General features: G+C 45.1%; 1 protein-coding gene across 1 annotated transcript; it reads left to right on the top strand.

Annotated features, from left to right (window-relative positions):
- The first annotated feature begins 29,186 nt into the window (after nt 1-29,186).
- LOC144827090 (uncharacterized) lies at nt 29,187-128,777 on the top strand. Its single transcript, XM_078685533.1, has 3 exons — nt 29,187-29,318; nt 62,628-63,088; nt 128,575-128,777. Exons 2-3 carry the CDS (start codon nt 62,647-62,649, stop codon nt 128,679-128,681), a joined length of 549 nt encoding a protein of 182 aa, XP_078541659.1. The 5' UTR covers nt 29,187-29,318; nt 62,628-62,646; the 3' UTR covers nt 128,682-128,777.
- Nucleotides 128,778-144,179: the final 15,402 nt, after the last annotated feature.

Raw genomic sequence — 144,179 nt, 5'->3', positions numbered from 1 at the left:
CTTTGTTTCTGCACCAACTGAGTGAAGTCTGGGTAGAAACTCACCGTCGTATTCTCGAATTTCGAGGGGCCACCCAAGCGCGATGCCTGCAGGATAGCGTCCCGATCACGGAAATTAAATATCCTGGCGATTATGGGCCGCGGGGTAGCACCCAGCTTAGGTTTACCACCCGGCACTCTGTGTGCCCGCTCCACCGCAAAGAATTTACTCAGGCCTTTGGGTGCGAGATGGTTGACGATGAGGTCCTCCACGATGAGGTCAACATTTAAGTTTTCTGAATTTTCAGGGACACCCACAATACGGACGTTGTTTCGCCTAGCACGACTTTCAAAGTCCTCCAGACGGCGGGAGAAGGAATCATTAGAGGACCGAAGATTACGGACCTTTGTTTGTAGGTTGGAGACATCCGTCGTGAGGCTAGAAGTCTTCAAGTCCGGGGATTTAACTTTTTCATTCGTTTTAGCTAAATCCGCCCTGATCAAGTTGACATCAATCGCCACTGTATCCAGTTTTTGTGCCAGGGTTTCATACTGTACACCGATTGAGGTCTTCATACTCGCAATGGCGCCCATAACATCGTGCAGGGTCAGGTCGTCATCCTCCGTAGGATCCTCTCCCTTGTCGGCCGGAGGCTTGCCCGTTGCACCGGGGGATCCCTTAGGATGGGTGTATCGGTCCATGACATTAGATTGAATGGAGCCCCCACGGTGAGCAGTCTTGGTCTTTCGCTTTTCAACCTCGGGCTTGCCGGCCATCTTGGAAGCTGTGCCCCAGAGGCGACCCTGAGATCTGGTGAAAATGGCTACGTCAAAATCACCCACAGATGCTCATCCAAAGGACAGTGTGTCTCACGTCACACACCGAGTGTTGATATACGGTCCCGGCCCTGAAGTAGGACCACGAAGTAAGGCAGTCCTTGGGCAGCGGGGTCAAATCCGCTGCGTGGAAGGGTCCGGGCCAAAAGCGAAACCGAAAGCCAAGTCCAGGGCCAAGAGTCGGATCAAGGCAACCGCTGTTGTTCAATTACCGCCCAGGCAGATCATCAACTCGAGCCCGGGGCAGATCCGTGGAGAAGGCCAGGAAAGTTCAAATTGTCATAAAACCGGTTCTCTTAGACCAAATCAATTTTTGAAAGCAGCTATCATATCAGCAGGGTTGCATCTTCAATGATCCGTCGTCATAACCAGGATTATAGTCAGGATAAATGCGGGAGGTGGCGAAGGTCCGGGAGCCCTGTGCTCACGCGACCATCCCGGTTTCGCGCGAAGCTCCTCCTCTCTTACTACTTTTAATACACCTTTTGGTGAGTTCATATTTTATGCATGATATGTGGATTAGCCTTGGCAGCATCAGTTTTCAGATATTGTTGTACAACTTCTTTTGTGACATGGGCTGCTGGATCTGGGCCGAGCTGTGCTCCGGACTGTGCTGTAGCGCTCCGTGGGTCTATCGCCTGTGGGCCTGCCTTTGCCCCGGGAGGCTTGTGCTAGAATGGGGCTTTACCCGGGAGAACTTCTACCCCAGTGCGAGGCCCGGCGCGCCCTGTGTTGCCTAGTGGAGTGCTGTGCCGGCCTCGCTGCTTGCCGAAGTGCGTGCGGAGACCCCCCAACGCAGCAGAGGCTCGGAGGAGAGGTGTGGCGGCGGCTCTGGGTGACGCGCGGCAGGGCTAGCTCTGCTGCTGCTGCCCTTGGAAGCCCCGCTGCCATTCCTCGTTGCCTCTGGAGGGCTCTGCAGCGTGGTGATCGACCGAGGTAGGGCCTGCTGTGCTGCATACACCGGCGATTGGAGGGGGTGTCCTGTGGGCTTTCTCTGTAGTACAGAGCCCCGAACTTGCGGACATTCAGTGGTGGGTGGACTCCTGAAGTGCATGCGGGTGGCGCAGCCACATTACTGTACACCTGCTTGCCGTACCTAGAGGGATTGGAGCAGAGGGACCACCGGTGGTGTGCGGGAGTCTACATCACCAAGAAGAAGAGCCGGAATCCCCCTCCTAATACCTGAAATCTTTCTTCGCATAAGCTGGTGGAGAAGGGGTCTGAAGTCTTACAGCGCTCACTCCCAAGCGAGGAAGTTAGGATCATATTACCCCTACGTCTACCAGTTACCAAAGGCAGCTGAAATCAACTGGGGCAGTTGAGACACCATCCAGGTCTGCCTGAGGGTCCACACACAGGATTTACTATAGAACTTTGGCCCAAATTATTTCCCTACCACGATCGCCACGAGTGCAGGAGCCATACTCAGCGATTCTGATCCAGTATGTGGTTTACGCTGACCGTGGCCGCATTCGAGGAAGAGAGAAACTGCCTCGCGGTCCGTGGCTCCTGCACCCACCATCAGCCACTGGCGTCAGCATTGTCCCGCATTTGTCCCGGCTCAGCTTGACTTTGCACCGCCCCCGCTTTCATGAGTGGTCAGATAGGCTATAGCTGTGCGGTGGATATCGTGGGTATCGTTGCTGCCATGACTTGAGGCAGGAGCAGTGCGGAGCAGAGCACGGCAGCGAGAGCAGGCAAGTAAGGTCTAAAATCGGGCCTGAGTATTGAGCAGAACCGCACGGAGCAGAGCAACGGAGCAGAGCAGAACGGTAGCAGGAGCCCTGACTGTTACTTGGATCCCCCCGCTCGCACCTGAGGAGGTACAGAGAGCTTCAGGAGAGCTGTTTGTAGGTAGCGAGTTATCTCCGTTTGCCTCCCTCCCCCTTCATATTAGCCCGGTGTTAGCCCGGTAATTTTGAGTCCAGTCAGGCAGGGGCTCTGGCGGGGGCATAGTGCCTGCATGGTACCTGCTGTGTGCCTATGCAAGAGGAGCAGAGATAAATCCACACCCATTTAGTGCATTACCATCACTCTACGTTGCAATATAGTTGGGACAGAGTCAGAGACAGAAACTGTCCGGCAGGGACAGAAACTGTGCCGCAGGGATTATACACGGATTATACAATTGGCCGAGTCATCATTGGCCAAAACAGTTTTTGGAAAGTCTTGGAGTAGTCAGGTGGGCTCGGCTACATCTTGCGTCAGCGGTGAAATAGCTCCTATTTGAACGGAGACTGTCTTGAGATCTGGAGGTCTGGGATCTGAGGTCGAAGTAACCAGACGTATTTTCCATTTTATGACCTCTATGGTCACTGTATGAACTTTATAATACCCTATAATATGATATCCCGGGAATTTGTGGAGTTGTTAGCAGTAGTGGTCAGTGACTAGTAACTAGTAATTAACAGCAGCTAGAACCTCTCTGGAGGACTACTGTTTGAACAGTGATTGAACTGATTGAACACTTTTTCTCCTCTCTTGATTATCCCTTGATTTCTTGTTTCCTTTATTCTATTTGTCCTTGTCCTTGTCTTTAGTACACCCCTTTGTATAACACTTAAATATAATGACAGCAAAAAAACTAAGGTCTGGGCGATTACTGGTGGGTAGGACTTGTGCAAAAACTAAATCAAATCCCTTACGAAACACGGATGTTTCTGGCATGCTGTCGAAAGGTAAAAGTCAACTATTTAGTCTATGGGAAAGGGGAAAGGATAAAAATCCCCAAGTTGGATCAAATACTGTAACTACTGGGGGCGGAGGATAAAATGCGACCGGGAACAGAAATTATGTTGAAATGGTAAATGCTGTTGAGGCTGTAGAATCACATACTACTGGTAATAAACGTGGAGGAGGAGAATCCTGAGAACTCCAAGAACCCCAGAGGCACACGGCACGGAGTCCTGAGGATCGAATCAGCTCTCCAGTCCCCCAGGTATCATTTGCACCTACTCGTAAAACAGTAGATGTGATTCTACACAGAACGTCACTCGCTCCCCATGGAATCATAGAAGAGCCCCTTGGTCCCTATCCAGTTGAGGATGTTCAAAGCAAAGATTTTACTCTCCCGTATCTAGATTTAGAACTCTGCAGGAGGTATATTTCTTGTGATACCAGCAACATTATAGAACTAGCAAATACTCCAGCAATAACAGTTCATATAGGACTAAAATTATTCAGAAGTACTCCATCTAATACATCAAATTACTCTCTTTTGCACTCACACACCTCTATTAGCCCTGATTTAAATATTAACGATACCCAACCCAGTCGAATTATCAGGAAGGATATATTAGTCTCGGACTGACTATTATCCCTAGAACATCTATTATCCTCTATTCTAACACTACTTGAAAAATTCGTAGGAGGTTCAGACTGTGTGTTGGAAACTGTAACTCAAATATTAAAGGTATTGTTAAAAAGTAATCATGAGAAGGAGGTTAGTTTAAAAACTGATTCTAAACAAGTAGAAGTGACAGTAAAGGTAGAAGAGGTTGTGGAGAATATACTTGAGAATGCTAATAGTCACCTAACCTATATTGATCATGATGGCAATCCCCAAACTGATAAGCAAATGAATAAAGTGGTGATGTTAGAGAACACCTTTGAACCCTCATCAAAATCTATACAGGTTAATTATAATCTAGCTCAAGAAGTAAAAGACTCGGTGAACTTAGAAAAAAGGATAGATAAGGAAGTATTCCCTATTTTTAAAACCCAGTTAAGTGATGAGAAAGTAGATGTCTTAGGAGCTTTACATTTGGAAAAAAATGGAGAAATGGGAAAAATGAAAATAATAGAGGGAAAAAGATGAAATCAATGCGAAGATTCACCAAAAAGAAGCAAAGGAGAATTCGCTTTAAAGAAAACATTGAGGCCTCAGTTAGTAAGGAGTTTTCGCCCGAGATGCCGCAAAATGTATCACAAGTTATGAACCAGAAAGATGAAGCTGATCTTGTGAATCCGGAGATCAAAGTTTTAGCAACAGAGCCAATGATGGCCTATGAAGCTCCCCCCTCGAATATTGTATATCCCATAACAGTTCTTGATAACATCGCAATAGAGGGGTTTCCATCACTTATAACAGCGGAGCAGCCAAGGCCTGTTAGCCTATTTCCTTCAGTACTTAATCCCTTGGCTGTTCCTTTTTCTGACGTCGTAAAAACTAGAGGTAAGCCTGAGATAACAGATGTTGAATGCATCAGGGAAAGTAAAGACACACTTCAGTTAGATTTTATGCCTCTGTTTGATACGGATTTAATATTAAATAGGACTTCGCTTCTCAAATGTCTTTTGGAGATTGACAGTTTGAAACTTATTCAAAGTAATGATATAAGCTTAGTCTCCATTCTAAAAACAGAAGTTGGTTATAAATCGAGGGTAAGGTTTCATTCTAAAATTATTGCAAACCTTATATTACAATGGTCAGAAGGCCTACAAAGTAGGGGGTTGATGTTATTCCATTTTCTGAGAAACCCTGAAATAGAGCCTTCGACAATAAGTCTTTGTTAACACATATAGATTCATGCAGTAGAGATCGCCCGTGTGAATCAGAGGAATTAAAAATCTGTATTACAAAAAATGGCAGACAAGTGAAATTTAAAGATTCCATCCCACTTTCCTTTCAATAGAACTCCAAAGAAGAGAGTCCACAATGGAATTGGTTACCTGGTGTTCTATCGAGCAGATCCAATAATAACATTTAACAACAGTCATCCTTCTAGCAATGAATTAAAAATAATATCATGGAATGCTGCAGGAATAAAGAATATTAGGGAGAAGTTACAATACTTATGTGCACTAGATGCAAACATGATTTGTCTTCAAGAGACCTGGTGTACAGAGGAACTATTATGTAAGGATGATTTCACTTTAGATTGTAAAGCAATTCCATCCAGGAGAGGACATGCAAAGGGAGGGGTGGCATGTCTGCTGTCAAATAAGATAAAATGGAATTATGCTTATTACAAAGGTCCTAGTAACCTTTTTTTGGCAATAACTTTGATAACCCTGGCAATAATGTAAAATGTAAACCATTGACGTTGATAAATGCTTGTCACAATGTACTCTTGAAGACGGTTCATTCATACATTAAGAAAGTCTTTGAAGTAGAACTCTCCCCTCATATAGTATTGGTAGGGGATTTGAATTGTAAAATCTCTAATTCTACTTTGGACATATTCCGAAATAAGGAAAAAGAAAAATCCCTACAGATCCCACAAGCGCTCTTTCCGCAAAATATTAGGACAAATAAGAGAGGGAAAATGCTCCTTGATGAACTAAGGAAAGTGGATGGCATTATAGCAAATGGAAGATTGCCCTTAGATACACCGGCAAAGTTTACTTGTAAATCTAATAGCAGAGAATCTATTCTAGACTATGTGGTAGTGGGAGGTACCTCCTTTTTCTTATTAAAAGGTCTTAAGGTCTCCAATTCTCTCTACAGTGACTACAAATTACTAACTCTCACTGTAAATCTAAATTTACTCTTGAGCAATCCATGGGCACTAAACAGTGAATATGTAGGTTTTGCTAAGAAATCAGGGAGATGTCATTGGGATTCCAAGGCCATCTTGGGCCTGGATAGTATCTTAGAGGTCACTGTAGAGAATTTGTCTAACTGGAATGGATCAGAAATTGCCAGTTTTAATGATTTTATGATTAAGGTGATAGATATTGCAAAAAAGTAAAATCAAATAAGAAGTACTAAAGTAGTCCCCAGATGCCTACACCCGTTTAATCTTGAAATAAACAAATTAATTAGAGAACAGTACTTAGACTTCTCCTCTGATAGATATCATAGAATATCACTATTAAAGAGGAGGAGGACCAGGGCAAAGGTTAAGATAATAAAAGAGAGGGAAGATAACATTTGGATTAAATTGAGAGAAGCTGTGTCGAAAGGCCAAGTAAGAACGTATTGGTCTCTCATCGGGGAGGGACCACTCCCAGTAACCATTGAGGAGCATAAATGGGTTAGCTTTATTCAGGACTTATATGCAAGCAATGCAACCGCAATTGACTGTATTGGACTAAAGGAAGACCCCTCATCGTATGGCTCACCATCTGAAAAAGATATTGAAATGGCGCTCAAGGGGATGCGATCCTCCAGGGCGATGGACCCGGATGAGCTACCAATTACAGTTTTGAAACAAAACAGTACAATGTGGAGTAAAATCCTTTATCCGGTGTTCAACTATTGCTATGCAAATAAATTGGTCCACCCGTCTTGGAAGGGGAGTATATTAGTCCCCCTGTTCAAGAAGGGAGACCGAGATGTCCCAAATAACTACCGTCAAATTGCACTTTTAGACGCAGTGGGTAAAGTTTTTGCTAAATGCCTCTTGACGCAAATTAATAACTGGGTGGAAGCGGGTAAAATTTTACCTTTTGAACAAACCGGGTTTAGGACAAAGCACGGAACTATCGATAACCTAATGGCACTACAGGTAATACACGAAAAATATGTTAAAGTTAGAGGAGGAAGAATGTACACAGCGTTTATAGACTTCTCCACAGCATTTGATAAAGTAGATCCTCTTTTGCTGTGGAGAAAACTGTCGGACCTGGGTATGCCGGCCATCCTCTTGGAGTTAGTCCGTGCTCTCCATACAGACACTTGGTGTAGAGTCTTAATGGGAGGGGAAAGAGGTCTCTCCCAAACTATCCCCACTTTATATTCACAAAACAATTATACATGAATCCGTACTTTTCACCCTATTGCCATATCAATTAAGGGCCACTTTGAAACAGGCCACCTGGAAATTAAGTTTCACCAGGGATAGGGAAGCCCGTTTTCTAAAGAGAGGCACCCACCCGGCTATTGACTCCTGTGTGATAAACAAAGTACAGGCTTATATCACTTGGAACCTTCCCCATGGAGTGCGCCACTTTTGGTTATTATTGAGGCAGGGTATACTCCCTCTAAACAACGTATTATCTAAATGGTATCGTTCTTCTCCAGTTTGTAATCTGTGCAATAATTCTATTCAGGATGTTACTCATGTGTTATTTATCTGCCCCGCCCTATTACTGTATAGACGTAAATGGATGAGGCCAATTTGTTTACAATTATCTATTCTTTCTGTCTCTGCACTAACAGTCTCCATTTATGAACCACCAAATGAAATGTTTTGTCATTGGATTTTTTACTTTTTTAAGTGCTTTTTAGATATGTATTAAAACATTTATATGGAGGTTATGATTATTAAAATTGGTTTTATCTGATGTTTCATAACACTTAGGGTACTTGTAAATCATATTGTATTGTTTTGTAAATTTAAATTTAAATTTTATGTGGATCTCCTCGGAGTTCCAAGATCATAAATAAATAAAAAATAAAAATAAATCATGCTGGTGACATGGGAGGTGTAATGACCTATCAGGATTCTGATATTCACTCAGTCTGAATAGGACCATCTAGTTGTATTAAACATGTATTGGCTATTTTATAGGGAAACAGGTTTTACAGCCAGGAAAGAGAATTGGCAATTTCTGATGAAAGAAGTAGAGCGACTGTGATATCACATTTCTGCAGATGGAATCAAACCCAATTCGAGTTTAACAGAAGTCATAAAAGGAAGTAGTCCCTCCCACAGAGATCAGGGTCATACGTTCATACTGTCGTAAATACAGTCCAGTAGGTTGAACAAACTGCACGTGCAAATTGTAAACTGTGTAGAAGGTAATATCTCTATACTCAAAACAAATAATTTCGGCCATTAGTCCTCAGTTATTTTTAAAAACTTCTAAAAGGTACATTTCATTTTTAATCTCATAAATTCATATATACCTCTCCATGTTACTTTTACCCTTTCCTGGCTTGTTCGCCACGTAAGCTTATAAAAATAGGCAGCTCACGACTCATTACATTTAAGGAACTCTTTACCTTTTTTTCATATATTTTCCCATAGCACAAGCTATGTCTAAATTAATCATTTCCACTAAAAGGTTTACTGCTTGTGACCTATTTTTAATATTTTTTTTTAAATCGGACATAAAAACTCTAAAACAAATGAAATGGTCATCAAGCGCCGCCCCTACAGTCTTGGAGAAATGCTGTCATCTCCTATGTTCAAAGGTGAAACTGACGTGCCTATAATCATCGGATGGGAAGCGCTCGTGAACAGTTTATTAAACGAATTTTCGACCAAACCCCATTCCCGGCCAGATCCTCCCCAATTCCGGATTTCCCACGCAACAAAAACTTTAAAGCAACAAAGAAACGTCGCTTTGCGTTGGACTAGAAAATGTCCGGGAAACGTAACTTTATTTAGTCATTACAAGCGAGCACAAAAAGCACTTAAGGCATCTGTACATAGAGACAAACAATTAGCGTCAGACAAGTTCTGGATGAAGTTAATCCACGCCAGCAAAAAGACCAACACCAAGTTATTTTGGACTCTTGTGAATAGAGGCCCGTTAGGAGGCGGAGGATACACCACCGCAAACATAAGTGCTGACGACTGGACCACGTTTCTATCTAATCATTTTTGAGAAAACTCAAGTGGGCAAGTGCCCCCTAGCCCTCACTTGACATTCAAATCCCGGCTACCACTCACTGAAGATCAATACATAGGAAACGCTGGGTCATCTACCAAGACAGAAGGTGCTATGGTCATACCGTCATCTGAGGAGCTACTAAACGACCTCCCCCAGGAACGCCGACAACACACGGAATCCTAATAAATAACATCGCCTGGATTATCAGGAAAGGCAGGTCGGATGGAGCACCTGGCCCTAACGGACTACCTCAGGCCTTGTTTGAATCAGACGAAACGTTGTGGTCAGGCCTCCTCGCACCACTCTTCTTACACTGCAGGCTTAACTATCACATCCCGGATTCTTGGAAAGGGGCCATCATTCATCCCATTTACAAAAGTGGTAAAAGAGATGACCCAAAAAATTATAGAATGATAGCTCTCCTTGACATCGAATCCAAATACTATGCCAGCATTCTACTAGAAGAGTTGTCTTCATGGGTTGAATCAACACAGCGCCTTCCCTTTAACCAGACCGACTTTCTAGCCAAGTCAGGCACAACCAGCAACCTACTCGCAATAGCCGTATTGACGGAGAAGGCCGACGTCCGTCGCATGCAACTATACTGCTGCTTCGTTGACTTCAAGGCGGCCTTCGATCGAGTGCCACGTGGTCATCTGTGGCAAAAATTGGCCCGCTGGGGTATACCCCCAGCCCTCTTACAAGCCATCATCCAATTCCACACACAGACCTGGATAAGGATAAAGCTAGGCGACTGGTCCCACGTTTCAAAGAAGATTCAAACAGGAAGCGGCGTCAAACAAGGGTGCGTCTTAACGCCCCTTCTCTTTAACCTGTTTATTTCCGACTTATCCTCCATACTTGACAAGGTCAACTCGCATCTGCCTCAACTGGATGGGACCAGCATCAGTAACTTGTTTTACGCTGACGACCTCGTATTATTGAGCCACAAAAAGATTGGTTTACAGAGGCTCCTTGACAAACTTCTATCTTGTACATCTGAAAATGCCCTGGAATTGAACCTGTCAAAAACAAAAATAATTCACTTTACCAAACAGAAACAGCAGAAAAGAAGGTGGTTTTTTAACAAAAAAATCATCGATACAGTGCCACACTACAAATATTTAGGAATTTTTCTCGATTCAAGAGCTTCCTTTATTAAACAAAAAGATGCCATCAAGGCTAAGGCTAAGGCACTGTCCCTGGAGGTCGCGTCGGCAAAACTTTCAAAAAATCTATTAGGACCATGCCTAACCCCCTTGCTCAAGGTGATGAAGGCCAAGATCACAAATTCTCCATTATATGGTCATGAGATTATGATGGGCTCGACAAACATCGTACTTAATAAATCAATCATGAGAATCTTCAAGCGCGCATGGCGTCTGCCGAGGTCTTCATCTCCGGCACAAGTCAGATTAGAGCTTGGTCTGCTAGACCACAGCGGTGTTGAGGCTGGTGCATTCATTAAGTTTTGTAATAGACTGCGTAATTCCCCGGAAAACAGTCTTGAGATCAAAAATTCTGGAACGAAATATCGACCAGTACATCAAGCCAAAAACAGCGGCTCCACTTGGATCAATCCCTACAGCTCCTTGGAATTTCAGAATATTGGGGGACAAACCCCTCACAACAGGCACTGAAGAGCGTAATTAAGCAAAGCGTTCGGCTCTGGTCCTTCCATTCCGACAGAGCAAAATTATCCAGAAGGAAGTATGCTTGGGCCGTTGTCTCAGACTACAAACTGGGAGTTGAGTCAGCCTACCTATCAAGTACCTATTCAATCTTTTGGAAAGTCAAATTTATGGCCCTAAGGCTAGGTGAATGGCCTTTTTTAAAGCATTTACCGCAACGGCGGCGCCCCAATCAGAAAATTGAATGCAGAGAATGAGGCTACCACTCTGAAAACCTGGAGCGCATATCCTGCGCATGCCCAGCTCTGCTACAAGACAGAAGGACCTTACTGAGAGCGGAGTGGACTAAATTAGGTGTTCGTACATGTCGTCAGGCAATAATTGCAGCTATGAATCAAGAAAATATAATCCTGAACATCCGATTTACCAAATTTGTTGCTAGACTGTAAAAACGTTGGGAAAAGAAAAGGCAGCATTTCTTTTGCCAGTCGGCCCAGACATCACCCTGTAATAAAAACTCAAGCAGCCCTCCTCCACAAGGCCTACATGGACACCGAGCTCAGCTCCCCAAAACCAGCTGTCATATTGACTTATTTCCCCTATATAAACTTTTTTAAATCCACTCTGTGATTGGTATGCTATTTAATGAGCTGATTTGTAAAAGATAAACGCACATTCGGACAATTTTTAAATTTCATTAAATTTTATTGCTAGACAATTGCACTGCTGTTGTATTAATTAAAGTTCCTCTTCCCTTCCTTTTTAAATTCATATATGTATACGTGAGTCATAAAGTTTTAACATTTTGTAATGGTTTTAAGTAATCAAACAATAAACTTGGAATTGTATCCAAGCACTTCGACATAAAAACTCTCTTTGGATTTCTAAAACCTTCTGGCAATCCAGTAATATATGTAAAATATCACATGTTGTTTCTAAAGTGCAGGTGCATTTTTCCTTCCTGTTTATCATAGATCTTTTTACCCCTTTATTCGCATAGCATGGATTTACCCCGATTCTTTACCTTAAAACTTCTTGCCTTAAAGGGCAGCCAGGTAGCCTGTCAATATAAGCAAAGGATATATGGAGAATTGAGCTTTTCCTCTTTCCACTTTCTTACCTAGTGTAAGTTGTACTACCGAAGGAGAACAGTACAAAGTCGCATACAATCTTTTTAACAGATCCATTCCCAACAAATTTTCACCACAACCTGTCGTCAGAATAAGGGGTGCTTCTAATTCACAAGGACCAACAGAAAGGGACATAGGACTAGAAATCGGGTTCCTAACCGGGGCGCCAGAAAAATCTACAGAAACATTAATTTCGCCAGACAAAGGTGCGCCAGGGAGTTTTGAGTGCATAATAGAACTCTTTGTAGCACCAGTATCCAACAGAAAAGGTTCTGACACACCTGATGTAATCACCTCAACGTAAGGTTCACTCTGATCTACTGGAACTGAAACAACTCCCTCTCTTTGTCTATGGCTGTCCTAGCAACCATTACCTTCCATATTCTCATCTTCTGCATAGTAATCATCAGCATAATACTGAGCTGTCCTACCAGACGCGTTATTCTGCTGATAAAAACTATTCATAGAATTTTGAGGCGGAAGGGGACGTGCATTCTGAGGGACGTTTCCACGTCCTCTACCTCTAGGCGCTTGCTGAACACCTCTACCTCTTGTGTTTGACACAGCATTCGCGCGCTGTAACAAGACAGGGCAACTATACTTAAAATGACCCTCTTCCTTGCAATACGAACACTGGTTGGGACCTACAGGAACACGTGGTTGAGTATACTCTACTCTTTGCCTTTGAAACTGTTGAGGTTGCTGATAATTATTCTGATAGTTACTCTGACCACCATTATTCTGGCCACCACCACCACGTGGCAGATATGCTTGCTGTAACAGAACCTTCGTTTTCAACTCTTTAGTTTTCTTCTCTGCTCTATCTTTCTCATCTTTGTCTCGATTTTCGTAATATTGTGCAGTAGCCAATATCTGTGCTGAAGAGGAAACTGCCCAAGAACTCTCTGAAACTTTTAACTTCTTACACAACTCGGGAAGCAGATTGTGCACAAATTTATCGACGAACAGTCGCTGACCACCTTCTGTGCTCATATCTTGACCACTGTGGTCGACAAACGTTTCTTCAAACCTGGTGAAGAAATCAGACACCATTTCATCTTTCTTCTGCTTACACGCAGACAACTTATCCCAATTTACACGCATCGCAGGCATTATAGTTTTCATGTAATCAATGATCTTACCAGGAAGTTCTGCTACTAAAGGCTCAGGCTTAGCACCACCAATTTGTAGGGCATCTGCAGCAGCAATATTAGCCCATGAGTCACCCAACTCCTGATCATGATCTGTATGACGAATCTTTCCCCATAAAGGCTGTGGAACAACGTTCCCAAACAACATGTCTATATCCGCTAAATTCATGATACATGACCCAGCAGTCTGTGACAACTCTTTGTAATACCCTGCGGGATTTTTACGGGGATCAGGCAATATCTGCTTAAGGGCCAAAACTTCAGCTCGCTTCCATGGGACATGTACCCACACACGCTGGAAATGAGGCTGAATAGGTGGGTTAGCTGCTAGGTCCCCTTCCCTCCATTGTGGGGGAACTTCTCTCATGGGATATTGTCTTCCTTTCTTCTTGACAGAAGAATCAGACTCAAACAACGACTTAGAAGCACCCTCAGTCCTAAGCGACAACAACGTCGCAACTGCTTTCTCAACATCTGAACCCACAATTGTGCCTTTTGAAAATTCGAACCGTATATGGCTCAACTCGGGCGGATTAGAGTCCAAATCATTTTCCTCTAAGTCTTCACATAGAAAAACGCACATTTTCTCAAAAACGTATCTCTGCTTTGATGCTTCCCACTGATGGAAGACATCTATAACAGACTCTAGACCATATCTTGTCGGGTCAGTCATCCATCTATGTGCCAAATGGTTCAATGTTTCCTTCTCCCTAGAATCAGGCTGTTTACTACGCAACTGTTTATGCTCAGAGACAGGAGCCGGACTTGCTGCTCCAAAGAAAGGATGTAGAATACTAGTAACAGTACTAGCCACTCTCTGTCGAACAGAAGGAGAAGTCGATGAAAAGACAAGCGGGAAAGCAGGGTGAGACGAGGCAGATGCAGAGGCAGTGTCAGGAGGAGTACCAGGAGTGGTAGTCGTTATAGTAGTCAAAGTTGTAGGAAGTATAGGAAGAGCAGATGTAAAAGTCGGTGGCCCTTGAGGAGGCTGCACCGGAGGAGCAGGAGCCAGCTGAAGAGTAGCTGGTGGGTGCTGTGGAGGCAGTGCAATCACGGGTTGCGCAACTAAAGGTTGCGGAGGTGCTGTAGCATTCTGCGCATAAGGGGGTGGCGAACTCAACAAATGCGCCATTAAGGGATCTCTTTCAAGCTCTTTTGCTGCATCTTGCTGAAGAGGCGGCAAAACTGGATAGCATTTATCTATCACCATTTTACGTTGCCTGTGCAACTGCTCACTCATCTGTTCTTCTTCATTGTCTTTAAACTGCATAGCAGCTTGCATTATCGAAATACCCCTTTCTCTCTTATTTTTCTTCGCTAATTTAATTTCCTTCTGTTTGGCTTCCTTACTCCATAGGCGGAAAGAGTCAAACATTGCCGGCCGGGCTTTCTTCTTGAAGAGTTTAACTTCGAGATTGTCTAAGATTTCCGTGTCAAAGCTACCATATTGGGGCCATTTTAAAACACCATCTTTTCTGGTGTATTTGATCCACACTTCATTATATGTGATGGGGCCTACTCCATGTTTCACATATAATTCATACGTTGGAGTTCCAATCGGAGGAACCGGACACGAGTCCTCCAATCGGGAATCCCTTTTACTACAACCAAGACAAATTTCCAAGTCTGCTAAGACCAGGCATCTTCGCTCTCTAGTCTAGCTTCAAACTTCAAAGGATTATCGATTACAATATTTTCGTGAATACACGAGTCCTTCAGCTTTGGTACTTGCAAGTTCCAAATCAAAGATCCCGAAGGGATACCCAAAACTAAGAACCAACTAAGGACTGGGAGACGCTCCACTTATACTTAACTGAGATATCGATGACGTCACCAGAAGACTCGTCTATCGTTTCGCTTGGTATTTCAATTTTGCAATTGATCCGCCTTACCCAAATAAATGACCGCAGTTTTCTGATCTCTAATGAACTTACCTAGCTGCCACCAGCCAGAGCGCTGCACATTTATCACCACTCGCTGGCTGTGTAATGGCACAAACCTGGGCTTGAGTTGCAGGTCAAGGTCGCGCTTAAACACTTGTGTGGTCTGCCTACCGAAAAAGGCCCGGAATAAGGAGAAGGGACAAACACTTTGCCCCCGTTCCTGAAACCACGTGCGATCGGAGGGCAAGAGCTGCGCATCTAACTTTATTTACAACAATCTGTGGGAATATGTGGCCGGACTGCTTGGGGATTTAGGGGATTTAGTTGCTGCAAACCAACACCCTGCACTATTACCCTTCCCACACCACTGTAAGGGGTCGGACGTCACTGTAAAGAACTACTTACTTGTTTTGCTGGCGGCGGGCACTGCAAATACTAACAAAGCTGCCGCCCACCATTGTGTCGAACTGAGGCCAATCTACAATGTGCGTGGTGCTGTTGTTGGCCATCAAAGGGGTGGAGCGGTGCCTTTGCAGGAAAATTTCAGACAAGGGGATCACCCACACCCAAAGTAGACTCGGAGGCAGGTCAGGCTGCTGAGTGATTTGTGTAGGTCTGGCCTCCCTGTGTTTCAATTCTGCTAAACGCTCAATACAGTTAATGATTATTTCAGGTCCGACTGTCCTTGTCGAGTTATCTGGAAAATAAAATACTTTTACTTCGCTCAGTCACTCAGCATTACAGTCGAGCAGGAGGCTCGACGGCGAGTGAGTCATCTGCCCATTAACACTTGGTTAGCACAGTCTCAAATGTGACACTTCAAATCAAATCAAACATAGCTGTATTCGATTTTACAGTAAAATCATAAAAGCAGACAAAGTAAATACGTCCAGAAAAACAGTTACAATAAATGTTTAAAAAAGTATGTACAAATAGACATAAGTTACAAATTCAGTTTCACCTTTCCCAAGGGATGGTACAATAAAATAACACAATCATTAATATTCATATAGGTTTACGATTATACCATAGTGGATCTACATCTGATCGCAAATTTCAGGTACCTAGACACAGCAATGATAGTCATTTCATCAGACAGAGTGAGTAATTTAAATAGTGCTGGTCTACATTGTCTCAGGTTCCAGAACTTAAGTAGGGGTAATAGATATCTCTTCCGCCCCCACTCATAGAATCTGCAGAACAAGACACAATGTATGGTTGATTGGATAGAGAAGTCATCACACGGACAGGTGGTTAATTGTGTGGACCAATCATTTGGATTAGGAAAGGTTAACATCCTAAAAAAGCATCCAGTTCTCGCACTGGCCAAAAGCATTCTACTATAGCTTGTCTGGTCGGGTGATAAATAAAGCTGTAGTCCAGAACTCTGCAGCAAAAATTGAAGATGAATAACAGAGGGCTTTTTCCCCTATAGGCACCAACGTCGATCTTCCAGAAGGGCAAGGCAAGAGTCCTTTAACGCCCTTCTCGAGATTGAAGACAATGTCAAAGGTGAATTAAAAAATTCAGGGCGCCCTAAGATTTTGCAAAATTCCTGAACATAGGAGAGCCACTTAATCTGTTTAGACCCTTCAAGTTTAATACAGTCGGCAATAATCACCCTATTGAAAACAGTTTCAGTTGAAGTCCAGATCTTATGCCACAGCAACATAGGGCTAATTTTAATTAGATCTGAAATAAAAGGTAAGGCTAGTTCCATATGGCAGACATAAGTGGAGGTGGAACGGGGGACAGCAAGCAAATAACAAAGGAAGCCATTTTCCCTTGTTTGGATGTCATGACAATCTGCCACCCCCATATGCCAGCTCCATACACTGCCTTCGATACACATTTGGCCCGGTAGATATCAATCAGGATGCATACTGGCCTATCCCCTAGCTTATTTGCAAACTGTTTCAGGACACCAATAGCCCGTGAAAAAGCTAAGTTCCTAGTCATGATGGCTGATTTCCAGGTACCCCTTTTGTTAAAAACAATCCCCAAGTATGAGAAAGTATTGGTTAAGCCAATCTTTGATTTTTCCAAATGAGTATTACAGGTAATTTTTACCTTGTTCGAGGAGCACATGGTAAAAGTTTTCCCTATATTGATCTTTAGGCCCCTATCACCCATGTATGTCGAGAAGCGGGTTAGAGCCTTCTGGAGACCTGTTTGAGTTCTAACCATAATAACCGCATCGTCGGCATACAGTGGGATAGGGACACGTTCTCCATCAATTTGGGGGTAATCCACCTCCAGTTTTATTAAATGGTCTGCCACCCCATTGATGTACAAATTAAAGAGAAACGGAGCCAGGATACATCCCTGGCGAACGCCTTTCCCAATTGGGAATTTAGACGTACATTCGCCTGTTTCCATAGCGGACTTTAGCCCCTGCTCCTCTGTATAACTCTTTCAGCAAAATAAGAATGTTAAAATCAATGCCTGGATCAGCTAAGGTAGTCCACAAGATGTCATGGTTCAGGCAATCAAAGGCCGAGCTAAGATCTACAAAGGTAAAAAATAGATTGCCCTTCTTTGCTGCCGTATATTTGCCTATTAGCAATGCCAAATGTAGGCCTTGTTCGACAGTACCAAGGCCTGACCTAAAACCATACTGAAATTTGGAGAGGACAGCTTTCTCCTCAGCCCATATCTGGAGACGATTTAAAAGAATTCTACCCGCCACCTTCATCAACGAATCGAGGAGGGAGATCGGCCTGTAGCATTTAGGGTCGTTTCGATCCCCCTTTTTAAATATTGGCACTACAATAGCTTCCTGCCAGGTAGTTGGAAAGCCTTTGATGTTATAGCTATTAAAAACATTGGTCAGGAGCGGTGCCCACAGGGCGATGTTATCCTTGTAGATGTCAATTGGAATACCATCTGGTCCCGGCGCTTTGCTGTTTATACTATCTGCTAAAAGCTGATTCAACTTCTGCTAGGGAGAAGACTACATTGAGGGGAAATAGATCTAATTCCCCAGATTCTGTAGTTCTAGACTGTCCCAATCCTAAACTCGTTGATCCAGGTTGAGTCTCTTGGTGGTATAGCTCGGTAAAATGTTTTACCCAAACATTTTCCTCTATCGCATTTTCTAACTGGTCAGAGTTCCTATCCACGAAAAATGGGGCATTGACTGCGTTCCAAAACGCAGTGGTATCTTTGAGTGCACTCGCCTTAGTTAATGCATCCCATGCTGCCTGCTTCAAATCTTTCTTCCGTTTTTGTATGGAAGCCTTGTAGGATGCCCTAGCTACTCTGATATCTAATGGGTTTCTTGGAACTTTTTTTAGTGTTTGAATCAGATGGGAGTGTGCTTTAGAGCACTCGTGGTTAAACCAGCCCTCAGCTTTACTCTGCCCTGTTTTCCCAGCTGGGCCAGTTAAATTATTACTAATTTGGGCTGAAATTTTTTGGAAGGCTACAATAACCTTTGTAGAATTGGGATTCTCCTCTAGGCAAATCAAAAAATCTTCTTTCTGGACCTATACTAAGTTCTTTAAAAAATTAACCGGATTTACCTTGTTCCATTTGATTAAATAACCATTTGTTCTGACCAAAGAAATCCTGTGTAAGTATATGTTTTCCGCAACGTTAGGAGCTTTCCTACCGTCCCACCCCAGTTTATAGCTAGAGCTTATTGGATAGTGGTCGCTGAGTGCGATGTGCTCTGTGTTAAATGAGAGTACACTACGATGGTAGCTTGTAGAAACCAATGTATAATCAATAATAGAGCTGATCCCCCGCCCAAAAAAAGTGAGTTAAAAATCAATTGGTGGGTCACAGAATTCGTTTGCAAAACCCAGGTCCCACTCAAAAATTAAGTGATTTAATAAATCCCCGAGCGGAGAGTGCTCAAAGTGTGTACAGGGATCGCCCCTAAGATTCACCATACCACAAGTCCCCATATCACTATGTATACATAAGTGGCAGTTGAAGTCCCCCGTTAGTATAATTAAAATATTCATTCTGATCAGATCCCAATCCCCTATACAAGACTTCATTTAATTCCTCTAAGGCCCTTTGTTGGTCTGCCTTTGCGATGTTGTTAGAAACTCTTCGTGAGGATTGTTTAGTTGCCATTGGACCGTCGCTGCTGGGAGTCGGATTTTAAAGAGGACTTTCACCCACGACTTGCAGGACCCGCTCCGCGGGTCCCACTGCGCCATCAGGAACTTTGGGGCTGCGGGGACAGCGAGACCAACATCAACTTGAGGTACCGGCAGGGCTGCGAGTAGTACAGCAGGGACTCAACTTCCCAGGAGTCCCAGCTCGCCACACCTGAGGCTGCTCTCCCTGCCGGTAACGCCCCCCGCCCTTTCAAAACCCCGCCGGTGGAATCTGACTGCGGGAAACTCTTCGTGTGGATTGTTTAGTTGCCATTGGACCGTCGCTGCTGGGAGTCGGATTTTAACCAGGACTTTCACCCACGACTTGCAGGACCCGCTCCGCGGGTCCCGCTGCGCCATCAGGAACTTTGGGGCTGCGGGGACAGCGAGACCAACATCAACTTGAGGTACCGGCAGGGCTGCGAGTAGTACAGCAGGGACTCAACTTCCCAGGAGTCCCTGCTCGCCACACCTGAGGCTGCTCTCCCTGCCGGTAACGCCCCCCGCCCTAGGTCTACATAATTGATAGAGGTCTCCGCTGCGTGGAAGCGCGCGGGAGCGCCCGGGGCTAAGCCCGGGCAAAGGGCGGGCCCTCTGTGGCCCTCAGAGGCCCGAGGAGACTGGACTGGGCATATCACCTTGATTAATTGTATTCTAGTCGTGTAAGTTGTAATTAAGTTTACACTGCCTGTTCCGTTATTTTCGGCTGTTTGTTATAAATGTCATCTCCACCCTTAAGTGCGGACACAGGCATGCTTGATAAGGCAGGGGGTACGTCTAATGGTACTCTGGATAAATATTTCAAAAAGTCAGTGGGGGACGGCCCGAGGGAGATTACTTTAGCAGAGCGACGAGCAGAACGCCGTCGTTCTGTAGAAAGTATGAAGATTAGGTTGGTATCACAGTCACCTGCTTCTGTTGCCCCTATAGATCGAGGGAGCCCAAATGGCAACGAAAGCCTACCACTAACGGATAACTTGTCTTTGGTATTCAGAGATAGTACATCTACTCCTATTACTTCCCCTAAACCAGATTTAATTGGCCCTTCACCCACATTTTGTAACAGTACGCCTATATCAACTAAGGCACAGATTACCCCCGCACCCCCGCCCCGCATCAATATACGGAATAAGACAAAAGGTATTATTCCGCCATCCAGAAATTATGGTCCACCCCCTACAAAAAAAAGGCGGAAAAGGGGGGAAACTATACAACAAAAATTAGGCCACTCAGATTTTGGCAAAAAGACAAAGACTATTACTGGGTGTGATAAGGCCATAATAGTTGCATCACAGTCCTCAAACTCAATGTCCCTACCGTTAAATATTCTGCATTCTAAGGGGGAACCCCGTATCGCTACCAGCCAAGATAGCATCACGTCCCAAGCAGTCCAAAATCCAGTCACACTGGAAAGTATTGAAAACTTAATTAAAAGTTATTCTTTAGTAATTCTTGAGAGATTGGATAAGGTCGAAGAACGACTTGGGAATTTGGAAAAGGAACTGGGGAAGAAGGATGTTTCTACCTTATTAGCTCCAAATATGGTTATACAAACTAATACATTGCCTGTACAACCCACCACATCTGCCCCTAGTCCTGCTACTAATAAGACCCCAACTATAATGAATCTAACTGATAACAAAGGTGGAAGACAACCATCGACCCTGCTAAAACCACAATCTGCCCAGTCTTTGGCTACTATAGCCTGCAAACCATCAAACGGGATAGGAGAAATACTACCGAAAAGACCATCAAGGGAAGCAGAAGGCACTAGGTACAAGCAGGGAAGACCAAACAGGGTCCCACTTCCAGAATTACCACCGGAAGCAGTACCCTTTGTTGTAGTTCTTACAGGGGTCCCCGTGTTAGAAGAAAACAAGCGGGAAGGCTACGTCCAATTGAAGAATAAGATCATTCATTGGCTTAGGCTAAACAGGCCAATCTCAGATAGTATTAACGGCGACATTATACATGTTCGCCGAACACAGTGGCTAGGTGGTAGACACAAGGACATTGAGGGTGATGTGGTGGTAGTGAACTTTAGGGACCCCAATGCTGTCCACTTTATATTAAACTGGCCTGCAGGCAACACTAATAATCGTATTATTCCCCGACCATTAACATACTTCTATCCCAGATCAGTGGTTTTTTCATCTCAGTACCACCCCCCTCAACCCATGCAAATACAAGCCTGTCCTTCAACCGTATATGATGCTAGGATGAATCCATATCCTTCGTTGGCTTCAGACCCCTATGGTTGGAACCGTGTACCAATAAGGTCTACTGTTTCTTCCAATAGGAGAATGGACCATTTAAATCCATTTACGCCCCTAGAGACCACCAATAGATACGACATTTTTAGTGGTCTAGACAACTGTGATTGACGCCCCATGAGCAGAGGGAATTATGGAAGTGGAATTAGCCCCACCAGAACAGATGGTAAAGCTGGTGGTACAGAAGGGATGGGGAGTGTAGGGGCAAATTGTTTAACAACTGCAATACTCCTAACCAACCCGGCTGTAATTGTGGTTACACCAGCTTCGAGATCGACCGATAGTATTCAGCGACCTGTGGGACGCGACGACGATCTCCAAGCTTCCACAAGTATACCTGGGGATGGCGGTCTTTATCAGAACTTAGCCGCTGTACAATCTTCAAGGGAGTTGGAAGAATTGAGATGTATGGGAAATCACCAAGGTATAGCAACTGGGGCTGTCCCGGGTTGCCCAAATGTTTCGCATAGATCCATACCAAATGTATTATCGAGGGTTGGAAATGTTAGGGTGGAGGACGGAATGGGACTTGATGTACTGGGAGCTGTGGAAGAAGAATTGTTGAGACGTTCACCAATGGTCGAGGAGACAACTTTGGCAGTGCAATCCGCAACCTTGGCCGATATGTTAGAGCCTCTAAGGTTGGTCTCCTGGAACATAGCTGGTGTCTCAAAACATCTAAGGGACCCAGAATGGGCAGGATTTGTCGATACTAATGACTTCTGTTTGCTACAAGAAACATGGGCAGTGGTAACACCCCATAGAATAGGGTACAAATCGTTTGGAATAGGCGCCACCCCATCTAGGAGTGGAAGGCCATCGGGGGGTCTATTAATTTGGGCGAAAGTCGATTTGAGGGTACAAATTGAGGTGGTAGACGTAAATTCACCCGATATACTAGTGCTTAAGATCACTACACGTGAAGGGAAAAAATTACATTTAATAAATGTTTACAATAGACCAATACCTCCATCAAAAGTTTCGCCAACACTAGCCAAATTAGATTCCTTCCTAAGTGGGTTGGATAGTAAAGACGATCACGTTATTTTGGCAGGAGATCTAAATTGTAATTATGAACCAGTCCTGGGGCTCAGTGATATTTTTGAAGATGAGGATCATGCGAATAAAATCCCTGCACTAGAAAACGCCAAACCAACTAAATGTTCAACCTTGGCAGTTCAGATAACAAATATATGTGCGGGTTATTCTCTCAGGGCCTGTAATGGACGCTTATCGTCCGATATCCTGAAAAAAACAACATTCAGTAGAAATAATTACAGGAGCAATTTAGATTTTGTAATTGTCTCTATCCCTATTTGGCACTATATTCAGGACTTTGAGGTAAAGGATAGAACAGAAAGTGATCATTTTCCCCTGAGTCTATTAATTGAAGCTTCGTTGTTGCAGGGTGTTGTGGGTACATCGCCAGCAGACAATGGCGCTAACACAGAGATACATGTTAGCAATAACAGACGAGTCCTCAAATGGCCATTTATATTGGACCATGGTGAGATCCTGGCATAGATATACACACTCTTTGCAGGGTCTTTTGATTTATTTATAGGTTCTAAAGCTACAGAAGGAAATCCTATTTATTTTATGTCATTGCACAATTTTTTTTTTAATGATTTAAAAATGCTTGTAACCAAAATGCCAAAAAAAAACAAACAAAAAAAACGCAGAATCTGTCCCATAGTAAACCATGGTATGACGGAATCTGCAGGGAATCTAAAAGGGCTCTCATATTAGCTATAAAATCTAATATTTTACCTGAGATAAAAACTGCTAGGAATAATTATAAGCAAGTACAAAAGGCTTCCAAAAAAGCTTGGGAGGAAGAATTATGGGCCGATATGTTGTTGGCTGTTAAAAACAATGATAATGTTGGTTTCTGGAGGTTAGTTGCCAATAGGAACCACGTAGGTAGAGTGGTTAAAGACGTCCATTTGGACGAATTGACATGGGTCAACCATTTTACCAACCTCTACAAAAAGTATGAAGATAGTGGAGCCGATGTGGATGCTCCATGTCTTGAATACCCCACAGAGTGTATGGGTTTTACAATAGCCGAAACAGAGTCGGCAATCAATTTAGTAAAGACTGGTAAAGCCCCAGGCTTGGATAAGATCCCGGGCGATCTTTACAAACATGACCTAACAACCTGGGCACCATATATAAACTACTTGTGCAATATATTATCCCTTTGCCTAGATTTCCCTGAAAGTTGGCGTGGGGCAGAAATTGTTTTAATTTATAAAAAAGGGGATCGGATGGACCCTTCTAATTACCGGCCAATCAGCTTGATGGACATCTTCCAGAAAATTTATTCACGACACATATTAACTCGTGTCAGTGACTGGATGGATGAGAATGCAATTCTAACGAAATTCCAAGCTGGGTTTCGTAGTAAAGTAAGCACAATTGACCAGATATTCAGATTCTGCTGTCTCTATTGGAAATACGTACACATCAAAAAGGGTCATCTATACGTTGCTTTCGTTGATTTGAGAGCAGCGTTTGATTTAGTGCCACACAATCTTCTATGGAAAACACTGAATGCTGTAGGATTGCCAAATAGCCTTTTGGTCCAGATAAAAGAACTCCACGAAAGGAATTTTGCGAAAATTCGATGGGGCCCAAATGGGGAATTAACCCAAAAAATCCCTATCGAGCGCGGAGTTCGCCAAGGCTGTGTTTTGGCCCCAACACTTTTTTCACTCTTTGTGAATGACATCCCTAAATATCTAGAGGGATGTATAAATGACTCACCAAAATTGAACGGCGAAAGGGTGACATCATTGTTGTTTGCTGACGACACTATTTTGATTTCCCAAACAAAAAGAGGTCTCCAAGCACTACTTAATTCTTTTAGCAATTATTGCAGGAAGAAAGGCCTGGAGATAAATGGGAACAAGACCAAATGTATGTCCCTTAATCCACAAAAAAAAGCCAAAGGATGTTTAACTTTGGATGGAACTAAACTAGAATCGGTTTCGCACTTTTCGTACTTGGGTGTTACCTTAGATTCTAATCTCACTTGGAGAGCCCAAAGGGAAAAGAGTAAGCTAGCATTTATTCAGAATGTAAAGCCAATCCTTAGAAAACAAAGTTTGAGCACTAGTAAAGCGGTGTCCCCAGTAGTCGAGTTATTTAAATTCAAGGTTCAACCGACAGCGCTGTATGGCGCAGAAATCTGGGGGCCAGGGTCAAAAGATTCTTTTCGCGTTTTGGATAACAATTTTATGAGGAGTCTGGTAAGGGTCCCAAGAGGTACTCCGCTAGTTCCTCTCGAATTGGATCTTAACGTCAAAAGAACTGACCATTATACCATAATCCGCCCATTGATGCTATGGGTTAGACTATGGAGAGTGCCCGAACTGCAGGACTATAGGGATGGCCTAAAGGAAATTATGGAATATGGCAATTCATTAACTATCCCATGGCTAAAGCATGTTAAAACTTGGCTTACTGAAATAGGTTTAATTCATTTCTGGGAAAATCCGGAACTTCTACCGCCCAACGCAAAATTAATTCTAAAAAGGGCATTTTGGAGTTGCATGGTAAACAGGGTAACAAATGTTTCGGTTGCCGGAACTCTGGTAACAAATTTTCTGAGCTTTAAGGATGAGCCGTTATTCGAGACTTTTCTCGATGAGATAGAACCTCCTCTAGCCAAAACCCTTTTTCTAAAACTTAGGTATGGCAATTTGTTGACCAAAACAACTCTAGCACGATGGTCAAGGAGGCCAAATGATCCATCCCTGGAAGCTGATGAATTATGTGCCATGTGTGACTGTGAACAGATTGAAACCGAGGCCCATATGTTTTTCTTCTGTCCTGCTTATACAATACCCAGAAAAAGATGGATCAAACCACTATGCTTACTGTTAGGCTTGAGCTCATGTAACCAGGCTCTAAGAATACTTAAAACTAACACCAACCAAGTAATAATATTTAGTGTTAGCCGATTCTTACATTCAATCTTTTTTTTAAGGAAAAAAAAGGGACAACAGTTATAAATGAATGATGTATACTTCCACAATTGAACCAGCAGATGATCCTCTTAAAGGGAGGTTATTTGGTATATTCTAAAAGATGTGCTTAATTTAGCTAAGACATGTATATCGATAATTGTTTAAAACTGTTTTTATTAATGTAATGTTTTGTGCTTGACTCTTTTATGGCATTTTTGCCGAAATAAAGAAATTTGATATATAGATTTAGCAAAAAAATAGGCTGATTTTCACCTGACCTTAGGGAAAGGACCTGAAAATACTGTGAGCCCCCTTTAGATAGGCAGTTAGTAGTTAGATTAATTTTATTAGAGATAAAAGTACATAACCCCCCGGAGCATCTTCCTCTGTTGTTAGGTTGTGCTGCTAAAAAGTGTGTGCGGTAACCCACTAGATGTATCTCAACTTTCTCCCAACATTCCTGCAAGCAGATTACTTCAAAATTGTCTACAAATTCCAGGAAAGTTGGGTCCTTTGCTTTGTTCGAAAGGCCCGCTATGTTCCATGATAATAGCCCCAACCTAGTCCTTTGGGCATGTCGTGATATTCCTACATCTTGCATGCTAGGCTGAAAGGTTCGGGCTGGGCTGGGTGTGTGAACTAGTCCAACATCATGGTCCCCCATAATCTCAACGGGTAACAGGCTACACATTGGGCTGCTTATACTGGGCATCTCGTTAAAGGTTTTTTCTGGTGGGCTTACCCATAGCTGCTTGTTTGATATGCGACATGAAAGGCTAGGGGTTGCTACTAGATCCATATCCTTGCCCTCGGGGGTCGGACCCAGCCAGTCTACCATCTCTAAACAATCATATCTGTTGGTAGTCTGGATACCTCTCCAGATATCTCTTAAGGGACGCTCTCTGTTAAAATTAAAGTTAAAATTGCCACCCCAGTCCCCCCAATCACCCCCCCATTCACGTCTGCCTACTCTACGCCAGTTTCCCTCGTAAGCATCATAGTCAAAACAAGAACGCCAGCTGGGGGGATAGAAAAAGGAGAGGCATTTAGTCTCGATGCCTTCCGTTCCGCCTTGCGTATTCCAAGAACAGATGTGGTCAACTGTATGTGGGTCCTCAAAGTTTACCACGATACAATCGCCCCGGATTGTTTTTCTTTCATTCCCTATCCAGGGTACCCTGCGGACCGTTAAGATCCTGCTTGCACGGTTTGGCGGTGGCGGTCTGTTACTGTTTAACCAATGTTGGACCTTGTTTTTCAATGACCAACTTGCTTCCTCCTTGAGGTCAGCCAACTCTGGGACCCCCGTCATGATCACCACATAGGAGGCTGACTCAGGCGGTAGGTTCAGAATGGGTCTGACGTCTCCTTCACCCCTATTTCGTATTCTAGTAAGAGGAGCAGACCGAGCCCCAATTGGTCGCTCTTCCTGATTGGGATGCGTAGAGGGATTCTTGATGTTAACTCCCTTATTATTCTCTGTGTCTACAGGGGTCTTTGGTTTTGTCTGCACCACTGGGGTAGCTAAAATTTGATCCAGTAGTGCTATTTGGTCAGGTTCCTCACTGATAATATCAGGTACATTTGTTGTTACTCCGGTATTTTCAGTATTCTTGCTATTGCCCTTTTTTTTATCCTTTTTTTCTTTTTTGGAATGGCGCCCTCCCTCCTACCCGTAGATTGCCCACTAACATTGTTGCCTACCGATAAATTTAGATTTAAATCCGGGGATTTTTCGAGGGCAAGACTTAGCTGAGAGTCGGTTAAGAGTTGGGAAACTGATAGGTCCACCTCTTTCGGTACGCTATGGATTTCAGCTTGGGCATGCACAAGGGCTCTATCGTTAACGTTAACGGGGGTTCGAGCAGCTGAAATAGGGCCCAAGGACAATCTTTTCCTTGCCAGGGCAAGCTCTTGGGAGACTCTACGTTCCATATGGATAATCTCTTGATCAATAAACGAATTTTCCCTGATAACAAAACTATCTATTGGGCCTGATAGTTTTTCTTTGTCTTTGTCCCCCCCCACTGCCGTTTTACTCCGTAGGCCTCGGGTAGACATGATGTGGTGTTAGCTGGGCCCAGTGCGTGGAGACGAAGGCACGTATAGCATACAGATAAGTGTAATGTAAAAGGAGAGATTCAATACAGAAGCAGGATATAATTAATGATTTATACAAAGTCAGGGCTTAGAGTGGGGGGCCAGTCCAGTCACTCTCAGTCACGAACGGGCACAAACGGGCCCGCCCTTTGCCCGGGCTTTGCCCGGGCGCCTCCGCACGCGTCCCGCGGCCGGAAGTGAAGGTTGCCCTATATGGTGGGAGTAACCACGCCCCTTCAGCAAACACAGGTATGAAAGGCCAGCCCAGATTTTAAAGAGCAAGGTGGAGGCGGGAAGAGGACCAGCTGCGGCAGATCAAGCCGCACTGCACGCTGTTCCTCGCAGTCCCGCTGTGGCCTCCGTGTAGATATTTCGCTGAAAGGCCAGGTCCTGCAGCGATGGGCAGATGGTAGCAGTACTCCCTCGATGAGAAGCAACACGAGCGGCTCCCGCGGAGCGGGGGCCGTGAGGAGTGGGGTCACAAGTAGGGTCACAAGTTCCAAAGCGATTCCCGGGGGAGACTAAGTCCACAGGGCTTCAGCAGCACGCCCCTTCAGACACTTACTTAGTTTCAAGGCAAGCCAGACTGTCTACGGGGCCGTTGACCCCTCAGACTCCTTGCCTCTCCAAAGTCTCACTGCATTCCCTCGGCAAACATGCACGGACTGTGCGCTGTGCCCATATGCTCAGAACCGCAGCAGCTGCTGTACAGTAGGCTCCAGAGGCTGCCTCGGGGTCCGGTGAGGTTGAGTCCGGCGGTAGCTGGGTGTCATCATTGCTTTGAATTTACCACCACGCGCACCATCACTGCCATGATTTGCCACAGCCTCAGACTCACTGAGAGAGGGCAGGGACCGACGCCGCGCCGGGTGGGTCCGATGAAACAGCACAAGAACTCCTCGAGTCCCCGGCCCCGCTGTTTCTGACCGGGACCTCACTCCACTTCCTTCCTGTTAGGGCGTGAGGTCACATCCCCCCACGGCGCCAAGCCAAGTCAGCTAGTAAGATTATAACATTGTCACAGAGCACAATGATTTTTAATGGTTTCTGAGCCTCCTGGCAGCCGCAAGTGAAATCTGCTGCGGCCCGGGAGGGGCGCAAGGCACACAGAGTCAGAGGTGCCGGCTCGCATGCTAGCACCAGGCTGGCATAGCCAGCCAGTTTCAGCGCTGTCTGGCAAGTGCCAGTTAGTGCCCACTCTGGTAGGTCAATGCCTCACCTCTGCAAAGCGCCTTGAGACCTCTTTTGGTGATAAGTGCGGTATACAAAAGCATTTGACATTTGACAATTGCGCGACAATGCATTTCAGTGCGGTGTTGCGGGAACACCACACTGAAATGCGGTAATGTCACGCCTGATGTGTGACACTTGGCAGGCGATGCGTAGATGTAAAAAACAGTAGTGGGGAGACAACGTCCACTCACTCCCGTTACCGCCCCCTTTTGTTCTTTTGCATGGTGGGTCGCTCGGCTGACTCATCGGTGGCCGAATTGTACGAGAAAATGTCATTTTCAATTAGAATATGCGGGCATGCGGCGCCACGAGCCAAGAACGTGCCTGTGACGTCACAGTACAGAGCGTCTGAGTGGCCTGAGAACACCCAATGCCTGCTGCCGTTGGAGTTCATTTCGTCCCTGGACAGAGCGGCCGCGGTGTGTCCTTCTCTGCGGCTTGCCCTCACGCCAACCCCCGAAGGGGGAAAGGCAGCCTCCGCCTGTCCGCTGCTCCGGGGATAGCCCTCCAGGTAAGAGCAATAGGGAAGCTGCGATTTATGGCCCATTCGTAAGCTATTTTACCAATTGTGTTTGGTTCTATTGTTTTGTTATGAATTTCTTAATAACGAAGTACTTGCTAAGGAATCTTTGTCACTTTAGTGACATTTCAGACGGATTTTTGTTGCCTTTATGCTCATCATGGGCTTTTACGATTTCATGTTGATATTACGTATATTAGCTATTGCTCGCGTTTTTTTTTGTAGCCTTATACTGTCGCTCGAAATTTTCTTCAACTGATGTTTTTAAAATATATCGTTTCATAATTCGGACTACTCTGTCTCATCATTGTTCTAGTATAATTATACCAATCGACTTTGCAGGACCAAAAAGATTGATGATTGAGTGGTGAAATGGAGACCATCAATGGGAGTCATATATGCCAACATTCTGGAACAAGCTAATGGGGAGATTTAGATAAACAAATCGAGGAAATACATTGAAAGAGTTCCTAAGAGGGTGAAAAATAACATAACAGTATGATCAGCTTAAAAAACTGGCTCTTCAAACTCAATTGGTATCCTTCATCACTGCTCTCCATTCCATCCCGTCTACTCTTTCCCTTCTTCATACCGGCTCCCCATTTCCAATTTCATCCCGTGTACTTGTTCCCTTCTTCATCTCGGCTCTCCTTTCCTTTTCATACCCCCCCCCTCTTCGCTCAATTCTTCTTTCTCTATGGAACCTTCATCTCTGTCTTTTTAGGGTCTTCTATAATCCCAGAGGCTCTTCTTTGATCCCAGCTATTCTTTCTCTCCCGAATTTTGCTGCCCCCCCCCTGTCCAGCTCTTTAGTTTCAAAATTGTCCGCATCACTTCGATTAACAGTGACCCCTCGAGCAGGGCACTCAGGTTTTCCATGTCCATGCATGAGTAGGTAGCTAATCCAGTCAAGCGTTTTTTTTGTTGCTTTCTGAGACTTGTAGTCCTGGTTTTATAATGAGATAAATATCACTACAGATCCCCGAAATCAAAGGTAAAAACCTGGATGATCTACTCACACATGGAACTGGAAAACATGAGAGCGCCTGCTTAGGTCTTCTTTCCCTCCTTCTGCCAGCCCTCTCCTCTGCCAATTGACGTAATCCAATGAGACAGAAAGCATAGTAGTTGTGATGGAAATTAGTTTAATAGGACAATCCAGATAAAATGCATTTAAGCCCTTGAAGTGAGAGCTATGAGGAGCTGAAAAGGTCAGCTGTCAACCCGGTCAGAAACTCTAAGTCGACTGCCCTACTGGACAACAGTGGAACCTTCAGACTCACAAGAACTCTATGATAAGCAAATAAGAACGCCGTGACTCTGTAACCACATTGAAAGTAAACACACACTACAACCCCATTGCTCTTTCAGTCTTCAAAGCCAATTTGCAATCCCCTCTTTAATGCCCTTCTCATCATGCTTCTTCCGTTCCTCCAGTTTCTAACAGATCTTTTGGTCTACAGTCCTTATTAAAGACCAAGGTGTAGTGAGTACAGGTTTTTGCATAGCCTTATTTTTTTAGCTGTTGGTTCACTGGTTCGCATCACTAGTCATAGATGCCAGTGTCAGTGAGCCACAGGCGCTAATGAATAACAGTTGAGCACCGGCATCGTAAGCCCAATCCGCAACAGCACTTGTCCTGAATTGGCGCACTGCATTGGTTCATTCTGTTTACTTACAACAAACCTAGTGATCCCTCATCAGTCACTATCAAGCAAATGAACAGCATGCCACATGTAGCGCAATCATCTCCAGCTCAATCATCTCCATTTTACTATTTGGCTGTAACACGTTTTCACTAAATATGTGGGTGAAAAAGTTACATTTTCACGTGTGCATGTCCAAATAAGGGCGACATGCTTAATTTAATAGTGATCTGTTTGTTTTGACAGGGTTTCATGTAGGGGCGGCGCCCCCACTAGGGCACAGGAGCGTTGCCCCCACTGCTTTCTCGCAGTGCAAGACGCAGGAACATAAAATGGTAATAACTTCCAGTCATTACCATTTTATCTTTGGTTGCGGGCGGACCTGCTCTGCAACCAGGGCCGGGGAGGAGTGGTGTACCCACTCCTGAGTGCGCAAAGACTGTTTGGTCGGCCTTCTGGTGCAGCCCAAACCAGTCATGCGCACTCTGCCCTTCTCAAGAACATGGCCTCCCCCTAAGCAGCTTGCTGGGTAGCGTCGCTGCTTGCTTCCTGTTCCCGCTGGAGGCAGGAGAGCAGGAGCAGTGAAGAAGCGGGACCTTGCCGGCGGAAAGGTAAGTTTAATTTTTTTAAATAAACCCCTCCTCTAGTTACCGCCCCCCACCTTTGAGCCATGCTTGCAGCGACTGCTTTCATGCTTATGTCTGAAGGGATGTTAAAGAAACATAAGAATTATAGATGTGTATAAACAGGATGTTTTTCACTGAGGGGTTCTAAGTGATAACAAATAGACAACAAGAGAGAAGCATTTGTATTCAAGGCACATCCACCGTGGTCAAGTCTGAATGGAATTTGTGAAAATAAAACGGAACCATTTAAAGATGGCTGCAGCGTGTGCATGCGCGATCAATCATCTTAAAATGGGGAACACAGTATTTTAATACAGCTGCTACTGTTAGCTTGGCAGTCGGTGAAAAAATAGTGAGGCGATGAGGGATACAAAAATAATTATGTTGTGGGTGATAAAGGGATTGGAGTTAAAAAGAGGGGGGTTGAAAGACAGGGAGAAAAGGAAGTAGGGATACAGAGGGGAACCAACTAGTCCCTGAATGCACTGCAATTCTAGGTCTAACATCTGTATTGGAAGAATGCATGAATTAATCAAAACACTGAGACCAAAATGCAGTTTGCGGATTGCATTAGAAGGCCGGGGGTCATTGGGGAGATGAGTTGGCCTAACGACTCGGGCAGTCGACCTTGAATCTACTTTGAATCTGGGGAAGTCTCGGCAATGACTCTGAACATCCTGTGATTCCGGGCAAATCACGTAATCTCCCCGTGCCTAACAAAAAATGAATGTGTCCTCATAATGCAACTGGTGCTATGTTAAGTGCTCTGATAACCGATTCGGGTTAAGTTTGCGCTATATAAAACTCTGACATTTTTTTTTTTTAAATAGTAGCTTACATCTATAATAAGAGATACTGGTTGAAAAAGCATAACTCCCTTTGCTTACTTTTGGTAAGCATAAAATGGTTAACAACAAAAGGGAAGAAAACATTACTGTGTGTGAGGGTTATGAAGTTTGGCAGCAAACTGGTGCGGGATTTTGTAGATCATGACTAAGCACCTTGGATTGCTTTCCTCTACTAGAAACTAGGCATCTGGGGAGCTTGGAAAATGTGCTTGTGTGTTTTCTGCCTCGACAAATACAGGCAGCAGTGGTCATGAAATGTGCTATACATTAATCAGGGCTTAAAAAAATAATTTTTTTATTGTGAGCAATAAGATTCCGCTGTGTTGTACGTGAATTACAAAACCAGAGTTGCTTTAATCGTAGTAGACATTGACTTTATCTATTAGAAATTGAAGAGAGGATTTTCTGATTATATAGACTTTGTGATTACGTAGTTTCTGGAAAATTATAGTTCACATTGATTAAGGGTAGTGTGATTATTCTGATTTGGAGAATTTTATGTAGGTTTTTTTGGATGCTGCAATTGGGCATTTCATGGTCACCATAGACTCCTGAGGCGTGACCTGGGAGAGAAACCCTAGCGTTTTTGCACAATCTATTGCCTGTTAATAGTCACAGCGTTTTTGCACATTTAATCGTCGTTTTAAAAAAAGTATCTCCGTCCTCATTGACTTTTTTTAATCTGCCTAAATTGTTTAAATATTTTAAATCTGCCCCAGTGATTGAATTTACCTCTCCTGCTTGTATTTCTTGAAGGCTGTTGTGTGGGGGGCAAAGCTTGTGGTACGCTCCGTGATCACGGGAGCCGGTCCATTTGGGGGGTAGTGTTGGTCAGTGGGCTAGTTCTCATACCCCTGACACTACATATGGAGGCGCTGCTACAACCATGCAGTGGATGCGCTCAGCGGATGCGCCTAAGGCAAGCCCGTCCGCGCCGGGCCACCTCCAGATCCCAGACCCCCTGCCCTACTTACAGCTGCCCCAATCAGGTATTCTCGAAGCAAACTTTTGTCGATGGACATAAAATGCCCTATTTTGACTCAGGTCAAAGGCTGTTTCTTTGAAGTGCCAGCATTGGCCTTTCCAACTTCAAATAGAAGAGTCAGATCCATTCCCTTCTGATCTGACTGAGTTTAAGTTTCTTAGTCTCAATTGTCGGTCGCTTGTGAAGCACCACTGTGAGATCTTTGACCTATTAATGGATGAGACTCCAGATGTACTATTCTTAACGGAGACGTGGCTTACGCAGGACTCTGTTGCGGAGTCCTGGCTAGCTCTCCCCAAGGTTTCATCATGACTCAAGTTAATAGATCAAGAAGAGGGGCCGGCATTGCAGTAATTTTTAAGGAGTCATATCATTGCAGTTTTATTAAGGAGGATGTCACAGATTGCGAAAGCGCCCTTTTAAAATAACGCTAAATCACAACCTTACTGTAACTGGCCTTCTTATCTATCGTCCTCCAGGGCCGTCTAAACTATTCAGAGAAGAATTGCTGAATAAAGTTACTCTTTTTGCGAGTAAAGCGGCAAATTTTACAATCTTAGGCGGCCTTAATCTACATTTTGATAAGGTTGATAAACCGGAGATTGCCAATTTTCTGGCAGATTTAGAGGCCCGTCAGCTGGTACAATGTGTTCCCAAGAGCACACATGCTGCAGGTCACTTGTTGGACCCTATATTTTCCAACTTGGGTTCCTTAAAGGTTGTGTCATCGATCTCTATGGCCTGGACAGACCATTTTCTCATCTCTTTCTCCCTGCAGTGGCAAGGAAAACCAGTTTTGAATTGTCCCGTACCAGTCTTAAAACGTCCCTGGCACAAGCTAGATACTAATTATTTCTTGGATGTACTGTTAAACCATAAGCCCCAGTTACCATCAGACATTGAGGATGCAAATTTGCAATTCCAAAAGGGTCTGATGCTAGCCTTAGACAGCTGCATCCCTGCCAAATTGAGTGTAAAAAAAAAGAGTGCAATCTAATCTTTGGTTCAGTGACTTGCTGATTAAAGCTAAAAAAAACACTGCAAACAACTGGAGCGTGCCTGGAGGCGCGCCTATGATGCGGAGGCAAAAAATAGCCAGAGCAGAGTTTATAGCGCCAACATTTCGGCGAGCAATAACCCCTCTAGGACTTATCTTCACCCTGCTTAAGGTCATGAAGAGCTCTTGGTTGAAGGTGGACTCTCCTATCACCTCAAATCTTCAGTGTAATGACCTGGCCCGATAATTTTTGAACAAGTTAGAGAAGATATATATAAGAGTCTCCCTCCGGCCACTGGCACCACGTATCTCATGGAAGGGCACGGGAACACTGAATCCACTGGGGTCAGTGTTCTCTCTTCTTTTCCCTTACTGCCTCTCTCTGATTTTCAGTCCCTCTGCCTGAAAATTAAATCAGGCTCTCCTGCCGACCCTTTGACACCTGCCCACTTTCGTCAGTTTCATACTCTTATTGCGCCAGTGAGCAGGGATTTGGTTAATCTATCCCTAACCACTGCGTCCGTACCATCTGCTTGTCCTCTCCTCCCGCATCCTCCCTCTATTTTATGTCTCTCCTCCTCTCCTCTCTCAATGTATTGAGACTGAACTATTTTGTCTGACGCCCGATGGAGCTACCTGGTTTAGCTATAGGGGAGATGGGCCGTGGATTCCCTCCTTGGTCGTCACCTACCCAGTTGGTCTCTAGACAGACTTCTTTTCGTCTCTCCTTATTGTCTCTTCCCTTATCATCACTTTCTCACCTCCCCTACCCCCCACTACTTTACTCTCTCCTCTCCCAATACATTGCTGATTGTTTGATGTAATCTGTAATTGTTTATCTTTTTCTGTTATATTGTTGAACCACATTGTTCCGCTTCTTTTCGTCTCTCCTGTCCCCTCCTCCCGCATCCTCCCTCTATTTTATGTCTCTCCTTCTCTCCCCTCTCAATGTATTGAGACTGAACTATTGTGTCTGGCGCCCGATGAAGCTACCTGGTTTAGCTATATAGGAGATGGCCGTGGATTCCCTCCTTGGTCGTCACCTACCCAGTCGGTCTCTAGACAGACTTCTTTTCGTCTCTCCTTATTGTCTCTTCCCTTATCATCACTTTCTCACCTCCCCTACCCCCCACTACTTTTCTCTCTCCTTTCTCTCCTCTCCCAATGTATTGCTGATTGCTTGATGTAATGTGTAATTGTTGATATTTTTCTATTATATTGTTGAACCACATTTTTCCACTTCCTTTCGTCTCTCCTGTCCTCTCCTCCCGCATCCTCCCTCTATTTTATGTCTCTCCTTCTCTCCTGTCTCAATGTATTGCGTTTCCCACGTGATACTTTTAAATCACCTTCAGGAAATTGGAATTAGGCTTGATCTTGGCTTGGCTGCGTTCTTTTCTGGAGGGCAGATCCTTCCACGTCCTGGTCCCTTCTTTCCGCTTTTGGGAGTATGCCCTGCAACAGGGGGTGCCACAAGGCTCGATTTTGAGCCCCTTACTTTTTAAAATATATGTTCAACCCCTAGCAGTGTTGGCTAAAAGCAGAGGGTTGTCGTTGGTGTCGTACGCCGACGACACCCAGTTGGTTCTTGCTTTCTCAAAGAAGTTTAACCACAACCTTTTGAAATTTAAGGAAGACTTGCTGGCAATTGAGGACTGGATGGCGTCAAACTATCTACAGCTGAATGCCAGTAGGTCGGAAATTTTGCTGTTTGGGATGGACCATGATATGTGGTCTGAGCAATATTGGCCAGATAGATTAAAACCTGCACCCTCGCCTAAAGAGGGCGTTAAGAATCTCGGTGTTTGGATCGACAGCGGTCTCTCCTTTGATACTCAATCAAAATCAGTAGCAGGCGCCTGTTTTGGGCTCCTGAGAGGTTTAAAACCTCTACTTGGCTTCTTTGATCTGAAAATTCAACAGACCATTATTCAGGCTACAATTTTATCTAGACTGGACTACGGCAACTCTCTCTATTTAGGTGCCTAAGTCCAGTACCCGACGCTTGCAGAGAACGCAGCAGCTCATATTCTCCCGGCACTTCCAAAATCCTGTGATTTGGAAGAAGGGGACCCCTATATATCTAATAGACATAGGGAAAAGAACATTATAGGTAAAGGTATATAGCTGAGTCAGTCACACTGTTGACAGAAGCAGATACAGGTCTAGAGAAGTTTAAATATGCCACGCCACATGATTAACCCAGATTATAACATACAACTAAGAATATAAGGCCAATATATTCAAAAAAACTTATATTCTTTTATTTGGAATTTATATTTTCAATATTTTCTGTGTTTTAACTTTCTGTGTAAATGACATAATATATATCATGATTCAAAGATTTTTATCAAACATTAATATTCCTTTAGACATTCATTGTACAAAAAATAAAGGACAATACAAACAAAACTTAGACAAGTTGGTGGAGGCAAGCAGTAGGTAGGACTAAGCGCGTTTCGGCGTTATCGCCTTCATAAGGTCACCATCTTATTGTACTGAAAACTAAATAAAACAGGACATAACTATTACTGTAATATACGCAGGGGGCATATATTATTACATTTATAAAGACCTGGAACAGCTTGCTAGTTGACCACAAATATAAAAAAATCATTCTGTGTATAATACATTATTACTCCAGTGAAACACCCTTTCATATATATATATATATATATATATATATACAGTGCATAATTAAAAATCTTGCCACAATATCGGGGCCCTCCACAAGCAAACCAGAATCAATACCTGGAAACCAGGAATGCACGATATTGGAGACAATAAAAGAGATCCCTATTTTTAATTTAAGTGTCTCATCTTTAAATATTGCTACTCTCTCTTTATTGTCAAAAGGATTATCCTTTGTACCACATTCAGGACTGAAGAAATTCGAGCTATTTAACGTTCTGATGGCTTTCTTTCGCAAAATTCGTCTTACATTTTTCTTTGAGGAAAAGGAGTATGTTGCCCAAGACACAAATAAATCGGGTTTGGCATTAAAATCCACATTTACGCCAACCATTGAACAAGTTGCTCCTGAAGTAAAAATATTTGAGCAAGTTGTGTATAATAAACTCTCAATTGCAACCAAATATGTACCCAAGACACCTTATAACATTTCCAGTGAGGAATATGAGGCACTTATTAAACGCAGAGATGCCTCAGATAAAAAGTTATGATAAAGGTGGCAGAATTGCCATCCTCGATACCATCATATATATTGACAAAATTGAGGAAATGTTGATGGATACAATATTTTACTCCAAAATAGGAATTAACCTCACACAAAAAATCAAATCAGAGATATTGCGACTTACCTCTAAAGCCTTTCAGAATGGAATAATATGTGAAAAGGAGTTCAACTACCTTAATATAGACAATCCCAAATTAGCCTATCTATATGGAACACCCAAGGTTCACAAGGATGTAAATAATCCTCCTTTCAGGCTGATTGTTTCAACCATTGGCTCGGTCACTGAACCCATCTCTAAATATCTAGATGCTATCCTACGCCCCTACATTCATAATGTCCCTGGATACATAAAAGATACTTGCCAGGTGATTAACATGATGAAAGGGATACCATATAATCAGAACAGACAGTGGCTTGTCACACTAGATGTTGAGAGTTTATAGTCTAACATACCATACGATAGAGCACTTAGTGCCATCAAATGGTTTATTGATACATACAACGTTGACTGTAACTGCAAATTTTTCATCGACTGTTTAAGTATTGTGCATTTTGAGGAGAAATTTGTTTTCAATGAAATAGCACAATTTTTTTTAATCTTCCCTAAATTGGTCGCGATATATAGACGATGTCGTCTTTATATGGGACGACAATGAGGACACCTTGAAAGAGTTCATGATGTTGCCTAACCTTTGTGATCCCAATCTGCAATTTACCTCGCATTGTAATTTGCAGATCGAGTTTTGGGATTTAACCATCAAACACGAATGCGGCCAGATATATGTAGACCTCTATACAAAACCCACAGCACGCAATACTATATTACATCATGATAGTTTTCATCCTATGAAACAAAAGAATAGCATTCCTTTTGGGCAATTCTTGCGCCTTTGGCGCGATTGCACAAAATTAAAAGACTTCATAGAGGCTATCCCCATCGTGTTGTTAGAGAGGCATACAAACGTGCCAAGTTTTATGACCGCCAGCACTTACTACAAGGGACAAATAAAAAACAAAACAGAAATCTTGTCTTTGTGACTAGACATTCAATTCTAAATGAACAGATTCGCCAGATTATTTGTTCTAATTGTCACCTATTGAATGTTAACAGATCCCATCGTGAGGTAATTCCAAGACCTATGTTTGCGTATCACAATAACAGAACATCAAAGATATTATCGTAATATCTCGTATGCCTATTCAAATAAAAGAACCAATACAGCAAAGTATTGCAGGCAACAACCTGAGTTGATGGTAACTTTAGATGTGGAACTTGCAAAATATGCCCACTGTCCATTGAGACTAAACAAGTTTGTTATAATGGACAGACTATTGTAAGTAGAGGGTTCACCAATTGTAAATCCAAAAATATCATAAATTTACTCATGTGTCCATGCAATAAAGGTTACGTAGGTGAAACATCTAGGACCCTAAATGTACGACTAACTGAGCATAGATCTGCTATTAGAACTAAGAAGCTCACCTCTCCTATGGTATCGCACTGTGTTGAACATAACCATTCTGCAGATGACATAAAATGGTTTGTTTTAGAAAAAATTACTCCCCAGCCAGGCATTTGTACAGAGAAAATCAGAAAGAAACGAGAAGTGTACTATATCTTTTGTCTAGACACTGTAAAGACTGGCCTTAATGCAGAAATACCCTGGGATCAGGTTATTATCTGATTGAATAGTGTACAGTCACCATTGCGGCCGCAAATGGTTAAGATTGTTTAATTCTGGTTAATGACTAGCTATACTGTATAGCAATATATGTTCTATTGTACAAATATATATACTGCACATTAATCTTTGTTTATGTTTATGTATTCATTTTTACAGAATGGACATGCGTGCCTTACATTGAAAGTGACAATTCTTTTTCTCCTTATACATTTTGAGATAGTGCCCTCTATTTATATACCTGTATAGGATGGCTATGTATGTCATACATTTATGGTAATAATTACCTTTTTCCTTACATATTTTAGATGGTTCCTCCTATCTACTATACCTACTCACTGGAATTGAGCATATGTAAACTATCCCTATTTTTTGGCTGGGTATCTGCTGACAGTATTATTACTGACAGCCTCACATACGTGCAATATGGATTAATCAAATTTATAAAGTATTGTATTTACTTGAATCCATCATATAATCCAACTACAGGAATCATCATACCACGTATAACCATCTGAAATATGGCGCTTATGGTTTTTCCATTAAAGATCTCTACTAGTTCTATCCCAATATTAGTGCTACCATCTACAAGATGGCGCTTACGTGTGTTTTATCTAAGATTTCCATCACTCCTATCTCTATTTCAATACCACGAATCGTTCTAGTTCGGAATCTAATCCATGATGACTTACGATTCATTCATAATGTGTCATCTTTCTTGTTTTCTGTGCCTCGTAGTTATTGGGAACATATCCCCTATTTACCGTTTATTACTTTCAGATACACCACTTTTCCTCCTTGTTCAACTTTTCTATTTTTACAATCAGCCTTGTCCTCTTTTTGCTTTTTATTCACTTTTTAGTTTTTTCCCCCTATGCCTGCACACTAAGTATTGCCACACAAATGTCAGTGTTCCTAAACAGGATCTTTAGTGATATCCCTGCTTTCATTCATTCCCTACCCAGTCCTCTTTTCATTATCATACATCAGTAAATTTACGGCACAGCCGGCAAGTCCATTTTCTCTGTTGCCACCTCTCTTCATTTTTGGCACGCGACGGATTGCAGTTCAATACCATCGGCTGCAATGCAATTCCGTCTATGATGGTATCCATTATCTTTCCAACCCGTAGTCGACTGGCGCGATACGGAACTCTTTATCAATACGCAGACTGTTGCTTTCGGGGTAAGCTTTGTCTTGAAGTTTTGCCCAGCCTTTTGTCTGACTTTAATACCCTAGAATCTCTATGTCTCCTCTAATATACTATTATTTGGTTTCACGCTCAAGGATAGGTTATCTCCTTTTTCCAGAAACTCTTATATCTGGGCTTCATCACATTATATCGTTTTAACCAAACACATCGAAGCTACTTTCGCTGCCAAGGTATATACATATATTTAATTTATGTACCTTAGGTTAGATTAAGTACATTACTGTAACCGTAGATGTACCAATTATGCCAATATTTATCAACTATATCTCTATCTTTATATCCAAACTAGCAGCCCGTTCCGATGTTGTCCGGGTATTTGGCAATGGCAATTTATTTTAAAATCTCGCGGTAGACAACATTTTTTGTTTCATTAGAATAGGGCTGGAGAAGGGCCAGCTGCAGCCCTGGTTGATGTTAGCAGGCGCGTGTAATTGGTGTAGTGATCCGCCGCCTGAGCCTGGCTACAGCCCTGGTTGATGTTAGCAGGCGCGTGTAATGTCGTTGAATGAGAGAGTTATCAGCCGCGGGTAAATCCGTTTAATGAGAGAGTTCAGTGACGGTGAGTAGGAGAGGCTGCAGTAATTGTCCCCGCAGACACGCTCATTTGCGTGTTCCCCGGCTTGAGGCCCAGATGTAGGCCTGTTTGATGTTAGCAGGCGCGTGTTCCCCCGCTTGAGGCCCAGCTGCAGCCCTGGTTGATGTTATCAGGCGCGTGTAAGTAGTGTACTGATCTGCCGCCTGAGCCCGGCTAGAGCCCTGGTTGATGGTAGCAGGCGCGTCTAATTTCGTTGAATGAGAGAGTTCAGTAACAGCGCGCAGGAGAGGCTGCAGTAATGTTACTTACCAGGCCTCCAGCTGAACGCGTTTGTCATGCCCCCAGCACACAGCCACAGCAGACGATCTTCTGATTAATGTACGACCCACTTGCCATGAATTGCGGAACGTAGCACACCCCCCCAGCATTTCTCACGCCCCCAGCGTGCCCCTTGATGCGGCACAATTGCGTTCACATGGCATGAAGGCCGGAAACACGCCCCCAGCGTTTGTCACACCCTCAGCGTGCCCCTTGATGCTGTGCAGCAAAGTAATTGGCGCTTGTATGTACTACTCGCATGGCATAAAGGGCGGACACGCCCCCAGCGTTTGTCACGTCCCCAGCACACGCCCACAGCCCACGATGTGATGGCCGTACCATACGCCCCCAGCGTTAGTCACGCCCCCAGCCCACGCCCACAGCACAATGCACAGACGCCCACAAGGGACTACTTTGCTGGCACGGTTCTTTTACCTTTTAAATGTATATGGTGTCCTACGGTACAATTGTATGTCTTGCACTGTATGATTGTGATGAATACCACTGTTTATCCAGTATTGGGGTATCTTTCATAGATTCACATGCCTGAATCATTCCCCTTCGTCGAGGCGGGAGTCCCACGGTAAAAATATATACAATAGCAGTGCCTAAAAAACCTTGTAGCAGGCTGGAGAAAGGTATAGGCCCAAACTAGGCCCCAAACTTTGCAGCCTATCTACCTCTTTTTGTAAAAAGAACTGAAATAGTAGCACCAGCCAAACGGCTGTCACCACCCTCTAGAACCTTCCCAGCTCAGGCAGTTCTCCTCAGATTTTCACCGCACTTCGTGTGGAAGGGAGTCTCCCTGAGTGCCTATTCAGTTTTTTCTGTTTTCTCTTCAGGATGTCTGAAAAGAAGGCTGTTTTCAAAGCTTCTGGGACCTGTTTTAAGAAGAGGGTCCATGTGGATGACAAGCACTCCGACTGCATCTACTGCCTGCATCCCTCACACATTGTGAAGGATTGCAGAATCTGCCGCACCTTCCCTGCCAAAACTATCAGGGACAGGGAGGCAAGGGTTCTTTTATGGCTTAAGTCATCTTCCACAGATGATGAAGACAAAGCCTCTACTTCTAGTAAGAGAGCCAGATCCCGGGAAGGCTCTTCGCCTGAGAGAAAGAAGAAACATAAACTCTCTCAGAGCTCTTCAGAACTCTCAAGGAGGTCATCGTCTCCATCAGGACACTAATCTACAATTGTGAGTACAGCCCAGACTTATACTGTCACTCTGGTGTCTGCTCACACTACAACTGTCACCTCTACTTCCTCAATTCCTTCTGCTACGGTGTCCACAGCTGCTATCATCTCCCCTAGGGTGCCAGCTAAGGTTTATTCTACAAAACCTGCCACGTCGACGCCATCGTCAAAGTCATCGTCGACTAGAGCCCCGTCGACGTCTAAACCGTCATTGTCTAAGAGCCCATCGACGACATCGTCGACGGCCCCGTTGACAGCAACTCCGTCGACGCAGAAAGTGACAACCTCGTCGACGAAGGATTTGTCGACGAAGACATCGACGAAGGACTCGTCGACGAAGGACTCGTCGACGAAGACACCATCGACGGCCTCGTCGACGAAGACACCATCGACGGCCTCGTCGACGAAGACACCATCGACGACGGCCTCGTAGACGAAGACACCATCGACGGCCTCGTCGACGAAGACACCATCGACGGCCTCATCGAAGAAGACACCATCGACGGGCTCGTCGACGAAGGATTCGTTGCCGTCGTCTACTACCCCGTCGACGGCGAAACCGTCGACGGTGAAACCATCGATAACAGTCCTGTCAACGACAGGCCTGTCGACGATGCCACAATCCATAACGGCGATTATACCTGCACATCTGATGAATAAGACACCGCCATCAAGAGTGCAATATACACATTTTCAAATGAAATCCTATCATAGACAAGACTATTCTCGCATCTCTCCACTTCTACCATCACATATTCTAGAAACATATGTGGAGGAGGATTCTGATCACGAAGAAGATGATGAGGGTCCCTTTGGGATTGCAAGTCACCCTTCACAATTACACATCAAATATCAGGAGGAGGATGAAGAGGTTGTGCAACAACATTATTATAAAGGAGACGAATCAACGCCTTATTATGATCAATCAATAAGGCCTCCACGTTCCGAAGATGCAAGGCATCTTCCTCCTTCTTTAGTTCAAGACTTGCAAGCCATGTTGGCAGACTATCGCCAAAGATTTCCACCTGCGCCAGTGGCACCTATTGTGCCTCCTGTACCAGTGGATGTACCACGGCCTCCTTCACCAGAGATTCCAGTGTTGACAAGACACACTACGGTCCCTGCGCCACAGGCGGTTATGGATACCTCATCTTCAGATGATGATGGGCTAGAAGAAGGCGAGTTGCCTGCGGACAACACGCCTACAGATCCATGGGATGACTATGTAATCCCTATGCCTTCACCGCCAGTACCACAGCCCTCAGATTCTTCACCGGAAGATATTGGTGGATTTCATAACATCATGCAGCGGGCTACTGCATGTTTTTAACTGCCGGTAACAGTAGAGCAGTCAGACTGTTTCTTGCATGACTTCAAGGAGGGATACAGAAAGATTACCAGAGCAATACCAATTATTGACTATATATGGAAGGAAGAAGGCCTTAACATCATGAAAATGCTGGCTTCTATACCGGAAGTCCTTCCTCGGATTGAAAAGAAGTATCGAGCACCATCGGATACTCCATCTTGTCTTTTGGGACACCCTCGTCCAGACTCAGTAATCTCTCAGGCTGCACAGCAGAGATCCAAGAATCCTTCGGCTCCAATTTCGACACCCCCTGACAAGGAGGGCAGGAAGCTGGATTTGATAGGGAAAAAGTTCTCCACGAATGCTGCAGCATCCGTTAAAGCGGCTAATTCCTTGGCGATTCTTGCCCGCTATGACCGACAAATGTGGTCGGACCTGTCGGAATTCATAAATTTAATACTTGAAGATCGACAACAGGAAGCGTGCAAGATAGCGCTGGAAGGAGAAAGGGAAGCATCGGAGATCATTGACTGCGACTTAGACATCTCTAACACCAATTTCAGACAATTAGCAGTAGCAGCAGTCCTCAGGCGACAAGGCTGGCTCAAGGCTACCTCCTTTAGGCCAGAGGTTCAAACAAAAATTATAGATATGGCTTATGATGGTGACTCACTTTTCGGTAAGCACATAGACGATGTTTTACAAGCGATTAAAACGGATACGGACACTGCCAAATCTCTTGGTACTCTTCAATATAAAAGAGGATCTTTTAGAGGGGCAAGAGTCCGTGGATTTTCCTCCAGAGGAAATTATCACAACCAGCAAAATAGGCAGTATCAGTCTCAGTACAAACAACCGTACTATCAATCGTCTTACAGGCATCCTACCTCTGGCAATTTCTCTCGTTCGGGAGGAAAACGACGAACAAACAATCAAAGACGTGATTCCAACAAGCTTCAATGAGTATTGCCGGACGCCAGTCCATCATCCTTCCCTCCCTGTGGGTGCGAAAATTTCCGCATTTTACCAACAGTGGCGGAGTATAACTTCAGATCAGTGGGTTCTAGATCTGGTCAAGAATGGACACACTTTGGAGTTTCTGAAGAAATCACCAACAACACCGTCCAAGGGTCCCCCTCCCCCTCGTCTTCACTTACTCTTCAAAGAGGCCATAAAGATGTTGCACAAGAATGCGATAGAAAAAGTTCCCACCTCTCAGAAAGGGAAAGGATTTTACTCTCGCTTCTTCCTCATAGAGAAAAGATCAGGAGATTGGCGCCCAATCTTAGATCTGCGCAAGCTCAACAAATATCTAAAGAAACAGAGTTTTTGCATGGTGACGCTGACAGATGTCCTGAACTGTCTCAACGAAGGGGACTTTATGGCTTCTCTGGACCTAGAAGACGCCTACTTTCACATCCCTATTCACCCAAAACACAGCAAATACCTGAGATTTACAGTGGCTGGCGTCCATTTTCAATTCAAGGTGCTCCCATTCGGTCTAAAGTCGGCACCAAGAATATTTACGAAGTGTTTAGCCCCAGTTGCTGCCGCTCTGAGGTCACAGGGAATACAAGTCTTCCCGTACCTGGACGACTGGCTGCTAAAAGGTCCATCAGTGAACTCCACAAAGGAAGCGGTCAAAAGCTCCCTCTTTCTATTCTCAAATTTGGGACTCACCCTCAATTCAAACAAATCTCAATTGCAACCCCATCAGGTATTAACCTTTCTGGGAGCATTACTGGACACGTGCCGATGCAAAGCGTTCTTGACTCAGGAACGACAAACCAAACTACTAAAGCTGGCGAAATTAATATCGGCAAGAAGGTCACTTTCGGTCCGAACATATGTTACCCTTCTAGGGATGTGTTCGACTGCAATCAGTCTAGTCCCAATGGCAAGACTCAGAATGAGGCCTCTGCAGGAGGAATTACACCGACAGTGGCGGCAGGTAGGCGGCTCGTTCGAGGACCGCTTAAAGGTAACATCCAGAATGAGGCGAGCCCTTCTTTGGTGGTCGAAGGAAGACAATCTGTCACTGGGCCTCACATTTCTACAGACCATGGCAGAATTTACCTTAACAACAGATGCTTCCATGGAAGGTTGGGGAGGTCACCTACAGGACCTCCAAATTCAAGGTCGATGGTCTCACCAGTATCGGCAGAAACACATCAACAGCCTGGAGTTGAGAGCCATTTTCCTATCTCTGCAGGCTTTCTTTCCAAGAATTGCGAACTCCTCAGTGCTGGTGCGTACGGACAATACCACCAGCATGTATTATATCAACAAACAAGGGGGAACAAGATCTCTCTCTCCTTCGCAAGAGGCTCAAGAAATGTGGGAGTGGGTCATACCACACGGCATATTCCTCAGAGCGGAGCATGTGAAGGGAATTCAGAACTCTCTAGCCGACAACCTCAGCAGGTCTCTCACAGGTTGCCACGAGTGGGAGCTCGAGCAAGATCAAGTGGACAGGATCTTTCAGACATGGGGCACACCAACTCTGGATCTGTTCGCGACACGACAGAACAACAAATGCCTGTACTTCGCCAGCAGATTTCCTCAACAGGGGTCAAGGGGAAATGCCCTGTTGATGAGATGGTCCGGAATCTTTGCATACGCCTTTCCTCCGATTCCGCTTATTCCAAAAATACTACAGAAAATGAAAAGGGAACATTGTACTCTTCTCCTAATTGCTCCTCGCCGGCCGAGGCAGTACTGGTTCCAAGAACTGCTTCTTCTGTCTCGACAAACTCCATTTCGTCTCAGACCGACCATGTCGATGCTGACAAGAGAAGGAGGCCAGATTCTGCACCCGGAACCTCAATCGCTTCACTTGCACGCCTGGCTCCTGACTTCCTAGAATTTAAAGATGTTAACATTTCTACAGATTGCAGAGCAATTTTAACTGAAGCCCGTGCTCAAAGTACCTTCAGAACATACCGTTTTAAGTGGAAACGATTCTGTAGCTGGTGTGAGACAAATAATGTTCATCCACTCCAAGCTCCTCCAGAGGACATACTACCTTACCTGCTGTCCTTGGCCAAGGCAGGTCTAGTTTTCTCTTCTATTAAGGTACATCTGGCCGCTATCTCCAGGTTCAGGAAGAGTTCCAACAAACCATCACTGTGTTCTTCCTCATTAATAAAACAATTTCTTAAAGGGTTATTTTGAGCGTTCCCTCCAGTTCGACCTCCACCTCCTGAGTGGGACCTCAATATTGTTTTATCCCAACTGTTAAGGAGGCCATTTGAACCTATTCACAAAGCGGAGCTGAAGTTTCAAACTTGGAAAGTAGCTATCCTGCTAGCCCTCACTTCGGCCCGTAGAGTCAGCGAGATGCAAGCCTTCACGATCACAGAACCTTTCTTACATTTCACTAAAGACTATGCAACGCTAAGAACGAATCCTAAGTTCATTCCAAAAGTACCATCGCAATTTCACATTAATCAGCCTGTAAAACTAAAGACCTTTTCCCGGACCCTGTAACTCCAGCAGAAAAGACATTGCATTTGCTGGATGTGAAACGGTGCCTTAAGTTCTACCTGCAAGGAACTAAGAGCATACGTAAATCTAACCAGCTATTTGTTGCTTATGGACTATAACCAGGTGGCTATCTTCTGTAATTATCTTTTGTCACGAAAAGGCTAACAAACCTTTGACAAGAAGGGTTAAAGCGCATTCTACCAGCATGATGTCAGCGTCTACTGCCCTATTCGCTGGAGTGACGCTGGAGAACATTTGCCGAGCTGCTACGTGGAAGAGTGTCCACACCTTTACGAAGCACTACTGCTTGCAGTCGACATCTCACGATGATACAGAAGTGGGGGAAGCGGTGCTGCAGCATCTTCTTCACTAAGGTTAGACATTTGTGGTATCTCTCATTATTTGGAATGTTTAAACCATGTTTCTATTCACTGTACTTTTTTCTGTCCTTTTCAAATACTGTCTGATTTTATACTGTATTGTATGGAGGTTTTTTGCTGCATATTTTATGTAGACATGTATAAGCTCTATAACCTTCCAGGTTGCGTGGGGATAGGTATAATCTCTCTTGTGTCTCCCACCTTCCTCTAACGACAGATATAGTCTTACTGCTTGTTACTCTGATTCAGGCATGTGAATCTATGAAAGATACCCCAATACTGGATAAGAAAACAAGTTACTTACCTGTAACTACAGTTATCCAGTATTGGTATCTTTCATAGATTCCATGCACCCACCCTCCTCCCCGACAGGGCAGTTCTTTTTTACGGATACTTACTTCTCACTTGTGCTGGGAAAATCTGAGGAGAACTGCCTGAGCTGGGAAGGTTCTAGAGGGTGGTGACAGCCGATTGGCTGGTGCTACTATTTCAGTTCTTTTTACAAAAAGAGGTAGATAGGCTGCAAAGTTTTGGGCCTAGTTTGGGCCTATACCTTTCTCCAGCCTACTACAAGGTTTTTTAGGCACTGCTATTGTATATAATTTTACCGTGGGACTCCCGCCTCGACGACGGGGAATGATTCAGGTATGTGAATCTATGAAAGATACCAATACTGGATAACTGTAGTTACAGGTGAGTAACTTGTTTTCTTCTTGAAAAGTTAATAAAAACAATAAATTAAAAAAAATGTATATGTTGGCCGTCTGCATAGCCTATGTCCTTCTGCTGCAACTGCCCTTTCCAACGCTGTATTGGGTGTTGTGATTGGTGCTGTGGTTACTGAGATTACCCGCCTCAAAGGTTTGGGCTCTCTCTTTATAATATTTGTATGGATAAGGTAGAACTAGCGTCATGCATACATACGTTGGGTTCACTCCATATGTCTTCATTCGCTTTATCTGAATTTGGTTATTCCATGTATGTAATACAGGTACCTGACCTTGGAGTGTCGATTCTCTTTGCTCAATTCCGATGAATTTCCACCTATTGAATATTTAGTATTATCTTTGGTATAAAATCATATGTGAGGTTCCGTGAATTCTGAACCAGTCTCATAAAGGTCATGGTTTTGTTACGAATTTGATATTAGCGAACCATAACTAGTTAGTGTGGCAAGTATGAGTGCTTTCATCACGTTAGACCGATGGATTCACTACATATTTAGGGATTTCGTGTTGAACCCTTGGGTTCCATTTTGTGTATGGCAGCCATTTTGTGGTTGCCCTCACATAGGCCGATGACTGTGGCTGAACTAGTCATTTTAAGGACATGTACACCTTAGCTCCAGTTCGTGCTGACCTGAGTGAACTGACCCTGTTGCCTGAAGCTGACCTTGTTAAACCAGTTCCTGCCCTTTAGCTGATCAAGATTAAGGATCAGAGCACAGGACGTCATAAAGTTTTACTGCACACAAATATGCCTTATCCTACTCTCACCTGTTTCTGTTCCTTTCTTTATGGTCTATTTATGATTGGGTTGTGGCCTTTTTTATTATGGGTTCGTTCGACCTGTCTAAAGAAGAATGTTGGGTTTGACCGATGATTGATCATGGGCTGGGCAACTGAAAAATGGGTTTGTCGTTATGCAATACGTTTGTTGTAGAAACATGTGATTGGTTAAACTGTAAACAAGGAATGTTTACCTGAAGCATAATGTTTGGCATAAAAAGGGATGACTTGCTTTGTAAAATGGAGCAGTGTCCTGAGAACTCATACCGTGATGATTTCTAGGACTTCTGTTTCAGGCTGCAGCCAATAAATTTGATTGTTGACGCCACTCAGAAGTATCCCGTGTCTCTGTATTCTAAGACAGGTGAACCCGAAGACTTTGGGCGTGCCCCTGGCGCCGCTGGGTTCTAAAACCCGGTTCTTCAGTTGGCGCTTCCAACGTGGGGCGACTTCAGCGGTACCGGTCCGAGCCTGAAGATCGTGAAGAGCTTCGTGAGGAAATTCTGGAGGACGGCCACCACTTCATCGACCCCGGTATGTCGAATGTGGACTGAAGGTCTTTTCTGCGAGGCTTCCTGCTTTCCTGACGGCTACGAAGGACTGCTGCCCTGACTGTCGCCCTGTCTTGGACCCATTTGTGATGCTTTGTACGGCGAGACGATAGACAGGTCTTCTGGTGGCGTGACTGATACCTCAGTTAAGTATAAGTGGGTCGCTCCCAGTCCTTAGTTTTTGGTTCTTTGGTTCTTAGTTTGTTTGGTCCTTAGTTTTGATTTGAAAATTGCAATTTCCAAAGCCGAGGGTCTCGTATATTTACGAGTGTATCGGTAGAGATAATCCCTTGAAGTTTGAAGCTCGATTAGTGAGCGAAGATGCCCAATCGTAGCTAATTTGGTACTTGGTTTGGTTGTGGTTGCAACAGGGATTCCCGATTGGAGGATTTGTGTCCGATACCTCCGGTTGGAACTCCGACTTATGAGCTCTATTCTAAACACGGCGTGGGTCCCATTACGTATAATGAGGTATGGATCCGCTACACAAGGAAAGATGGTGTCTTACAATGGCCCCAACATGGTAGCTTTAATACAGAGATTTTAGACAATTTGGAAACTAAATTATTTAGGAAGAAAGCCCGGCCGTCAATGTTTGACTCCTTTCGCCTTTGGCGTAAAGAAGCCAGACAAAGAGAATGTATCAATAATGCAAGCTGCTAGGCAGTTTAAAGAAAACGAAGAAGATAAAGCAATTGAGGTGTCAGATAGGCAACGTTGCATGGCCATAGATAAATGTTATCCAGCCTTGCCGTCTTCTCCTCCGAAAGCGATTGAAGATCTTGAAAAAGATTCTTTGATCTCTCATTTGCTGAGATTGCCACCTCCTTATGTGCGGGTGCTACTGCGCCTCCATTACCACCGGTTGTTCCACCCTTTGTTGTTCAACCTCCTGCTGTTGTTCAGCCCCCCGGTGCTCCACAGATGGTTTTACCTTCTCCTGTGCAACCCGCTCTAGGGTGACCATCTTTGCTACCAGCTTTGCCTCAAGCTCCGTTGCCTTCTACTTCTGTTTCTTCGCCTCCGACTGTTCTTATGCCTACACCTTCTTTGCCTCAGAATACTTGTTCTCCTGTTCTTATGTCTGCTTCTTCTCCTTCTGCTCGAAAACGAATGACCGAGACTGTTGCTAGTCTGCTGTCTCCATTGTTTGGGTTATTGAATATGACCCCTGTTTCGGAACGTAAGCAGAGTCGTAGTCAGCTTCCTAGTTCCGAGGAACGGACAGTGTTGGATTTGTTGGCTCGCAGATGGATTTTGAATGCTTCAAGGTATAATGTGCCAGCGGTTATGGATGTTTTCTTTCAGTGGGAACCGCCTAAGCAAAGGTATGTTTTCAATGTGATGTGTACTTTCCTGCGTCAGGAATGGGAAGATAATGAGTTGGGTCCGATTCCGCAGGATGTGCTTGATGTTCAGTCAGTTTTGCTAAAGGGATGATAGTGGACACTGATGTTACAGATGCTGTAGAGACGATATTGGCTTTTAGATCTAGACTTCCGTCTCAGACGTTGTATGAACCTGATCCCTCTGTTAGGAGGAAAATGAGACAGTTTCCAATGAGAGAGGTTCCTCCACTTTGGAAAGAAGGAGACGCAACTGCTAATCCGCCTGTTTTGCCTCATTTTCAGCGAATATGGGTACATGTCCCTTGGAAGAGGGCAGAGGTCTTGGCTCTTAAGCAGACCTTACCTGATCCTCGTAAGAATCCTGCTGGTTACTACAAAGAGTTGTCTCAGACAGTAGATGCGTGTATAATGAATTTAGCCGACGTTGACATGTTGATGGGTAATGTAGTTCCGCAACCTTTGTGGGCGAAGATTCATCATGAGAATCATGCAGCAGAGTTAGATGATACCTGGGCGAATATTGTTGCTGCAGATGGTAGACAAGTCGGAGGTGCTAAACCTGAACCCTTAGTTGCAGAATTACCTGGTAGAATTATTACTTTGATGTAGACGATGATGCCTGCTTTACGAGTGAATTGGGATAAGTTAGCAGCATGCAAGCAGAAGAAAGATGAGAGTGTGTCTGACTTCTTCACTAAGTTTTGAAGAGACGTTTATTGATCACAGTGGTCAGGATATGAGTACGGAAGGTGGTCAAAGGTTGTTCGTGGATAAATTTGTCTTTAATTTGCTTCCCGAACTTTCTAATAAGTTGAAGGACTCTGAGAGTTCATGGGCCGTTTCTTCGTCGGCCCAGATATTGGCTACTGCTCAATATTACGAGAATAGGGATAAAGATGAGAAGGATAAAGTAGAGAAGAAAACGAAGGATTTAAAGACGAAAGTTCTTTTGCAGCAAGCTTATCCGCCCCGTCAGAATCAGCCTCAGTTTCAGCAACCTCCACAATTTCAGAGATTGTTACAGAAGTCTGAGCCTTATGTTCAGCGATTCTTTCCTGGCCCGAATCAGTGTGCTTACTGTAGAGAGGAAGGTAATTTCAAGAATAATTGTCCGACTTTGTTACAGCGTGCGAATGGTGCACCTGGTCAGAGAGGTCGTGGTGGTTTTCAGCAAGCGCCTAGAGGAAGAGGTTGTGGTGTGATCCCCCAGAATGAGCGTTCCTCTTCCCTACAGAATTCTGCGAATTATTTTGATAGACAGAGTGTTCCGAGTGGTCAGTCTCCTCAGTACTATGTTGAGGATTACTATGTTGAAGGTGAGAGTGTTGGTTATAATGATAACTAGGACAGCCATGGACAAAGTAAGGGAGTAGTGTCAGTTCCAGTAGATCAGAGTGGACCGTATGTTGAAGTGATTACATCAGGTGTAGTAGAACCTTTTCTTTTGGATACTGGTGCGACAAAGAGTTCTATTATGCATTCTAAACTCCCTGGCGCACCTTTGTCTGGCTTGACCAATGTTTCCGTAGGATTTTCAGGCGCCCCAGTTCGTAATCCGGTTTCTAGTCCTTTGTCCCTTTCTATTGGCCCTTGTGAATTGGAAGCTCCACTTATTCTAACGACTGGTTGTGGTGAGAATTTGTTGGGATTGGACTTGCTGAAAAGATTGTATGCGACATTGCATTGTTCTCCTTCGGGAGTACAACTTACTCTTGGTAAGAAAGTGATTTCTCCAATGTATTTGTCTAAAGATTGTTTGCCACTGGAATTGCGTTCGCTTCCTGAAACGCTTTGGGCTACAGGTCCAAATGATGTTGGTCTTTTGCAGATTCCACCGTATGTTGTTATGCTAAAGTCGAATGTTAAGTTGCCTCGTATACCACAATACAAGATCTCGAGTGATGGTGAGAGATCTCTTTTAGCGATTGTCTATGATCTGGTTGAGAAGGGTGTTGTTGAGGAAACGAGAGGTAACGTGTGCAATAGCCCGGTTTTGCCTGTTCTTAAGCGTACAGATGCTTCTCAGCCACCTGTGTACCGGTTTGTGATCGACCTTCGAGAGGTCAACAAGATTGTCGTGCCACAGTTTCCCATGGTACCTGATATTACTGCATTATTGACTCTGATTCCTGCTTCGGCAGTTTGTTTTTCTGTCATCGACGTAAAGAATGCTTTCTTCAGTATTCCTATTACTGAAGAGAGTAGGGATATTTTTGGCTTCTCATTAGGAGGACGAAGCTTCCGATTTAAGAGAGCTCCCCAAGGTTATTGTGAAAGTCCCTCAATTTATAGTCAAGCGTTCAAAACTCAGCTTGACGGGTTTGTGTTACCAGTTGGTTCTACTCTTATTCAGTATGTCGATGATTTGTTGATTACTGCTGATGACGAAGAGATTTGTAAAGAGGCTACTCTTTCGTTGTTGCGATATTTGTCTGACCGTCATCATAAAGTGTCGCCTTCGAAGTTGCAATATTGCCGCCAAGAGGTAACCTACTTAGGTCATCTCTTGTCGAAGGAGGGAAGGAAATTGACCCCAGAAAGAATTCAAGCGATTGCGCAAATGAGTGTGCCATCGACACAGAGAGAAGTTTGTGCCTTTTTGGGTAATACGTCATATTGTAGACAGTGGATCCCCAATTTTTCACTGTTGGCGAAACCTCTGTTAGCATTGACTCTGAAAGATACTCCGTATCCTCTTCCTTGGTCTGATGAATGCCAGAAAAGTTTTTCTGAATTACGTGATGCATTGTGTTCGGCTCCTGTGTTGGGTACTCCAGACTATAGCAAGCCTTTTACGTTGTATGTGCACGAGAGAAAAGGATGTGTGTTGTCAGTGTTGACACAATCTTTTGGGGACAAGCAGCGTCCATGTGCGTATTTCTCAGCAACATTAGACCCAGTTGCTAAAACATTGGCGAGTTGTTTGAGAGCTACAGCCGCAGCTGCCATTTCTATTCGACAGTCTGCTGGTTTGGTATTGGATAATACGCTGATTGTGATGGTTCCGCATGCAGTGGATACCTTGTTAAACAGGACTAAGTCACAGCACCTTACTAGTGCACGTCTTTCAGGCTACGAGTTGACACTGTTGGCTAGCCATGTTCACATTAAAAGATGTAATGTGTTGAATCCAGCTACGTTGTTGCCGATCTCTACAGAGACGGATGCTCAAGAACAGCATGATTGTTTTCTTCGTACAGAGGAAGAAACAAAGGCTAGAGTGGATCTTAAGGACACTCCTTTTGAAAATGTTGATGGTACGCTGTGGGTTGATGGTTCGTGTTTTAAGCTACCGAATGGTGAAACGACTGCAGCATATGCTATCACAACTTTAAATACAGTTGTTGAGACAGCACGCATACCACAGAATTCTGCGCAAGCAGCAGAGTTGATTGCACTAACTAGAGCGTGTGTGTTGTCGGAAGGAAAGCAAGTGAATGTTTATACCAATAGTCACTATGTGTTTGGTGTTGCGCACAGTTTTGGACGTTTGTGGAGAGAGCGTGGGTTCCTTACTTCTCATGGAACAAAAATTCAGCATGGGCAGTTAGTGAATGAACTTTTGGAATCTCTCACTCTCCCAAAGCAGATTGCAATTGTGAAATGTAGTGCGCATAAGAAACTTGTGGATGATGTTGGTCGAGGGAATGCGTTTGCGGATGAAGTTGCGAAGGAAACAGCGAAAGACATGATGAGCCGCATGTATGTTGCAGGACCAGCAAGATGGGTTATGGCTGGTGGAATGTGTGAAGACACGATAGAAAGTGTGAAGATGATTCAGGCTGAAGCTACAGAAAAGGAAATGAATGTTTGGAGAGAGAGTACGGGTATGTTGGATTCTACAGGTTGTTGGATTGAGTTGTCGGAACACCAGCGATGGTTGTTGCCAGATGCGTATGTGCTCCCAGTGGTTACAATGGCTCATGGATTGGCTCATATAAGTTCGAAAGGGATATGCAAGTTGCTGGCTCCAGTTTAGCAGAATGCTGGAATACCAAAATGTGCAGAGAACGTGGTGAAACATTGTATGATTTGTCTGCAATATAATCCTGGTAAGGGAACTCCAACTCCAGCTGGTCATTTTGCTCCTCCGACGTATCCGTTTGAGGTGATACAGTTAGACTATATTCACATGGAGAGATGCAACAATCTGAAATATGTTCTTGTGGTTGTTTGCGCCTTTTCTAGATGGATAGAGGCTTACCCCCTAAAAGATAATACTGCCTTGTCTACAGCCAAGGTTTTGTTGAGAGAGTATTTCCCTAGGTATGGATTGCCGAGAATTGTATGATCAGACAATGGGAGTGAATTTGTGGGTCAAATCATGAAGAAGGTATGGTCTGGATTGGGAATCAGTCAGAAGTTCCACGCAGCGAATCACCCCCAGTCTGCTGGACTTGTTGAATGTTACAATGGTATGCTTAAACTGAAACTAGCTAAGGTACAAGCGAGCACTGGTCTTACATGGCCAGATGCCTTGCCGTTGGCTTTTTTGTCAACAAGGACGACTGTGCCTTCTCGAGTGGGACTTAGTCCGTATGAGATTGTGTTTGGTCGTCCAGCGAATGTTTGGGAAGTGCCTCGTCAGAAAGAATACAGCAGTATTGAATACCCTATGTTGGTGGATTACTTACATGACTTGACTGCTAAATTACGTGTTCTCCACCAACAGGTCTATGACAGTTTGCCGACAGCTACTACAGATCCAGGCCACGTACTTGAACCTGGACAGTACGTTCTTGTGAAGAATTTGCAGCGTACCAAGAAATTGCAACCTAGATGGACCGGCCCCTATCTGATTTTGTTGGTTACTAGAACCGCTGTTAGAGAGCAGGCAAAAAGAACTGGGTGCATGCCACCCACTGTAAAAAAGTTCCTTTGCCTTTACCATATGATCAGTGGGTAAGGGATGGTATCGCCGATTCTGATTGTGAGAAGGTCCCTAGATTCGTTCCATTTAGTGATGCTCATTTGACATGGACACGGTCTGAACGTGAGGATGATGATGTTCTACAAGCTGCTGTGCCTCCTCATCTGAAGATTGACACCACCAATCCGGATCTTCTATTCAAAGATCAGACTGTGCCAGACAAAGAACGCTACGATTTGAGACCAAGAAAGATTGTACATATGGACAAATAAATATTTTCTTTTTTTATGTAGTGAATTTACACTTTGGCAGATCAAGAAACTTTTTTGTCTTTTTCTTTTTCGAACCACCATCCGGGTTCAGCTGTAGGGTCGCGGTAAAAAGACTTGGATTGCAAGCCGTGTAGACACAAGGTTGACGGTTCTGGTTGGTCCAAGGGCGTTCCCTAGACTGACAGGCGCATTCCTTAGCGGAAGAGAACCAACTGCCGCGAACAGCACGGTTAGAGGATGGAGTTTTTTTACGCTGCCCAGAATGTTAGGAAAATGGACTCTAAAGTCCGAATATGTATATTGGTTCGTAGCAAATGTTTTTTAATAATGTGTTTTTTAATGCTTTTAAATATTGCATTAGCTTGTGTGGGTTTGGTTTTCTATGCCACACAACAGCCCTTTGCACCTACTTCCCAACCTATGTCTTTTCCTACTACTGTTTCTTTACATTCTTTTCATATTTTACCTGAACACGAGCAAATTAGAAGGTCGGAATTTGTGAATAATTCCTTTGTGCAACTTCTCCATCAACACCAGTTAGTAGTGAACACCACTAATCGTTGGGTGTGTGGTCTTATGCCACATACTATGGATAGAGGTATTCTTTATCTGGTTCTGCCATTCAGTTACAATGGGTCCGTATGGGCATGTCAGACGATGTTTATTTATGCCATCGAATTCTATCCCCTGGGTTCCATGAGTAATAACTCAAGTAATAAAGACTTGGTGAAGGGAATTACAGATATGAGTAGAGATATCGAAACGTATAAGACTATTCCCAAGGATGAGTTACTAGCATATGTTGGTTGGAATGCAACCGGATATAGTAATAGTCTGGGTGAGAAGCAGAGACGAAAAAGGTCACCTCTGATTTGGATTGTACCCCATCGTGGTCATTTTTGTCTGCAAGGGAAAGGCAAGAATCCGAGAGCTCAGTTAGGGAAGAGTGTTTGTACTGAGACGTATGTTTTTGCGTCCCAAACTTCCCCACCGTTTTTAGCAGCTAAGGGCACGTATTTTGTCTGCTATGATAGAGCATATACATGGTTGCCCCCTGATTTTTCGGGAACATGTTATGTTGCATATTTGTTGCCTCCTACGTATACTGCTGCTGTAGATTACCATAGAACTAGAGTAGTTAGAGGTGTCTTCAGTAAGGAAGATACTACGGGACAAGAAGTGGGAGACTTTTTCAAGGGTTTCCCACCGTTTTGGGGACCTATGGCAAACAGTAGAAACCTACGGCAAGTGGTTGAATCCACCATAAAGTAATCTGACCGCTGAGCTTCAAGCGGATCGCCTTATGACATTACAGAATCGAATGGTTTTGGATGTCATACTTGCAGATCGAGGTGGAGTATGTAAAGTGATTAAATCAAGTTGCTACGTTTTCATTCCAGATAATGCTCCTACAGTATACGAGGCTATTTCCAGACTGCATAAGATCTCCGAGTCTATACATGTGGACAAAGGAGATTGGTCGTTGACTGGATGGTTTTGGGGACTGTTATCCACTTGGGGATGGAAGATTCTGATGATCATTGGGATGGCTTTAGCGATTCTTTTCCTGTTCTGTCTTTGTATGCAGTGCGCTCCTGCTATATGTGGCCTCTGTGCTACTACGTGTGCAAGGAGGCCTGTCCCAAGAGACGTACTAAGTAATAGGATTATGCTCCAGCAACATCTTGATGATCTGATGAATATAGACCTAAACTCAGATTGACGTGAGTTTAGGTTATTGCCTATGTAAGGGCAAAAGGAGGGTCTGAGGTTCCGTGAATTCTGAACCCATCTCATAAAGGTCATGGTTTCGTTACGAATTTGATATTAGCGAACCGTAACTAGTTAGTGCGGCAAGTATGAGTGCTTTCATCACGTTAGACCGATGGATTCACTACGTATTTAGGGATTTCGTTTTGAACCCTTGGGTTCCATTTTGTGTATGGCAGCCATTTTGTGGTTGCCCTCACATAGGCCGATGACTGTGGCTGAACTAGTCTTTTTAGAGACATGTACACCTTAGCTCCAGTTCGTGCTGACTTCTGTTTGACCTGAGTGAACTGACCCTGTTGCCTGAAGCTGACCTTGTTAAACCAGTTCCTGCCTTTTAGCTGATCAAGATTAAGGATCAGAGCACAGGACGTCATAAAGTTTTACTGCACACAAATATGCCTTATCCTACTCTCACCTGTTTCTGCTCCTTTCTTTATCGTCTATTTATGATTGGGTTGTGGCCTTTTTTATTATGGGTTCGTTCGACCTGTCTAAAGAAGAATGTTGGGTTTGACCGATGATTGATCATGGGCTGGGCAACTGAAAAATGGGTTTGTCGTTATGCAATACGTTTGTTGTAGAAACATGTGATTGGTTAAACTGTAAACAAGGAATGTTTGCCTGAAGCATAATGTTTGGCATAAAAAGGGAGGACTTGCTTTGTAAAATGGAGCAGTCTCCTGAGAACTCATACTGTGATGATTTCTAGGACTTCTGTTACTGGCTGCAGCCAATAAATTTGATCTTTGACGCCACTCAGAAGTATCCTGTGTCTCTGTATTCTAAGACAGGTGAACCCGAAGACTTTGGGCGTGCCCCTGGCGCCGCTGGGTTCTAAAACCCGGTTCTTCATATGGAGATCAATTACTCGATCTCATGCTAGGTATAATTACTTAATTTAAAAGTAGAATGAGTCATATATACACATCAGAATATGTTGAATTTAATGTCCCTTTTGTTGTTATTCATGCTTTTGTGCTAAGACGTGTCTGTTTTATAATTAATGTATATATAACCAACATATTCTGTTTTGCTACCTGTGTTCTTGTGCCAAGATTTTGTATTATGCACTGTATATATATATATATATATATATATATATATATGAAAGGGTGTTTCACTGGAGTCATAATGTATTATACACAGAATGAATTTTTAATATTCGTGGTCAACTAGCAAGCTGTTCCAGGTCTTTATAAATGTAATAATATATGCCCCCTGCGTTTATTTCAGTAATAGTTATGTCCTGTTTCATTTAGTTTTCAGTGCAATAGGACGGTGACCTGATGAAGGCGATAACGCCGAAACACGCGTAGTCCTACCTACCGCCTTGCCTCCATCAACTTGTCTAAGTTTTGTTTGTACTGTCCTTTATTTTTTGTACAATGAATGTCTAAATGAATATTAATGTTTGATAAACATCTTGGATCATGATATATATTATGTAATTTACACAGAAAGTTAAAACACAGAAAATATTGAAAATATAAATTCCAAATAAAAGAATATAAGTTTTTTTAATATATTGGCCTTATATTCTTGGTTGTATGTTATAATCTGGGTTAATCATGTGGGGTGGCACATTTAAACTTTTCTAGACCTGTATCTGCTTCTCTCAACAGTGTGACTGACTCAGTTATATACCTTTAGCTATAAACTTCCAAAATCCTGTTATGTGTCTAAATTTTTACCTCAACTCCATTGGTTGCCAGTGGAAAAAAGAGTGCAGTTTAAGACACTTAGGGCCAGATGTAGGTAATTCTGATTTACCGACTCTTAAATACTGACTCATACCGAATCGGTATTTAAGAGTCGGTAAATTGGAAGAAGGCAGATGTGGGTAAAAAATTACCGATTCTGTAAGAGTCGGTATTTACTGATTCCGTAAATACCGAATCGGTATTTCACATTGATTCCTACGGGCCTTGAAGCCCATAGGAATCAATGTGAAATACCAAATCGGTATTTACAGAATCGGTAAATACCGAATCTTGCAAGGGTGCAGGGGGTGTCACTTTGACACCCTCTAGCACCCCAAGTACAGGCATGTGTGACATGTGGCACACATGCATGCCCTAAGGGCATGTCTGTGTGTCACATTGCACAGGTGTATTTTCAATGAGAGTAAACAATTCAGACTCCCTGTAAAGAGTGCATGAGTGAAGTTCCACAGATGGTATACTGGCCCAGTCCTGAGTCGAGTTGTATCTGTAGTGTGGCCTCGCTGAGTTAAGAGGCAGTAATGTGTGCATGCACACCTGAATTCGGTATTTTACCACCCAATAGGATTGGGTGGTAAAATACCGACTCTGAAGGGCCTGTGGCACTCTTTGGAGTGTCACCTACATATGGATTTACAGAATCGGTATATTTACCGATTCGGTAAAATACGGAAGTGGTAAATTTACCGAATCGGTAAATTCAGACCCACCTACATCTCAAAAGCCAAATACCGGTCAGTAACGGCCGAAATCGGCCGTTACCGACCGTTATTTCTCTACCTACATTTGGCCCTATGTGTGGCCCACAGGATTCTTACTCAGCAAGCACAGCCGGGGCTGGTGGATTTACTAGCCTTTTATGTTTCTCTGCATTCTTTACGCTCAGCTGACAAAGGGCTAGCGTGCATTCCCCGATTCTTAACCCCTTTAGTGCTGCCGTCGGCCAACGGTCGTCGCGAGCACTACATTGCCAGTGTTGCGCACATCCGTTGGGTGACGCGACCGCACCCGTTTCTTCAAATGTTCAGCACTGGCGCAGAACGTTCGAAGCAACAAACGGGTTAAGAGCCAGAGCTGGGGGCCGCGCTTTTAGAGTGCTTGCGGACAGATTATGGAACTCACTTCCTGCCTCCATCAGAGGGATCCAGAATCATCCAGAAAGAAGAGGTCAAAAAGAGCACAATCCTGAAACACATGTACATATAAGACTAGTAGGTCATATAGTCATAACAGTAGTGGAACTGAATATAATGTGTAGTTTGCAATTTTAGGACAGAACAGAGGAGCAAATAAAGTTCACATTCATATTGTCATTTTCTTTATTTGAAGAGCCATAAAATTTGAAGTTGATAAAAAACAGCCGACACGTGTTTCGTCAGTACTATCAATAAGTACTCAGACTTTTTCAAGGCTATAAAGACAGGATATCACGGCGCATGTAACCTCTTGTCATATGATTGAAGCCAGTACCTATAAGACTCAGGAATCAAAGTAAATAGCAAGGGTCCATAACATCCATAGAGATCATCTATGTAATGATATAGATAATGGCAAAAAAGGATTGCCAACTCGAACTCAGAAAAAGTTAAACAGTCCCATCATATGAATAGTTGTATTTTCAATGAGAGTAAACAATTCAGACTCCCTGTAAAGAGTGCATGAGTGAAGTTCCACCGATGGTATACTGGCCCAGTCCTGAGTCGAGTTGTATCTGTAGTGTGGCCTCGCTGAGTTAAGAGGCAGTAATGTGGCGAATGGCACCACCTGATAATGACGCCTAGAAAGCCTTTCTACACTACAGATGATCTCTATGGATGTTATGGACCCTTGCTATTTACTTTGATTCCTGAGTCTTATAGGTACTGGCTTCAATCATATGACAAGAGATTACATGCGCCGTGATATCCTGTCTTTATAGTCTTGAAAAAGTCTGAGTACTCATTGATAGTACTGACGAAACACGCGTCGGCTGTTTTTTATCAACTTCAAATTTTATGGATCTTCAAATAAAGAAAATGACAATATGAATATGAACTTTATCTGCTCCTCTGTTCTGTCCTAAAATTGCAAACTACAGATTATATACAGTTCCACTACTGTTATGACTATATGACCTACTAGTCTTATATGTACATGCGTTTCCGGATTGTGCTCTTTTTGACCTCTACTTTCTGGGTGTACACTTGCCAATCTTTTGATTGACATTGATCCATCTTGGTAGTGGGGGATAGTGGTCTATGAAGCACTTCATCTTTAACAACTAAAGATTGTGTTTATTTATCCAGCATTATTGTCCATCATACTAATATCTGTGTATGTGCGGTTTTATCCAATTTTGGATACACCACTACGGATCCAGAATCATCTTGCCTTTCGCACATCCATTAAGACCTGGCTTTTCCCGGCCTAAATCCCTTTTAACTTTTACAGTCTCTAGTCTTTGGTTGTGCCGGGACGCCCCGTTGCTGGGGCAGCCATGCGCATTACAAATCTGACAATAATAATAAGGTGACTACATTGTTATGTTTTTTCTTTAATGAATGTTTGCTAAGAATTTCCTTAAGCAAGTTGCTTTATGAATTAGATATATTTACTATTTTTTAAAAAATGTTTCTGAAGTTCACCCTGACCGAAATCAGACATTTTTCTAAAATATAATCTGCTAAAATTCCATTGTTTAAAAATGAATGATGTGTATTTTGAAGTCCCACTTCTGCCATGAACTAGAGGTTTTGGTTGGTGTGGGAAATGTCTATTGATGAGATGACATGGTCGCTACATGGGGTAATATTTCTGCATTTTTGACTTGATGTGCCTGTTTCTTTTGTTCTTAATGTAGACAGGTCCCCTCCAAAAGAATGGATTCATTTGTTAAGACTCGTGAGGTGGAGACTCTGCGCAACGAGAACCAACGACTGCTGTCTGAAAATGGTGAGCTACGGAAGATGGTGGCTCTGATGCAGGAGAATGTTGAGCTGAGGTATTGTTTGCGTGACCACGGGAGCCAGGTCCAAACGATGTCTCCAGCACAGAACACTGCCTCCAAGCAGCAGCTGGCCCCACTGGCAGCAAACCCTGGTGCAGTACTGGCAGCAGCTAAGCGTCGGAGCAGAAGTATGTTGACTACGCCCAAGAAAGATCGCCATGCCAGTACAAGCAGCAGCGAAAATAGCCTTGCATCAGGGGACCGACAGTGCCTCAAGGTATCTGAGGAAGGACCTAAAATGTCAGAAATTCCCACACAGAGAGAGCACCCGCGTCAGCTGTACACAAACATACGGCAGCCCGAACTGACCCATGGTAAGCTGGCAAGTTGACTCAGTAAGTTAAATGTTTCTAATAGTGGGTAGGATCTGTGGGCCAAAATTTAGAATTCAAGCTAAGTCAGATCAGTCTTCCATCATTCTAAGGTTGGTAAATTGAGTACATTTACATGTGTTAACAGCAACATCTGGTATTTACAGTACTTATCCACAGCAGACGATGAAGTGCTGTATGAAAAACATGTTATCGTTGGGAAGGGGCACAGACAATAACTTTATAAAGAGTGAGCCTTGTGTTCTGTGGCTGAGTCTGGTTGCTTAGTGGACTAATGCGTCGCTGGTTGGGGTTTGTGTTTGACCTCATAGTCACAGGTTCAAATCCCGGCAGTTCCACTCAGTCTTTCATCCTTCTGAGGTTAATAAAATGACTACTATTGAGTTGGGTAACACTAAACATCTGTTATTCAGCGCCAAGACAACTTTTTGGGAGAACGTGTCATTTACAAATACATGTTTAGCTACTTTATTCCCATTAAACCCATGCTTACTCTGGGTTATAGTCATTCCTCTTTCACTGGTTTCTCAGTACATTCTTAAGGAAGAGCTTTAGTCCAGTTATCACTATGGGGTGCCCTTTTAAATGTTTTTTCCTTTGGATCATACCAGTGCTTAATTACAAAAAATATAGGTGATGCTTCCCATAATATAACTAAGGAAGCTGAGCGAGGAGGGTCACTAGTCTAGGGAGCAGGTGTTACATTACTCGTTTTTAGGTCGAGCATCATCGTGCATACATTTGTGGACCACAGAAGAACTTAAAAACTACAAAGAGGAACTAATTGAGATCCTGAAACTCGATCACCATGCAACACTTCAATGGGTCAGAGACAGGCGAACACGATTTTTCAAGCTAGGTCCTAACTACTTTTGGGCTCCCAGTACATTATCGACACTCTCAAAAAAGCTTTTGAAAAATAAATACTGGGCATACATACAGTATCCACCACTGCTCTGAAGTCGGTAGGTTAACATCCCAGTTTCTATTGGTAAAACCGCTTCCCCTTTTTGAACAATAACAACAACGCAACTGGCCACTGTATATGAAGTTTTGCTTTGAGTTCTTACTGGTCAATTGCTACACAGCTACATGGAAACGTAACAACTGTGATGATGGAGAGGCCTATTGGTCCCTATGCCCACTCAATGCAGTAGAAAATGATTCCCTTATATTATTATTATTTTGCCCAGATAGGCTATCCCAAGGAAAAAATGGATTAAACCCATCTGTCGAACTTTGGGAATCAGGTTACATTCAGGAGCACTCAGAATTTCTAAAACAGACACATCTCAGAAAATTGTTTTTAGTATAAGTAGCTATTTATTAGCTCTTAATTTTGTCATAAGGGAAAAGGCATGACATTTTAGTTACCAGATGTCACATTAAATCTTAAATACTATGGGCCGATTTCGGCCGTTACCAACCGGTATTTGGGATTGGACATGTAGGTGGCCTGAATTGTACCGAATCGGTAAATTTACCGATTCGGTAAAATACCGAATCGGTAAAGTTACTGAATCGGTAAATCAAGATGTAGGTGGCACTTTAAACAGTGCCACAGGCCATTACCGATTCATAATTTACCACCAAATAATATTTGGTGGTAAATTATGAATTTCTGTGTACATGCACATCTGTGCATGTACACCGGTGCCATGTGGCACACATACATGCCCTAAGGGCATGTATGTGTGTCACATTGCATACAAGCCAGAATCTGGGGTGCAACAGGGTGTCAAAGTGACACCCTGTTCCCCTTGTAAATTCGGTAATTTTACCGAATCGGTATTTACCGATTCGGTAATTGCCATTGATTCCAATGGGCCTCAAGGCCCATAGGAATCAATGGCAATTACCGAATCGGTAAATACCGATTCGGTAATTACCGATTTTTACCGATTCGTTAATTGGATCGGTAAAAATACCTAAATCCCGATTGCCAGTTCTTAAATACCGAATCGGTATGATTCGGTATTTAAGAATCGGTAATCTGGGATTACCTACATCGGGCCCCAAATGTTTTAATATGATACATTGCACCAGTATATACCAGCACTTTATTGCATTTGCACTTTATCAACCTTTTTTTTTTTTTACAATACATGTATCTGTGATGTATTTTAAAACAAGCTATGTATACATGATTGTAAACTGAGAGATGTGGCATTTTAATGTCTGATTTGAAATTATTGTATTGCATATGTATGAATTGTCCAAATTTGAATATTTTATGGTTTTTAAAGTGAATAAAGATGTCGACATTAGTAGAAAGTACAGTAAAATGGTAAAAAAAAAATCAGGTTTAAAATTATGAATTGTGCTGGGATCTGTAGTAATATGCGATTCATAGATATATAACACCTCAACTGTGAGTCAAGCCTAAGTGAGGGTATCTGACAGCCTGTCAGGTAATTTCGCTGCTCACTAATCAGTTTCATTTGGCAACTTAATTTATCACAGACTTCGAATTTTCATCTTGTAGTTCCAGATTTTCAAAATGGGTTCTATAGCGTGCTCTGTACTACCAAGCTTAACACGCTCCTTAAGTACTCTCTGTGGGGTTAGAAAACAAATGGTATTAAATCTTTGGGATAGTCGGCGCCTAAAAAAATGCATGCTTTTGGTCCACCATTCAGTCTTTGCTATAAACCTTTGCATTTGATGTAAGGATAAATGTGCACAAGAGAATCTACACGTGCTGCTGCTCAAATATTTTATTCAGTAACCCATAACATTTATTTATTACATTTTACTTTTTTGTAACAGTGTTTTATATAGCGCAAACTTGACCCAGTATCGGATATCAGAGCTCTTTAAATAACACCAGTTACGTTACATGAGCACACATTCATTGTTTTGTTAGGCATGGGGACATTAAGTGATTTTCCCAGAATCACAGGATGTTCAGCGTCATTGCCAAGACTCGAACCCGGTTCCCCAGATTTGATGTCGACCGCTCTAGCCTTTAGGCCAACTACTCTCCTCATTAGCTCTGAAGAGTCAATAAAAGTCTGAGGAGTTCATAGTAACAAAAATAGTTAACACACTCCTGTTGGGTACCTAGTATCGATGACCCACTGTATTAATATATAAAAACGAATCCCAGTTTATTCCTGTGAAGGCTCCCTCGTACATAAATCATGGGAAATGACTTGGTAAAACTATTCCCTCCGTGGTGTAACTTTTCAGCCTAATTAAAAATTTTAAACAGCTTCATTCATTAAGGTCTATTTCTGCCAAAATCTGCCTCAGTCTGTTGAGCACCGTGATATATTCCATGAGTGATTTATAACCAAGGTCACTGGATCTATGCACTTCTGCGGCTATGTTTTTTCTGCATGATTATGGATGTGTTGTATTTGTCACATAATCCAGTCTACTGCATAATTTGAAGTTTTAAGAAAAAAACAGTTTCAAGCTCATTTGGATCAAAAGCTATAAAAATTGCTGTCACAGATGTTGCAGGAAGGGGGCAGGCAGGGCCGAACTCAATACCATCTAATTACTATCAACATAATTCAACAGCACACCATGCCACATAATTCCACTACACAAATCCACTCCACACCACACAATTCCACAACTAATAATTCCAATCCAACCCACATAATTCCACTACACACAACATACATACACTCCATAACACATGGGTAAAAAAGATTACCATTTACAATGCCAATAGCTCTAACCTAAGCAAATGCGAGACCAATGGCATTTCCAATGCTTGTTTTTATTCTGTCCTGTCCCAGCAGGACCTGCAACCCTCCATGAACCTGGGTTCCGTGATACCCCCTGACAGCTGCCTGTCCATCTGGAGAGAGGCATGCACATTCTCCGGAAGAGAATATATAGTCCTTCTTTTGATTAGATTGCAGTGGCGGTTCCTTCATGAGGGCGTTTGGGCGTCACCCCCCTAGAATTTTTTCCCCCACGGCCCGTATTAACTGTGCATATGCATGTACAAAAAAGAGAGCATTATCACTTAATCTCAGCCCGCGGCAGTCAGCTGTCTCAGCCGCTGGCTAGTTCTATTTCAGTGTTTGCGTGTGGCAGCAGGCAGGCTGATGGGGTGGGGCTTAAGTCGATGATTGTCTTTGAGCAGAAGCTGCAATTGAGCATGTCGGATTGGGACAGTGCCATATTCCGGCCAGCCCAACATGCGCAGCCTTATGTAGTCTTGTCTGTAGAATTAGGGAGCCGAGGGGGATTGAAGCCGTAGGCCCCAAGCTTCCTAATGAGCGTCAAATTGCCCTGCTCAGGCCAATCCTGGCACTGCTCGAGCAGCGCCAGGATTGGCTGCTTTAGGGTAGAGCGCAGTGGTTTGACTGAGCATTTCCAAATCCACAGCATGGGAGAATAATCACCAATCACTGCATGGGAGAATAATCACCAATCACTGCATGGCTTTATTGTGTAGCCATGCAGTGATTTAACATTCTTGCGTCAGCTTCTCTCTTCCCCCCTCCCCTCTTCAGCACACAAGGAGCGTGGAGAGAGAAGAGAGCTGCTGACGGGCCGGGGCCTCGCAATCAGTCTCCCAGGCTCAGAGGGGCCACGAGGTTTTGTGGCAAGTGGCAAAAAAACAATTTTTCCGCGTTAGCCGTGCTGCCTGAGTGAGGCAACATAAAATGGCGACTAAACGCAAAATGGCGGCTGTAGCAAAGCGAGGCTGAAAACTACGTAACCTCAGACCCTCCTTTTGCCATACTCAGGCAAAGCATAAAGGAACCCATTTTAATCTGAGTCGATATCAATGGTCATGAGGTCACTAAGATGTTGTTGCACCATCATCTTAATGTGTTCTGTCTGTTGTGCTACTGGTTTGGAGACACAGATTGTGGCACAGAGTCCACAAATAGCTGGACCACACTGTAGACAAAGACAACAAGAAAAGACAAGTGCTAAAAGCATTCCAAGGAAAGTTAGCACTTTCCATCCCCAAGTGGACAGTAGTCCCCAAAACCATCCCATCACAGACCAATCTCCAGTATCTTGGTGGATAGACTCAGAGATGACATGTAGCTTAGAGATGGCTTGGTATACTGTAGGGGCGTTGTCAGGAATATAAATGCAACAACTAGACCCAATTAATTTGCAAACTCCTCCTTTATCTGCAAGTATTATGTCTAACACCATTCTATTCTGTAGAGTCATAAGTCGATCCGCCTGAAGCTCAGCAGTCAAATTTTTCAATGCTCCAGAAGTTACATTTATTGTGGCATCCACCACACGGATCAACTGTCTGATATTTTTGCTATTGGCCATCGGACCCCAAAAGGGAAGAAATCCTTTCAGAAAATCCCCTCCTTCTTGCCCCGCTGTATCTTCCGAATCTACTACTCCTCTAGCAACTCTCTTTCTGTGATAATCAGCAGGAGCGGTGTATGTAGGAGGGAGGAGAAAAGCTACATAACATGTTCCCGAGAAGTGTGTGGGAAGCCATGTATAAGCTTTATCATGACAGATGAAATATGTACCTTGTGATGCCACTAATGGTGCGGGTGTAGAAGGAGTATAGACATAAGTGTGGGAACAGTTGCTCCTCTCTTGCTTAGTTTTGGTATTCTGGCCATTTATTTGCAAGCGCAAACAACCTCTTTGGGGTAGTACCCAAATCGGTGCAGAACTCTGTTGCTTGAGCTTGTCAGTAAGGCTAAGAGTATAGCGAGTTATATTCCACCCATCATACGCTCTCTTTTCATCTTTGGGAATCTTGATGATATCAGCAATCTTTGCCATAGTTACAATGCCCTTTATCAAAGAACTATGACTGAAATCCACTCCACCATTATAGGACCCACCAGAAGGATATCGAAGTAAGTTCTGGTATGCATTGGAAAACATAGCCAGATAGGCCCAAGCGGAACGTTCATATGAAAAGGGGAGGACTAGATACGGCATTCCTCTTTGTGTATTATGTGGTATGAGACCACATACCCAACAGTCAGTAACATTTACTATCAATTGATGCTGGTGTAGCATTTGAATGAACAAATTGTTAATATATTCCATTCTTCTCATTTGCTTGTGATCTGGGAGTGAGTAAAACTAATGCGGTGAAACAGTAGTAGAGGGAGTTAGAGGGACAGAAACGGGAACAGGTACTAACTGCAGGACATGAATAAACCATCCTATGCATGCTAATAAACTACTTAAATCTACTAAAACACATAGTGCTACGCCACAACGACCAAATAATAATTTCTTATAATGAGCTCTCTTCAACATTTTAATATCACTTCCTTTCCCTGCACTATCTATTACTCTAAAGGCGTTGCTCACGATAATCTTCCTTAATCACTTGGCTGTGATTGTTAGCCGTCCTATGACACTGCAAGTCCTGTTGACCTAGTCACTTCAGGTCACAGCTCAAGACTCCTACCGTGACCCTGCAACTTGATGGATAAGGGAAGGAAAAACTTTTCTTTATTAACAGAATTTTAAAAGGGAAAGTCTAAATTAATTGTCCTTAGGGGATCTTTTCCTCAAATTATATCGTCTCTTTCCAAGCGTTGTCTGGTCCTGGAATAAATGTTCGGGATCTGTGGTGTCGATTCTCAAATGAATGGGTACAGCTTCCTGTAAGATATCATCGTCCTCTTTCTCTGAGCTAGTCCAATCCAGGTGTGCACTGCTGAACGGAACAAAACGGGGTACCCGCTCACACTCACTGTCACCGATACCTTCTCGGACCCACTGGTCATAAGGTAAAGGCAATGGTACCCTTTTGCAGTGCACACCGTGGATCCAGTGTCTTTTCCCCAGGACCTTGACAGCTGTACGGGTTGTAAGTAGGACTTGTCTCGGAGGCCCCCAGCGAGGTTCCAAGTTCCTTTTCCTCTGGAAATTTTTCAGGCACACCCAATCCCCAGGCTGGATGGTGTGTCCGGGATCTGAAGAGGCCTCTGGTAAAGCGTTTTGGACCTGTTGACGAATAACATGCAATTTAGTGGTGAGATCATGCAAATAATCAACCAACAGTGGGTAGGGAATATCTGAGTACTTTTTGGGTCTGGGGACTCCCCAGACATTAGCTGGGCGTCCGAACACAATCTCGTATGGGCTAAGCCCCAAACGAAAATGAACAGTTGTTCTAGTAGAAAAAAGTGCCAAAGGCAGAGCATCAGGCCAAGAAAGGCCCGTGCTGGCCTGAATCTTTGCTAGCTTAAGTTTGAGAGTGCCATTGTAGCACTCTACCAAACCTGCTGAATGAGGATGGTTTTCCGCGTGGGATTTCTGTCTAATGTCTAGACCTATACACACCTTTTGCATAATTTGACCTACAAATTCACTTCCATTGTCACTCCAGACAATGCGCGGCAAACCAAACCTCGGGAAGAATTCTTTCAAGAGTATTTTTGCAGTGGACAAGGCAGTGTTGTCCTTTAGGGGGTAGGCCTCTATCCATCTGGAAAAGGCACAAACCACCACCAGGACATACTTGAGATTATTGAAACGTTCCATATGGATGTAGTCTATTTGCAGTACCTCGAAGGGGTACGTAGGGGGTGCAAAGTGACCTGCTGGAGTTGGAGTTCCCTTTCCTGGATTGTGCATCAAACAAACAATGCAATGTTTCACCACATTCTCTGCACATTTAGGAATACCAACATTCTGCCATACTGGAGCTAAAAGCTTACATATACCCCGTATATTAATATCGGCTGGTCCATGGGCCATAGTAACTACAGGCAGTACATACGCATCAGGTAACAACCATCGTTGATGCTCTGACAATTCCGTCCAACATCCCGTACTATCCAACATTCCCGTACTTTCTCTCCACGTACTTAATTCTTTCTCAGTGGCCTCCTTCTGGATCGCTTTCACACTTTCCACTGTGTCTTCACACATACCAGCTTCTGCAACCCATCTAGAAGGCCCTGCAACATACATGCAACTTTCAACATTCCTCGCTGTTTCCTGCGCTATCTCGTCTGCAAATGCATTTCCTCGACCCACGTCATCAGTAATCTTTTTGTGTGCACTGCACTTCGCAATCGCTATTTGAGTGGGAAGGGCAAGTGATTCAAGAAGGTCAGTTGCCAACTGACCATGCTGTATCTTGGTGCCGTGGGAGGTAAAGAATCCTCTTTCCCTCCACAAACGACCAAAACTGTGGGCAACGCCAAATGCATATTGGCTGTCGGTATAGACAGTCACTCTCTTCCCTTTCGCCAACACACATGCTCTTGTCAACGCAATCAATTCTGCAGCTTGCGCTGAATTATGAGGAAGGCGTGCAGTTTCTACCACTGTGTACAACGTTGTTACTGCATAAGCAGCTGTCGTTTCACCATTAGGGAGCTTGAAACATGACCCATCTACCCATAGGATCCCATCCGGATCCACAAGCGGTGTATCCTTGAGGTCTATTCGACCCTTCGTTTCTTCTTCAGTGCGAAGAAAACAATCATGCTGATCTTGTAAATTGTTAGCATCCAAAGCAGGCAACAATGTTGCTGGATTCAGAACATTACATCTTTTTATGTGTATGTGACTAGCTAGAAGTGTCAATTCGTATCCGGACAAGCGAGCACTCGTTAAATGCTGAGTTTTTGTCCTATTAAGAAGAGTATCTACTGCATGTGGCACCATAACATTAAGAGTATGATCTAGCACTAGTCCAGCGGATTGACGAATAGAAATTGCCGCTGCTGCTGTTGCTCTAAGGCAACTAGGTAATGCCTTAGCTACTGGATCTAATGTTGCAGAAAAATAGGCACACGGCCTTTGTTTGTCGCCAAATCATTGCGTCAATACTGAGAATGCGCAACCTTCCCTTTCATGCACATAGAGTGTGAAAGGTTTACTGTAATCTGGAGTACCCAACACAGGAGCAGAACACAAGGCAGTACGCAAATCAGAAAAACTCTTTTGACATTCATCAGTCCAAGGCAAAGGCTGGGGCGTATCTTTAAGTGTAAGTGCTAACAGAGGTTTAGCAAGAAGGGAAAAATTTGGAATCCACTGTCTACAGTAAGAGGTAATGCCTAAGAAAGCACGCACTTCTCTTTGTGTGGACGGTACAGGCATTCGTGCAATTGCATGAATACGTTCTGGAGTCAATCGCCTTCCCTCCTTCGACAAGAGATGACCTAAATAGGTAACCTCTTGTCGGCAATATTGTAACTTGGAAGACGATACTTTATGATGTGAATCAGACAAATGCTGTAAGAGCGATACAGTTGCTGCTTTACAAACATTTTCAGAATCTGCAGCTATCAACAAATCATCCACATATTGGATAAGAGTGGCACCTGAAGGCAAAGAAAAGATATCAAGTTGTGACTTCAAAGCTTGACTGTATATTGAAGGACTTTCACAATAGGCTTGGAGTGCGCGCGTAATCTGGAAGCTTCGACCTCCGAGAGAGAAGCCGAAAAGATCCCTACTTTCTTCAGCAATGGGAATGCTAAAGAAAGCATTTTTAAGATCGATCACTGAGAACCAAACTGCTGAAGCAGGAATCATGGTAAGCAAAGCTGTGATATCTGGCACAACAGGAAATTGAGGGACAACAATTTTGTTGACCTCTCGAAGATCAATTATGAAACGGTACACAGGTGGCTGAGAGGGATCAGTACGTTTAAGAATAGGCAAAACAGGACTATTGCAAACGTTTCCGCTAGTCTCTTCAACCACACCCTTCTGAACCAAATCATGAACAATGGCCAACAAGGCTCTCTCACCATCACTGGATATTTTATATTGTGGAACACGTGGCATCTTAACATTGTCTTTAACAGTAATTACATATGATGGAATTTGCAACAAGCCAACATCATTTGGACCCACAGCCCAAAGTGTAGCGGGAAGTGAACGCAACTCGGGTGGTAGCTGTTCTTTAGATACATACATTGGAGAAGTCAACTTGTCACCTAAAGTGAGGTGCACACCAGAGGGTGAACAATACAGTGTAGCATGTAAACGTTTCAGTAGGTCCAAACCCAATAAATTTTCTCCGCATCGTGTCGTTAAAAGGAGTGGAGCTTCCAAATCATATGGACCAATAGAAATGGGCAAAGGACAAGAAATAGGATTTGAAACTGGGGCGCCAGAGAATCCTACAGAAACATTTGTTAAGCCAGACAAAGGTGCCCCAGGGAGTTTAGAATGCATTATAGAACTTCTCATAGCACCAGTATCCAAGAGAAATGGTTCTGTAACACCTAATGCCATAACGTTAACATAAGGTCCTTCCTGATCTACTGGAACTGATATGACTCCCTTACTTTGCCTATGGCTGTCCTAGCTAGTATGGAAAGCAACGTCCTCATTATCGAAACAATAGTCATCATTGTAGTATTGTGCAGATTGAGAATTCTGCTGATCAAAATAATTCGTAGAGTCTTGAGAGGGAGAGGGACGTTGTTCCTGAGGTGGCGCACCACGACCCCTACCTCTGGATATGGATCGAGAATCACCACGACCCCGTGGCGCCAATGATCCACCATACCGTTGTAATAAAATTGGACAAGTATTCTTAAAATGACCATCTTCCTTACAGTAAGCACACTGGTTGGGGCCCAATGGAGCGCGTGGAACTGAGGGAACTGGCTTCTGCAACAACCTCTGAAACTGTGGAGGCTGTGAAAATGAGGGTTGAGCAGAACGAGGGGGATAAGCCTGTTGCAGAAGAACTTTTGTTTTCAAGTCTTTAGTCTTTTTCTCCGCTTTCTCCTTGTCTTCCTTATACCTATTCTCATAATATTGAGCAGTAGCCAATATCTGAGCAGTGGAAGAGACAGCCCAAGAACTCTCCGATTGTTTTAATTTATTCGATAATTCTGGAAGTAAATTAAAAACAAATTTGTCTACAAACAATCGTTGTCCACCTTCAGTACTCCTATCTTGCCCACTATGGTCGATGAAAGTCTCCTCAAACCAAGTAAAGAAGTCGGAGACACTTTCATCCATCTTTTGCTTACACGCCGCTAACTTATCCCAATTAACACGCATCGCAGGCATTAAAGTTTTCATCAAATCTATTATTTTTCCAGGCAATTCTGTGATCAGGACATCCGGTTTGGCCCCACCTACTTGACCTGCATCCGCAGCTGTAATGGCAGCCCAATCACCACCTAAAGCTGCCGCATGATCCTGCCTACGAATCTTGGTCCATATTGCTTGTGGGACTACATTCCCCATAAGTAAGTCAATATCTGCCAGATTCATAATGCATTTTTGTGAAGGTAAGTGGTTTGGCCCAAAGAAGAGAGGCTAGGTAGGGCCTATAGACAAAACAATTAAATATATACCTCCACCTCCAATTATTTAAATATGTAACTAATACAAAGAATAAACGAAAATTAATACGTTTATCTCGGCCATCAATGTTGCCAAATTCAATTTTAATTATGTTTATGTTTATGTTAAATGGTTCAACAGAAAAAACACATAATCTACTCAACAGACAGCATCATTATAAACAATCTGATTAAAGCTATATCCACTAATGCATAATACACAAATGAAATAATGTACAAATATAATCACAATAAATCAGTGCAATCAAAAAGACAATCAATGAAACAAACAACAATAGTTATATATACATGAATGAATGACAAAACAGTTGTGATCAGTTATTTTTAAATCATAATTTTCACATTTAAACGACACATAATAATCCCCACATTTAAGGAGATGAATATTTACAAGATTCTGAATTTTGATGCTGTCTGTTGAGTAGAATATGTGTTTTTTCTGTTGAACCATTTAACATAAAGAGTAATTAAAATTGAATTTGGCAACATTGATGGCCAAGATAAACATATTAATTTTCGTTTATTCTTTGTATTAGTTACATATTTAAATAATTCGAGGTGTAGGTATATATCTAATTGTAGATTCATAATGCAGGCGTCAACAGTCTGGGACAGCTCTTTATAATACCCAGCGGGATTCTTACGAGGGTCCGGCAAAGACTGTTTGAGTGCCAATACTTCCGACCGTTTCCAAGGGTCATGTACCCATATACGCTGAAAGTGAGCAGGAACACCTGGATTAGCACCTGCTTGAGGAACCTCATCTCTCCATATCGGAGGAACTTCTCGCATAGGATATTGTGCCGTCTTACGACGAACCGCAGGATCAGGCTCAAGAGGACTTTGAGAGAAAAGGGTAGATCGCAAAGCAACAAGCTTCTGAACAGCATGCTCTACAGCAGGACCCACAATAAGTCCCTTATCAAATTGATCCTGTATGTCGAATAAATCCTGAGGAGGCGAGTCTAGATCTACGTTTCCCCATTCTTTAATCAAAGTATTACACATGACATCAAATACATATCTCTGTGTGGGCGCGTTCCATTGAAGGAAAGTATCTAAAATATCACGTGTACTATACTGTACACGACTCATGATCCAATTATGAGCAAGGGAATCTAATTTAGTCCGTTCTTCCACATCTGGAAACGGACTACGCGATTGCCTCCTAGACGAGGCAGGAGAGAAGAAAAGAGGTCCAAGAAAAGGCGACAAAAGGCCCGAGACAGTGTCGACTAAACGCCGTCGAGCTGCAGGGGAATCTGACACTAAAACGGGGGATAATGTATTCTGCAAGACAGAAGAGGAATCTGTAGCAAAAGAAACGACAGATGGAGAAGGCTGAGGCACAGGAGATTGGGGTACCGATATTGCTGGCAAAGGGGGTTGAGGCGGAATCACAGGGACAGGCAACTGTGCAGGAATTACAGCGGCTGGATTTACAGCGGGCTGTAATGGCGGTGCATTAGCACCTAACACATAAGGCGGAGGTAATGTCAACAAATGGGACATAAAAGAATCATCATCAGGAGTTTTACTCTTTGACACCGTAGGCAATACAGGATAGCATCTATCTATTGCCATGCGATGTTCTCTTTCTGACACCTCAATCGCTTGATCAGCTTCGTCATTTTTAAATTGTTGGGCAGCCTGTAGAATCGACATACTCTGTTCTTTCTTATCTTTCTTCATTTACTTAATTTCTTTCTGTTTGGCTTCCTTGCGCCATAGGCGAAAGGAGTCGAACATTGCCGGCCGGGCTTTTCTCTTGAATAAAATCGCTTCCGAATTATCTAATATATCTGGCTCAAAGGACCCATTTTGTGGCCATTGCAAAACACCGTCCTTTTTAGTGTAACGGGTCCATATTTCATTAAAAACTATAGGACCCAGACAGTGCTTTAAGTAAAGTTCGTAAGTACGAGTTCCAACTGGAGGAATTGGACAAGAATCCTCCAGTCGGGAATCCTAAAACAACCACAACAACAAAATTTCTTAAACTTACTAAATCCAGGCATTTTGTCCTTTCAAACGTCAAGGGATTTTCAGACAATAGCACAAACGTACTTACCCTTTGGCTTCGGTTAGCGCGCTAATCGAATAACAAAATACAAAAACAAAGAGAGTGGGCGCTACCCACAAATACTTAACTAAATGCTTTTCTCACGCCAACAGATGTCCGTCTATCGTCTCGCGATACCAATCATCACCAAAGGGCCAAGGCAGGGCGACAGTCAGGGCAGCAGTCGTCAGCAGCCATCGGGAAGGAGTAGCCACGCTTCAAAAGACCTTCGGTCCACCTCGACATGCAGGGGTCGCTCACATGGTTCGCGAAATCCTCCGGTATTTTCCTGCGAAGCTCCTCAAGACTCTCGGGCAAAACTACTACCGCTGAAGTCGCCCACACGTTGGGCCGCCAATTGGAGAACCCGGCCTTATGGGCCGAGCGGTGCAGGGCACGCCTAAGATCTCCGAGTTCACCTACCTCGACCGACAGAGACACGGGACACTCTGTTTGGCGTAGAAAAGTAGTTTTATTAGCTGCAGCTAAGCACAGTTATCTAAGAAGTACCACACAGGTAGGTTCTCAAGAGACTGCCACTTCAATCTGTGGCGCACAGTCTATTATGCAACACAAGTTTACAATGACAACTCCCAATATACACAAAACTGACAAATAGGAATAGTTCGAAAACAGGCTATCAGATGTCTAAAACACACACCCTCCTTTCAGACCCCGTGTGCTCTCCTCCCATCAGGTTAATCAACACTGGTGCCCGTAATTCGATTTGCAGGTGGCAAAACATGTGTAGAATGCTTCAAAAGAAGAGCTATGTAACAAGAGAACACACAGAGAGAATAGTGAAGGCCAGTTTAAATAGGATAAGGATGAGAAGAATTATTTATTTATTTATTTTATTTATTTTAAACACTTATAGAGCGCGAACGAAGGCCCATGGGCATCTCGGCGCTAAGTATCTGCTGGATTCAGCCTTGTAGGAGGGTGGGATTATTGATCAAATAGCCACGTTTTGAGGAGCTTTCGAAAGGACCAAAGGGAAGGGCTACTTTTTATGGACAGTGGCAAAGTGTTCCAGAGCTTGGGTGCTGATACAAGAAATCTTCTATCGCCCCATGAAACCAGTTTGGTGCGGGGTACCTCCAGCTGAAGTCGATCAGAGGATCGGAGGGACCGGGTGGGCCGGTAGGGAATAAGTTGTTGAGTGAGAAAGGCTGGTCCCTGGTTATGCAGCGCCTTATAGACAATGCAAAGAGCCTTAAATTTAGTTATATTCCTGATAGAAAGCCAGTGAAGTTCTCTGATGGTTTCTGAGGCTGATTGAAAATTGGGGACATCACCCAGCAGTCTGGCAGCGGCGTTTTGTCTGGCAGGCCCCCAATGGTGGGACCCAAACAGTGGAGTAAGTCATGGATTAATCAGTCTAGACATGGCTTTGCGAACTCGGCCGGACCCTGACATCAGTATCACACACAAGGACAAAGGTTGCTCCTTGACGAGAAAAACAACAAGCAGCTGAAAGTGGCAAAAAGACCATTTTTCCGCGTTAGCTGTGCTGCCTGAGTGAGGCAACATAAAATGGCGACTAAACGCAAAATGGCGGCTGTAGCAAAGCGAGGCTGAAAACTACGTAACCTCAGGGGCGCCCCCGGCCGCGTCATCAGGACGCGGCCAAAAAGGGGAGGGGCACGCCCCACCATCGAGGGTACGGAGGAGGGGGGAGCCAGGCCCAACCATACGTGGGATGGGGCCGAGCGCCCCCCCTTTCCTTATGGTCTGGGACTACCGACCACCCCCTCCCTGTCCTGTGCACCACCACAGCAACACTTACAGTAATTAGCCATGCAAGGAGTTTCTTTGGAAGGCAGGCGGTCTCACGACCCTCAGGCCGTATTTATTAAAATATGAAAACAAATTAAAATTGTTGAAATAAAAACATTATTTACACAATCATTGATATACAAAATTCGGACATTAGATTTACAGCAATGTAGACAGGTATGAAAGGCTAACCTTAACAAATGTCTAATACAGCGTGTTTCCTGACCGAATCTAACATCCTACGTATGAATTTTGCATCTTAGCATTTTTGGGCCTACGGCAAGGTCGCTAACCGGTGTCAGATCCTTATTATCCAGCTACGCCCTCACGTATGAGTGCGCATGCACGACAGGGCCCGGTTACCGGGAGAGTACATCCCTCTCCTGGTTACCCCGTACGCTCCGTGAACTTCATTAAACCAAAAGGAGGGCCCTTTCACTCTGTGCCGTTTATGACGTCAGAGTGTACGTGCAGGGTGGCTAACAGCCCAAGGAAAGCGTGACTCCCTCGCCTGCACCTTTCCAACCAAGCGATATCCTGCCCCTGAAGTTCTAGGAGAGACCATTGGCCCCTCCCCCTGGGCGACCCCATTTGAGAATGGTGCTGCTCCCTAAGGACCTTAAATTGCTGCTCACTGATCATGACCTTACCGCCACAGGCCAGAATAGTTGACCGACTATCTGGCCCCCCCCAAAATTTCTACACTGAAAGGTCATACCTAACTCGCAAAACCCTCTAACCATGCCAATATGTTCTTCGTTAGTAACTAATTGCCTGTCTCAGTCAGGTGGACCCCATCCTGTAAGTAGAAATGATCCCCCCAGATGCACCCATGTGGAATACTCTGCAATTGAGGTGTCGGAACAGTTTCTCTATCTTGTTGTTGATCCTCTTTACCGAGTGATTCAACGCCCTAACTGAGTCCCCCCCCTCCACTGCAGTCTAGGTATCAACTGAGACCACAATATGGTGCAGCCCGGGAGCAACTTCACCAGCCAACCTGCTGCAGAGATAATCTCTTCTAACAGGACCCTCCTGCCCAGCGTTACCAAATTGTTTTCCCCCAAGTGTAAGATAACAACTGAGGGAGGTGGGGCGTGTTTGTTGAGTAATTCTGAAAAGAAGCCCCTAAGCTGATTATGGCAGAGCCCCCCTTTACCATGAAAGGAAACCTTGAAACCCCCATGCTCCGCCCTCCGTCTACATTCGCCTGAAAGGAAAACAGGTTTAGCAAGTTTAACATATGAATGACCAACAACCCATACTACATGTGTCCTCTTTCTGTCTTCCTGCGTTTGGCGTGATGATGATGGATGCTGTTGATGACCCGGTGTACCAGTTTCCGCCCTGCGTCACAGGCTCGAGAACTGAAAGATAAAAAGACAACAAGGCAGGTGTCAGGGTGATTTAGTTGTACCTTACAACATGTGCAGCCGCACATAACGCTTATAGGCGTTGGAAGACCATCTCCCAATCCTCTTTACACTGTTGGCATGCAACCCCCTCGCTGTTGCTTCAGTGGCCGCCCCTATTCGAAATGAATGTGTCCCAAAATCCTTGGGGTTCAAACCCGCCTTGCTGATTGCCATTGCCAACACTCTTTTGAACTGAAACCTGGTCAATAGGGTACCATCTGCATGTATTAACAAAGTTCCCATTGCCACGCCCACCCGTTGCCTGATGAATGCCTCTACATATGACACTGGGCAGCACGGATTGGTCGGTGCGGTGTAATACCAGGCTATCCCCCCGGGCCTCCTGATCAGTTTTTGATTTCCGTATGTTTACCCACATTGTCTCACCCCTTATCTTAGTGTCGTCAAGCTGAAGACCACCTAACGTGTCCAATTTGTTGTTAGCCACCAGTTCACTTACCCGCAATGCCCCATAAAAGGCCAAGGAAAACGCTGCTTTAAATAGGAGTACCTCCCCTGGGGAGCTACACGTGTCAGACAAGACATCCAATACTACAGCCAACTGCTCCAAACCTATTGGTCGTTTGGAATCGGCGATGCTTGCTTGAAGGCGCCGCCACCCCCTCAATGCCTTCCGCACTATAAAACTGTTTGTGGGATGCCTGACACATTTTAGCTGTGCAAAGAAAGAGACGGCTGCTTTGTGTCCGCTAGCTGTCGCCGCTGAGCGCCCCTCTCTGTGCAATGTGTCCATCTATGAGGTAAAATTCCTCTCCTGCTCCCACTTAACCACCCAGTCCTGTCCCAAAAAACAACAATAAGACATAAACGCCCCTTCGTAGGCTGTCCTGCTCCTGGGTGCTAGGCTGGCTGCCACAAGGTTCTGTAGTTGGGGGCACCAATTTGCCAAAGTGTTGTTGGGAAGTGTGCTGCTGTAGCCTCTGCAGATGGTAGGTGTTCTCTGAATACCTGCATCTTAAAGTGAGAGAATGCGTCAGCTGCGTTATTCAAGACCCCTGGGACATGTTTGACCCTAAACTGTACATTCAACTTCAAGCATCTTAGCACAATCTCCTTCATGAGGCGGAGTATAAACTTACTCTGCGCTGCCTGTTGATTGATACATTCCACTACAGTCATGTTGTCTGACCAGATGGATTTGACAATTGTTCAGGCCAGACCGTTAGTGCAACTCATATTGGAAAGAGCTCCAAAAACCCGATGTTCACTGTCAAGCTGCCTTCCTCCAACCACTCCGGCCACCGTTGTGCCACCCACTTGTTGCCAAGTATGGCGCCAAACCCCACACTGCCAGCAGCGTCAGTCCATAGACCTAACTCAGCCGACGTAGTGGGGGGGGGCGCACCACACCACTCTGCCGTTGAAATCTTCCAGGAATGCCATCCATATTCGCATGTCCTGGCGAACCTCTACTGACAGTCTAGTGTGATGGTTTCTGATAGATACATCTGCCAGTGGATTCCTCACCTTGTGAATATCCCCCTTGCGTCAGCAACATTCGAAAATTCTTTTTGTAGCTTTGCGCCGACGTGGACGACGTCACAAAGGCACGGCATCGCTCGCGACTCCGATGACGTCACCGACACCATAATAGGCCCACGCCGGCGTGATGACGTCAGTTCCCTTTTTTTCCGCGTCGTCGACGCTAACGGTTTCGGGGAATCTCTGTAGCTGTTGGTAACTTTGTTACTGTTTTTTCTGTTTTCTTGCTTCTTTGTTTCGCTGAAGATGTTGACTAAGAAGACCGGATTCACGCCATGTAGAGAGTGCGGCAAAATGATGTCGATCACGGACCCGCACGAGGACTGTATCTGGTGCCTGAGTTCGGACCATGATGTCGATAGTTGTTCTTCGTGTAGGAAGATGAATCCGAAGGCGCTTCGAGAGAGGGAGACTAAGGGCCCGATGTAGGTAATCCCAGATTACCGATTCTTAAATACCGAATCATACCGATTTGGTATTTAAGAACTGGCAATCGGGATGTAGGTATTTTTACCGATTCAATTACCGAATCGGTAAAAATCAGTAATTACCGAATCTGTATTTATAGTAGAGAGTGAGTAGTAGAGAGTGAGTAGTAGAGGGAGTAGTAGAGAGAGTGTAGAGAGTGAGTAGTAGAGAGTGAGTAGTAGAGAGTGAGTAGTAGAGAGAGTGAGTAGTAGAGAGTAGTGGAGTAGTAGAGCGTGAGTAGTAGAGAGTGAGTAGTAGAGAGCAAGTAGTAGAGAGTGAGTAGTGGAAAGTGAGTAGTAGAGAGTAGTAGAGAGAGTAGTAGAGAGTGAAAAGTAGAGTGAGTAGTAGAGAGCGAGTAGTAGAGAGTGTGTAGTAGAGAGTAGTTGAGAGGGAGTAGTAGAGTGAATAGTAGAGAGTGCGTAGTAGAGAGTCAGTAGTAGAGAGTAGTAGAGAGAGAATAGTGGAGTAATAGAGAGTGAGTGGTAGAGAGTAGTAAAGTGAGTAGTAGAGAATAGTAGAGAGCGAGTAGAAGAGAGTAAGTTATAGAGAGTGAGTACCAGAGAGAGAATAGTAGAGAGTAAGTAGTAGAGAGTGAGTAGTAGAATAGTAGAGTAGTCAGTCAGTCAGTGTCAGTCAATCAATGAGTGTCTGTCAGTCAGTGTCAGTCAGTCAGTGTCATTCAATCAGTGTCAGTCAGTGTCAGTCAATCAGTGTCAGTCAGTCAGTCAGTGTCGGTCAATCAGTGTCAGTCAGTCAGTGTCCGCTAGACCAGCTCTGCTGACCTGGTTCTTTGGCTCTAAAGCAGCTCGGCTGACCTGGTTCTCTCCCTCTAAAGCAGCTCTGCTGACCTGGTTTCTCTTGCTCTACAACAGGTCAGCTGACCCGGTTCTCTGGCTCTAGAGCAGCTCTGCTGACCTAGTTCTTAGGCTACAGAGCAGCTCTGATGATCTGGTTCTCTGGCTCTACAACAGCTGTGCTAACCTGGATCTCTGACTGTAAAGCAGCTCTGCTGACATGGTTCTCTGACTCTAGAGTAGTTCTGCTGACCTGTGGAAATGACAAAATGTATATGTACATAAGCGGCGTTCATTTGTGTTCACCCTCGCCACTGTTGAAGGTAAAGAAAGTCACGGAACAGTGGCCCCGCCATCTTGTTCCCTTTTAGGCTCCATCACGAAAATAGATAGTAGCCATCTTTGTGTCATGACCTCCCTGCCCATTGCCGATAGCCATCATCTCTCTCTCTCTCTCTCTCTCTCTCTCTCTCTCTCTCTCTCTCTCTCTCTCTTCTCCAGCCCCGCAAGCACCCCTCGCCCGACAGCCCCCGGTCTCTCCTGTTCGGGCCATAAACGCACTGCTAAACACGACCTTATCACCACTCGGGACCCCTGCCCCCTCGCTCTTTCATCCTACTCATAGAACGGGCCCTTTTGGTAACCTCTTCCTCCCTGCCCGATTGCCCGGCCTGATCCCAGGCCATCACCTAGCCCAACAGATGCAGTTTATTGCTTCCTACAGTAGGACCTCGCCTCACATCAGAGGAGCGGTGATTAATCAAGGCCTTCACACCCCTAGACCTGACCGACACCCCCGCATCCCTCCCAGGAACGCCCTTCCTCTCTTCTGATGCGCCCCCCCCCGGCTACACCTGGCCTCTCGACCCAGTCCCACATCATAAAACTAGGTCTCGTGGATGTACCCCTCCGGCCCCGCATAGCGAAACATGATCTCATCGCCTGCCCAACCTTAGATCTGACCACCCCCTCCTGCCCTCGTGCCCTGTTGGAATGTCCGGCTGCAGATTACAATCACATGTCACATTTGGGAGGGGAAAACAACATCAGAGCGGTCAGTATGGGAATGGGCCTGGAGCTGGGGTCCCAAACATGCCCTTTTGTACTTCAAAGTGTCTTTATTGCAATAAGGAATGTTTGTACATCATAAACCTGTGTATAAAAGACGGAGCCGTAGAGAAACTTGTTAGAGCACCTCGAGAAGATACCCTGTTGTCTGATTTGACGTGTTCTGTTCCGTCGGAAATAAACTCCTGTTTCCTGCCTTCCAGTCTCCAGCGCCTGCCTCTTTATTTGGGTAATCGTGAGTTGGGTGAGAAGCGGCTAACGCCGGGCAAACCTAGAAAAGGGGTAAACGACCTGATCTGCCTGAACCCTTTTTCGTCAGACCTGGTTCTCGCCCTCTAGAGCAGCTCTGCTGACCTGGTTCTATGGCTCTAAAGCAGCTCTGCTGACTTGGTTCTCTGGCTCTAGAGCAGCTACGCTGACCTGGTTCTCTGGCTCTAAAGCAGCTCTACTGACCTGGTTCCCTGGCTCTAAAGCAGTTCGGCCATCCTGGTTCACTGGCTCTAAAGCAGCTCTGCTGATCTGGTTCTCTCCCTTTAAAGCAGCTCTGCTGACCTGGTTTCTCTGGCTCTACAGCAGCTCTGCTGACCTGGTTCTCTGGCTCTAGAGCAGCTCTGCTGACCTAGTTCTTAGGCTCTTGAGCAGGTCTGCTGACCTGGTACTCTGGCTTTACAACAGCTCTGCTGACCTGGTTCTCTGGCTCTAAAGCATCTCTGCTGACCCAGTTCTATGGCTCTAAAGCAGTTCTGCTGACCTGGTTCTCTGGCTCTAGAGCACCTCTGCTGACTTGGTTCTCTGGCTCTAGAGCAGCTAAGCTGACCTGGCTCTCTGGCTCTAAAGCAGCTCTGCTGACCTGGTTCTCTGGCTCTAAAGCAGCTCTGCTGACTTGGTTCTCTGGCTCTAGAGCAGCTAAGCTGACTTGGTTCTCTGGCTCTAGAGCAGCTAAGCTGACCTGGTTCTCTGGCTCTAAAGCAGCTCTGCTGGCCTGGTTCTCTGGCTCTAAATCAGCTTTGCTGACCCGGTTCTATGGCTCTAAAGCAGTTCTGCTGGCCTGGTTCTCTGGCTCTAGAGCACCTCTGCTGACCTGGTTCTTAGGCTCTAGAGCAGCTCTACTGACCTGGTTCTCTGCCTCTAAAACAGCTCTGCTGACCTGGTGCTATGGCTTTAAAGCAGCTCTGCTGACCTGGTTCTCTGGCTCTAGAGCAGATCTGCTGACTAGGTTCACTGGCTCTAAAGCAGCTCTGCTGACGACCTGGTTCTCTCCCTCTAAAGCATCTCTGCTGACTTGGTTATCTGGCTCTAGAGCAGCTACGAAGATCTGGTTCTCTGTCTCTAAAGCAGCTGGTTCTCTGGCTCTAAAGCAGCTCTGCTGGCCTGGTTCTCTGACTCTAAAGCAGCTCTGCTGACCTGGTTCTCTCCCTTTAAAACAGCTCTGCTGACCTGGTTTCTCTGCCTCTAGAGCAGCTCTGCTGACCTGGTTCTATGGCTCTAAAGCAGCTCTGCTGACATGGTTCTCTGGCTCTAGAGCAGCTCTGTTGACCTGGTTCTCTGGCTCTAAAGCTGCTCTTCTGACCTGATTTCTCTGGCTATAGAGCAGCTCTACTGACCTGGTTCTCTCCCTCTAAAGCAGCTCTGCTGACCTGATTTCTCTGGCTCTAGAGCAGCTCTGCTGACCTGATTCTCTGGCTCTAAAGCAGCTCTGCTGACCTGGTCCTCTCCCTCTAAAGCAGCTCTGCTGACCTGGTTCTCTGCCTCTAGAGCAGCTCCGCTGACCTGGTTCTCTGCCTCTAGAGCAGCTCTGCTGACCTGATTTCTCTGGCTCTACAGCAGCTCTGCTGACCTGGTTCTCTGGCTCTAGAGCAGCTCTGCTGACCTGGTTCTCTGTTCTAAAGCAGTTCTAATGACCTGGTTCTCGGCCTCTAGAGCAGCTCTGCTGACGTGTGTCTCTGGCTCTAGAGCAGCTCTGCTGACCTGGTCTCTTGTTCTAGAGCAGCTGTGCTGACCTGGTTCTCTGGCTCTACAACGCCTCTACTGACCTGGTTTCTCTGGCCCTACAGCAGCTCTGCTGACCTGGTTCTCTGCGCTCACGATGCACACACCAGACTTCGCGAAAATATATTTAAAAATAATATGTTTATTATAAATGCAAATATATTATTTTGATGAATAACCTAGATAATCTCTTGCCCTCATATGTATATTAAAGACACATACATATAATTTTAGAACACATTTTTATGCGGGAGTCACGCACCCAGCAGCACGTATATGACGTCACCCGGGACCCGCCACCGTGCAAGCGCCTCGTACCGTAATGCGCATGTGTCGCAAATGCGCGGGAGCAGGAGTAAATATATAAAAATAAAAAATGAAAACAAAAAAATGTATCAATATTTCAGTTTGAATTATTTATTTTTTTGCAATTTTCAGAAAAATATGTTATTTCATGGATAAAATATTTATAAATAAACAGTTACAAAACTGTAGAAAATCAGTACAAAAAATAGATATAACTACTATCACACTTAAAAATTAGCACTTAAAAAAGCTTTGAAATTCACTGAAAAAAAACATAGGTTTCAGAGGCGTTATAATTAGAAATTCACATTTAAAAAACCTTAGAGATTCACAGAAAAAAACATAGCTTTCAGGGGTGTTATAGTTAGCTGGCCATTTCACTCGTACAAAACCATAGAAATTCCTCTGTTATAGTTATTTCTGCTAAATACAACTCACGCGCCCGCAATGCACTGCTGATGATGTCACATATTGCATCATTCATGACATGGTCAGTGACATCACTGATGACATCACTGAGGACATCTCAAATTACATCACTGATGACATCATGCACGTGACAATCTGATACACCTCATCATACACTAATATGACCTTTTATCACTCACTGTAAAATATAGAGTACCATATTTGAAACCATTGACACACCAATACCAGTTACTATATACCCACTCACTGATTCCTAAGTCTACAGACACAACTACCCATTCAACAACAGAATCATTTATACATGCAGTCATTAATTAATAGAACACTATCAAATGCACTTATACACATATATAGACATTGACACATCAGCAGTCATCTTAGTCGGTTATACAATCATCCTACTCACTCAGAAAAAATGTATCACACATACATTTACTCACACAATTATCCAACAACATCTCATTTATTCAAACACATAGTAACTCGTAGTTAATATGTTAAAAAAATCACCATTACAATTATACACTCATTCATATAGTTACTCTCTCAATCACTGACTCTTACATATACTTATTTATATACAATAACTCACACATACAATGCTTTTTATCTTTTTACTTTGTGGAAGATGTACAACTAAAACATATATTCGATCACCAACACACAAATGAATACACTCAATCACCCAAACAACTGTTTCCACATGCACTCTTAAACCTATACACCTTGTCAATCAACCTTTCACACATCTATGCATAGAGTTACACACACCCCATCCAACCACACACAAACTCAGTGTCCCATACAAATACTCACCCAACTAATCAATAACTAATATACACACTCATGTAGTTAGTGACCAACTGATGCAGCATGTTATACAGCAACTAAGAGAGAGTGATGCACACATTCACAGTTTAGTTACTAAGCCATGTATTGAGTGAGACACTTTTAATTACTCACTTAAACTGACAGTCAGACAGCTACTAAATCCTCCATCCAGACAGCTATATATCCACTGAATCTTCAATACAGATTGGTATATATATAATACATATTTAAATTTCAAACTAAACCACATTCACTGGATGATGTCATTAGTGATGTCATCAGTGATGTCATTTGAGATGTCATCAGTGATGTCACTGACCATGTCATGAATGATTCAACATGTGACATCATCAACAGTGCATTGTGGGCGCGCAAGTTATAGTTAGCAGAACTAACTATAACGGAGGAATTTCTATGGTTTTGTACGAGTGAAATGACCAGCTAACTATAACACCCCTGAAAGCTATGTTTTTATATATATATATCAAAGTCCATCTCCGAGCACAGGGAGCCTCCGACCCTTCAGGGCGGCCTCAGGTCATGGGAACGGAGCAGCCCATCAATAGTTTTCCAAACAACAGAGCAAGTAGAGGCCCATTTCCAGAGGTAAAATCATTTATTCAAGGCGTAGCAGCACATCAGATTTTCCCTTATCCTTACGCGTTTCAGCTTCATTGCCTTGATCACAGGTGGGAATTGTTACAGTGCAAAGTGCGTTGTGCGTGCTTTTTGTACTTTCAGTCACATGACACCTCTTTTAAAATACATGTCCCAAAATGCATTGTGCAGATAATGATGATGTAATGCATGGAATCACAATTGATCCTCATTTCCTTTTTGTTGTTTTAAAAGTATTTCTTTCTGCATGCATTCATTTTGATTTAAGGTCTTTCATATTCATGTAGTCATGTGAAAAACGAAATGCAGTCTTTGCCAGTGCTCACTTACTACGTCAGCCTTGAAAAATGTTTGTCCTCTAGAACGATCAGAGCGGCGGTTAAACCACTTTGAATCCCTTCCTGAAAACAGTCACAACTTTTGCTGCAGTGGCATTTCCAAACTGTGGGCGTGTGACTGCCAGTGGGTCATGCTCCTGATTAGTTATCAAAGTCCATCTCCGAGCACAGAGAGCCTCCGACCCTTCAGAGTGGCCTCAGGTCATGGGCACGGAGCAGCCCATCAATAGTTTTCCAAACAACAGAGCAGGTAGAGGCCCATTTCCAGAGGTAAAATCATTTATTCAAGGCGTAGCAGCACATCAGATTTTCCCTTATCCTTACGCGTTTCAGCTTCATTGCCTTGATCACAGGTGGGAATTGTTACAGTGCAAAGTGCGTCGTGCGTGCTTTTTGTACTTTGAGTCACATGACACCTCTTTTAAAATACATGTCCCAAAATGCATTGTGCAGATAATGATGATGTAATGCATGGAATCACAATTGATCCTCATTTCCTTTTTGTTGTTTTAAAAGTATTTCTTTCAGTGTCTCTGCAGAGAGGCTCTGCATCTCTGGTCCTGGGTTCAGGACCATCAGATTTGTCTGATGGCGAATCATCTGGCCGGAGTTCTGAACGTGCGTGCAGACAGTCTCAGTCTGCAGTTTTCGGCCGACCACGAGTGGAGGCTTCACCCAGAGGTGGTTCGTCACGTCTTCCGGACGTGGGGAACTCCTCAGGTGGACCTGTTTGCCACTCGCGAGAATGCTCACTGCCTGTCATTCTGCAGTCTCCAGTATCCGATGCAGGGATCCTTGGGGGACGCGTTCCAGTTGAGTTGGGGAAGACAACTCCTTTACGCGTTTCCTCCCATACATTTGATTCCTCGGGTTCTGAGGAAGATTCGCCAAGACCGGGCCCAAGTCATATTGGTCGCCCCGGATTGGCCGAGAAGGGTGTGGTATACAGATCTTCTCTTCCAGGGGATCCTCATCAATAGTCATAAGCATTAGAATATTCCCGCCCATGTGCGGGACCCCGGAAACACTATATTATATGTGCCCCACATATATATATATACACTCATATATAATATATATACATATATATATATATATATACATATATATATATATATATAAAAAACATGCAATAGCAGCCAAATAAAGAACAGAGCTGAAATATGCTGTAAAGAATTTCCACCATACATGAGTAATAAGCATTAAAAACATGAGAAAACAACACAAGGTTTGTTTTAGAGACTGTTTTCGAAAACTAATAAAGACTTGGCTTTTCCCCTAGAATCCCCCTCCACTACCGTCTAATAATCTCCCACTGTTTCTATCTTAGGAGTAAGCCAACCCAGCGCCAGGATGCCTGCCAGGCGACAGTTGCGCTCTATAAGTGTTTTAAATAAATAATAATTTTAAATAAATAAATACATTTTAATGCTCAGAAAAGCAGTAGAAATTCTCATAACTCACTGGAAGCATAGAAAGCTCCCAGGCTGCATTGCAAACACACAGTCTAAAAAGACTGAAAAGCTAACCTGTAGCTGCATAGCAATAAACTGACACCGTGCCGTTAAGGCACCCATGACCCCCAGTATCCCATCATGCCTCAGGGGTGACAGTTAGGTCAGTTGTCCTTTCCGGCTCCTTCAGAGAAGGACCCTGGTTACACAGATCCACTATTTTTTCTGTTTTTTGACAGAAAAATACTTCACTTTTGACAATTTTTTGCTCTTACTTGACATTTTACATCTAGTTAGGTAAGATACTGCCTTTTTCAGTCATTTTTGTGAACATTTTCTCCTGAGAATGCCTTCACTCTTTGACAAATGTCCTTCTTGTGGCAACAAGAAGGCCAAATCAGACAACCACGACGTCTGTATCCTGTGTCTGCCTGAAGATCATGATCCAGGCACCTGTCCTCATTGTGAACACCTGTCAGGAAGAACTCTGAAGGACAGGGAGAGGATTCGCATTTATGGCCTAACTCATAGGTCATCAAGAGGAAGATCTCCGGTGAAGAAGGGCTCCAAGAAGACTCATACATCTTCCAGAAAGAAGTCTTCACACCTTTCACCTTCAGCGTCGGGCTCGGCGCTGAGAAAAGAACCACCGGTGGATCATTCATCGTCTAAACTACCGTCGACGGCGGGCTCGCCGTCGAAGAGAAGACCAGGTACGTCGACGACGTCGAAGGATCCAGTTCCATCGTCGAAATCCCCTCCACCGGCGTCAACCGGGTGACGTCCGACGTCGAGGAAGGGAACTCCGCCACCGTCAACCGGGCGACGGTCGGCGTCGAGATCCAAGACCCCTCCGCCGTCGTCAACCAGGCGACGACCGGCGTCGAGGGAGGTCACCCCTCCGCCATCGTCAAAGAAACGGCGTTCGGTGTCGAGGACCAAGACACCTCCGCCGTCGGCAGGGAAAAGTCGATCGGCGTCGAGGTGGCAGTCTCCGTCAGTGTCTCGTCAGCTCTCGGCGTCGAGGGTGCCCAATACCCCTCCGCCGTCGTCGCACAGACATTCGACGTCGAGGCAGAAAACTCCGTCGACGGTTGATCATCACTGTTCGACGTCGAGGGAAAGACCTCTGTCGAGGACTGGACATCGTCACTCGACGTCGAGGCAGAGAGCTCCGTCGACGATGGGACATCGTCGTTCGACGTTGAGAGAAAGACTTCCGTCGACGACTGGACATCATCGTTCGACGTCGAGAGAAAGACTTCCGTCGACGACTGGGCATCGTCGTTCGACGTCGAGAGAGAGGGCTCCGTCGGCGGCCGGTACTCGCCGTTCGACATCGAGACAGGGAACTCCTTCGGCGGCTGATCATCGCCGCTCGACGTCGAGAGACCATTCCTCCTCGCATAGACAATCAAAGACAAGATTGTTTGATCCGCCGACTCCCCGAAAGCACTCGACGACGAGGGAAGATCGCTCGACGTCGAGGTGTTCAGATGTAGTTATGGTAACGGAGTCAGCTTCCCGTCATTCCACTTCAAGGTCCTCTGGCTCCTCAACTGCATCTTCGAAGTCCAGAAGTCCGGTGCGCAAATCTCCTGAGCGTCGGACAGACCCTTGGGCGGATAAAGTCAGACTATCACCTAGATGGTACAGATCTTTGGACCATTGGAGAGATTCTGGGGCTGCAAAACGTATGCAAGACTATGCCAGCTCATAGCACAGGTCTCCTCTTCAGGATCTGGTAGAGGAAATGGACAAACATAGTCCTCCCAGGCGCAAATCTCCTGTGAGATCACCAACCAGATCTCCCAGAAGGCCCCGATCTCCCCGAAAAGAACCAGAGGATCGGGTCAGGTCTCGCTCTCCTAGACGGGAAGAGCGTTCAAAAAGATCAAAAGAGAGGAGGCACAGTGTTCATCGTAGACGTCGACGAACTCCGTCTACTTCATCTACCTCTTCTACCAAGTCGTCTAAGAGGGACTACTCCCCTACGTTGACGGACAGTCCTACGTCCAGATCCTCCCCAGTGGATGACATTGGCACGTATCTAGATGTCTTGCAAAGAGGAGCTCAGAAGTTGAGCATTGAAATGTCTGTCCCTCAGGTTACAACGACAGTCATTTTTGAGACTTTACACAAAAAAGCGATCTCCCGTCCTCTACTGCCATTAGTCCCGGGGATTATGGATCCTGTCAAGGAGGTATTCCTAACTCCGGCGGCTATCAGAGCGGTGCCAGCCCGCATTCAGAAGAAATACAAACCGGCCTCTTCTGACCCAGTTTTTGTAAGATCTGATCCTCCAGCGGACTCTGTAATTGTGGCAGCAGCGAGGAAAACACACGCAGTTGCCGGTTCTTCTTCAGTCCCACCAGACAAGGACAGCAAGACTCAGGACTCCTGGGGTCATAAAGTTTGCAACTCAGCTGCTTCGACTCTTAAGGTTTCTAGTGCGGCTGCGCTCCTGGGTCGATACGACAGAGCCTTATGGGACTCTATGGAAAGGTTCAAAGCCAAGCTGCCAAAAGAAGATCAGCAGGATTTTGAAGAGACCGTGACTGAAGGATGTCTGGTGGCGAACCAGATGATAAGCACGGCTGCGGATGGTGCTGTCCTTGCGGCGCATTCCTATTCACATGGGGTTTGTGCCAGGAGGTCGGCATGGTTGCGCCTTACAGGCCTGAAGCCGGATGCTCAGCATCGCATCCTTAATCTCCCCTTTTCGGGTTCCGCTCTCTTCGGGGATCATGCGGACGAGGAAATGACCCGAATGAAGACGGAACTGGACACAGTGAAAGCGGTGGGCTTGGAGAAGAAGAAAGAATTCAAGCGCCGTTTCAAGACCAACAGGGGGAGAGGGGCTCAACAGAGGGTTCAAACCCTTCAGTGGTCCCAAAATAAGAACCAAGGGAAATCCCAGTTTCGAGGTAAACCCGGCAGAGGTAGAGGAGGTCACCAACAATCCTCTAACACCACAAGAGGAGGAAAGGCCTGAGCACTGGCTTCCTCTGCGCCGTTACCCACTCCAGTGGGAGGAAGTGCTTCACAACACCTGGCAGAGTGGGTCAGCATCACAAAGGATCAGTGGGTGCTGAATATACTGCGCAATGGATACAAGCTACGTTTCCGTGCGCCTCCGAAGAGCATCCCTCCAAAGAGCGCTTACCCAACACCAACTAAGCTTGCTCCGAAGAGAGGTAAAAGTCCTACTACAAAAAAGAGCGATAGAGGTGGTTCCTCTCGCTCAAAGAGGAAAGGGAGTTTACTCCAGATACTTTCTTGTCCCCAAAAAAGATCAGGAGGACAAGTTCAGACCAATACTCGATCTGCGACTTTTAAACAAGGTCATCGTCAGAGAAAAGTTCCGCATGTTACCGCATGTTACCGCTTCACCAAATATGCCCACATCTTCAAGTCGGAGATTGGATGTGTTCGGTGGACCTGCAAGATGTGTACTTTCACATCCCAATTGCTCAACAACATTGCAAGTACTTGAGGTTTGTCGTAGGGAACAAACACTACCAGTACAAAGTGCTACCCTTCGGTCTCAAGTCCGCACCAAGAGTCTTCACCAAATGCATGGCAGTGGTGGCGGCCTTTCTTCACAAGAAGGGGCTCTTCATCTACCCATACCTGGATGACTGGCTCCTGAAAGGTCCATCTCCGGTACGGGTAAAGCACGATCTACATCTGTGTCTGCTCCAGTTGCACAGGCTCGGCCTCCATGTGAACCTGGAGAAGTCAGTCCAGCGGCCTACACAGTCAATCCAATACCTAGGCTCCGTTCTGGACACAAAAGTGGGAAAAGCGTTTCTTTTGGAGGAGAGACTTTTTTCCATGAGTCAGAAATGTGGAATCCTGCTAGGATCTCGGCTTCCAACAGCCCGACAAGTAGCATCCCTGCTGGGTTCCATGGCGTCTTGCATCTTTCTCATCCCAAACGCCAGGCTGAGAATGCGTCCTCTACAGCAGGCTCTGGAGGATCAGTGGGACCAGGTGACAGGTCTTTGGGAGGATCGTATCACGCTTTCCCAAGCAACGAAAGATGCCATCAAATGGTGGACACGGAGAAAGAATTTGCTGGTGGGGGTACAGTTTCACCAGCCTCTTCCAACCCAGTCTATAGTGACGGATGCCTCTCTGCAAGGTTGGGGAGCGCACATGGGTCCGCTTCAAATTCAAGGCCAGTGGTCTGCGCAGGAGCAGACATACCACATCAATATGCTGGAACTCAGAGCGGTATTCCTGGCTCTCAAAGCTTTTTTCCCAGCGATAGAGTCCAACTCAGTCCTTGTACAGACGGACAATACGACCACCATGTTCTATCTGAACAAACAAGGAGGCACAAGGTCTCGCCCTCTTTCTCGAGAGGCTCAGGCAATCTGGCATTGGCTCCTCTCTCGAGGCCTCACGGTAGTGGCAGTGCACCTTCCAGGCGAGTTGAACGTAAAAGCAGACGCACTCAGCAGGCACTTCGAAGATCAGCCAGACTGGGTGCTAAACGACGAAGTAGTAGAAGAGCTTTTTCGTTGCTGGGGTCGTCCAACCATAGATTTGTTTGCAGACGACGAAAACTCCAAATGCCACGCCTTCGCGTCCAGGTTCTACCGGCCAGGGACTCAGGGGAATGCTCTACTGATGGATTGGTATGGGGCATTCGCTTACGCGTTTCCTCCCCTGGCTCTGATTCCGAGAGTAGTTTCCAAGCTATGCAGGTCGAACATGGAAATGATCCTGATAGCTCCGGATTGGCCGCGGCAGTGGTGGTACCCGGACCTTCTACATCTGTCTGTGTGTCCACACAGATGACTCCCTTGCAGGCCGGACCTGTTGAGCAAGATGAACGGGAGGATAATGCATCCCAACCTCCCATCACTGAACCTAACAGCATGGCTCCTGAGGTCCTGCAATACGGACATTTGAACTTGCCTCCGGAATGCATGAACATTTTAAAGGAGGCTAAGAGACCTTCCACGAGAGCGTCCTATGCGTTCAAGTGGAAGAGGTTTTTCTTATGGTGTAGGGATCATCACCTAGATCCGACTAGAGGACAGGAGGACGTCATCTTGCCATACCTCCTTTCCCTAGCGACTGCTGGTTTAAAATACGCTTCTATTAGGGTGCATTTGTCAGCATAGTAGCATACAGAAAATCACCTGATCAGATTTCTTTCTTTCAGATTCCAGTGGTTAAGGACTTCCTCCAGGGGTTGAAGAAAGTGTATCCCCCTGTGCGAAATCCTTCTCCTCCATGGGAATTAAACCTGGTTCTATCCAGGTTAATGTCACCTCCTTTCGAGCCCATCCACAAGGCCTCTTTGCAACATCTCTCTTGGAAGGCGGCCTTTTTGGTGGCTATTACCTCTGCTCGCAGAGTCAGCGAGATTCAAGCTCTCTGTGCGAAAGCACCATACACTGTCTTTCATCATAATAGGGTAGTCCTAAGGGCTCATCCAACTTTCTTGCCTAAAGTCATTTCTGATTTTCATATAAATCAGTCCATTTCCCTCCCTTCAATTTTTCCAAATCCTACGACCCCAGCTGAGCGGTCACTTCACTCCTTAGATCTTAAGAGAGTGCTAAAGTTTTATTTGGAAATGACCAAAGGGATTAGGAAAACGGATCAACTGTTTGTGAACTATGGTTCAATGCGAACAGGTTTTCCAGCGGCCAAGAGGTCCATCGCGAGATGGATTGTCTCTTGCATTAAATTGGCTTATCAGCTTGCAGGCAAGCCTTTGTTGCAGTCACCCAAAGCACATTCCACTAGAGGGAAGGCCGCTACGGTAGCCTTCTTGCACGACATTCCAATGTCGGAGATATGCAAGGCTGCGACATGGAAATCAGTTCATACCTTTACGAGACATTACTGCCTCGAGTCTGATTCCAGGGCCGATACTCAAGTAGGACAAGCCTCTTTGAGGAATGTATTTGGGTAGCCTACGGCCTGTACAAGCTTAGTAGTTACTAGGCTTAATAGAGTTATTACTGTATTGTTACTCCTTTGCCCGCAGGGAGATGAGGTGAGGCTCGCTATTCTATTCTAATGCTTATGACTATTGATGAGGATCCCCTGGAAGAGAAGGATTAGTTACTTACCTGTAATCCTAGTTCTCTTCCAGGGGTATCCTCATCAAAGTCATAAGCAACCCTCCCGCCTCCCCGGGCAAAGGACATTCTTTAATGAGGAGATATTGTTAACCTACTTGTTACTGGGTTTATTTTCAGTCTCCGAAAAGAACAACTGACCTAACTGTCACCCCTGAGGCATGATGGGATACTGGGGGTCATGGGTGCCTTAAAGGCACGGTGTCAGTTTATTGCTATGCAGCTACAGGTTAGCTTTTCAGTCTTTTTAGACTGTGTGTTTGCAATGCAGCCTGGGAGCTTTCTATGCTTCCAGTGAGTTATGAGAATTTCTACTGCTTTTCTGAGCATTAAAACAGTCTCTAAAACAAACCTCTCATGTTTTTAATGCTTATTACTCATGTATGGTGGAAATTCTTTACAGCATATTTCAGCCCTGTTCTTTATTTGGCTGCTATTGCATGTTTTTTATATATATATATATATATGTATATATATTATATATGAATGTATATATATATGTGGGGCACATATAATATAGTGTTTCCGGGGTCCCGCACATGGGCGGGAATATTCTAATGCTTATGACTTTGATGAGGATACCCCTGGAAGAGAACTAGGATTACAGGTAAGTAACTAATCCTTCTCCACCTCTCCTCTCACCCACTGCTCCGTCTACCTCACAGGGCAGACCTCCTCTCTCAGATGGAGTGGCCGGTTCTACACCCCCATCTCCAGATATTGCACCTTCATGCCTGGAGATTGAACTGGGCAACCTGAATTCCTTTTCTCTCCCGTCTGACGTGGTGGATGTCATCTTGTCAGCCAGGCGTGACTCCACTAAGTCGAATCTATTCATATAGATGGTCAAAATGTGTCATGTGGTGTGGGGAGAAATCTATTGACCCTTCGAGAGTCCCTTTGTCTGATGTTCTCCAGTTTGCCCTCTCTCTGGCGCAGCAAGGGCTTGCTGTTGCCACAGTTAAGGGCTATCTTTCTGCGCTGTCGGCATTTCTCTGCTTGCCTGACCAGCAATCTCTTTTTAAATCTCCTGTAGTTTTAAGGTTTTTGAAGGGCCTCACAAATAAGTTCCCTCCTACTCCTTTTGTTGTGCCTCAGTGGGACTTAAATCTTGTCTTGACCTTTTTAATGGGTGCTCCCTTTGAGCCTCTTCACAAATGTCCTATGAGGCTTTTGACTCTTAAGACAGTCTTCCTCGTTGCAATAACCTCGGCAAGGAGGGTAAGTGAGCTTCAAGCTCTTAGTTCCAAGCCCCCATTCTTGACCATTCATGCTGATCGAATGGTTCTTAGGACCAGGGCTGCTTTTTTCCCAAAGGTGGTGACTCCTTTCCACCTTGGTCAATCCATTACCCTCCCTACTTTTTATCCTCCCCCTCACCCTTCCAAGGAGGAGGACAGATTACACCGTCTGGACCCCAAAAGGGCAGTGTCTTTTTACCTGGACAGATCTAAAGACTGTCGATTGGATGACCAGCTCTTCGTTGGGTTTGCTGGCTGCAAAAGAGGAAGAGCGGTCCATAAAAGAACTTTATCAAGATGGATCGTCCTCTGTATAAAGATCTGCTACTCTTTGGCCGGTAAGGAACCACCAGAGGGTATAAGGGCTCATTCTACAAGAGCTAAATCTTCAACCTCAGCATTGGCTAGAGGTGTTCCAGTAGAGGACATTTGTAGAGCGGCAACTTGGTCTTCCCTCCACACTTTCGCGAAGCATTACTGCTTGGATTCCGATGTGAGGAGGGACGGCCACTTTGCGCGTCTGTCTTTCAGGATTTCCTGGTTTAGAAGAGTGGACACCCTCCTCCGGGAGTGGGGACTGCTGTGGGACTCTATTCACAAGGTGAGGAATCCACACGGCAGATGTATCTATCAGAAGAACAAGTTACTTACCTTTGGTAATGCTTTTTCTGGTAGATACAATAGCTGCCTGTGAATTCCTCACTGACCCACCCGCCTCCCCGTTGTCCACTCTTCTATACCAGTATATCTGTATTGTATTTATTTTATGGTCAAGTATATGTTTGCTTACATTTGCTTCACACTGTGTGTGTTATTTTGACTATCGTGTACTGTGTATTCTATGTACATTACTACTGTCATTGGTCCGTCCGTGTGCCTCGAAGGCACGGAAAAAAGGGCGGAACTGATGTCATCACGCCGGCGTGGGCCTATTATAGGCGTCGGTGACGTCAGCGGAGTCGCGAGCGATGCCGTGTCTCTATGACGTCCAAGTCCACATCGGAGCGAGGCTACGAAAAGAATTTCCGAATGTTGCTGATGCAAGGGGATATTCACAAGGTGAGGAATCCACAGGCAGATATTGTATCTACCAGAAAAAGCGTTACCTAAGGTAAGTAACTTGTTCTTTAGGCCCTTTCTCGGCAACACAGGTACTCACGACATGCGGTGTCCCTCAGGGATCTTCCCTTTCCCCCTTATTATTTAATTTATACCTCCGGCCACTGATCTACTCATTAAAAAAGTGGAAAGTTACTGTTCTCAATTATGCTGATGATATGCAGATCATCTTCCCTCTGGACTCCCCCGATGCCGTATCAGATTTCCAAGCAGTGATGCTCCACATACAGCAGTGGATGATTCATAACCAACTCAAATTGGATCCGGGGAAAACGGAACTCATCCTGCCTGGCAACAGTGCGGCATACTGGGGCCCACAGTTCTGGCCAACTTAGTTGGGCTCCTCCCCCAGCCCCTCAGGCTCGGTTAAGAGCCTAGGGGTGATCATTGACTCAGGCCTTAATCTCAAAACCCATTTGGGGGCTGTTATCTCGTCCAGTATGTTCCAGCTGCGAAAAATTCGTAAGATCTACCATTTGCTCTCGCACACTGCACTGGTACAAGTTGTAATATCCCTTGTACTTTCCCGCCTCGACTTCTCCAACTCCCTTTACTTTGGTCTACCTCAGTCTTTGCTTCATCGCCTACAGATCATGCAAAATCAGGCAGCAAGACTCATTTATAAAACCCCGAAATGGCAATCAGCAAGACCTTTACTGCGTAAATTACACTGGTTACCAATAGATCAAAGGACCGCCTTCAATATTGGCTGCTTAATATTCAAGGCCCTCCATTGCAACAGCCCCGATTTCCTGAAATCCCTCATTGCTAAGCACTGCCCGGCCCGCAATCTCCGTTCAGCCCATCTTCATCTTTTGGTCACCCCCACGGTTAAACTAGAAAAATTGGGAAGCCGCAGATTTGGCTATTTGGCACCCAAGCTATGGAACCCCTTCCCCCTGGCGAGTGGTACTCTAATGAGCTTTAGAAAGATTTAAAAAACCTGGCTCTTATCTAAGTCCAATTAGTCTCTCCGCTGCATCTCTCACAATCATCACTCAGCGCCAGGAAACTTATGGTGTCAGTGCGCTTTACAAGTTTAGCCTAACATAACAACAACTACAACTTGCACTTCTCGGGTACCATTAGTCCAGTGGCAGTGGACTATTTGGATCTGAGAGTGTTTGTTGATAGTAGCCAACTCCACACTGCACTTTTCCGGAAACCAACTGCTGGTAAATCTACTCTATTTGCCAGCAGTAATCATCCACCGAAATTAATCAACAGTATACCCTACGGTGAGCTGTTGAGGCTTCGTAGAAATAGTTCTAGAGAACAAGATTTTGAGGAAGCTGCCTCAAATTGTGTAGAGAGATTCAGTCTGCGAGGCTATGAGGGAGTTGCTATGGATCAGACAATTAAAAGGGTCAGAAAGATCCCAAGGGAGACACTTTTGGTAGACAAACCTGAAAAGAAGGAGGATACTGACAATGAAGGAAAATTTCGGATGATTACTCCCTACTCTTCCGAGGCTAATTATTTGAAAAGAATGCTAAGAAAGAACTGGCATATTCTCCTAACTGACAATGTAATTAAGGAGGATATACCCCAATACCCACAAGTCACTTTTAGTAAAGCCAGGTCCCTAAAAGACATGTTGGTTAAAAGTCATCTTGAGAAACCCTTGCCTAGATTAAACACCTTAAAAGAAATTAAAGGATTTTTTCCATGCAGTAGGTGTAAAGCCTGTGCTGCCAGCAAAAGGGTCCTTACTTACACCATCCTCGATACAGGGAGAACAATGGAAATCAAGAAATTTATGACTTGCAACACTTCGTTTGCTGTATACTGTCTGGTCTGCTCGTGTGGCTTACGCTACATAGGGAGCACAATTCATCAGTTGAAAATTAGAATCCTGGAGCATCTGCGGGCTATCGATAAGGCGGATCCTGCCTACGCGGTTGCCCGGCATTTTGCAGAGTTCCACGATAAGGACAGGAAAAAGTTACAGTATTTTGGATTAGACTGTGTCCCTGATAAAATCAGAGGGAGGGACCGTTTACGGAAATTACGACGATTAGATTTGAGATATATCATCGTCTTGTCCACCAAATTTCCCAAGGGTTTGAATAGTGGAGAAGAGCTGACAGTGCATTTGAGGAATTAGTATGATTTGTCAGGTGTTCCAGTAAATGTAAAGTAGATATTGTCTTTGTTATGACACTGCACTAGTTAGAGCAGGTCGATGAAATCTATGGGTAATTGCAGGTGCTACATGTAAATTTGTGTATGCCGGATGAACTGTTATGTTATGATTTGTTGATTTTGACTTTAGTTCAATTTGTATTTAATTTGTGAATTTGATGAAATTGTGGTTTAGCAGAAAGATTTCAAAGGTGTATATTCAGTATGATAGTGGCTCTCGTATAAGGGACCTAAGCCGATTCACGGCTTGATCTAATGTAATGGTATACATGTATAAGCTGTTATACCCTATGTAAATATGTGATTTTATGGGGCCAAGACTATGTCGATTTATGGCTAAATAATGTTGTGGCTTTATTGAATAGCTATATGCTTTAGGTGAGTGATTGTTACGTGTAATGTACATTGCACACTCCAAGATGGCGCTCACTGCTTACAATAGGGTTGTGGTCACTTTTTGATTGCCACTAGACTAAGAAACTTTATTAGTCTGTTACTTCAGTGGTGTCATGAACACCGACGAAGGCTTGAAGCCTAAACGCGTTTGTTCGCTTGAAAATAAAGAAGCCTGTTGTACAAGCTCTCCCCTGAGTGCGGTTTTCTTCTTGGAAAAAACAAAGAAATTGAGCATCGAGATAACGCGGCTGTCCACGGCCGCTAACCGCACCCGCCTGCGAGTGCACCGGATAGGAGGTGAAAAGTGAGCACATATATATATATATAAATATCTTGTATTGTGCAACCCCGCGCGCTCACCGCAAGTCATGCCAGCCGCCACTGGGACAATATACAACCCGATCTGACATTTGAAGGTAGAAAGAATAGCAATGCCCTTGGGAGAGGGTGGAATGGGGCCGGGGCTTTAATGTCTGTATACTCTTATGCTTGGTGACCAACTGTATATGCTATAATAACGTTGTATGACCCCTACTGCTGGATTTGCTGATACATTTCATGGGCATGGTTTGACCCTTTTTTGTATTGGTTAATCTGAAATTTAAAATAACGACTTAGAAAAGAATAGAAAAAAGAACCTTCCCTTTTCACTTGCAGCGACCAGAATGCATTAAAATTGGACAAATAACATGCATGCTTAGAAACCAATAAGGTAAGTGACAAATTATTTCTAGATCTTCAGAACGTTTGTTTAAATGTAGTCCTTAATACTGATGCTGAGCATGTTTCTGAGCACGCAGGGCCTGATTCTCAAAGGCAAACCTGAGCTTTTGTGTAAGTTTACAATTGTTTGCTATTGACACAGGAATTTACCAGTAGTATCTTTACGAGTGCAGAGGGATTTAGGAACAGTATCTTTACGAGTGCAGCGGTATTTACAAGTAATATCTTTACGGGTGCGGGGTCTCTGCACATTATGGGGCCGATTATGATGGCGGACGGACCTGAGTCCGTCCGCCACCAAAAAGTAGGAGGGACCGTCCGCAGGGGCAGCAGCGGTCCCTCCATGCAGATTAGGATGTGACCGCCAGGGTGGCGGTCACATCCTCTATTTTTAACATTGCGGCGGGTGCAGCTTTAAGCTGCACCCGCCGCAATGTTAAAAATGCATGCACAGCATTTGCGTGCACAAAGCAGCAGGCACCGCGCGGTGCCTGCAGCTTTATCCACACAAATGCAGGGGGGTACCATAGGTACCCCCCATGTGCACCCCCCACCCCCTCTCCACCCAGGGGGCCCGCAACGGGCCCCCTCAGTGAAGGTCCGTATGCTTTTCCACGGCGGAAAAGCCGCCGTGGAAAAGCATACTTCCTACTCCATCATAATATGGCTGGCGGTGTCTGATAGACACCGCCAGCCATGCTAATGCTTTTCCGCCGCGGTCGGAAGGCGACCGCGGCAGAAAAGCGGTGGACAGATTCAAAGACCCACCAGCCATCCTAATTTGGCGGTGGGTCTTTCATTCATCCGTGGCGGATTTCCCGCCTCCTCCGGGCCGGCGGTGGCTTCCGCCGGCCCGAAGGAGGCGGGAAATCCACGATCCTAATGACCCCTTATGTGCGGAGAGTCCCCACTTGTAGAGATACTATTCTTAAATCCCTTTGTGAATAGCAAAGAATCATAAACTTAAATAAAAGTGTGAGTTCACCTTTGGGAATCAAGCTGAGTGACTTTCCTGAATTGAGGCATTGGCAGGGGAAACCTGACCCGATTTATAAACTTGAATAACTGTAGGAGTAATGTAGACTTCTGTGTACAGTGTACAGTATGCGTATGCAATACTTTGCTGATGCACACAATTCAAGTGAACAATACATAGAAGTCATTGCAAATTGTGGTATTTCCAGTCATCCTACCTGTCCACTGTAAGTAAAATCAGTAATTTTTCCACATAATATACTGTCTGTTCCACAATGCGTGATGGAAACGTGCAACAGCATATTTTTTTTAAAAACATCTTTTTTTTTTATCTCGCTAGACTCTATGAAATCGTGCCATGTTATTTTCCTTTCCCATGTGCAAACTGGTAACACCTATATGCTTATGAATGTGTAGGTATCGATGAGAAATTGTGTGGCCAGCTCCTGGAAATCCCATTATTACACCCATATCGCCTACAGAGGTGAACAATTCGCCATACTGGTGGATTGGCGACCTTTATAAATCCGATCCATGATTAGAAATGCCTGTTTAGGGTTAGAGAATTCTTGTCTATCAATCCATTTTTTTTTATTGTGCACTTATGTGCACAAAAGGTTTGTGAATATGGTCAAAAGATTTGCCTAAGAAATCACAATGGTCAACTTTGTTATCTGGAAGTAGAGCCTAGTTTATGGTCTAGGTAATTAGTCCATTATACCACATTTTCTCCATCACATCTTATTCCTTTCATTGCTCCGTTAAATTCCTTTTTCCTCCCACAGCTTTCCTACATCAATCATTATTCTTCCTTCTGCCCTGAAGCTCTCAATGCTGCAGCAAGTCTCAAATCTTCCTTATCTTTCTTTCCCTTCTTCCATTTATCACTTCCACCTTTCCTTTTTCACTTACTCCCACCCAGGCCTTTTTTATTAGTATCTTATTGTGTTTTTCCTTCTCTTAGTCATCTTGGCTCTTTCCTTCAGTTCCTCGCTATATTGCCTCACTAAAAAAAGTATTTTTTCAGATTTGTGAGATCCATGAAAATAATAAAAATATATCCATGCAGTATAGGCAAAGCTTATTTAAAAACACCATGTACATACAATTATCAGTTAAAAATACAAAACAATGCTGGCGCAAAAGCGCTTTAGAAATGTATACGGTCAATATGTGGCCATGACAATATGGTCATTTCGGAGTACAACAGTACTTATGCAAGGAATGCTTTGTGCAAATCTTGTACTAATCAGTAATGTGACCAACATTAATTCAAAAAGTACTTTGAATTCATTAGATCAATTCGAAAGGAAAAGCTATACAGCCATAAAAAGTCGTATCCAGACTTACAGTGCAGATTAAAATATTCAGTTAGCCATTTTCATGCCTTAAATTATCCTTGGAGATCAGTGTATTTCTTCTTTTAATTACATACATAACAAAAGTGTAAACGGTATAACAGATAGGTTAATTCTCTAAGTTACACAAATAGTTAACAGCATCCTATTAAAACATGAATTTCTCTGGTAAAAATAGAGGGCATAGCAAATGCTTTCTGATGTCTGTTTACAATCCCCAAAACAACACAACATGAATAGTTGACCGAATGGACTTCCTATCACTGGGGCATTTGGGTCAATTATTTTACCATGAAACCGTTTTGGGAATGCTACAAGATGGTGTAGTATACCCAACCTCATCCTTGTTAAATAAAGTCTCTTTTGGGTGTTTGTAATCATTACCAAGTACCCTTGCACTCCTTAGGTGACAGGTCCTAGCATATATCCTGCTACAGATTGTTTTTGACGTTTTCCGGTTCATCTAACATCCATTCTATTATCAATAAACATACATTTTATTTCATTCTTACTATAATGTAAGATAACAGGGTTGGTTATAGAGACACCATTATGTACCTCTTTTAATAACTCATCTCGGTTTTTCAGCCACGTAATCTTGTCTCACTTATTTATCATCTAACCCGTGGACATCCACACAGCCGGAGATATTAATAACTTCCCTCTACTATGACTTGTGAGGTTTCTCTTGTGTCAGAAAGCTTCCTTGCTAGTTAGTGAAATTGTTACAGTAGATGCAAATGCTGCACATATATGTGTGCAGTGAAGCAGATATCACATACCTATCCCCAGGGTCAGACTCTGTGTGGGAAACCATCAGAGGCACACTTTTATTGCGTATTTCAATTCAAACGACTAAAGCATGAGAAACTAAGAAAGTAGAAGAGTCTTCTTTATTCCAGTCATCCACTCTCCATAACTGCCAAACAGTCAAATGTATGTGAACATTCTAAAGTAAGCTCCGAGTGGGACATTCTATTAACAGGGGAAGAGGAGGGTCAAGCTATGATGTGAATGAAGATAAAAAGTGTATATATCAAAATGCAATAAACTGATTATTTAACATATTTAGATAGAGTATAACACACCTTCCTTCATAATATATGAATATACACTACTCTTGTCTTTCCCCAACTTACAAGTCTGTCACCACTCCATACTTGTCGATTATCTAATTGAACGACATTTGTATTCACTCTCATTAACTGATGTGGTGGGTGAAATTTGCTTTGGTACAATTGCTCTTTTGAGGATCTCTTAACTAACACAGTATTTTCCAGTTTTGCTTCTTTACTCCATGTCTTTTGTCATACCAATTTTTGTACTGGATCTGGTGTTGTTGGACTGTTTTATGTGTTTCAGGACCATTGGTTATTACAAGTTTCCCTTCACCCAACCTTAACTTGTTCATTTCTGTGCCAGGCTCTCCTCCTCTAATACAAACAAATGGAGATACACCCGTTATGAGGTTGGGTGATGTGTGGTACGACCAAATGCAGTCATGTAAGAATTTGTCAACATCTTGTCCATTCATGTTTTCCCATTGAATGTGAAATGAAATTAAATGAAACGTAGATTTATAACAGCGCGGTTGCTGCCAGGAGGCGTCCAAGCGCTAGGAACCAGAATGGAAATGTCGTGCTGGAGTAGCTGGCTAAAGTTTTACTGAGGGGAGTTAAACAGAAACGTCTTTAGTTGTTTTCGGAATGAAGAAAGGTTGGGATTGGATCTGAGATGAAGAGGAAGTGAATTCCAGGTTTTGGCTGCATTATAGGTGAACGTCCTTCCGCTGGACCTTACCTTTTTTTATTCTCGGAGCTATAGCCATAAAGGCCTGGCTAGATCGAAGGTTTCTGCTTGGTTGGTATTTGTTTACTAGGCGGCGGATAATCATAGGTCCTGTGTCCCAAAAAGCCTGGTGGGCAATGCACATGGCCTTGAAGGTGACTCTCTGACGCACTGGCAACCAATGCAGGCTAATCAGTCCCGCTTTGACTGATAGTCTGCGTGGGAGCCGTAGCAGTGTGCGGGCCGCACAGTTCTGCTCTATCTGCAGTCTGCGTAGGGTGTACTCTGGGGCCCCAAGGTAGAGGACATTATTGAAATCTAAACGGGACTGTATCAGGCCCTGAATGGCTACCTGCTTTGCCTCCCCAGGTAAGAGAGGGAGGACTTTCTTCAACATCCTAAGAAGGCCAAAGCAGGTAGCCGAGAGCTTTGTAGCCTGGGTGTTAAAAGAAAGGCTCTTATCCAGCCACACCCCAAGGCTCTTGATGTTGTCCTTCGGTGCTGGAGGGGTGCCTAGACAGGGGGGCCACAGTGAGTTGAAGAAGGTGGGGTTCGAGGGGCCCAGGAGCATCAGCTCCGTTTTATCCCCGTTGAGTTTGAGGGATGACGAGGTCATCAAGGCCTTTACCTCCTCTAAGCACTTTGTTAGCCCTCCTGATAGCGGCTGGTCGGCCTCCTGCGCCAGTGAGACCACCAGCTGGGTGTCGTCCGCGTAAGAAATAATCTTAATCCCAAATGGACGAACAACTTCAGCCAGTGGTCTCATATAGATGTTGAAAAGCGCGGGGCTTAAGGAGGAGCCTTGAGGGACTCCACACCTCAAAGGCCTACTGGTGGACGCTGTCTCTCCATCAAATACTTGGAATGATCTGTCACTCAAGAATGATTTGAGCCAGAGCCACGCCCTATCCACTATTCCGACATTCGAAAGACGGCTCAGCAAGGTGTCATGGCTCTTTGATCTTTGATCATGCGATTTGTTCTCTCCACTATTGCCATTGGCTTTGGGACAGTATAATGCAGTTTTCCCAAGTTTTATGTCTAATGTTTGTAGGATTTCCTTAATTTCCAGGCACTTAAATTGGACACCATTGTCCTTAACCAAAGTAGTGGGAATCCCTTCACTGCTAAACACCTCTTTCAAAAATTCTATAAGTACACTAGTAGTTGTGGGCGGCATATTCTTAATTTTTATCTAATGAGAGGTGTAATCAATAAGAACAATCATAAATCTATGATCCTACAGATTCTCATAAGCCCAATTATATCCATGGCCAACTTGCTCCATGGCACACTACATACTTCTACAGGAGATAAAGTCACCTCATGCAAGATTTTGTCTTGTCACTCTTGGCACTGCTAATGCACTCTTTAACTTTGTGTACATCCATTGAATCCATTTTCGGAAACCAAAAGCTGTTTATTACTTTACTCTTTGTAATACTCCCACTGAGATGTCCTTCATAAGCCAAATCAATATTGTCTCTAAGGTCAAAGGGTGGTATAACTTTATCATTACGACAAATGTTGTCATCCAGTATAGTTAATTCATGCCTCACTTCCCAGTAGCCCTTCAGTATATCACCGACATCCCTACACTTGTCTGGCCAACCATTTACAATCATGTCCTTGAGTATGGCCAGATTGCTATCCTTGCTCTTACTATCCTCCCATTCATCCTTTGTTATAGCAGGCAACTGAACAGCTAAAATGGGGACATCTAATGGTTCGGCCAGAACAGCATGTTCCAGTGGTGCTCTTGAAAGGTAATCAGCAATTTTGTTTTCTCCACCTGGTAAATATTCTACTTTGAAACAGTAATTTTCCAACCCGAGTACCCATTTGCATATATGAGAAGTACTATAGTGTGTCCTTTTGACAAAGAACATGAATGTAAGGGGTTTGTGGTCTGTAAGAATAGTGAATTTTATACCCATAGATAAAATTTGAAATTATTCACAGCCCGCAAACAGGCCAGGGCCTCCCTTTCAATTACAAAGTAAGTGCGTTCACATGTGCTTAAACGGAGTAACGCAAAGGCTATAATCATTTCATCAACCTCTCCTTTCTGAGATAAGGTAACACCCAGACCTTTATTGGATGCATCAGTAGTTAGAAAGGTTTTCTTAGAAAGAAATGATCCTAGCGCAGGTGAATGAATTATCTCTGCTTTTAACTTGTGTAGGAACTGGGGTCAACAGTTCCCCGGGGGGTAGCCTGGCACAAGCAGGTAGGCACCCGAAAGCTTAGGTGTAAAGCGACCATACAGCACACACATCCACTGAGGCAGATAACGCACACAATGACTGAGACCACACCAGTAAGTTTGATTCAAATCAATAGGTTTTATCTACTTCAAGGTTCAGGGTAATTAATAATCAAGGCATCAATATCTCATCAAAGTATTTCATCAGGGGAGCAAAGGGAGCAATTCAATTCTCAATACTGCGTGTATCAATAACCATCTCATTAGGCAAATAAACGTTTCATTACTCAGCATTACTCAGTTCATTAGGCATCAGTGAACATGGCCTGAATCAAGGGTGAGCATCTCATTAGGCCAGGATAAACCATGCATCAGGTTAAAATGCACACTACCTTAATCCAGACTTAACCATGCCTAATGCTAAAATGAGCCTTTCATCATGGTAAAGATAAGCATTTCAGTTATTACACTAAGCAGGCATAAACAGTTCATGTAACCTTGTTATCAGGAACAAACATTTCCTTAGGTAGAAATAAACATTTTCCTCGTTACTCAGGCCCCAAAGGTGTTTAGAAGGGCCCTGGCCCAGTTCTGGTCCTGGTCGGGGGCGAATTGGGGCCAACGGGGCCCAGTCACCAGTCTTCCCCTGGGAGGGGCGAACTCGGGGCCCTCTCCGGCCTTCCGCCCTCCTCCCCGGGGTTTACCTGACTCTTCGGGACTCCACAGCCACTTGCGACGGTTCCAGTGGCTTGTGGGGAGGTTGCGTCCCTCCCGCACTCTCTACGCTGCTTGCGGGACCGGTCCCAGGCCTCCTCTAGCTTCGGAACCAGTCGGGGACACAGCAGAGCTAGCAGCAGCGGCAGGACGGGCCTGGGCCTCTCTCAGCCTTCCCCGGGCCCGCGGACCAATCACAGTAGGCGGAGGCTGGAGCAGCGCTTGGGGGAGTCAACAGGGCGGCAAGTTCCAGCGCTGCTCACGGGCACAGTAGGAGAGCGCTGGGTAGGTAATGCAGGCAAGGTAGCAGTTAGGCAGTTCAGGAAGCTAGCGCTAGGAAGGATGAGCGCTTAGCAACTCAGTCAGTTTAGCCAGGGGGATGAGGCAGGACAGTGATGGGGACTCAGGTTGAGGCAAGGGGGCGCAGGGATGGCACAGCCCAGTACCTGGTTGATCCCCAGTAGTCCTGGTTGCATAAGAAAGTGGTCTTCTCAGCGCATGGTTGTTCTAGCGCCCTTGGTAGGCAGTTGCTTGAAGGTGGGGGGGTTGAGTTGAAGGCTGTTGACAGGATTCCTCAGCAGGTCACTGCAGGTGGTCCCTGGGTTCCCCTCCCGCCGGGCCAGATCAGTGGGCTTGTTCAGTGTTCCTCACACAGCTTGGTGGGCAGCGCCTAAACCCTGTCACCCCCAGTGGTATAGGTTTCTGACTAGGCCCTATCGCCTAAGTCTCCTGCGTAGGTTCCCCCAAGTCAGTGAAGCCCCAACTGACTAAAAACTTTCCCTCCTTTTCTTATATATGCCCATGTCAGGTGACCACTCTCTAAGGCGGCAAAAGCAAACCCCGCCCCTATTCTAGAAGGTTCCAGGAGCTTCCCTACTCTAACTATGGGCAGGCAAGGCAGGCTGGTATTGCAACAATGTTTAAGGGTTCCAGTCAGCTCCTGGCAACTAGGGTGCTACACAAAAAGACCATGCTGCAGTAGCAGGGGCCTATGGCAGCCATGTTTGAAGTAGAGAGCACCTGCACCTTAGCATTGGCTACCAATGGGAAGGTGCGCGGCGACCTAAGGCCAACAAAAAAGAAGGTGGGAAAAATGAGGCAAGGGCTAAAAAAATAGGGAAAGACTACCCTAGGTCTGACAGGTCTAACAACTTGTCAACAATTTCACTATGCTCTGCCTCCCAAACAAATATCTTCTTTCTTCTTAAAAAATGTGCCTGTGTACTCAACCAGACCCAGAAAGGATTTCAATTCCTCCTCAGTTTTTGGGTACGGGGCATCTCTAACCACCTGAATCAAGCCGTACTTTGGTCTTAACCCATCCTGAGATGTTGTGTGACCAAGGTAATCTACAGAACTAACTCTAACCTTGCACTTGTTCTGCTTTACTATCAATCCACACTCCATCCATTTCTTGAACACCACACTTAGAAATGCAGGGCGTCGGTGACCTCTCGTTCAGCTCTGAAAGCATGGCGTCCGCAGATGTTGGTTCCGGAGGCCAGTGCAGGAGTCGTTGGGCCCTTAAAGTCACACGTGTTGCGGATCGAACTCCTCACGGTTGAAGTCAAGAGTGACGGTTGTCCAGCGGCGTCAGTGAGGCCAGGGCTGCGATGCGAAGTGATGTGGTGCTCGTCGCGGTGCTGGCAGGTCACAGTGCAAGCAGTGGCGTCATTGCTGAAGTGGTGTCGTCGGCTGACGAACCGGAGTAGATGTGCCGGCGTCGGTAGGCCAAGGCTGTGGTGTGGGATGAGGAAGGTGAGTTGTGTTACTTACGAGCGGTTCCCTCGAACCATGGCACAAGCAGCGAGATCGCTGTTGGCGTGAAGCTGCATCGCCGGGGATACCAAGATAACAATGTGAAGCGAGGTGGTGCAGAGGGCGGTGCCCTCAGGTCGCGGAGCAGACAGCAGCTCAGTGACAGTCATCCAGCAGCATCGATGAGACCAGGGCTGCAGTGCGAAGTGATGCGGTTCTTGTCGTGGTGCTGGTAGGTCACGGTACAAGGATGGTGCGTTGTGTAACTTACGAGTGGTGCCCTCAAACCACAACGCAACAGCGGCGTTGATGTCAGCGTGAAGCTGCGTCGTCTGGGAAACCAAGGCGACGATGTGAAGTGAGGCGGTGTAGAGTGTGGTGCCCACAGGTAGCGGTACAAGCCGCCGATTGGTGGCGGCGTCAGCAGGCGTCGTCGGTGAGACCAAGGTTGCATTGCGGCAGTGCCCTCTGCTGTGCCTTCAGGACACGGAGTCGGCAGCGGTGTGGTAGACAGCTTCGGGTTGCTTTTTCTTCTGTTGCAGCACAAAACACACAGACCCCAGTGCTGAGGGCAGAAGAACTTGAAGTCTTTGCTGTTCTGAGACTTCTTGAACATGGGGCAAGCACTACCTCAAGCCATTGGAGAAACTCACAGAAAGAGATTGCATTAAGTTCAGTCCAGTCCTTTCACTGCTCAAGACAGAAGCAGCCACTGCCGGCCAACACATCAAAGCACATAGCAAAGTGGTGGTAGTCCCTCCTCACAGCTTCTCTAGCTCTTCTTCTTGGCAGTCTTCTTGGTTCTAAAAGAGTTCTAAAGTTCTGGGGTCTGGTCCCCTGAACATATACCCATAATTCCTTTGTTCTATGGTGGCAGAGAAGCCCTGTGCCCAGCCAGAACCAGTTCTGTCCTCTCAGTGTAGCTGCCCAGCAGAAGGCGGAGACAGCATTGTCTCTGGCAGACCAGGCCCATTCCCCCTACTCTAAATACAGACCGGGCCTATTCAGTTGCTAGTGAAAACTCCTCCCACTACTCTGAATGCAGCCTTGGTCTATTCAACCTAGCCCTGAGTCAGCTCACTCTCTGGAACCACTGCACATCCCCAGCCCCTGTCACTCCAAAGTCAGACAGTCAATACACATCCTAGTACAGGCACACTGGATGGCTAAGCAAGAAATACCTACTTTCTAAAAGTGGTATTTTCAAACACAGAATGTAAAAACCACCTTCACTAAAAGATGCATTTTAACATTCTGAGTTCATGCATACTAAACTTTATTTTCCTATCTGGTCCCAGTGGGAAGTTATATTTATAAGATGTTATAAATGAACTCCCATGCTTTCCTATGGGGCAGATAGCCTTACAATAGGGAAAAACGAAATATTCAGTATTTTACTATCAGGACATGCCACACACATCAGGCCATGTCCTACCCTTCACATATACTGCACCCTGCCCTCAGGGGTATCTTGGGCCTACTTTAGGGGTGACTCACATGTAAGAAAAGGGGAAGGTTAGGGCCTGGCAGGTGTGTGCACTTGCCAAGTCGACAAGGCAGTTACAAACTGCGTGCAGACTCTTCAGTGGCAGGCCTGAATTACCTTTTCAGGGCTACTCATGTGAGTGGTACAATCATTGCTGCAGGTCCACTAGTATCATTTGATTTACAGACCCTGGCACACTAGGTGCGATTTACTAGGGGCTTACCAGTAAATCAAATATGCCAATCATGGAAACACCAGTCCATAATACAAATTACATAGAGAGCATGTGAACTTTAGCACCAATCAGCAGTGGTAAAGTGCCCAGAGTCCTAGAACCAACAACAACAGGTCAGGAAAAAATAGGAGGAAGAAGCAAAAAGTTTAGGGATAACTCTGCAAAAAGGGCTATTTCCAACATCACCCAACTCACATAACCTGTTTGGTACACAGTCAAAATATTGAGTTGTAAATATCGACCTACCAAAATATCGTGTTTGAAATTTCGAAGGTCATGAATATCGATGTCAAGAATATCGTTGGACAGAATATCGATCCTAAGGTAAGTAATATCTAATTTATTTATATCGATGTAAGTAATATCGAAGTTAGTAATATCGATAGCATATATATCGATGTAACTAATTTCGATGTCACTAATATCGATGTAACTAATTTCGATGTCACTAATATCGATATTAGTATTATTTTTATGTTTTTTATTATGTGTGTGTTATATGTATTTGTTAAGTATTTAAATTAATTTATATTATATGTGTATTTTTTTATATATTAATAAATTAATTTTTAAGTAAATTATATGTTTTAGTACCGGAGCGGGTTGTGGGTTTATAGGGGAATAGGGTGGGAAGTAATTTAATTGTAAATAAATAATGATTTTTTTATGTGTAATTAATTTTTATTTTTATTATTAATTGGCAATTAATTATTTTAATTGATAAAGTAATTATTTATTTGGTATTTATTGTGAATTTTTATTAAATGTTATGTTTTAGTACCGGAGCGGGTTGTGGGTTTATAGGGGAATAGGGTGGGAAGTAATTTAATTGTAAATAATTAATGATTTATTTATGTGTAAATCATTTTTAACTTAATTATTAATTGGCAATTAATTATTTTAATAGATAAATTATTTAATTGGTAATTAATGTTAATTTTTATTAAATGTTATGTTTTAGTATCAGAGCGGGTTGTGGGTTTATAGGGGAATAGGGTGGGAAGTGATTTTATTGTAATTAATTAATTATTTTTATATATAATTAAATTAGTGATTATTTATTAATTGGCAATTAATTATTGTAATTGATAAATAATTTTTTAATTGGTAATTAATGTTAATTTTTATTAAATGTTATGTTTTAGTACCAGAGTGGGTTGTGGGTTTATAGGGGAATAGGGTGGGAAGTAATTTAATTGTAAATAATTAATTTATTTGATGTATAATGTATTTTGTAATTATTTATTATTTGGAAATTAATTATTTTAATTGATAAATTAATTATTTAATTGGTAATTGTTAAATTTTATTAAATGTGATGTTTTAGTATTAGAGCGTGTTGTGGTTTTATAGGGGTATTGGGTGGGAAGTAATTTGTAAATATTTAATTATGTAAACAAATTTTTTACTGATAATTAATGTATTAATTAATTATTAATTGGCAAATAATTATTTTTAAACATAATAAATGTATTTAATTGGGAATTAATATTTTTAAATCGTAATTATTTTTTAATAACTAGAAAAAATCATTAATTAATTGGTACACTTTTTTACAATTTTGTTATATTTTGTATATTGTTTCTTAAATTTTATTTGTAAATTAAATTTAATTTATTTTTAATTTTTATGATAAATAGTTATTTTTATTATTTTCATTATTTGGTGAGTAATATTCAATTATTATTATTTAATGGTGTTTGTTGTTAATTTATTGTCAATTAATTTTTTTAAATTTCATTGGTTTTATTAATTAGTAATTGTATTTTATTGATGTTGATGTATTAAAAAAATTATTTATACATTATTTCAAATATAAGAATAATTTATAAGTATATTAAAATAAAATTCTACGCTATTAAACGCTTTCCCTGGTGTTGCACCCTCTGGAGTGGGAATAGTAATTTTTACCCACCCGCTATCCAACGTTTCCCTACTGTTGCACTCTCTGGAGTGTAAATAGTAATTTTTCCCCCTACGCTATTCAAATGTTTCCCTACTGTTGCACTCTTTGGAGTTGGAATAGTAATTTTACCCCTATGCTATCCAACGCTTTCCCTACTGTTGCACTCACTGGTGTGGAAATAGTAATTTTTACCCACCCGCTATCCAACGCTTTCCCTACTGTTGCACTCTATGGAGTGGGAATAGTAAATTTTCCCCCTACGCTATCCAACTCTTTCCCTACTGTTGCACTCATTGGAGTTGGAATAGTAATTTTTACCTGTACGCTATCAAACGCTTTCCCTACTGTTGCACTCACTGGAGTGGGAATAGTAATTTTTACCCACCCGCTATCCAACGCTTTCCCTACTGTTGCACTCTTTGGAGTGGGAATAGTAATTTTTACCCACCCGCTATCCAACGCTTTCCCTACTGTTGCACTCTCTGGAGTGGGAATAGTAATTTTTCCCCCTACGCTATCCAACTCTTTCCCTACTGTTGCACTCTTTGGAGTTGGAATAGTAATTTTACCCCTACGCTAGCCAACGCTTTCCCTACTGTTGCACCCACTGGAGTGGGAATAGTAATTTTTACCCACCCGCTATCCAACGCTTTCCCTACTGTTGCACTCTTTGGAGTGGGAATAATAATTTTTCCCCCTACGCTATCCAACTCTTTCCCTACTGCTCCACTCTTTGGAGTTGGAATAGTAATTTTATCCCTACGCTATCCAACGCTTTCCCTACTGTTGCACTCTTTGGAGTTGGAATAGTAATTTTTACCCACCCGCTATCCAACGCTTTCCCTACTGTTGCACTCTCTGGAGTGGGAATAGTAATTTTTCCCTCTACGCTATCCAACGCTTTCCCTACTGTTGCACTCTATGGAGTGGGAATAGTAAATTTCCCCCCTACGCTATCCAACTCTTTCCCTACTGTTGCACTCATTGGAGTTGGAATAGTAATTTTTACCTGTACGCTATCAAACGCTTTCCCTACTGTTGCACTCACTGGAGTGGGAATAGTAATTTTTACCCACCCGCTATCCAACGCTTTCCCTACTGTTGCACTCTTTGGAGTCGGAATAGTAATTTTTAACCACCCGCTATCCAACGCTTTCCCTACTGTTGCACTCTCTGGAGTGGGAATAGTAATTTTTCCCCCTACGCTATCCAACTCTTTCCCTACTGTTGCACTCTTTGGAGTTGGAATAGTAATTTTACCCCTACGCTATCCAACGCTTTCCCTACTGTTGCACCCACTGGAGTGGGAATAGTAATTTTTACCCACCCGCTATCCAACGCTTTCCCTACTGTTGCACTCTTTGGAGTGGGAATAGTAATTTTTCCCCCTATGCTATCCAACTCTTTCCCTACTGTTCCACTCTTTGGAGTTGGAATAGTAATTTTATCCCTACGCTATCCAACGCTTTCCCTACTGTTGCACTCTTTGGAGTTGGAATAGTAATGTTTACCCACCCGCTATCCAACGCTTTCCCTACTGTTGCACTCTCTGGAGTGGGAATAGTAATTTTTCCCCCTACGCTATCCAACTCTTTCCCTACTGTTCCACTGTTTGGAGTTGGAATAGTAATTTTACCCCTACGCTATCCAACTCTTTCCCTACTGTTGCACCCTCTGGAGTTGGAATAGTAATTTTTACCCGTACGCTATCCAACGCTTTCCCTACTGTTGCACTCTCTGGAGTGGGAATAGTAATTTTTACCCACCCGCTATCCAACGCTTTCCCTACTGTTGCACTCACTGGAGTGGGAATAATAATTTTTACCCACCCGCTATCCAACGCTTTCCCTATTGTTGCACTCTCTGGAGTGGGAATAGTAATTTTTCACCCTACGCTATCCAACTGTTTCCCTACTGTTGCACTCTTTGGAGTTGAAATAGTAATTTTACCCCTATGCTATCCAAAGATTTCCCTAGTGTTGCACCCTCTGGAGTTGGAATAGTAATTTTTACCCGTACGCTATCCAACGCTTTCCCTATTGTTGCACTCACTGGAGTGGGAATAGTAATTTTTACCCACCCGCTATCCAACGCTTTCCCTACTGTTGCAATCTCTGGAGTGGGAATAGTAATTTTTCCCCCTACGCTATCCAACACTTTCCCTACTATTGCAGTTACTGGAGTGGGAATAGTAATTTTTACCCACCTGCTATCCAACGCTTTCCCTACTGTTGCACCCTTTGGAGTTTGAATAGTAATTTTTACCCTTACGCTATCCAATATTATTTATATTTATTTATGTATTTAATATGTTACATAATGTTGTATTTAATTAATTTCTAAAATATTGAAAGTATATTTAATTGTTGTTATTTGTTAAATATAATTATTTATTAATATTTATGTTATTATTTTATGAGTGTTGATGTATTTTTAATTTATAGTATTTGTTAATATTTTTAAATAATTTAATAAATAAATATATCTTAATTAAGTATATATTATATATTGTATGTTTAATTTTAATTAAATGTTTAATATTAAATATGTATTATTTATTCATTTTAAACAATATAATACATTTTTAAATAAGTTTAAATTATATATAAGTATTATTTATTTAATTGAACATTTTTTTTTTACTGGAAAAAAACGATATTTTTAATTACGATATTTTTAACATCGATATTTTATTTTCGATATTTTTGTACTTACCATGTTGTAGATAGGGTGTCGATATACTTGCCTCCGATATTCCAGCGCCGATATTTTGTCTGTCGATATTTGCATTCTCGATATTCTGTCATAGATTCAACCTGTTTATCTCTTTTTGTAAAGGATCTCCCATCATCTTTACCCATTGTGGATCTGCCCTTAAAATGTACATGCATTCTTACCATGCCCACCAGGGGTATAGTTTCCTTCGTATATCCCTTTGGGGAGTTATCAGGTTTATACATAGCAAGATTCGATACTCTGAATACTTTCTCAAAGTCTGCTTGGTTTAGTAAGGTGAATGGAGAATACGAACCTGCGAACATGACAATGGGTCTTTTGTGAAGAAATACTGTGCATTTTGGATGATTTGGAATTGAGACACTTCCTTCACCCTTCACTTGAAAACACACATTTCTGTTATTGTTCTCCCTCATTGGTGATAACTTTTATATGGCGGTGGTGGTGAAACCGATTGCATATCTCCTCTCATCACTGCAACTGAGCTACACTATAATAGATGCAACCCAAAGGTGAAAAGTCTTTCAGAAGTACTCTGCTATTATACTGTTGTTGGGCACCTAAAAAAATGCTAATACACTATGACACTATACAAAGGCATTCACATCACTGTGTGTGAATGGTGTGCACATAACCGTGTGCTAACACAGTGTTAGTTGTGGCAAACACCCAACCTGCACAAGGTAAAATGTTAAAGTGTACAAGACATTTATGTAAATACTATGAGATTATCACACTATACAAAGGTGTGCATATCACTGTATGCGAAGGGTGTGCACATCACCTTATGCAAATGGTGTGCACATCACCCTGTGCCAACAAAATAGTATTTGACATTTTTCCAAAAGCACTTAGAAAAGGACACACTTCCTCTGAGCAAAGAATAATGTATAGGCAAACGTGCTCATCAATGCCCTTTACAATGTTAATAAAGAGGCAACTAAATACAATCAGAATGAGATACAATGCGCTCCGCTTACAAAACTGGTGTGCGCATTAGCGCCAGGAGACTCAGTTAGGAGTGGCAGTTCGCGCTCTATAAAATTACATTTCATTTAATTTCATTCATTAAATGTGCAATGAATGTAAACTTACTAATGTATGAACATGTTCACAGTACTTTATGGCATGCTGTTCACATAAGGAAAGATTGCAACTGTTGTTGAAATTGGTGTGCACATCACCGTGTGCAGCGCAAACACAGTAAAAGATGTAGTGGTATTTATGCAGAAATATGTTCACAGTACTTTATCTTGCACTGTTTTTATAAGTAAAGACTGCAACTTCTGATGAAATTAGTGTGCACATCTCTGTGTGCAGCAAAAACAAAATAAAGGATGTGGTAACCTGCTGTACTGTATTTTTCCAGCGCTTATTAATTATATAAAAGCATAAACTCCTGTTACAAGATGAACCAGTGTCTTTAAGAATCTCATGCAGTAAAATGGTTGCGTGTTTCATTTAGGATTAAATGAATCTCAAACTCACCTCAGTATAAATGGCCTATGCGCTATAAATGATTGTTCCTCTTTTTAAAAAAAAACGTGACCAGCACAGTGGATCGTTGTATTGGGTTAAGTGCAACCCAGCCTGAATGAATCACAACATTTTTGACCCCTCCAAAGCTTCAATTGAAATGTAATTGGCCCACACAGTCCTGCTGAGCCAACTGCATGACCCTGCTTCGCTCAAGCCAGCCTCCGGGTATGTTCAGCGTTGGACCTGTCTCTGCCCCACTAGTCTGCAGTTCCTTTATGGAAGGATGTCACCAGCTAATCGTAGTAATCTAATTCCTGCTGCCTTCCGACAAGCTGAGGGTGGCAATACTCCTGGCACCTGAGGAATATGCTCGGGCCAATGGTGAAAAACACCCACGGATATTACAAGGGAAATTATCTTCTGATAGATACATCTGCCAGTGGATTCCTCACCTTGTGAATATCCCCCTTGCGTCAGCAACATTCGGAAATTCTTTTGTAGCTTCGCGCCGACGTGGACGACGTCATAGAGGCACGGCATCGCACGCGACTCCGCTGACGTCACCGACACTACAATCGGCCCACGCCGGCATGATGACATCAGTTCCCTTTTTTCCGCGTCATCGACGCTAACGGTTTCGGGAATCTCGGTAGCCAACTGGTGACTTTGTTACCTTATTATTCGCTTTCTGCTTCTTTGTTTCTTGTTTCTTCACGATGTCGACAAAGAAGACCGGCTTCAAGCCCTGCAGGGAGTGCGGGAAAATGGTGTACATTACTGACCCGGACGAGGACTGCATTTGGTGTTTGAGCTCTGACCATGATGTGGATGGATGTTCATCTTGTCGGAAGATGAACTCGAAGACCCTGAGAGAAAGAGAGACCAAACTCCTGGTAGCAAAGCTGAAGGCTGGCAAGGGAAAATCTTCGAGGTCTCGCTCTCGACGGGCGGGGTCGAGGTCGAGATCAAAGTCAAGATCCAGATCTCGAGAGGAGTTGTCTTCGAAGTCCGCTTCAGACCATGCTTCGAAGTCGAGAAGGAGACATAAGAAGAAGAGGCATGAGTCCCGACGTCGTTCCGGTAAGGAGTCGGGCTCGAGGTCGAGGTCACCGAAGAAGGTACGTTCCAAGGTGGTCATGCTGGATGTTTCGGATCATGAAGGTGAGGCCTCGCCTTCGGAGTCCCAGGTACAGTCGCCGACTCCGGCTTCGAATCCGTCTCCGATGCCGTCTTCGGCCCGTAATGAGGAAGAAGTTGTGTTACCTTGATATTTGTACTGCGTATACTGTGTATATGTCTACTGTCATTGGTCCGTCCGTGTGCCTCGAAGGCACGGAAAAAAGGGCGGAACTGATGTCATCACGCCGGCGTGGGCCTATTGTAGTGTCGTGCCTCTATGACGTCGTCCACGTCCACGTCGGCGCGAAGCTACAAAAGAATTTCCGAATGTTGCTGACGCAAGGTTGCTGACGCAAGGGGGATATTCACAAGGTGAGGAATCCACAGGCAGATACTGTATCTACCAGAAAAAGCGTTACCAAAGGTAAGTAACTTGTTCTTCACATCCACCAGGTACATGTAGGTTCTCTCAAGTGGTGGCTTCAAATTCTCTCGTCACCATAAATAATGTGGAAATAACGACACTGGAGCCAAGTTACTGACGCATGAAAGGTTTAGTTCATGGGAGAAACAGCCCCAGGCTACAAAGCAGCACCTTGAGGATGCTACATGATATAGTTTTGTGCCAAAACAGCAGGGCTTGGTATTCTAGAGTAAGTGTTTAAGTTGCTTGACCTTTATATACACTTATCTAATTACCCCCAGGTCCCTACGTCCTCGACACCTTCCAAACTAATGAGATGATACTATCTCTGTCAGAAAAAAGAAAAAGAAGGAATGCTGGACCTACCCTCCCCCTCCCGCCGGGAGTACATAAGGGTACATGTCCCAGCATTCCCTCTGTTTCTTTTTTCTGTCATTCTGACAGGGATTGCTGGGGCGCGAGGAGCTTGGAATGGGCTCCTGCGCCGAACTTACCTCCGCTGGGGCTTCGTTGTCCTCGGCGGCTTGGATGTCCTCTCCCTCCCTGCTGGGCTTGGGGGGAGTGGCGCGGGCTGCGTCTGACGCTCCTCTGGGCCGCGCGTGGATGTTGGACCGCGTGGGCCCCGCGTCTGCCCGATGGCCGCCCCTCCTGCCTGCCGGGCTTGTTAGGGGGCACGGCCGCCTTCGCGTCTTTGGTTGGCTGGGTTGGGTATGCCTTCCTGTCATGGCGCTGCCTGACTTCCGGTTTGGACGTAGTCAGGCGCTTCTGTCCGGTCGTTTTTTTTGCTGGTATAAACGAGGGCAGCTGGTGAGTACCGCGTAGCGGTTTTTCTTTCATTGTGCTGTTTGCTTTTGCTACTGCAGCCTGTGTTGTTCCTCTGCTGTACAGGATGGGGAAAAGTTCGAGGAAGAGGCATCACAGGGAGAGGTCCTCTTCTTCTTCTTCTTCCAGTGACTCACGTTCTCCTTCTCCTGCCCGGTCCAGACGCCGTGGTAGGGGTGGGGATGCGCGCTTAAAGCGCTTGATCAGGGAGACCCTTTTAGAGATGGGTTCTGGTGGTGCCGGACGCAAGGCTCCTGCTGCGGCTTCCGGTTCTTCTGCTTCTTCTGCTGACGAGTCGGCTTGGACTGGGGACTCTATGCTGAAGGGGAAGTATATAGACAAGGACGCTCTTCCTGGTATCCTGAAGCACGTGAAGCAGAATATGGGCTTTGCTGATGACGCTGTTCCCAGTACTTCGGGGGGTTCTTTGCTCCGCCAGTTCCAGAGTTCTGCCACGGTGGATGTTCCTGTTCATCCCTTTATTAAGGATGTCCTGAAGAGGGAGTGGGCTGATCCGGATCGCATTCTGGTTCCACGCTTTATGGCCCGTCTTTACCCCCTCCGGGATATGGCTACCGATCTTCCTGATTCGATCCCCATTGACTCCTTTGTTGCAAGTTTGGTGGGTCGCACTTCCTTGTCTGAGGACGCTGTGCTGAAGGACCCTGTGGATAAGAAGGCTGACGGGGCTCTGAGGAAAGTTTATTCTGGCTCTCATCTGGCCTTGAGAGCCGGGGTTTATGGTACTTATTTGTCGCAGTCTCTGCTGGCGGACATTAAGTCTCTTTACCAGTCGATGGACGATGCCACGGACTGTTCGAGTCTTCTTGAACACATTGAGCGACAGGTTGAACTTCTGTCCGATGTGTCTTTTGATGTGGTGCGCGCTGCTGCTCTTTCTGGTGGGGCCTGTGTGGCGGCTCGTCGCAGTCTTGTTCTTAAGGACTGGAAGACGGACTCTGCGCAGAAGGCTTGTGCCTTGCGTTTGCCCTTTCAGGGTTCTATGCTGTTTGGGGGGGAGTTGGAGACCAAACTGCACAAGCTGTTTAAAGAGAAGAAGCATTCCTCTTCTTTTAAGGGTTCTGCTTCTGCTGCTGCTTCTTCTGCCCCCTATAAGTCTAAATCTTTCTTTCGGCCTTCCTTTCGTGGGAAGTTTGGGAAGGGCCGAGGGAAGTTTTCTTCTGGCGGTGGTCGGGACCGTAAGGCTAGGTCTCCTCCTCCCCCGAAGCCTCGCTCCTGACTCTTTGGCTGTGGTTCCTGGGTTGTTGGTAGGAGGGCGGCTGCGCTTCTTCCTGGATGCCTGGGTTCAGTCATGTTCAGACGCTTGGGTGTTGGATGTTCTGCGGGAGGGTTACGAGGTGGAGTTTTCTGTTCCCCCTCCAGATTCCAGCCTCCGCCCAACTCCCTGGCCTGCTTGCCGGTCCAAGAGGGCCCACCTAGTCCAAGGGGTGGAGGATCTTCTTCGGAAGGGAGCTGTTCAGGCAGTTCCTCCTTCGGAGGTGGGGTCGGGCTTCTATTCCCTGATTTTTCTGGTGCCCAAGAATACCGGGGGTTTCCGCCTGGTCATGGATTTGAGGGTCATGAACCAAGGGGTGTTGCGGATTCCCTTCCGCATGGAGACATTGCAGCGGGTTATTCCTTTGGTGCTACCGGGTCACTTCATGTGTACCCTGAATCTGCAGGACGCCTATTACCATGTTCCGGTGCATCCCAGGTCCCGTCGCTTCCTGAGATTTTGTGTTCAGGGGTGCCACTTTCAGTTCCGGGTTTTGCCCTTCGGCCTTCGCTCTGCCCCGAGGGTCTTTACGAAAGTTGTCGCCCCCTTGGTTGCCTGGCTTCATCTCCAGGGGGTGATGGTGTATCCCTATTTAGACGATTGGTTGATCCATGCTCCTTCTCGGGTCATGTTGTTGGAGGCGAGAGAGTTGGTGTGCGCGGAGTTACGGCGGCACGGTTTTCTGATCAATCTGCCGAAGTGCCAGCTGACACCTTCCCAGGATCTGGTGTTCATTGGGGCTCGGTTTCGCACAGACCTCAACCGTGTGTTCCTGCCGGATCCTCGGGTTGTGTCCCTGTTGTCCCTTGCTCGAAGGTTCCGAGCGGGGGGTTCCTTTCGGGTGCGCCTCTGGTTGCGTCTTATGGGTCTGATGGCAGCGACTGTCTTTACGGTGGCTTGGGCTCGTTTTCACCTCCGCCCCTTGTGGAGTTACCTTCTGTCTCTCTGGGATCCGTTGTCCCGCGATTGGGAGTGTCTGGTGCCCGTGTCTCCTGTAGTCCTGCCTGCTCTGCTTTGGTGGTCGGATCCGGTCCATCTGTCTCAGGGGCTCCCCTTGCAGCCCGCTCCGTCGCTGGTCTTGACGACGGATGCCAGCGCTTTGGGGTGGGGGGCGACCTTGGGATCTCGGTCCCTTCAGGGTCGTTGGTCCCGGCTGGAGAGTCGCAGGTCTTCCAACTGGCGGGAGTTGACGGCTGTGTCCCGTGCCGTGATGGGTTTTCGGGCGTGTTTGCTGGGCAGGAACGTCCTGGTGAGGTCGGACAATATGGTGTCGGTGGCCTATCTCAACCATCAGGGGGGGGCCTGTTCGCTTCCTTGAACGCAGTGGTGGTTCCCTTGTTTTGTTGGGCGGAGGGTCATCTGCTGTCTCTGGCTGCGATTCATATCAGGGGGGTGGACAATTGTGCGGCGGATGTCCTGAGTCCCTGCTTTCCGGCACCTCTGGAGTTGTCTCTCACCCGGGTTGCGTTTCGGCTTGTGTGCGGGAGGTTTGGGCTTCCCTTTCTGGACCTCTTTGCCTCCCGGCTGAATGCGCAGCTTCCCCGCTTCTGCTCCAGGTTTCGGCAGGAGGGTTGTTGGGGGGTGGATGCCCTGTCGGTTCCCTGGCCTTCCCGCCTGCTCTATGCCTTTCCCCCTCTGGCTCTGTTTCCCAGGTTTCTGTCCCGTCTGTGTCTGGAGGATCGGGAGGTGGTTGTGGTTCTGCCCTTTTGGCCTCGGAGGTCTTGGTTTCCGACGGTTCGTCTTCTGGCTGTGCGGGGCCCTTGGTTTCTCCCTCTTTCCCCGTCTCCCTTGAGGTCCTCCCCTCCCCTGTCTCTTCTCCGCTTGCGGCTGTCGGTGTGGAGGTTGAGAGGCAGGGGTGGCGGCGGCGTGGGTTCCCGGAACATTTAGCTGTTGCCATTCAGGGTTCCCGTAGACCTTCTACACTCCTCTCCTATGATCGCCACTGGGGTAATTTCAGTCGTTGGTGTTCGACCTTGGACCTTTCCCCTTTGCACTGTTCTTTGCAGGCGGTGCTTCAGTTTTTGTGGGAGGGTTTTGAGAAGGGTTGGGCTGTGTCCACCTTGCGTGCCCAGTGGGCGGCTGTCCGGGCTATTCGTTCCCCGTGGGGGAATCTGTCTGATGATGAGGACTTGGTCTCCAGGCTGCTCCGCGGTTTTTCTCTTTCTCGTCCGGTTTCCCGGCCTTCTTTTCCCCTGTGGGATTTGCCCTTGGTCCTGCGGGCCTTGATTGCTCCTCCTTTTGAGCCGTTGTCGGAGGTGGATTTGAAGTTTGTGACCTTGAAGGTTGTGTTCTTGGTGGCCATCACGTCTGCCCGGCGCCTTGGCGAGTTGGGGGCCTTGTTGTCTCGGGAGCCTTTCCTGTCCTTTTCGGAGGACGGGGTGGTGCTCCGCCTTGATTCCTCCTTCGTGCCTAAGGTCGCTTCTCAGTTTCACCGGTCCCAGGAGTTGGTCTTGCCTGCGTTGGGTTCTGTTCTGGATTCCCCGGGTGGTACCTGTTGGTCCTTGTTGGATGTGTGCCGGGCTTTGCGTGTTTATCTTGAGCGCACGGCGGCTATTCGGTTGACTGACTCCCTGTTTGTCTCCTTTGGGGCTGCTTCCCGTGGGCGTAAGGCTTCGTCTGTGTCCATTGGTCGCTGGCTGAAGCAGGTCATTTCCTTGGCCTATTCTCTTTCTGGGGCCCCTCCTCCTGTGGGTGTTCAGGGTCGTTCTACGAGGGGGGTGGCGGCCTCCTGGGCTGAGGTCCGGGGTGTCCCTCTTTCTGAGATTTGTAGGGCGGCCACTTGGGCTTCTTCCAATACTTTCATCAGGCATTACCGTCTTCTCAATTTGCTGGGTGATGAGGGCGGTTTTGCTTTGGGGGTGTTGGGTTGTGTTCGCCCATGATTTCTGTTCTGTGCACATTAAATGCCTGGTTCTTTGCTGTACTGGTTGTTTTTTGTGTTTTTTGGGATGAATGCCGGGTTTTGCTTTGGTATGTCTCATTAGTTTGGAAGGTGTCGAGGACGTAGGGACCTGGGGGTAATGTCCTATTACTTACGGTAATCTTCATTACTCCGGGTCCCGTAGTCCTCGACACCTTCCTGACTTCCCTCCCTCCCGCCCTGTTTGCCGGCCTTCATCCTTTGGCTTGGTATTTCAGAGGGAATGCTGGGACATGTACCCTTATGTACTCCCGGCCGGAGGGGGAGGGTAGGTCCAGCATTCCTTCTTTTTCTTTTTTCTGACAGAGATAGTATCATCTCATTAGTTTGGAAGGTGTCGAGGACTACGGGACCCGGAGTAATGAAGATTACCGTAAGTAATAGGACATTCATATATTGTACAGTAGGTCCGGATAGGTTTCGTTGATCAGAAGTAGTTTCACTGTTGGAAATTCTGGAGACTTATGTACAAAATCGATCTCTAAAGTGGTTATTTTATATTTGCTATTTTAGAATGTGCTAACTTGTGCAAACAGCATTTGTGCATGTTTTCTTTTGCACCCACTACCCCATAAAAGACGAACCTGTTTGTTGGCTTTGCCAATGCTTGTTTTTGTGGACAGTATTTTAAACCTTTTCAGGAAATCCTATTAGTCTGAGCAGAAGCAATATTTGGGACTGAGAATACAAGACTTAATTGTGTATGTGTCACAGGACCTTCCAGAGCAGGGTTCTTGTGAAGGCAAAGGACACTAAAGGGACACGTTTATTATGTATAGTAACTCCTTTTATTGTTGTATGCAACAGCCATTTGAGATAACCGAAGTGTCCTGGTTAGAGAAACAGTCCTGTAGTCACCAAGGTTCTCCCCGAGGTATCCCGAGTTCACTGGTCTTCAGCGGTTTCTCACGAAAGATGAGAGAAAACAAGAAATACAACAGCACAAAACCGGGGTCAGTCGGAGGGATTATAACCCTTCTTTCACAGGGTATGGGACGTGAGGGGCTTTACCCAGTTTCCCAGCATCAGGTGTGATGCTGTTACGAGATTACAGTGCCCTCCCGTTACAGCCTTCCCTACTACACCCACTGCCCTGAGAGGCCCCGTAGGCATAGCTGCCAAGGTTTCAAATTGTCATGTGTGACATTTTCATAATGTCAGCAAAATTATGAGTGACTACGAGTGACACTTTCTCACGAGCAAAAATCATAAAATGAAGACGAGGAAAACTTCTAAATATCCAAAATTACAGCCATTTGAGCAACAAGAAACTCCAAGAAGTTCTTGAAACAGCTGCAGAGCACCAGAAATGCAAGGGTGCTAACCCTAGTGCTCCCTGCTGTAACCTTATATTACATGGCAAAATTACAGGAAGCTAAAAATAATGACATTCACAGCTGAAAGTCTTAGCACTTAGAACTTGGTACACTGCATGCGATACATACATTTACTACATGGAATTCAGTTATGCACGTTTATTTTAAGGTTAGACTACTGGAGTGCTAAATTGTAGGCAGCTTTCAGAGCTCCTCCGGCCTTTTGACCAATTTTTAATTAAACATCTCACTTTGCTCTGGGGAGCAATGGCAAAGGGAGCAGGAGCAGTGGCAGCAGAAAATTGATGACGAGTGACGGACATTAAGCTCCCATAGCCGCTTGCAGAAAGCCAGGGCCATGTGGGTGATTACGGACGAAAGGATGAGGCAGTCGGGCGGTGGAGACAATGAAGCTCAGTGTCTCAACGTGGGGCGCCCTCACAGCCGCAGTGCACACGCTGCAGCTACAGCCCGCCAGCCATACAGACAGTGATCGACATGGTCCCTCCATGGTTCAAGTTTGCTGAGGCGTGCCTAGTCCCCTCACCTCCTCGGCATGATGTTAGAGTAGCCCCAAGGCTCGGTTCAGGATGGTAGACGGCCATCGGCGGCGCGGTGGACCGGCCGGTCGGGGCGACATGATATCTGTAAGGGACTTATTTAAGGAAACAATAAATCTTAGTTGTGAGTCGTACACATGTAACACACTCAAGTGTATCCACAAGATATCACACTTTGTATTCAACTGGAATGAATCAAAGGAAGGAAAAGAGAACACACGGAGGAAATGAATAATCTTTCGAAAAAATTGTATTTAGTGATGAAACAATAAATTTACATCTGGGGAGACAGATACACGGAAATCAATTAAAGCAACAGTTATGAACAGAGGTATAAATGACATCTACTCATCAGTTCACAACAAAAACATCAACTCCTAGTAATTATAACAAACAACCAAATTAATCAATAAACAATGGTCATATGTTAGTGACAGCGCAACAGTTCTGGAGATGATGGAGGTGTCGACGTTTCGGTCTAATAGGCAGTCGTCATGAAGACCATCATCAGGACAGAATATTTCATTGCTGAAAAAACTCCCTGAAATTTCCAAGAAGGTTTGTTTCTAATTTCGATGAAACAATAGATATGGGGCAGAGGGTCCACCAAATTGGTTCAAATCTTCAAATTGGTATATGGAAGTCCCCTTTGATGAACGGTTCTTGGATGGCTGGCAGCTAAACGTACAGCGTAGCTCTGAAATTTTCAGTCTAACAAATTGCGCGATCGAGAAAGCAGCGTCTTTCTTCGGCATGCCAGATCATGGATTCAAGATCGCGCAATTTGTTAGACTGAAAATTTCAGAGCTACGCTGTCCGTGTATCTGTCTCCCCAGATGTACATTTATTGTTTCATCACTAAATACCATTTTTTCGAAAGATTATTCATTTCCTCCGTGTGTTCTCTTTTCCTTCCTTTGATTCATTCCAGTTGAATACAAAGTGTGATATCTTGTGGATACACTTGAGTGTGTTACATGTGTATGACTCACAACTAAGATTTATTGTTTCCTTAAATAAGTCCCTTGTAGCATTCTTTGACTTTAAATATCTTGTGCCCAAGCCTACAAGGGTTTATTGGGTTTCCCCTGCCTATATCATGATATCTGTAAGGCACACTGCGAGCAGCATAAGTGAAGTTGCCTCCATGTCCCCGCCCGACGCTTTACTCGTGTCTCACTTCCTGCTCCCTGTGTGTAACAGGGCTTGACATGAGCGCCAGGCTGCACCGCTGCACAGAAACCAGTTAAGGAAAAGGCACCACGACCACTTGAGGTCAGGCCTAAAGTCCCGCTGCATTTATAGGGCAGGTGGTGAGTCCATTTCATTTGGGATCATGTCGTCAGCGCGCCGCGGGCGCCGGGAAATCATTTAGCCAGTAGCCTCCTGCCCGGCGCCGGCAGCCCATTAATTTTGCAACATTGTATAAGCTACGCAGTCAGAGATAATGGTTGAGAGCAGCAACAGTGTCAATTACGGAGCCAAGCACTCAGAGCAGCTGAGCTGCACTACCACAGAGGTCAGAGGCACCACCAGACGCCATTATGCGCTGCGCGTTACCTGCACCCTGGCATTATGTTTTTTTGGGCGTTTCTGAGCTGTCAGCAAAGTGGGCAAACATGGGTAACAACGCATTTCAGTGCGGTGTTGCGGAACACCACACTGAAATGCGTTAGCGTCATGTCTGATGCGTGATACTTGGCAGGACTGCGTAGCCTGGACTGTACCTTGTATAGCCACCCTCCTCCTTGAGAGTGGCAGGGCGATGCGCAGTCGTCTTGGTCTCCTGGCGATTTGCTTTCCTTCCGGACGGGATTCTCGTCTTTGTCTTCCTTGGACTTCTGAAGCACTAGTCACCGACCGGCGTGGGCGTCTCCTGTTCCTCTTCCACCTTCTCTCCCTCTCTTTCCTGCTTCTTCAATCCCCCCGACATGCTTCGCCAGACGCAGGTCTCCTCCAATAGGCTTGACGTCACTATGTCAGATACGGTATCCATAGGAGAGCAAGGTAACTCAATCGGCTGTGCATCGTCAGTCTTGTGACAGTATGTTTTTTATTTATTTTAACTGCCAAATTGTGCAGCAAATGGTGATGGATGTACTTTTTCAAACGCTTAGGTAGTCTTAACAAAATGGTTGACTTTAAAGACCAGAAAATGTTCATGATATGTGTTGACATCCCACCTGGCCGCAGGTAAAATGTAAAAGTAAGTGACTTTTTAGACAAGTCTCATGTTTGAGTTAGAGCGTAAATGGTAAGTTGAATTTAAATCTGGTGTTTGTGTACCATGTTCCTTGTTTAACCTATTTTATATTGTTACCATATCTTTTAGGTCAAAGAAAAGCGATTGAAAATCTTAATAAGGCTCAAGGTTCAAACAACTCGCCAAATGACCAGAAAAGCCTGCATCTTCAGAGGAGACTTGCAGATTATAGCTAGATAATAGCTATTACCAGGGAAAGTGGACCTCCTTGACCAGAAATGCTGTCTATTAATGTAATTGTTTTAAATAAAAATATATATTTGAGGTATGAATATTGATTTTGTATTTTTTTTTCACTGAACAAAACTCAGGGCTAAGAATTATTTGGGATGCCTATGCTTTTATATCATTACTGTACCAAAGGGATCATCACGTATCATTCCTACACTACTCATAATGAAGAGTCCTGATAATTGTCTGTCTTTATAGCGATATTTCGAGTTTAAGATCATTCTCCAAGTTTAGTCATTGGAGTGTTTGCTTGTATGCACATGAAGAAAAGACCTTTGGAAGACATTAATTTGCTTGCCACGTGGAGAGATAATTCTCTCATGCACCTATTTTGGCTGCTTTATGGGGCAAATGCATATTTTTGGGAGCCAAAGTAGGGGAGCTTCAGCTTTGTTGCTTAGAAAAGCATGATAGTTTTTTTGCAGACTTGAATTTTACATAGAACACTATTTGGGTGCCGGCTGTGCGTGCATGTCCCTTCAACGCAGGCACACGTGCACTAGGTTACAAGGGTGCCTGCATTGGCGCTAGGTAGCTAAATTAGCACCAGAGCAGGGGGAAACCCAAGACTGCACCATATTCTTTTAATGTGCAGCCCTCATTTCAGAAGTGGCGGAGAGCGGCGTTAAACCAAGGAGACTAACGCTGCGCTCCACCACCTCCTTGTAAATATGCCCCAGGGATTGGGCACTGGGCTTGACTAAAGGTGGCCTGTAGCCATTTGCCACCAAAGGATAGCCACCAGGAAAACCGTGACTCCTCACTTCCCCGTGTCCATTAATCATTCAATTGGGGGAAGCATCTTGAACCATCTACAAAAGTGTCTATACAAATAACAGGTGACTGATCGTGCTGCAAATTGCTCAAAATTGATATTTTCGAAAACTCCACTGTTGTCCAGGGTCCTTCTATACCCATATCGGCCTAATGAACATGTTACTTTCCCTCAGAAAAGCTCTTTCTGGTAGATACTGACCCTGATTTATAAGATCATTTAGATTCAGGCGGATCTTCAGTGTATAGATAATGGAGACTATGCCATCTCCACTACCTACACACACCTCCAACGGCCAAATCGAATAAGGGCCATTGTAGGTTTTGCTATGCGTCTGCACACCATATTTAGATTGGGAGGACACATGGGCCACTGTCGCTCCCTGTCATCACCAAGAAAAATGTAGCAGTAAGAGGCAGTGAAAATATTAAATAACCACCACGCCATTGAACAATGCTCCCATGACAAGGTGGTCATTGCTCTTTTAATTTTTTTTAAAAGTGTCCTGCTTTGGGATTTTCTTTTTGAACATAGAAAAAAGTTGTATGCTTGTTTATGGCTCCCTCATGTTGACGGTGCAATCCGTCAAACTTACAAAGCATTTCTAGGAACCCCTATGACTGCAATTCCTGGAAATGCTACAAATTTCGACAGGGGTAGCATACATCTCTTAAAGTGGTGAGCATAGTATCCTCGCCATGGTTGGAGTAAAGTACTCCATCTGCTCATCATTACATCAGCCCCCCTAAATGCAGATTTTTTCAATAGAAAGATTTTATTGCAATTTTACATGATAACAGTAAAACATTTGCCTTGCCCAGTATTAAACTAGTGGTGAAGCTGCTGCTGCCGATGTTCGCGCTGCTTTTATCTTAAAAAACACTAAATTGTTCATTTGCACATCATTTGCTGCTTTTAAAAACTGCCTATTTTGCACAACCTCTAGAGGAAGACAGCGAGTTAGGCTGCTCCTCTTATCTTAGTTGTTTTGGCTGCCGAATCCCGGGCTCTGTTCCACCACGGCTGAGTGCCGATTGTGTGGAGAGCAAAAGGGGAGGTAGGCTGACCAATCAGTGCACATCCCCTGCGAGCCGGAGGGCGGAGCCAGGAGCCCGCGCTTCCCACTATTTAACTCTGTGTGTTAGCGGTCGCGCAGCATACTACTGGTGAAGCTGCTGCTGCCGATGTTCGCGCTGCTTTTATCTTAAAAACTGCACTAAATTGTTCATTTGCACATCATTTGCTGCTTTTAAAAACTGCCTATTTTGCACAACCTCTAGAGGAAGACAGCGAGTTAGGCTGCTCCTCTTACCTTAGTTGTTTTGGCTGCCGAATCCCGGGCTCTGTTCCACCACGGCTGAGTGCCGATTGTGTGGAGAGCAAAAGGGGAGGTAGGCTGACCAATCAGTGCACATCCCCTGCAAGCCAGAGGGCGGTGCCAGGAGCCCGCGCTTCCCGCTATTTATCCCAATGTGCTTGCCAACGCGCAGCAGACGGGCGCAGCGGTGCGACGATGGCGCGCCTAAGGCAAGCCCGTCTGCGCCCGTCCGCGACTGACCGGGACCAGGGGCCATGCCCCCTGTCGGTGACACTCAATCCCCGCATGCCGCCATCTGCTATTCCCGTAACGAGCTACTGGCTTATGCACACAATCTGGGCCATAACCACGGACAATGCACTTTGACCGGTCCGGGACTTTCTTATGGCCCAATTTCCTGTCTCGCTTGTAGATGGCCTAGCATGGGCCAAGTACAATTAGGCTGCCCGAAGACTCATGATTATCCAAAGCTTCTCTGCCTATACTTCAATGCTAGATCCTTACCCAAGCATGCCATGGATATTTGGGATCTGCTGAAGGTAAAGAACCCTGATCTGGTCTTTATCACCGAAACTTGGCTGACCGGCACTAACGCCCCAGATTTGGCCAATGCACTACCTAGCAATTACAAAATCATCATGCAAGATAGAGTCGGAAGTAGGGGAGGGTGGTTGCTATTATATTTAGAGACCAACTGACTTGCCTTCCGGAGCAGGCAACCTCTTACAATAAACATCAAACTCTTCCCTTTCAACTACTCTATGATGGCCTCACCATCCTAGCAGGAGCAGTAATCTATAACCCCCAGGCCAACAGGGTAATTTTAGTGCCAAATTACTCACCCAACTCCTACCAACTTGCCTAAAACATGCACTATGAGAAAAAGGACACCCTAGCTGTCTCCTCAATCTTAAACCGTGGATAGAGGGTCCAACCCATATAGCGGGCCACACACTAGACTTACTCTTCACCAACATCGAAGCCACAGATATTTGTGAGATCATGACATTACTCTGGTCAGATCATTCTCTCATAGTCTTCACACTGGGTGTACCCACCAAATCATTGAAACCCAGGACAACCCATCAGATCTCCAACCGAGCCTGGTGGTTAGTTAATGAATCTAATTTCGATTCACATTTTCCAGATGCTAGCATAGAGTTCTCAGACGATACCACAGTATGTGTAGACATGGCCACCCTCGAAACTGAGATCTATCAAACACTAGACAAGCTGGCCCCTATTCGGAAATCCAGGAAACGGACCCATATGGAAAAATGGTACACCCCACAATTGAAAAGTCTCAAAAGGGAGTGCCAGAAACTGGAACACCTATGGAGGCAGTCCAAAAACGAAGCAAACAAACTAAGTTACATGCTCAAGCTGAGGTCCTATAATCTCACCATAAAAAATACAAAAAGAAGAAACTACTTTTCCCAGCGCATCCATGAAAACTGCAACTCGGCCAAAGAACTTTTTCGAATTGTTAAGGAACTCAACAAGCCGTCTAGCACTACTCAAACCCTCACCCCTTCGGTAGAGACCTGTGAACGAATTAGCGCCTTCTTTACTGAAAAAATTAGAAAGATCTACTCCACCTTCAGTCCCCAGAGTCCCCTAGTACAACTAACGTAGCAAAGACTGCCGGGGTCGTCCCCGACTCGGAAGTCACACCAACCTTGGGTAGCTTCGAGCTCCTCACAGCAGATGAGGTTCTGAAAGCTATGAGTACAGTAAAATCTGGTTCCCCACTGGATCCTTGTCCTCATTTTGTCTTTTCAAAAATTGCCCCCACGCTTTGCCCCTTGATTACCCAGCTCTTTAACAAATCTTTAAGAACTGCCATCTTTCCGGACTTATGGAAGCATGCCTCAGTGATTCCCCTCATAAAAAAAGCAGGGACGGACATCCTTAAGCCCGAAAATTACCGTCCCATTTCCCAGCTCCCATACCTTTCTAAGGTTTTAGAGAAACTGGTGAATGGCCAGTTGACTAGGTACCTGGAAGCGAATTATCTCCTGGACCCCTCCCAGACAGGTTTCAGAGTTAACAACAGCACGGAGGCAACGCTGCTGGCAGTGTCGGACGGTATCAGATCATGCACCGACCAAGATGGGGCGGTGGCTCTGATACTGCTGGACCTGTCCGCAGCGTTCGACACGGTCTCTCACAACTGCCTGCTGAACATCCTCTATGAAAAAGGAGTTCACTCTACTGCCCTAGACTGGCTATATTCATTTTTGAGCAATCGTACTCAAGCAGTACATATGGGCCAATTTCATTCTAAACCCAGTCCCATCAGTAGTGGTGTCCCCCAAGGGGCCTCATTAAGTCCCACCCTTTTTAATGCCTATTTGTCATCTCTAGCCAAAATTGTTGGGAAGTGGGGCATTGGCATCTGCTCCTATGCGGATGATACACAACTGATGGTGGCCTTGGACGAAAAACCAGACATGACCAAATCTAAACTGCATAACTCTTTCTGAAATGGCCCAGTGGATGCACACACATTGCTTGAAGCTGAACGCTGGCAAATCTGAAATCCTACTGTTCGGGGGCGCCAAACAAGTGTGGGATGCTACTTGGTGGCCACCCACCCTAGGTATGGCCCCCATCCCAAAACAACATGCCAATAACCTGGGCATCATTATGGACAACGCCCTGACTATGAAGGACCATGTGCGATCCCTCTGTGGTAAAGGCTTCTCCATCCTGAAGCTTCTAGCTAGACTGTTCCCATGGATACCACTGGACTGCAGACGCTCGGTAACACAAGCCTTGCTGGTTTGCCTCATGGACTATGGCAACGCCTTATTTGTAGGCATGAATGAACATTCATTCAAACGCCTACAAGTACTGCAGAACGCCGCGGCTAAACTTGTCTGCAATAAAGGAAAGTATGAGTCCGCTTCAGGTTGTCTGAAGAAATTGCCGATGCGCCAGAGAGCAGTTTTCAAACTGCTTAGTCACACTCATAGAGCTCTTCATAAAACAGGCCCTACATTACTTCAGGAGAAGATCGAATTCTATGTTCCCACAAGAAACCTGCGATCGCTCCAATCAGCTCTTGCCAGAACAAGACGCATAAATAAAGTAAGGACAGGAGGCTGCTCATTTTCCTATCTAGCAGCCAAGAAATGGAACGAGCTTCCTCAGGACCTAAGACACACCACCAATTATCTTTAAAAAAAAATTAAAAACATACTTATTCCCTAAACCCTAATGCATCAGGTTCTAGCGTCAGTTCTGCAGAATCATCAGTACTGGTATCAGCGCCTTGATATCCCTTGGGATGAGTGTTGCGCTCTACAAATAACATAAATAAATCTATACTACTATTATAAAGAGAGAGCTGAAACCTTTGAGGCGGGTAAACTCAAAAATTACAGCACCAATCACAACACCCAATACAGCATTGTAAAGGGGAAATGAAGCAGATGGACATAGGCTATACAGCTGGCCACCATATACATTACAAAGGTCAAACAACCTTAGGGGTAAAGTAGTCCCTTGTGAGCGTGTCAAAGTACACTTGGGTGTTGGCGTGGCCGTGTCAAACTACACTACATTATTCCTTTGTGGGCGTGCAGCATTGACAGAGGAACGTGGCACAACAGCGTTGTCAGAGGGAGGTGCCACAAATAAAACAAAAAATGGCCGCGTACTTCAGTAGCGCGCCTTTGAGAAACAATGTGCGCGCCCATTCACGCTCCACCTTTGGCTGCACTAAAATTAAAATAAAAAGGGGCGCGCCTTTCGCCAGCAATGTGCGCACACATTCACGCTCCACCTTGGCGTTCTGATGACGCCACATTAATGATATATAGTGCGGATGTATGATGTTACAACGCATACTTTTACAACGCATACCTTTACAATGCTTTTTTTACAACGCAACATCCATTACAACGCATTCCATTACAACAAATTTTTTAAAACTACCTTTACAACGCATACCATTACAACGCATAACATTACATTGCATGTATGGTAAGTATTGGATAGACTAGGGGTGAAAAATACTATTCTAACTCCAGGGGGGTGCAACAGTAGGGTAAGTGTTGGATAGTGTAGGGGTAAAAAATACTATTCTAACTCCAGGGGGTGCAACAGTAGGGAAAGTGTTGGATAGTGTAAAGGTACTATGCGTTGTAATGTCATGCGTTGTAATGGTATGCGTTGTAATGACATGCGTTGTAGTGGTATGCGTTGTAATGGTTGCGTTGTAATGGCATGCGATGTAATGGATGTTGCATTGTAAAAGTTTCATTGTAATGGTAGTGCGTTGTATAAGTTACATTGTAAAGGTTGTTTCTCGTATAGTGTCGCGCAAACTTTGTGGGCGTCAGCGTTGTCAGAGGGGGCTGCACTAAAATTAACAAAAAAAAGGGAAGCGGCGTTCGCCAACAATGTGCGCGCACATTCACGCTCCGCATTGGCGTTCTGATCACTTCTCACACGGCCGTATCAAAACACCAACGGGCGCCGCATTGACGGACCTTGACATACTGCCTACAAAATTAAACCAACAAAACAAAACTTTACTCCTTTAGGAACGTAAGATTTGTCAGAAGTGGCTGCAAGAAAAATAAAAGGGGCGCACAAGCGCGCCATTCACTCACCACGACATTCACGCTCCAACGGCTCCAGCGGACACTGCAGGCAGGCAGCGTACCATACGATCTAAGCCACTTCACAATTAAAATTTCGTCCGGGGCTCCGGCGGGGCCTCAAACCAGCCCTCGCAAAGACGGGATCACGCCGGGCACTGTCAGCGTACACACATTAACGTCAAAGACAACCCGCTTGGGAATTATATAACCAACACACTCCACAACACACAAAAGCTGCAAAACTTAAAGCTGAGGACGCACACATAACGAAGGACAAGCAAATACGGGACAGCTAAGGAGGCACATATGAAGAACTCTGTTACTAACAGTGCATGCACAAGCGGACGACCATATTGCACACAAATTACCAAATAACATTACCGTGTATGACCAACTTCACAAGACAGGTAAAAGGCGACGTGTATGCCCAATAATAAACAACGCATTAAATTCATCTTACCTTTTGTGATACTTACCTAATGCTGCGAAAACCAATTTATTATCCCTCCAGATTCTAATGAAACTAAAAATGTTGTACACCGTGAAATCCTTAAAATAAATTTACCTTGCCTATTACAACCATTGCACACATTCTATTTCATCCCCGGACAACGTCGGGACGGGCTGCTAGTAAATAAATAAAGCCAAATCACAGTATATCGCTGTGATTCCACAAACCAGGTTTAAGTTGAGATTTATACTGCCTAAATTGCTACAATTCCACCCTCTTGTATTATCTCTAACTGCTGATGTCTGACCTTTTAAATACTCCTGGGTGCCAACCAGGATCTGGAAAATCTTAAGAAGTACCCTTGTGCACTGACAGGTGGCACCCGGGAGTTCCTCTCTGGAAGTGATGTGCGGAGCCCTATATAGGCACCAGCCATGTGAATGAATGAATGAAATTATATTTATATAGCGCGTAACTACCCTGAGGCCTCGTAGCGCTTAAGGACCGCACAGAGAAAGCACATCAATTTAGGGCACATTGCTAAACAGGTGAGTTTTAAGAAGCTTGCGAAAGGCCGGTATGTTTGGTTCGCCGCGCAGAGTGGAGGGGGGAGATTTCTAAAGGTTTGAGGCATTCAGGGAGAAAGAGCGTCCACCCCACTTAAAATGACGAACTTTCCTGGACGTAGCGAGGAAAGATGAGCTGGAACGAAGATTTCTAGAGGGTTGATAAGGGGTGACCAGGGAATGTAAAATGGCTGGATCCGATTTCCACATGGCTCTGTGAGCCAGGCACATGGCCTTGAACTAAATCCTGGCCCGGATAGGGTGCCAGTGCAGAGTCCTCAGAGCAGATTTTGCAGATTGTCTCGGGGAATTTGGAGCAGTAGACGTGCCGCAAAGTTCTGGATTAGTTGAAGTTTTTGCATGGTTGCCTGCGGGGCACCCAGGTACAGCGCATTCCCATAGTCAAGGCGGGAGAGTATGAGAGGTTGCACCATAATCCTTCTCGCCTTGAAGGGAAGCAGGGGAAGAACTTTCTTAGCATCCTCAGCAGACCAAAGCAAGCAGTGTCAAGCTTGACAGCTTGAAATCCAAAGCAGAGAGAGCTGTCCAGCCACATGCCAAGGCTCTTAATCTGCTGCTTTGGAGCAGGCATTGGGTTGTGGCAAGTTGGCCATAGACGAGCCGACAGGGGAGATGGCGGTTTTCCCAGAAACATCAGCTCAGTCTTGTCACCATTTAGTTTGAGATGACACAGATTCATCCATTCGGCTACTGCTTCCAGGCAAGTTCCTAGAGAGCTGGATGAACCCTCTGGATGGTTCAGTGACACCACCAGTTGGGTATCATCTGCATACGTTATAATCTGTATACCGAATGGAAGGACCACCTCTGCTAAAGGCGCCATATAGGTGTTAAAAAGTGTGGGGCTCAGGGAAGAGCCCTGAGGAACCCCACAGGTGAGCGGCCAACGGTTGGAAGAGGCGGTGCCCTCGAAGACCTGAAATAACCGGTCTTGGAGGAAGGACTGTAGCCAGGAGAGTGCCGAATGGGTCACTCCCAGACTTTTTAGTCGCTTCAACAGGATATTATGATCAACAGTGTCGAAGGCGGCACTGAGATCTAGAAGAATAATGGCTGCTGAGCCGCCCTGATCCAAAAGCCTCCGTGCCTCTGCGGTTACTGCCAGAAGGGCAGTCTCTGTCCCTAATCGAGGGCGAAAGCCTGTTTGTGAGACATGTAGCAAGTTGTTGGACTCTAGATACTGTCCTAGTATGGAATGTATGTGTCTCTCGATCAGCTTGCTTAACCAGGGGAGGAGAGAAATGGGACGGTAATTGCCAAGTTAGAAGGATCCAGACTAGGTTTTTTCAGGAGGGCCCTTACCTGTGCACATTTCCAGGCAAGGGGAACCGTGCATCGAGGAGATGGAGGCATTTAAAATATCCAAGATTACTGGGCATATAGCATCAGCAACTAAGGAAAGGTTTCGCGGGGGGCCGGGTCTAAAGGAGAACCCGAGGTCACTTTGGGAAAAAGTGTTTTTAGGGAAACCTCATCTAGTAAAGGGAACTCTGCTAGAGAGCATAGTAGGTTGGGAGACGAACTCCTGGTGTTGGACTTTATAGAGTCGCTCTCAGAGGATTGGCCAATCAGGTGGATTTTTTGGTGGAAATATTCTGCTAGATTGTTACATCAAGCGGGAGCATCCTCTGGGTTGGGTTTTTTTTGAGGTATGGTAACTAGGGATTTGGCGATGCGAAAGATCTCTTTAGGAGAGTCTGCAGCTGCACTGATCTTCTCGTAGAAGGAGGACTGGGACATTTAATTTCTGACTTATATTTCCTAATTGCCTTTCTATAGGCTGTTTTTCTCTCTTCTATTTTTTTTTTAACTCTTTATTCATGGCTTTATCAAAAATCACAGTTTACAGAGGATCACATCGGCAGTTATCAGCCTTTTCACTTTTTCTTAATCAAAACTTTGGCAATTGAACAAATGTGCGCTGTCCTCTCGCCTTAGTACTCAGGTGGAACAGTCGAACTTGTCAGTAATCTCTCATACAATATTGCCTTGTAAGTTTACACCCTCCCACCCAAATCCCACCCTCCCCTTCCGTCTCCTAGCTCTGTTCTCAGTTATAGTCTACAATTCTTGGTACCATGGCCTTATCCCACCTAGTGCAAAAAAAGACACATCTGGCTGGGTACACCTGTCAACACAGCATTCTCGCCTACATTCACGTAGTCCTCCACCTTGGCCCCTATGTGTACGGTCATGTATCATTCCCTAGTGGAGGTTCCAGGTCCACACCTTCCATTTCAATCAACATTCGTTCCCAGTCCTGTGAAATGGGATGTTTACGGAGTCCCCTCTCCTCCTCTCTGCGCAGTATCCCGCTCTCCGCCCGTCCCCATTTTAATAGGTCAGAGCGCCACATCTCTACACTCGGGGGTCTGGTCGATTTCCATCTCATAGTGAGAACTCTGAGTGCCAACAAGAGTGCCAGATCCAGTAGCTTCAATTGGGCCTTGCAGGTCTTGGGCCGTTTCCTATGGCCTATCAGGCAGGGTAGCGCCCCTTCAGGGAGTTGTAGGCCCGTGATGGTATGTAATGTGTGTCGGACCTTTCCCCAGTAGTAGTGTATCCGTGGACAGGCCCACAACATATGAAGGATATCGGCCTCATCCGCTTGGCATCGGGGACAGGTATGTGGGGAAGTCGGGAACATTCTATGAAGCCTCCGGGGGGTGAGATACGCTCTATGTAATATCATTGCCTGGATGAATTTGAATTTGACGTTCCTAGAGACTCTCCTGTGGTGTTCTAGGATAACCTTCCATTCCCCATCTGATATGGCCTCTCCCGTGTCCGTGACCCAAGCGTCCCTGAGTGTTGTAAGGGGCGAAGCAACGTGTTCCCTAATACCCACACAGAGCCATCGAACTAAGGGTCCACCCGTGCCCATGTGGTGGGCGAGATGTACCAAATCATATTGGGCAGGTTTGATGCGTTGTGGAGCCCATGTGCGTCGTATATAGCGTGTTACCGTGGCATGTAGGAGGTACAGCCGAGGTGGGGCTCCCGTGGCCTGAGTGAAGGAAGCGTGATCCATCAACTCGTCGTCCCTAAACAAGTCACCCACCCGATCCACTCCTGCCTCCGTCCAGGGCTGTATTCTGCGACGTGATAGAGGTCCCTGCGGCGTTGGGAGTCCCAGCAGGGGGATGTTATCCGCATAAGGGATGGTCCCCGCCGCATATTTCAGCGCCTTATGCCAGCACAGCAAGGCAGTGCGTAGGAGGGGGTGGCAGGTCCGGGGGACCGCAGTCGTGGGCAGCAGGAGGGAGTGTAGCTCCCCGCTTGTCAGTTGGGCTTGCGTGAAGGCGATCTCGTGTAGGTCCCTTCCTGCTAGCCAACGGGTCAGCCATTGCAGTTGGCTCGCATAATAATAACTGCGCAGATCCGGCACGCCTAAGCCACCCTGCCTGGTGGACAACTGCAGCTTCTTTAGGCTGATACGTCGCCTCCCCGGGCCCCATACTAGGGCAATCAATAACGTGTTCAATGAGGCAAATATATTAGGTGGAAGGAGAACCGGTAGGTTCACAAAGTAATACAATATACGGGGAAGTAGGACCATTTTTGAGATTGCCACTCTACCCATGACAGATAGGGGCAGGGACGTCCAAAACTTCAATTCCCCCGAAGACCGGTTATCGCTCTTCGTACGTTACCCTCAATCTGGTCCTCCTGACTCCTATACACATTAATGCCTAGGTATTTAAATGTGGAAGGGGCTACCGGGATGACAAAGTCACCAAATTGTATATAAGGAGGCCGCTGGCCGTCCCGGAAATAAAAGCCCAGGGATTTCGATGGGTTGATGGCCAGGCCGGATATGGTTTGGAAGTGATCAAAAACGGACGCCAAGTGCGAGTGATCTTCATTCAGGTCTCGGAGGTATAGTAAGATGTCGTCTGCGTATATAGAGAGCAGATTATGTACGCCTCCAATCGTAATTGCCACCGCGGCCGCCCTAGCCCGTAGCGCAATTGCCAGAGGTTCGATTGTTAACACAAACAGCAGCGGTGATAGCGGGCAACCCTGACGGGTGCCTCTGTAGATGTCATAGCTGTCCAAGGTATACCTGCCCGTGCGCGCCCTGGCCGTTGGGTGTTCGTACAACAAGCGAATCCATCTTATCAGAGTGTCGGGGAAGCCAAAGCGTCTCAAAACCTCAAACATGAAGGGCCATGTAAGAGAGTCGAATGCTTGACGGAGGTCTAGGGCGACACAGCCAGCCTGGGGCAGGTCCAGCGGCGTGGCCGACATAAGGGCGTGGAGGCGTCTCGTATTCTGGGAGGTGCTCCTTCCCGGCAGGAAGCCGCACTGGTCCGGGTGGATCAGGGCCGGGAGATAGGTCTGTATGCGCAGTGCTATAGCCTTACTGAGTATTTTATACTCCGTGGAGAGCATGGAGAGAGGCCTTTAATTGCCTACATCCAGGGCGTCCCTGCCAGGTTTCGGAATGGAGATCACCAGAGCCTGCATGGTCGTGACAGGTAAGTGACCGGTCTCGTAGGCAGTCCTGTACATTTTCTCTAGGATGGGCACCAGCAAGTCAGAGTAAGTCTGATAAAATTCCGCCGGTAACCCGTCCATTCCAGGTGTTTTGCCTCGGGTAAGTGAATGGATTGCCATTTTTATTTCGTGTCGCGTCACGGGTCCGGCTAAATCAGTCCGCGCCTCTCGAGGCAGGGTTGGGAACGGCAGCTCACGTAAGAATTCCATCATGCTCCCATCGGCGATTTCCGGGGGAGGGGCATATAGCTTCTCCAAGTGGTCTTTAAAGGTAGCATTAATTGCCGACTGCGTGTTTACCTCTCTACCCGTTGCGTCTCTAATGCACATTATCACAGGAGTTTCAGGAATGTCGCGGATCAGCCGAGCCAGTAGGGCGCCCGACCTATCCGCTTCTGCCTGTTGGCGTCTCAGATGGTCCCTATAATCTATAGTTCTCAGGGTCTCTAAAAGTTCTGCATGTTCAATATTACAAAGTTGAAGGTCCCCTCTACGCTCAGGGTCTATTCCCGCTGCCGTCTCCAGGTCTCCCAGGCGGACCTCAACGTCACACAATTTCCTGTGAATTTCCTGTCGGGCACCCACCAGTTGACTGATCGCATCACTCCGTATCACAGCCTTCATCGCGTCCCACACCACTAGGTTCGTAGACGCGGAATCCCAGTTCTCCCGGAAGTAATTAGTCAGGGTGTCAGATAAATGCGAGCGGAATGGCATCCTCTAATAGCTGGGGATTAAGCCTCCAGGTGGGCACAGGGGAAGGCACCCTCCCCCAATGAAGGTCGAGAGTAAGTGGTCTGTGGTCTGAGAAAGTCTTGGCAAGGTAGGCTGAGGACGTACACCTGGGCAGTAAAGAGTTAGTATACAAGAATCTGTCTAGTCGGGTGTGCAGGCTGTGCGACGGGGAATAGTATGAGTATTCTTTGTGTGTTGGGTGTAGTGTACGCCACACATCTGCCATCCCCCAACCTTGAAGCCAAGTTCTGAAGGAGTCCGCTAACTTGAGCACCCCGGACATCTGGAGGGGGGGGTGCAATCTGTCCAAGGTGATGTCTAAAACCATATTCCAGTCTCCCCCCAGTACCCAGGGAGTATCCTCCCAGTCAGCCAAATCCCGGCCCACAGTCGCCAGGAACTCATCCTGATCAAAGTTCGGGGCGTAAATGCTTCCCAGTACCAGCATCTCGCCGTCTAGTGTGCCTCTCACCAGGATATACCTCCCGTGGGCATCCATTTTCTTTTCTAGTTCCACAAAGGGGGTGCCGTGTCGCACCCATATGGTGGCCCCCCTGGAAAAGGCAGAGTACGTAGTAGAGAATATAGTACCTCTCCACCTCTTCCGTAACGTGTGTGCTTCAGAGAGTGTCAGATGGGACTCCTGTAGGAAAACTATGTGTGCCTGTTGGCGAAGTAAAAATGCGTGTATCCTATGCCGTTTTTGCACCGCCCCCAGTCCTCTCACATTCCAGGTAACCAGCCTATACTTCCCTGTGGTATCAGCCATGGTCCAGTACAAGTGTCACAATGAACAGTTTTCCGTGCCGTGTTACGTGTGCAAACTGTGCTAGCCAGGAGACGTCTCCCACCCTTACCCAACCACAAATGCTATAGGCGCAGCCATGGAACTTTGCTGTGCCAAACCAAAAAATGCAAAACATCTCTAAACAATTAACAGTGCATACGCTTTTGGGGGGTTCGCTAAGCATGTACCATGTCCAGAAAGTCATATTCGTCTACGCTGCCGGCTCAACGGTGCCGCCAGGAGGCCACAGTCCAGTCTACCAGTACAGGTTGCCCGCGGAGGGGGGGGGGGGGGGGGGGGGGGGAGAAAGGGGGAGAGAAAGAATGGGGAGACACCGTTCCCTGCACACATATTCATGGACAACATAGGTTTCACAGGAGCGTGGGGTACGATCCCCAATCGTAGTCAGTATGTGACCCCTACAACAGTTCTGGCCCAGCCCGCCTCTTGCACGGACGCGCACACAGCCAGCACTTCGGGAATTTGGCCCCCTTCCCCCCCCCCTTTAGAGCAATTACACAAACAGTGTACAACAAAAGGATATCAGTAGGCCGCAGGGTCCATGATCTCGGCCACTCCGGCAGTTACTCTTGGTCGTTGTCAAGAAGTTCATCCGCGGCCCTAGGTGTTACAGTCGGGAACAGCACCACACTGTGTTCCGAGTCCGAGTGCAAGGTGCTGTCTTCAGTGTCTGTGTTTATCGTATCCCGCTCTTCTCGAAAGGATCCCACCGCCGCGATCGTGTCGTTCTGGTCTTTTTTCTGCTGGAAGAGAGTGGGTCTCCGTCGTTTGGGTTCCGCGGCTCGTCCGCTGGGTCCTCTCTTCGCGCTTTCCATGTCATCCCTGAAGCCACCAGTCGACGATCCCGAGGCCGGGCCCGGGTCGTCCCCAGTATCCGTCACCTCCAGCCACTCTTCCACATCTGTAGGGCTCTCAAAGAAGTGGGTTTTGTTGTCGTGGATCACTTTGAGGCGGGCCGGAAACAGCAGGGCGTACCGGAGCTTGGCCTTCTGGAGTCGTTGCTTTACCTCGTAATAGGAGGATCGTTGTTTCTGTACCAGGTTGGTATAGTCCGGATACAACGAAATGCGTTTATTCTCGTACTCTATGAGGGACTTCATTCGCGCCTTTTGAAGTAGAACGTCTCTGTCCCGGTAGTTAAGAATTTTCACAATCAACGGTCTAGGCGCCAATCCTGGTTTCGGTTGTCCAGTGGGGATCCTATGGGCTCTCTCCACACAGAAGAACGGTGACAGGCCCTCCGGAGCTACGTTATCCCGGAACCACTGCTCCATAAATTCCGTCGCAAGGGCACCTTCACTTCGTTCCGGAAGTCCAATGACGCGAATATTATTGCGCCGGTTATGACCTTCGGCATCTTCCACCCGTTCCATGAGGGATTTCATTTGGTGTTGCATGCTCTGGATGGCGACTGTGTGGTCCGCCACCGTCGGGACGAGATCCGTCAGCGTTGACCCATGGTCCTTAACCTTATCTGCCAACTTGTCGTGGTCAGCCTTCAACAGTGAAAGGTTAGCGGTAAGGGTGCCCACCTGTGTCTCCATCGCGGTCCTGGAGTCTCTGATTTCTTTAAGAATTAAGTCCAGCTTATCCAGCGGTTGGTCACCAGACGGGGCAGGATTCAGCAGCAGCGGCGCGGACCTCCCCGGCCCCGTG

This window comes from Lissotriton helveticus, chromosome 4_1 (genome assembly GCF_964261635.1).
Source record: "Lissotriton helveticus chromosome 4_1, aLisHel1.1, whole genome shotgun sequence".
In the NCBI taxonomy this organism is placed as follows: domain Eukaryota; kingdom Metazoa; phylum Chordata; class Amphibia; order Caudata; family Salamandridae; genus Lissotriton; species Lissotriton helveticus.
Note: the sequence above shows the minus strand (reverse complement) of the source record. Positions and strands in the feature narration are given on the sequence as shown.

Bases quoted from the DNA above. Each gene is read 5' to 3' on its own strand.
- LOC144827090 (XM_078685533.1), top strand. From the start codon at position 62,647: ATGGATTCATTTGTTAAGACTCGTGAGGTGGAGACTCTGCGCAACGAG. The intron at 63,089-128,574 runs GTAAGCTGGCAA...CATATCTTTTAG, and splicing joins GCAGCCCGAACTGACCCATG to GTCAAAGAAAAGCGATTGAA.